General features: G+C 48.1%; 1 long non-coding RNA gene and 1 pseudogene across 1 annotated transcript; one reads left to right on the forward strand and one right to left on the reverse strand.

Annotated features, from left to right (window-relative positions):
• Window positions 1-12,206: 12,206 nt before the first annotated feature.
• Window positions 12,207-69,609, reverse strand: LOC144145541 (uncharacterized). The gene is made up of 3 exons (XR_013317522.1): window positions 69,500-69,609; window positions 17,289-17,334; window positions 12,207-12,362 (listed from the first exon to the last, which is right to left on the reverse strand). It is a non-coding gene; the product is annotated as an uncharacterized LOC144145541 (long non-coding RNA).
• On the forward strand, window positions 19,639-49,668 carry LOC144144841 (uncharacterized; annotated as a pseudogene).
• Window positions 69,610-112,061: the final 42,452 nt, after the last annotated feature.

Genomic DNA, 112,061 nt, shown 5'->3' on the forward strand with positions numbered 1-112,061 from the left:
TAGGTTCATCACCGGCCGACTGCTCATACGGACATGATACAGCGGCGATTCTATCGTCATGCGAAATGCTAGTCTATCGCGACACAACACCCAGTGTAACAAGTGAACAGTTAGGAATTTCAACCTTCATGATATTCAAGAGAAAGTAATTTGTATCCCTAATCAAGGACGGAGAGCTGGAGGGAATATCGTAAATAAGAGAGCCAGCATAACTCGAAAGGTTCTTCGTGTTAGTACCAATTCCAGAAGCAATCGGGCGACCTGGGTTGTTATCCTTATGAATCTTGTTACTGGGCTTACAGGGGTGAGAGAATAAGCCGTTGTTTCGTTAACGTCGTTATTTTGAACTAGCTCAGTGAGTGTATTTTTGGCAATTACCTGATTATCATTCCTCGAATCACTAGGGGGTACTTTGTAGAACATCGATTGTGATAGTTGTCTGTGAGACTCGTTGACATAGTCAGCTTGTTAGGGATCACGACGGCGCCTTCTTTACAGGCCGGCTTGATTAGGATTCTGGGCAACATGCCAGTTCCTCGAGGGTTTCTTTTCCTTGTTTTTGATGATACGGCGGAATGGCGTTTGCGTTTCGAATGGTGCCCCTACATCGCGATGAGCGGCTTTAGTGGGTAGAGGCTATTATCGCGCTGCGTGGTAGGGGTTCAGTCTTTATGGATAGGTCATGCACTTCGGGATTCGTCGGCTCGAGGACGGCCATGGAAGTTCTCTCGCAATCTCAAATTTCTGGCGAAGTTCTCTAAGTCAATAACAAGTTCAAATTCGTCGAAAGCGCCAGTTTCTGGGCAAACGTTGAGGCCTTTTGACAGGGCGCTCATCTGATATGGTGATGGGGTAATACTATAGAGGTTCATTGCACCTGCCGTGCGATTTTCGGTAGCGTTGATAGACTGGGAGTTGTCAAAAGGGGCTAAAAATTTGGGTTTGCGTTGTCAGACTGATAGTACCGGCGGTGCTCTGAGCTGGCGAGAGGTCAGCATTTGACGCGTTAATCGCGTTAAGGGGAGATTTTCATGTGCAGTTCTAGATAATATACAACAAATATTAGTGGGCCTGATTTTATTTCTATGGGTGTAGTCATTCCTATGACTATTATCTCGGGAAAATTTACGGACTTTTGTTTCGGATATGGCGGATGTGTTCTTGGATTCGCAGCTGCGTAGAAGGCCCGATTCGCTTTCGCTGCGCTCCTAAGACTTTCCTCTTCCCAGCTGAGGGAATGGGACAGCCGCGTAACAGTATAAACTTGTCTGCGTTAATTTGAAGCAGGCGTTGTCTAGTACCTGTTGCCATTTTTTCATATCGGATGGGGAGAGTTCGGCCGTCACAGGCCTAAGCCTTACCTTCAAACCCATGGGAGCTACCTCGCCAGTAAAATAGCGTGCCGTGTCTTTCCTCCTATTCAAATTGCGACTTTCGCCTTCTGCTCCGCGCTCTCCTTCTTATTCATAAGTTGCAATTGTGCAATTGGCTGGAATTCTGCATTTGTCAGGATAATATCATGCCGGTTCAGTTATATCCATCGATAATTTCTTGACTGCCAATTCTCGTGTCTGTCTGGTTTCAACGAGTCCTCATTTCCTATTCTTCAGATTCGCTCTCTCTCTCTCTCTCTCTCTCTCTATATATATATATATATATATATATATATATATATATATATATATATATATATATATACATATATAGTAAAGGATGGGTATAGTTCTCACAAAACTGTTTATTCGTCGACGTTTCTGTCGGATGCCGACCTGTATCAAGACAACATTTCGTATTTCTGTGTACGTATTTATAATCTTGTCGTCGAACGACGCCGAAAAAGGAGAGAGGAGGGATTTGTAGAGAAAAGCTACAACAAACATACACTCTCGGCGAGGTGAGGTAATGGATTACAAAAATGAAGAAAGAGAGAAAAAAGAAAAAAAAGAAAACAAAAATGAACCTAAACATGCAGAGGGGAGAGAAGAGTACACAACTCTTTCAAAAGGCTGTCCTCTATCGTTCGTCAGCCTGTAGAAATAGTGACAGTAAACGACATCGAACGCCTTGCTAAGGTCACAGCATACCACGTCATGTTGGCCTCACTCTTCCACTGCTTTTGATGCATGTTCCATAAAAGAAACTAAGTTTGTAGTGGTCGAGCGGCCACGTATAAGACCATGTTGATTTGGCTTCAGAAGGGCGCCGCTCTGATCAAGAAAGGAAAGCGCAAAGCAGTAACAGGGACGCTCTCACACCATCACTGGGAGGCACAGAATTCTAATGGTCACTGACATTACTGGAAGAGCTCACAGGAAGCGGTCGCCGCCGCACACATGTTTCAGTGACGCCAACCCTACAAATAATTTGTAAGCCTCGTTAAGAGTGTAGGTACGATCTCCGCACTGTGGCTCAAAACATGCACAATTCCGCGGACCGGCAGGACGAGCGGGTGGCATTCATGATTCGTAGGTCTATTCTTGCTCCTTGTCCGGGCAGCGGAAGGGGTCGTCCCCGACCATGAACCAGGGAAAAGGCGCTCAACTAACCCTCTACCCGCTCGCGGGAGTCGCGCTGGTCCTTCGTTGCAGTAAATGACAGCGGGGGCCTCGATGTTGTTTGTGGTATATGCCGCCTGCGCGGAAACCCCAGAAAGGGAATAAATAAAAAAAATAGCTTTATTATTTGTTTACACAACACAGAGACTTACAATATAGCTAGGGGATTATTCAGCAGCCAGATTTTAGCCAGAAGTATAGACGACATAATGTCCGGGCTTACATTCATTCCAGCCATTACGGTATTGAACTTGTGAATCTTGTAAGATTCACGTTGTTCGCGTTCTCTTGTAGTACAAAATCCACTCTGTAAAAGCGTAACTTTGATGGAATCGAATGGGTAGTTTTCGGAGTTAATATGTCGGGATAAAGGTAGATCCGGGAGTAAACGAACATGTGCGCGGTGGTTGTTGAAGCACATGCGGAATGCCGTGTCCGTCTGGCCAATGTATCGAATGTCATAAACACCGCACTCCAGAAGGTACACCACATTGGAAGAGTCGCAGTCGAGTGTCGCGTGAATTAGATGTTTGAAATGGGAGTTGGTGCTTTCTGCTACCGTGGTTGTCTGCATGTGTATACATACGTGGCACCGTGCCTTTCCGCATGGTTGGCACCCACCTTTTGGTGCCCTTTCAGTTTTGGCGTGTACAAGGTAGTCTTTAATATTTTTGGGGCGCCTGTATACGACACGACGAGGGGTGGGGAAGATTTTCGAAAGCCTTTCACTCTGTTGTAGCATGTTAAAGGGCTTTTTCAAAAAAAAATTTTTATGTTCGTGGAATTGCGTTTGAACTTCAGAACTACGTTGCCTCTAACTTTCTTGTTTAGTTCTTTTTCATGGTGCAGCAACTCTTCTCGATCAAATTTGGCTGCTTTGAAAATAACGTCGTTGACGATGAGTGTTGGTTATTGTTTCTCCGCGAGTACATTGCGCAAGTTTTCTGCGTTTCCCTCGAAGTCCTCGGTCCGGGAACAAATTCTCCTAACTCGATGGGCCTGCAAATATGGGATACTAGTTTTGCAGTGGCGCAGATGACAACTGTCAAAGTGCAGATACTGCTGCCTATCGGTAGGTTTTCTGTACACGGTAGTGATCAATTCTCCTTATCTGCATTCATATGCATGTCAAGGAAATTGATTTCCATGGTTGAATAGGTGTAAGTGAATGCGATGCTTGAATGGGCCTTGTTGAAACACTCGATTAAGTCGGTTAAGTCCACCTACGTGCCTGTCCAAATACGGAATACATCGTCCAAAAAGCTTTTGCAAAAAATGGCCTAATTTCACGTGTTGATAGAAATTTTGTTTCGAGATCGTTCAAGAATACATTAGCGTAGTTGGGTGCCATTTGAGCGCCCATTCCAGTGCCGTTTATTTGTAGGTAATATTGATCGTAGAATTCAAAGCTATTTAACTCCGGCACTAGCTTGGTCAAAGTTTCAATAACTTGTGGGCTTGGAGAATCGTGATCCCAATGTACGCTGTAGGACTCAACCATGGCTTCAATCTGATCTCGGTGAGGTATATGCGCGTACAGAAAAGTTACATCTAGGGTTACAAGGAAGGCGCCATCAGGGATTTTTATGTTGTAGATTTCCCGTAGGAAGTGGTTAGTGTCACGAAGATACGCCGAATGGGTAGTGGGTATTTATTTATTCAAGAAGTCTATGTAGCTTGATATTGGTTCCGTGAGAGTGCCTCTCCGAAATTATCGGTCTACCACGGTTCCCTTTTTTATGAACATTAGGCAGCATGCAAAACCTTCCTGGCATTGCGTGCGCTGCTGCAAGTGCTTTACCGACGCGTGGCTCTATCTCCCCAATTTTGACAAGATTATTTAGTGGGGTTGGTATTATCTCCTGATGTTCAACAGTGGGATCTGCGTCAAGTTTTTCTTAGAAAAATTTGTTATTTAACTGACGGTGGCATTCTTTAATGTAGTCTGGTTTACTAAGTATTACAACCCCTCCCCCTTTAACGGCCGGTTTTATGACAATGCGTGTCCGATCACCCAGTGCCTTAGGTGCTTCCCGCTCCGCTTTAAAAAGGTTCTGGGCTCCTGTTTGGCGAGCGTTATAAGCCCGCAGGACGTTTCTTTGAACGGCCTCAATGTAACAGCCCAAGTGTTTTTCCTGTTCCGATTTCGGTGTCCACCGCTGCCCTACATTGAGGGAGGTTGGGGCTGGGAGCTCTTTCTCCGGCTTATCGAAAAAATATTCTTCTAAGCTCAAGTTCCGTGAAAAATTGTCCAGGTCTTTCAGCAAGCTAAACTCATTGTATCACCGGTACTTGGGCAACATGTCAGCCCCCGCAAGATAAACGAGCCTCCCTTTTACTGCTTTGCGCTTTCCTTTCTTGAGCAAAGCGGCGCCGTTCAGTAACCAGCGGTCCCTGTCATTCTTTCTACAGGTTGACGAACGATAGAGGGCAGCGTTTTGAAAGAGTTATGTACTCTTCTCTCCCCTTGGCAAGTTTAGGTTTGTGTTTTGTATTCTGTTTTTGTTTTCTTTTTTTCTCTTTTTCTCCTTTTTTTGTAAATCTTTACCTCACCTCGCCGAGAATGTTTGTTGTTTCTTGTCTTCACAAATCACTCCTCTCTCTTTTTTCGGCGTCGTTGGACGACGAGCTTATAAATACGTGCAGAGAAATACGAAATTTTTCTTGATAAAGGACGGCATCCGACCGAAACGTCGACGAATAAACAGTAGTGTTAGAAGCTGTACCTATTTTTTATTACATAAATATATATACATACATATATATATATATATATATATATATATATATATATATATATATATATATATATATATATATATATATATATATATTTAAGACAGAAAATAAGGTTTGGCACTCAAGAAAACCTCGGAAAGCAAAGGGGAGGTTGCTGTGGGTCATAGAAACAGATGGAGAATTTTTTGACTCGGAAAGAAAGTGGTGAAAAAATGCCCGCCGGGTGGGATCCGAACCCAGCACCTCCAAAGTACCGGTATGGTGCCATAACCACTACGCTACCCGCGGGGCGATTTTCCCCACCACTTTCTCGAGTATTTATGTTAAGGTATTTTTGTTTCCTGCGCTTCGGGGTGGTAGCGAGCGACACTCGGACTACTCGGGGTGAAGGGGACCTTCTTTTTAACCCCCGGGTCGTGACTCGAGTGTCTACGGCATGTCAAGAGTGGTCGACCACCGTTGAACCCTGATAAGCTTTCTATGGCACGAAGACTGCCAGAACAGAGGCCCTCGCTAGGCATGTAGCAAATCAGAATAGGAAATGAGGGGCTCGTTGAAAAGAAGACAGAAATAAGAGTTTGCAGTCAAGAAAACCTGCGAAAGCAACGGGAGGATGTGGTACTTCATTGAAACAGATAAAAAATTTCGAAAGAACGAAAGAAAGTGGAGAAAAAATGCCCGCCAGGTTTGATCCGAACCCACGACCTCCAAAGTACCGGTCTGGTGCAATAACCACTACGCTACCCGCAGGGAGATTTTCCCCTGTACTTTATGGGGTATTTATGTTAAGGAATGTTTGTTTCCTGTGCTTGGGGTGGTAGCCAGTGCCACTCGGAATACTCGGGGTGAAGGGGACCTTCTTTTTAACCCCGGGCCGTGACTCGAGTGTCTACAACATGTCAATAGTGGTCGACGAGCGTTGAACCCTTTTAAGCTTTCTATGGCACGAAGACTGCCAGAACAGAGGTCCTCGCTATGCATGTAGGGAATCAGAATAGAAGATGAGGAGCTCGTTGAAAATAAGACAGAAATAAGAGCTGGCATCAAGAAAACCTCGGAGAGCAAAGGGGAGGATGTGATAGTTGACTGAAACAGATAAAGAATTTCAAAAGAAAGAAAGTGAAGAAAAAAATGCCTGCCAGGTGGGATCCGAACCCACAACCTCCAGAACACCGGTCTGGTGCGATAACCACTACGCTACTGGCGGGGCGATTTTCTTTTCCACTTTGTGGGGTATTTATGTTAAGGTATTTTTGTTTCCTGTGCTTTGGGGTGGTATCCAGCGCCACTCGGACTACTCGGGGTGCAGGGGACCTTCTTTTTAACCCACGGTCCGTGACTCGGGTGTCTACGACATGTCAAGAGTGGTCGACCATCGTTGAACCCTGTTAAGCTTTCTATGGCACAAAGACTGGCAGAACCGCGGTTCTCGCTATGCATGTAGACAATCAGAATTAGAAGTGAGGGACTCGTTGAAATAAGACGAAAATAAGGATGGGCTGTCAAGAAAATCTCGGAAAGCAAAGGGCAGAATGTGGTAGGTCATTGAAACGCATAAAGAATTTTGAAAGAAAGAAAGTGGAGACTAAATGCCCGCAGGGTGGGAAATCAACCCACGACCTACCTGGTGCGATGACCACTACGCTACCTGCGGGGCTATTTCCCCCTCTACTTTGTGGGGCATTTATGTTAAGGTATATTTGTTTTCTGCGCTTGTGGGTGGTAGCCAGTGCCACTCTGACTACTCGGGGTGAGCACACATTCTTTTTAACACCTTGGCCGTGACTAGAGTGTCTACGACATGTCGAGAATGGTCGACCAGCGTTGAACCCTCTTAAGCTCCCAACGGCACCAAGACTGCCAGAACAGAGGCCCTCGCTATGCGTGTAGCAATCTGCGTGCTCCGGTACGCTCCCTGCACAACATGCTAACCGCTCATGGTTTGCAAGCCTTCTTGGTGGTCACATTTTTTTTGTTTTAACATGGCATTCGCTGCCTGTCGCTGCTTTCATTATTCGCCAGCATCGCCATCTCGTTGCCGCCATTGCACTTTCAGTGCTTTTTTGCGCATACTCGCCAAGCACTAGCTTCGAACTCCGTTTTCCCTGTTGATGCGGTCCGATGGTTTGCCAGGCGGTAGAGAGCTACGTCTGCCGCCTTCCAAAGAATTTGACTGGAACCTACAGGATGCAAACGCCACCGCTTGAATCTGCCCTCTTGGCACGCGCCCTGTCGCGCACTGTTTTAAAAAGTAATCTTTCTTGGGCTACCTGAATTAATATTATTGGTCGTTCTGTATGTCTATCCGTCTGTCGCTCGATTCAGTCGGTAAGCCAATGTGAATGCAAAGGTATACCGAAACTTTTATACAGCCACACATATTTCTAAACATCTACGACAGGCGGCAATATGCATACTTGTCAACATATTTGAGCCAAAACAAATATTATACATGTTTGAGGCAAAACATCAATACATAAGTGATATCTGGCGTGTTCTCTTAATAACAATGCAGTTAAAACCCTATCTAACAAAATTACTGGGGCCCGTGAATTGTTTCGTTATACCTAGAACTTCGTATAATGGGGACTACCATTTTACAAGCAGTTGATTCCATAAATTGGATGTCTAGCGGAAGGCACATCCGAGTAGCTACATTAACATCGTAACTACGGTGGTCGGCACGCTCGCCTTCTAATATTTTACCAATTTGCTAAATTTCAGCTGTGAAAAAAAATAAAAAACGCTAGTTTTTTTGCGGAAAGCGAACTGATTTTTCTGCTTTGAAAGCGTGTGATTTTCGCCTTTGTGCGCTGCCTTAGCATTGGGGAACAGACTGTTCGCAGCTCTCGTTTTTCATGTACAATGGGAAGCACCTGAGCCAGTCAGTTGCATCTCTCACCTGGCCTGGGTAGTCAGCATCCCCTTACCCCTTTTCTGAGTTGGAAAGTAACTGTACGGATTATTAATGGTTCGAAACCTCTGTTGTTTCGGTGTTAACGGCTGCGTCATAACTCAGACACTTTTGGAAGCTCAGATGTGCTGCCACCTCGTTAATCGGACGAATGTTTTCCTAAGAAATAGACAGATATCCTCTTTTTCGTGTTGAGGGTTTGCGGAACACGAAACACTTCATTAAACCGAGTATTCCGCTTTAACTATTTTGTTATTTGTAGCTCCTAATATCATTCAGTCGTATAGGCACCTGTTGGCAATCCTACTTTGTTCATTAGATCGAGGCAAATCGTAAGCTCTCGTTTTATCAGATTGAGTTTTATTGCACATAAAAGTTTGGTTTTATAGAATTTAACCCACGAAATAAAGACAAAAGCGGTTATACAAAGAGCCCAAGGGGTCATTAGAAGACATGAAATTGCAGTAGTAACGGATGGCGTCATTATATGGCACGTGGAGCGCGCCTGGAGTAGGGTGCTGGCAGAGAGGCCGGTGCTGGCGTATAGGCTTGCAGCGTGGACCAGTAAAACACGGTAAATTTAAAAGAACTGTAGCAAACCTCTAGCGTGTACGCCTTAGGAGATGAAATACAGAGAGATCTGTATTACAAGTGTTCCAGAAAGAGAAAGAAGACATATACTTGGCAGGGCACCAAACAACTATCGTCTTTCGGCGACATTTTCCACAAACTGAGCAGATACGCGGTGATTTTTTTTCACCAAGTCATTCCGGCTCAACGGGGTATTTATCATCGCCGGATACCCACCGCTCACGCAGTAATGAATAGACAAAATTCACTCGCCATTCCGGCAATGAGAATCTTCATATCAATCAGACTGGCATTTTCTAACGTTTTTTTTTGTCCACTGTTTATATAATTTATCTCAGTTTGTTTAAAACCTGCGAGAGCTTTAGAGGCGCCCATTTTTTCTGTGACCTTTGCGTTCAAACATTTGTTGTATGTGTACTTTAGAGGCAGAAATTTGGTCGAAAAGAACATAAGGGTGACCGGGGATTCTTTTTAGCCCTTCAAATACAGTTGACTCAGAATTTATTTATGGCGGAAGAAAATTTTACTCCTTTTCAGAGTTGTCGGCCGTCATCAGTTAGAAGAACAGATGTATACATGCACGCACGTATTTTGAACGCACCCGCCGCGGTGGCTCAGTGGCTAAGGCGTTGCGCTGCTGAGCACAAGGTCGCGGGTTCGATTCCCGGCCGCGGCGGCCGCTTTTCTGATGGAGGCGAAAAGCAAAAACGCCCGTGTGTACGAGATTTCGGCGCACGTAAAGATCCCCAGGTGGTCAAAATTAAACCGGAGCCCTCCACTACGGCGCGCCTCATCGCCTGCGTTGCGTCGGCGCGTTAAACCCTACAATCAATAAAATCAATCAGTATTTTGAACGCACCAATATTAAATGTGAATGCCTAATACAGCGACGTTTTACTGGCCTTTCTCTCAGCTTTTCGGGGGGAGGCTGCTGCACCTGCTGCCTCTTGGCCGAATGCAGGGCTGCCTATTCGGTGGTGAGGAGTCGCATTCGGGGTTCCTCAAAAAACTCCAGCTGGTCAAAGTGAATGTCGGCTGCTGCCGCCGCCACTTTAATTCGCAGTTGCCGCAAATCGACGAAGCTGTTGCGACTTTCTGAGATGCCGTGCCCTTGGCGCTGGAATTTAATGAGAGTGTTGACAACGTACGCATTCCGCCTTGTTGTTAGCGCTGGGGTTAGCGCTGAGGTTAGCACAGGCCCTCCCGTGTGCCTGTATTCATTTTTGCCTTCCCCAACTCCCGGCAGCAAAAGGAGCACGTCAGCAAGCGCCGTTAAAAAAAGTTTAGAAAACGTTACCGTGGCTTTCAGGGCGTGCATTCACAAATAAATGTACCACCGACACCAGAAGCGTCTTTGTTTAGAGTTAGACACTGCACGTACCCCGATCGTAAACTGGTTATGCTGGCTTAAAAAATTTTGTCAAGGATAGAACGCGTGGCGGCAATGAAAGAAGACGTGCTTCGTTAGGACCGCGCCCAGAAGCGATAAGCTGAACAAAAATGCATAAACAAACAAAAGGCGGAACAAACAAAAAGCACCTGGCTATTAACCCAGGTTGCCACATGTAATGAAATGGGCCGGATCACACGAAACGAAGGGAACGCTCTTGGTGCGGATGAGGAACAAACATTATATTTACAGACTTAACAGCACAGAGGGTTTAAGCAACGATGACAGGAATTCACGAAACGTTACAGAGACACTCAGCTAATGGAAACAGCCCAAGCGGCCCGCTCCAGCGCCTGCAACTACAAAGTCCGCGACCATCGCCACGTAGACGTTCCAAGGTCAGGAAACGCTCACAGTCGGTAGTATGGGACGCGGGTACGACGTCGCCCTCGTAACGGTTTTCGCGTCGTCGAGGTTGGCACCACAGGTTCTGAAGCCAGAAGACTCTCAGCCGGGTCCGCTGACGGGCTTGCTTCCGCCTCGCGCCCGGTCACGCGCCGTTGGGAACACCGGAGCCCGGTCGACGGTCGCCCGTGCTGGCGACGATGTCCCAGGCCTTGGCGGCGACGCCCGGAACCGTAGCGGAGACTGGTGACGGCCTTGCCTCACTGTGGCACGTAGACCGGACGTCTTGCCGTGAGGTCGCACAGAGCCATGCCCCCGTTCAGTCCTCCTTGTTCCCTGGCTCGATCTCGCTCCCTGTGCCCGTGCCTCGTTTTCCTCTTCTTCCTCTAACTCAGCAGCAGCCGCTTGGGCTTGAGCTTCGTATTTCTCTCGTAGAATACGGCGTCAGTCCCCTTCCCGAGTATGTTCCATCACACCACAACGCTCGCACAAAAACTTCAATAGTCCTACTAGGACTCTATTGTGCAGTTCAGAACACCGACTTCAATGACGGTCGCACCTATTTGCATTAAATGAAAGCTTAATTATTACTTCAAACTGCAGAAGCACATATTGGGCCCGCTGAAACATTCTGTATATACGGAAATACGAAAACTTGGATATGTTATCTGGCCTAAAAGAAGACCGCCACAAAACTAATGATATTTTTGAAACACACATGAAAATACACTAGCTAATACCTTCCGCGAAGTTTGAGACTGTATTTTCTGCTATCGGACTGCCAGAGACGCAAAATCGTCGTCCGTTTACACTCCGGCGTATATGGAGTACACAGAAACATAAAGAGCCAAATTTCGGGTCATCTTGAACGCATGAACAAGAAACTTAACAAACTTTTCTCATTGTGAGAAATTACCTGATTCTCTAGTTTTTGAAAAAAAAACGTATATGCTTTAAGTACGCCTCGGCGAGCGGTACTCCGTATGAACTCTGCATGGCCAAAATGCGGTGCACGTGGAACGTTTCTGTGGGGGGCACTGCAGGAAGAGTTCCCAAAGAAAATGTCACAGAAAGAAGATCAATAAAAGTCTAACAATGATTCGAAGTACAACCGACAGATTGAAACTAAAACATCATCAACATTTTTGTTTTACGTGGATTTGCGCGTACAGAGGTAATATGTAAATTCTTGATTGCTAAATAGTCCACTCCAAATGGAATTGAAAAAAAAACAGACGTTCAACATTGAAGTTAAAAGCATATCTCGAACCACGTGTGACTTCGGCGATTGCCGCATTTTAATTGTACCCACGGCTACGTTTCCACTTTATAGCCCTTCCCAGGTCCACACTACGCAACGTAGTACGTCACGTACCACGAACGGTTATCGGGAGTGATATCGCAGTAAGCTGCTTAAAACTCTATCTCCTGTATATCGTCACGGACAAAGTTTTGGGCGATAGCAGCCTTTATTGTGGTTGTCAGCAGCAAAGAAATAGAATGATGCAGCGAATACGTTAGGCTATATTAACGCCACCAGTGCCTGCTGTTGTGAAATATTGCATCCAGAGCCTCAAGCTAGAACATGACAGTGACACTTTGACACGTTACATTGGTGAATTTTATTTTTATTGATTTACCCGCGTTTCTGGTTCTTTTTGATTAAATCCTCATGAACGCATTTCCCCCCGAACATTGAGTCGTCTCCAACGCACTTGCATTTAGGGTGGGCTGTACACGCCGCGGATATCATCGCATCTGGGTTACACTGAAAAAAAAAGAAAAAACAAAACAACTGCAGGTTGTAACAGGTAGCAGCTTCAAACTCTCACTTGAAGAAAAATACCAAAGTTCGAAATACATGTCGTGTATTCCGGCTACCCACCTTCTTAAACTCTCAGTGTTCGCGATTTCTCTCTGTATGCATATACTTTTTGTTTGGCCAAGAAAGGGCTGGGACGTTTCATAGGGTGCGGTAATGAATTGTTTATGATGGATTTCCTTAGCCGGGTGTATTGGCTCGATATTTATTTTACAGCCCACGTGCGTTTTTCCTGTGCGGTAGTTGCATGGTAACTTTATTATCTAAGCAAAATTTGCAACTGTAAGTGCACGATATGAACACGTACGCCATTAAAATTTTGTTAGACTGCTGTGTTAGCAGAGATTTAGGGATTCCATGGTAGGACTGTCACCCTCCGCAGTAATGAAGAGTTCACCAGAGAAGTTAAATGTTTCCAAATTAGGAGCTCGTCTCTTGCGAAATTGAATTTAGAGTTTCCGTTCAGTTACTGTTAAGTTAACAGAATTTGAGAGTTTTTTCAGTTTGTAGAGTCAATTGAGACGTCATTTAAAATCAGGGGCTGTCGACATTTCTCATCAGAAAGTAAAAGAGGATTTATTTGAGAAAACGCACCAAAAAATCAGATATGCCAATCTAAAAAACTCTTTCGACTGCGGGACAGCAGCGCTGCATAAGCGTTGCATCTTTGAGCCTTTCTGACAAGGATTTTTTTTCTTAGCGGGTAATCTGTGATACTTTCTTGTTTGCATGTTGTTCGATTTTATGCATTGTCGCGAACTTTATCTTTAGTCATGTACGAAGCGATAAGCATCACTTGTTGAGTTCTGCCCATGCGGAGCTTTTGTTTGGGGTAGGGTCTTGTTTTCTTCATAAAATTCAATTGTTAGTCCAGCATCGTCCTGTATCTTTCTTTCCTTGTTGTCTCCGTCTTCTTGGCTGGTTTTTAATCAGATAAACCAAGCATAGTGCGCGCAGTACCAAAAGCAGTACGCATCACTATTTTTATGTTTACATGCGCTTTCGTAACTTCCACTGTTTGTCCCACCATTCTTATTGCTTTAAAAAAAATGTGCCCTAAATGTAAGCACAAATAGTTCGTTGTGCAAGTTTATAAGCTCAGACTAATTTGCGTTTGCTTTTGCCAGCCTCCGCCAATCGCATAGAAGTCTGGTATGACATCATAGGTTCTGTTTCGGTAAATGAGCGAGTGGGTCACATGGCCATTCCCTTTTTTCCTAGTGATATAGCTTATTTGAGCGAAGTTAACGTTAAAAGTGGTGTCAGTATGACTCCAACGAGGCCCTCTTTTGAATGAACCAAACTTGTGTTTTTTTCTTCATGGCTCCTTTAGGCTCTTTTCGCTGTTTTCGCGAATATGTAAGAGATGACTAAAATAATTTCTCGGCCCAAATTTTTTACCTATCGCAACTGCCATCATTTGCCAGTGACATGAATTTTGGCCGAGTAGCAGTGCGTCAAGTAAATGGCATTAGGTCCAACAAAAGACACTCCAACGTAATGACATTATATTTTCCGTGTGGCAGGGGTATTATCCGAGATTAGACTACTACTGGGCCATTTGGGGACGAGAGCATGGCTGTGTCGCAGGGAATCATTAATACTTTCGGTTTTGTGGAGGGGGTGAATGTCTAGAGGCGTACGTGAAGTGACATTTGCTTATTTCCAAGGAGTTAGTCCCGTCTAGGCTGGACAGAGTGTAATGTCTAGGGTGATTTGGTTAAAAAATGTGAAGGATACAATGTAAAGTCTATAATTTTCAGATTACTTCCTGGTGGTTTTTAATCTAGGACACAAGCTACGGACCCAAGCCTTAACTCCTAGATTGGTTGGGTTATTAGAGCAGTTAACTACTCTAAAGTGATGATCAAATGACAAAGTCAAGCCAAAGTGACGGCTGGCAGGTTTATGTAGGCGTGTGTCGCACCATATGCAGCGTTTGCTTATTTCTATATTGTACATGTGTGTTAAAAACAGGCAATATACATAAAAAAACCGCATTGCTGATTTGTCTGGCGCACTAGGAATATTGTTCTGGAAATCGCAGGTTTAAATCCATAACAGGCAGGTTTGTCATTTGAAGTTGATTTATTTTCTTTTAGGCAATGTTTTCTACACTGAATTCGCCATTTTTGCGCTCTAACATTGCTCTCCACGAGCGAGTTCGCAGAACGGGTACAGACTGACCCTGACGCGCTGTCGAGTTCTCGTTGGCGTGTTCTCGTAATCACCGACTGCTTGCGGCCACAGTCAAAAATGGCACAACCCTTGGCCTGGTGGGAATACGCCTCTTACGAAACAGGTACGAGCCAGGCAAGCTGCAAAGCTGGGGAAACGCGCATGGCGTTTGAGCGTCTCCCGTGATACGGAGAGAATTCATCCACTAACTACGACTCAGCTAGTGATTGCTACGATTTCAAGCGGTGCTGGCAGGCTGATCGACGCATTGTACAGCTGAGAGCATGGCAGAAACGCCGCATGCCGATTGCTTAGACACCGCAAATGCCCAGTCAACGATAACGTCACATGCCAAGCATGTTGTTTCAAAGCACGGAAACCGAAACTGATTTGGAATATAATCTTGGACATCGTCCAATCACAGTAGAGTTTGTGTGAACGTCAGTGCTTTAGTTGGTGCGGCCACCGCAGACTGCACATGGTTGTTTTTCTTTTTTCTGTGGGATAAAATTAACACCGCCTTATTGACCGGATAAATGGTCACAAGTGTGTTTATTTGTGCCAGTCTAGGCAGTGCAAGCAAAAACAGGAGCTGGAGAAATGCACTGCGCGGACTTTTGAGGGAGGTAACTGCTCCACACTGTATTTTCAGAGCGAACGGTTAGGTCAAACAACGAATACAGAGCCTGAACAACGAGAAACCATTACAAACAAAATCTACATCATTTTCCGACATGGCAGTTTTTATAACACAGCAGGGGCTTACACTCCTTCGGACAAAGGTGCGAAATCGTGCAAAAGAAGGCGAGAACTTTTCTACGGCTGTGGTGCTTGTTGAAACAAAAAATGACTGCTGGTCTAATTGCCCGAACCAGAAGTTCCTGAAAAAAAACGCTATTGCACTGCCACCGTCAGATTTTTAATACGTCTTAGTTCCTCCCTTTGTGAAGGGGGAATCCTTCCCGCAACTTCCTCAAAACCCCCTCTGTAATTGTCCAAGCGTGGAATGGTGAACTCGTGCGAGAATATGGATTCTTCTACCTGAATGAAGTTGGCAAACCTGAAGAACCCCTGCTAATTGCTTCTGACCAACTTAAGGAAACAGCGAAGCCTGACTGTGGCAAAAGAGAACTGTATTTTGGTTTACTTTTTTTTCACGGAAATAACATCACCAGAATCGTAGTGCACGGAAAATAAAACAGGGACAGCTACACTCAGGCACAAGACCGGTGGGCGAACAACGCCATCCGACTAAGACCACAAGAATTATCGCAACAGAGCCAAATTGTCATGAGTTGCCCGAGATTGTGTTCCGTATTTTTTTCCGACCAAAGGTTGACACCGTTTGTTCTGGCGCAACTCAGGTTAGCGACCGTTGGCGCATCTTAAACTGAGACCCCGCCTTTAGCCCAGCTAGAAGCCGAAGATAAGCCATGTCTAGAAGACAAATCATGACTGTAAAACAGAATGTTTAGATGCCGATTTCCTGTTTATTCACCGAATTTATACCGGGTGAGTGTGAAACAACTGCCAAATAGTTTTTGCTGACGAAGAATTCAGCGGCCCCTGGGCGTATAGAGTCACCAGAGCCACGTGCCCTGGTACACCGTCATCAGAACGATTAGCTCCTTAAAGCTAACAAATAATCGACCCGGAGACGTACGCAGACCTCCAGGACCTGCTACGCAAAGCGCGATAACTCGACAAGTAAAATGCACGCTTATACTTCTCGAATGGAAACTGGCTGTGGTCAAGGCGCCACATCAGGTAATTGCACAAGACGAGATCGGTTGTGGGCCACTCGGACAGTCGGTACATAAACACGACAACGCTAGAGACTACATTTGAAACGCTTGAAGATGTCGAAGAAGAATCAACAAACGTCGTCCACCACCGTATAGTTCAGTTCGAAACCCATGCCAGCAGCATTGCGCCTCCAAGCAAACTGCACCGCCTGGAAGCACTCAACAATTACACCCCCGTATTTGCATATACAGTATATCCACTTTACGGTATATTTACAGTATATCCACGCTCAAGGCGAAACTGCGCCAAAGCATTTACGTGCCTGAGGCGGGTCAATAGCAGCGCATTAGAGCATGCCGCGACCAGGAGCCCCAGCTTCGGTTTGGTTTTTGGACGAACTGCTAGACTGGCTGCGCCAACAATGTCTCTACGCGACGGTCCTGACGGAGCGGAAGTAGCGCCTCCAACGGGCGAACGTAAACGAGACAAGGCCACCTTAGCGATATTCGTCAAGCTGCCATCTATTTTGGAATCCGCGTGCCGTTCATGGTAATACTTTCTTGTGTCTCATGGTTCTGCGGCGAAAGTGTGTTGTATCTCGTGACGCGTCCAGTCCTTGTTGTTGCGTACAAATAATGATTATTAAGTGTTCCGTCATGTGACTAATAAAACACAACAGATAAAGTTGCCGATGGGTTGACATTCTCAGCAATTCAGACCGCAATGCATAAAATTGTGTGCCCGCTACGAAGAGGCTGACTGAAACCGGCCATGAATGCACAACTGCTGCTAAAACGTTTAACAATTACCATGGTAACTAAATTCCATACGTTTGAATCATTTAATCACAATTATGTCGAACCTTTTGTCTCGTAAGGCGACTGTTTCTTTATAAATCATACATATATATTTAAAAACTCCATGTAAAAACCTGCATCTCCTACTTACCACCTGACTCTTGCACAGGGATTCTTTTGAGGCTCTGTCCAACCAGCTGCGGAAGAAGAAAAAAGAGATTTTTTAGTTTGGTAAGTCTAACATCAGTAAAGAAGCTTATGCTCTTAAGTACCCGTACTTTATCCAATAAAAACACTACATATTTTTTGTTAATGGGCGTTCAATAAACTGCATAAACGGGCTTCTCAGCAGACCTTTTTCAGTGTTAGGTAATCACGGCTGTCTACCCAATTTACTCGATTGTAACGCGACCACGACTGTAACGCGAGGGGTGACATTTCATTGCATACCGAAAGATAAACTAAAGCCGCGAAGGAAACGAGATGAGTAGATATTATCTCCTTAAACAACCACAACAGTACTCACGTACAGCCAGCAAAAACATAGAAAAACGCTTTTATTTTTCAAATACTGTGACCAGACGCCCGCCTGTCACGCTTTCAGCTTCGTTCACTAGATGGCCATCTGTCAAGCGAAGTCGCTTGTGTTGAGCTGTATCATTTCAGCAGTGACCGCCATAATGCACTTGCGCTGTACCGTGCCAAAATCAGCAGCACGCTTCTCCGATTCGACGTGGCGGCCGTAGCGAGGCCCAAAAAAACTTTTCGGCCAGTTTCGCACGTGAAAAGGCGGTAATTAGGATGCCGCTATACGCGGATGGTCGATACGTTGAGTCTTCGGGCAGAAGCTTTACTGGCTATTTTTTGAGAAATTAAAATAACGAGTCTTTTGCAACAGGCGTTGTGCTGAGAGCAACACCTTGCCAGTGCGAAGGGAACCGAAGACGAGTCGACAAACGTGAGGGCAACGGAAACCGCCGACGCCTCTACAGCGTACTACTCAAAAGCAAGGGCAAAGCGCTGCGAATGCCGTGCAATCTGTCACTACCACCACCGAAAAAAAGAGAAAACGAAGAGCGCCAGTCTGGGCTTGCACAGGTTTAAAATGGCTTTAGATCATGGGATCCACATGTTGGCAACATCGATCGCGAAATGGCCAGAACTGTAGGTGTCAATAATAATGGGGTGCTTCATTGTACTTTTTAGGCAAATTTAATTTCGGTATTCTATTGTAACGCGATGGTACTTTAGGTTGCAAAAATTAAGAAAAACCTCGCGTTACAAGCCAGTAAGTACGCTAGTTTAAATTTCATATATAGATACCAATTTAACACCCAGGTACTGTATAAAGAGTAGTAGTTTTTGTAAATACGTTTGTGTTCTCTACGGCTATATTATCCGTGCGACAGCTGTTGTTCACTAAAATGGTTATTTAAAAATCCTCATTATATACAAGCGCGCTTATTTATTCGTCCCCCACTGAGGCAGCTTGCCGCCAGAGGGCAGTGAACGCAGACCCCAGGCTCAGTCACAGAAAACCAAAGATGCAATACGCCGTACGCAACACAAAGCCTGGGGCTTTTAAACATGCTCGGTGATAAGTGAGCAGGCATGACAAAAGAAGTCAGCGCTCATACCTAGATATAAATGGCCCATACATTATACAATAGCAAAGAATACATGCTCAGGCGAGTGGATAACATCGCAGAGATGAAAAGTGCATACAGTAGCTGTCAGATTTTAGCTGGAATTGCAGTGACATATTCAATAGTTATGTAGTCAGATTTTATTTGAGGAAAGCGTTCAAATGTGATCGGCCTTGATTGCTTCTTGGTATTATCAGATTGGAGGTACTTAAAAATAAATGGTTTTGGTTTGTGGTGTGGTTGCGACAGGAACACCCCATAATCTTTCTATTCCCGAGGTAAGACAGGCACAACCGCTCCCCCAGTAAAATTTCGTAGCAGCAAAGAAAGAGGAAATACGGCGTCATCAAATTTTTGCGTTCTCCTGGGGACAAGAAAACGCCTGAGGCTTCTGAGATGCTGCATGGAGTAGCCTCCATTGTAAAGGAAAATATCTAGGACACGTAAGCGATCTTGGGAAGGCGAAGGTATTACTACGGAATGGTGAATGGATCTGCCAATATTATGTGCTAGCTATGTTTTAGAGCGGCTGTACGCAGTTCTTTACGCAGCAAAAAGTGGCGCGTTTCTTCTTTTTTCGGCATTGTTCTTAAGCTGCGATCGTGCTTTCTTACAAGTCACCGCCTTTGTGATGTTGGGGTAATATTTTTGTTAATGCCATTTTCGCTCCATCGTTGCTTGTGAGCATAATGTAATAAATACTCCCCTCAAAGCGGTTTTTGGTCGTTTCTTGCCAGAATATAGAAATACCTTTTTTCGGCCCAAGATTTAAATAATTTATTATCAGCGCGTTTCCCGGTCCCGCTGTATTGAACTGTTTAACTTCAGTCTCCTGTCCCTCCCGTCGCCAAGCATATGCACATCTTCATCAACCGAGGCCGGCGCAAGGCCCGCGTCCGATTCCTCGAAAAACACTATGGCATGGATCATAACACCCCCTATACCTACATCGCCCAGTCCTCCACTAGCCACAGCACCACCATCGCATTCCACAATAACGAGGGCTGGATCCCCACGGCGGCCTCATACCGCCACATTCCCGCGCTCACCTCCAAATACCTCGCCATCGCCCACGCTGCCCTTACCTACTGCCACACACCCTACCTGACTATCATCAATGATTCGCAGCAAGCCTGCCTCGCAGGGTGAGGCAGGCTTCAACCTTTACCGCCAACCTTCAACCTTCACCTCCTTCAACGCGTCCCTGAATAAATTGACCCCTCCATTGTCTGGACCCCCGGCCACTCCGGCCTGACAGGGAATGGGCAGGCCCACGCCGCAGACTGCGCACTCATTACCCGGGAACTTTAAGCACCTCGACCAAGCGACTACCCCACCAACAAACCAGCGGCCATGACACGTCTCGACCCCCCGTATAACTCTATCCCCTCCCACTACACCAACTCCCGATGGCGATACACGCCCCCTTCCCTCGCCGCAAACAAGCCTAGCTCTAATGTCGACGACCGACGAAAACCTACTACAACCACATCATCCTATCCCACATTTTCTCTTCTCTCGTCCCACCTGACTGCCCACATTATCACTTGCCTCTAAACTCCTATCGCCTCGGCTTCTTTGGCCGCCGAAACCCACATCCCACCCCTCCTTTTTCCCTGAACAGTGGGAGTCCGAGCTGACCAGTTCCGCTCCAGAGTATGAGGTCGCCATGGTGCTTTGCGACCTGGAGGCAGCCAGCAAAAGAGGCATCCTGGACTCACGAGGCTAAGCACACCCTTGTATCGCTTCCGTTTAAGCTCAATAAACGTCTTACTATACATCCATTCGAACAAGATATACTCTCGTGTGTCCGCAACATTCTGCTTTCTAGATGGACGAACTTTTTCTTCAAGCAGCGCACCAAAACTTTGTCTGTTAGGACAAGCCTCCACAAGTGCCATATGTTCTTGTCTACCGTAAGCTGGCGCCTTTGCGATGCACTGCTTAAGAAATTGTACGAATGTCATACCCTTGTACGATGTCTTCCGAAGAACCCGTAAGAAGGGCTTCGTCTTCGCACCGCATAGTGTAAGGCCCATTTTATTACCAGGGGATGGTTTGCCATACCTCTTTCTTTCGACTCGCTTTCATATTTTATGAAAAGAGCGCGTGGTGAATACACACGTGCAGCGGACAGTTTTTAACACAGTACACTCCCGTCAAAGATATGATACGACCTAATGACTCTGCTCCTTACTGGCATCCCCTGCCGTGGAGATGCGCGTAGACGGTTCCTTTTGATATTGTTGTAATTTTTCCATTTACGTTGCATGAAACCCGTCGTTATATGTGCCTAAAAGCAAGTATTTATAGATATAGTAATCACTCTCTCTTGATGTCCAATAAATACTTCATTACAACAGAAAAATAGGGTGAGGAAACAAAAGCGCGTACTAAGCCTTGTGTGCTCGTCTGGCATTTTGTGGGACTCTGCGTTAAATCCCTCTCAGCGTCGATTGTACCCAAGCTTTTGTTTCTCACCTTATCAAATACCTCGTTCAAGGCAGGTTACCGAGGCAATGTGGCTTAATTTCCATCATTCATTGACCCATGTTTTATCGTTTTTGCAATCAGACATTCGGTGTGCTGTCTGACAACGGCGTAGAATTCTAAACAAGCGTAGCATTGTTTTCGAAATCAAACTGGCTTTATTAGCGCCAGATCGAGCGTCGAAGTCGTTCATGGTTGGCCCGGTGGATGAGCTCACGTACTAGCAGGTTAAGACCCCACATAAGGAACTTATTTGTGGCTTCTTTGACGTGCTAGTATATCTATGGTAAAGTCGCCTTAAAATGCTCCGAGTGGCTTTGTCGCTGTGTGGTAAGACGCCGAGTTGGCCAATCAACTTGATGAAAATAACTAGTTGTAAATGACAGGCGGTTCGTCTATTTACGATATTATTCGCGTTACCTTATAAGCAGATGAATGGCCTCATTGTTCGAGAAAGTGCGGCAACAATGACTGCTACAAGGAGACCTTCTAAAGCTACGCCATTTTTCATAACCTTGCATGCATACTCTACCATTTTCACACAATGGTGCATTTTCATACTCATTGCACTGCAGAATATTTAAGGTGGTATATGCAGCTTTTGTTCTTACGGAAAATGATTTTTGTTTTTTCCAAAACAACTTCATGACAACAAGAGATTATGTTTGGGCCATGAGGTAAGATATCACGAGCGCCGCGAATGAGAGGTTAGTGGTCACAAGCCCCAGCAAAGCAACTGTCCTTTTGTTTATGCCACTAAAAAGTAAGCCACACTTAACAACACCCTCGTAATTACCTAACAGCGCAACCTAGCAAACTTCGGATTCAGTGCATTTTCCGGAAAGTGGATTTACATGGCAGCTTTGCCCCTCTGGAAAAAACTTTTAAAACTCTTCAAAAGTTGTGCCAGTAACGTCATTTAAAAACGTGGGAGAATACTGAGATGGACTTCTAATCTTTGAAGCCAACATTAGTGGTGTCACAACTTTTTTTGTAAGGAAACACCCTCGCGAATTACTAAAAGGTATTCTGAAATCGCAGGTACATATCTTTGGCAGTGCGTGGATGCGCTCTTCTATATGTATGGATATGTCACGGAGGTTTAAGTGTATTTTGCTTACTACTAATTTTTGTGACACGCAGTCGATCAAGAAGGGTATAAATAGATTAGCCGAGAAAAAACATGTGTGCATTTGCCTTGTTTGATTAGCCTAAGTACGAAGTAGTGCCAAATGAAGATCTGAGGTGGCAATAATCGCAGAAGAACACAACCAATTTAGCAGTCGCAAAAACGGCGGCACCTATACTGCAAAGAGCACTGTTAAACAAAAACTAATGCACAATTGACAAACCCGTGAAACCCACTATTTTAGAATATTTACAACCTGGAATTAAGCGTGAAGGTATAAGAAAGCCGAAATGAGATTCTTCCTGAAGCCTGCCAGGAAATCTGTGCTTGTAAACCTGAGACCAATCCGCTTATCGTGCGTGGAAAAACGATTTCAAAGGTGTGAAACACACGGCTCAGCAAAGTACTCGCAACTGGCTTGAAGTTCACAATAATTCGGATTTAGGTGATACATGTAACCCGAAAACATCCGGCTGCGAGTATACAAACATGTCTAGGAGGCGTATATCCGAAAACATCGCTGCACAGGGCTCCCAAGTAAGATGTGTGATGTAATTTTGCACCCTCGGAGAACACTCCGTCACTAGTAGTTTTCTTCGAGTTTCCGGTGCATGAGGGAATCGCGTCTGCGTTGGCTCCCGTTGAAGGTTCGTTGCGAAGTGTTGTCATCTAGTCATGGCCAGATGAGTCGCATACAGTAGGCTTCGCACTCTGCAGCTGTCTTCATGTTCAGTCCTCTTTCGAGGGATGCACCAGTGCGTTGGGGTAGTGGGAGCGTGGCGTTGGTATTAGTCTTTTATGCGTCGTTGCGTCGTTGAGGCAGTGTTTGTTTTCTCGCCATAATGAAACTTTAAGTCCAGAATAGGCTGGTGTTGATATCCCCACCACAACGAGAAGTACTGTTTTCCGCAAAGTCTGAATTGCAGCGGCCGCACGGGTATTTGCTTAACTACGGGAACGTTTCCAGCAGAAAGCCGTTCACTTGGGCGGGTCTAGAGGAGGAACTTGTGGATGTAATACCAGCGCTGGCTGCTTAAGGTGCGCACATCGCCCGCAAAAATGCCTCGCACTCCGAATTCACAGTCGCAGTCCAAGCCAGTGCTACAAGTGCGGGGGCACCACCCACCCGTCGACTGAGCATCCCAAAAATTGTAATTTACAACAATCACAGTTTCAGGATGAGCTCTTGGTTCAACCAGATCCTAAGGCGGAAAGTGCACAAACGCGTGTACTGTCGGAGAGGCTGGCGAGCGTGTCTAAAAAGCACCCAGAACTACCTACGGTTCAGGGATCTTGTGACAACAAAATTCTCAGCAAAGTTTCGTATTCAGGGAGACAAACTTAACAAGGGAGAGCAGGGTCCTAGATGACCTTGTCAAACCGGATATATTGATACCGCTCGCAGTAGCGTTCAGGAGCCGAGTGACTGCCACGCTGGTCCCTCTTGCGCTGGCGTTGCTAGTGGACAACACGTCACCGGCGATAGCAGCAGGGATCAACGGACATATTCATATTTAATGCGCCTTGACCGAAGAACTGGCGGCGTAAACCGATGGTCTACAGTTCACTCAGGTCTGCCAGGTGTTTCAGGCCGCGGCCCAGAGGCCACTAGCTTCGGAAGAGCAGCCCGCTGCAGACATTAGGAGCGCTGCGTAAGCGCAGGCGATGAGTGAGAAGACGAGAACCCTCAACGGACATATGCTGGCGGCAGGGAGAGATGACTCAGCCACTGCAATAATGTCACGCTCACGTCGGTCCCCAGTGGCCGAGACGTGGAGGCAGAGCCTAGGGGTCGGGGCAGGCAACCTCATGAGAAAACCTGGATCGGGTAGAGGGAGACGCAGACGAGAAATCACCCAAAACCGGGTGTTGGAAAATTAAGACGCTCTCGGCCGCTCAGAGTAACTACCCGACGCTTGCGAAGGTACCGGGGTATGCGGCAGTGACAAAGGGTAGAATGTTCTTGGAGGGCGGCATTCTTTTTACGCAAATCAACTGTGGGAGGATCCGATGAGGCAGGTCGGGGTGCCATAGGACAGCCAGAGAGTAGTTTTGCCCATTGCGCATGAATTCTCATGGGGCGACCATTTTGGCGCCTGGCACACGATGACCCGAATTAAGTATAGCTTTTACTAGCTGGCCATGCAGGCCACGCTAACACGGCTCTGGGCGTCCTACCAAGGTTTTCCGTTTTGAGCTAACAAGCGCTCGGCATGCCGCGTTCCTATCACCCCGCTCACACGGCCGGAGTGGTTCCATTGCGTCAACCTGGACATAACAGAGCCCATAGAACCAGCATGCGCTAGAGGGCAGAAATACGCTCTGTGCCTCATAGACCTCCAAATCCACTGCCCAGAAGTGGTGTGCCTACGAACGATAACGGCGAGGGAAACTTGTGACGCCCTGGTGCTTATATTAAGCCGATCGGGCGTTCCGGAACGCATTTTGTGTGACCAGAGAAGGAACTTCAGCGAAGCAATAACGCCAGAGTTGCTCCAAAGTGGGGGATGCGGTGGCTGCTCCTCGCGTTTCCCGACCCCTGACGATCCGGAGAGTGGAACAGTGTTCTTAAAACTGAAAGCATTTTAACCATTGCGACACATTTGCAACGTCACAGCTATGGGTGTACCAGGATGTACCCCATACGACAACCGCCATGCCTCCTTTTAAACTTTTACACGGCCGCACGCCTTGCGAAACGCTGGAACTTCTTAGAGCTAGCTGGACTCGACAAGTGGAAGTCCGGAAAATCTAAGCGAAAGGGCAGCGGTATTTTTTAGAGCTGGAAGCCTACTTACACAAGGCAGCAGGAGAGGTGAAGGTTGTGGTTTGTCACAATCAAAGTACGTATGCTGCCTCTTACAACAGCAAAGCAAGAGCGAATAAGTTTGACGGAGGCCAGGTAGCCACGTTTCTTTCATTTCTTTCTTTCCCATTATTGCCATGACAATTACAACTCCTTCAAGGTCAGAATGGCGGCAGTGTTGCTGCGGTGATAACCGTAATAATTTTTCCCAGGCTGACCAGGGGAGAATATGGCGCGAACACCGGAATAAGGCCGGATGCTTGGTTGAAGGTTAAGAGACCGCCTCCTGGCCACTTTGTTCAGCGATGTTGGGATAATCACAGTGGCGACTGGTGATAGTGAAGGCGGGACCCGCCTCCTGGCCACGTAGGTCAGCGATGTTGGGATGATCACGGTGGCGACTGGTGATAGTGAAGGCGGGACTAAGAGGAGCAGCTGCCTTAAGAGCACCATGCTTTCTTTAGTGCTGTCTCGGGGTGTCTGCAACCAGTAATCGCTGAAATGATCGAGGCTGCAGTGGTGCAACCACGAGAGCTAGACGGAGGAATCGGGCGCAACGTCCACCACTTGACAGGCGGAGTTCCGAGATGCGGAAGGGCCACTTTTATTTAAAGCTGCGCGCAGGCCACCGAAGGAATGAAACTGGGAGGATCGTGATAATTATTATAAGATAGTGACGATTGGCGTAAATGCTACGAAGTAACAGAGATTGACCGCGCTGTCTTCCCACTGGTAATGACCACAATTATGTTACCATGCATAAATATCAAAGCAACACACTCTCCATGCCAACAATATTGTTACACAAAATGTCAGGGCTGCTTCACTGTACGGGCAAATCCTCCTCGCCAGCTGCACGGCCGATGAAGAAGGGAACGAAGCGCTTCTTTTGGGCGGAATCGATGTTTGCTGCACGCTCTCCGGTGAACCACCGCCATTACGGTGAATAAACCCCACTTTGCCTCTTACTCGCCTGCTTATCCCCGTAACAGTCTTTGTGGAGGATCGGGGTAGTCCCAGCGGACAACGGCGTCACTGGATCTTCGTCGAAGCCGTCGCGTAGCTGGCCTCTCGCCCCTCCGAGAAGACATGGCCCCTCCGACTCAAGGCAACTCTTCGGTGACACCTCCCAACAGCTGGCAGCAGCCACGAGAGCCGCGGAAGTTTGAAGGGAAACCGGAAGAAGATGTCGACGAATGGCTCACTCATTACGAACGAGTGAGCAAGTACAACCGCTGGAACGCTGCGGACCGGCTTGCGAACGTCGTTTTCTCCTTGGACAAGACAGCGTTGACGTGGTTTGAAAACCACGAGGAAAAGTTGACCACATGAGACGGATGCGTCGAGGAAATCAGGAAAGCCTTTGGTGATTCGGAAGCGAAAAAGAAGAAGGCCGAGCGGACACTCCTCCTGAGAGCGCAAGTTCCCGGGGAAACATGCACGACCTACATAGAGGAGATACTGAAGTTGTGTCGGGTCGTCGACGCTAGGATACCGGAGGACGACAGAGTTGGGCGTATACTTAAGGGCATTGCGGAAGTCGTTTTCAATTTTCTCATCAGTAAGGACGACCTGAACACCATCTCTGACGTAATCCAACACTGTCGCAGGTTTGAAGCGCTGAAGATGCGCCGGATAACGCCAAAGTTTAGTCCGCTACCCAACGTCACAACGGTCGCAAGCGTGGACGTCAACTCGTCTATCGACCTTGCGTCGACCATACGGCAAATAGTCCCTGAAGAGCTGCTCCGACACAGTGACGTTGCCCGTCCCTGGACCTCATCTTACAACAGCGACTCACGGCACGAGGCACCTCCGAATTCCTACTTTTCTACAACGCACGTGGCATCATTACGACCATCTGTCAACGTGGCCGACTTCATTGACGACCGGCGAGGTGACATGTATACTATCCCGACACAAGATGGCTACTATCAATCACGAGGCCGTTTCCATGGTCCACAGGACGCCTACCACCCGGACGAGTATCGGCGTGCAAGCCCTTCCAGTTCGACTCTCCTCGCGAGCCACCTGTTTGTTACCGATGTGGGGTCGCCGGTCATATCTCGCGGTTTTGCCGGAGTCGCAGCCCTGGATTAAGCGCGGGCCGCGGTTTACCTGGCCTAGGGGTAGTAATTATAACCCTAACCGTTGGTCGCCACCATTTCCACCCACTGGCTACAACCAGCATCTTAATGGTCCCCGAAACGGCTCTCCCGCCTCCGACAGGAGTTTGACGCCACCGCCCCTACGCCAACGCCAATCTCCGTCGCCTCGGCGGCACCCCTTATCACCGCCGCCGGGAAACTAGCCGGCGCGGCCGATGGGGGTGAGGTCGCCGGACAGTCTCTATGAAACATACCTCTGCCCGTCTTTATGGTCAAGAACAAAGTGGAAGTGTTTATTGATGGTGTACAGACAATGGCTTTAGTTTACACTGGAGCAACAGTTTCCGTTATGAGTAGGGTTTTAAGGAGCATATTGGGCCTAAAGTGATGTTTAACTGGGACCGTGGTGCCATATTTCGAGGGGTTGGGGGCGAGTCATTATGCCCCATCGGTATTTGTGCGGTTGAAGTTTTCCTAGCCGGCAAACACTTACAGGCTGAATTTGAAGTGCTTCCGAGGTCCACACATGATGTTATTCTCGGTATCGACTTCTTCCGTGAATGTGGCGCTGTGGTGGACTGTGCGACGGGTGAGCTCTTCATAAACAGCATGTTCCATTCAGTACTCGCGGAGGAGCCTTCTCTCTGCGAAGAACGCGTTCTGGTTGTATCCGAAGACACGCTTCTGCCCGCCCGCTCAGCGTCTCTTGTTCCCGTGTTGGCCCGCGGTGTTGGTGAGCCTACCTTTTGCGCTAAAGCTGAGCCCATTGCATCAAACTGCATCAAAGAAGATGTTTTGTTACCGCATTGTTTGATTTCGGTAAATGGTAGGCGCAGTCTTCTATGGGCCGTTAACTGCTCAGCGGCTGGTACTATTTTGCCGCGGTGAATGAAACTAGCGGTGTTTGAAAAAGATGTGAGAGCATCCCGGGCAGCAGTGACCGAAGAAAATTGTTATTCTGGTGGGAGCTCCGCTATCCTCGACGGACCATTCCTGCAAACGATAAGCAAGGGTCTTTCTTCTACCGAGAGGGAGGCACTAGCTCGTGTCCTCTGCAGACATGCATCGGTGTTTGACTTCTCGCAAAGAGACGCCAAGATCGACATTCCGTCGTGCCGCTCGCGACACACCATCGATACCGGAACCTCCCGGCCAGTGCGACAGAAACATTACCGGGTTTCTCCGAGCGAGAGAAGGATTATTGCGGACCAGGTCAACGAAATGCTGCCAAAGGGTGTTGTGCAGGAACCAGCTAGTCCGTGGGCAGCACCGGTGATTCTCGTAAAGAAGAAGGATGGTTCTTGGCGATTTTGTGGTGATTACAGGTACCTGAACACAATCACAAAGAAGGACGTCTACCCACTACCACGAATAGACGACGTCATCGATTGCCTGCACTCTGCTTCGTATTTTTCGTCAGCCGACCTAAGATCTAGTTACTGGCAAATTCCGATGGATCCAGCCCACAAAGAGAAAATGGCTTTTGTTACCCCCGACGGACTCTTCGAATTCAACGTCATGCCGTTCGGCCTCTGTAATGCTCCTGCTACATTTGAGAGGTTCATGGACACAATTCTGTGAGGCTTGAAGTGGGAGATCTGCTTGTGGTACCTCGACGATGTGGTAATTTTCGGCCGTACTTTTGAAGAGCATAACACACGCCTTGACACTGTCTTGAATTGCCTAGGAAAGGCCGGTCTTGTGTTGAATTCGAAAAAGTTGCACTTCGGTGAAATCCAAGCACTAGTTTTGGGCCACCTAGTTGACAAACATGGCGTTTGACCTGACCCGGAGAAGATCGCAGCCGTCAGCCATTTCAAGCCGCCCCAGTCTGCGCGTGACTTTCAAAGCTTCTTGAAGCTATGCTCCTATTACCGCCGGTTCGTGCCTAAATTTGCAGAGCTGGCTGCTCCTCTGTCCTATCTTTTGCGCAAGAATGTGCCTTTCAACTGGACGTCAGAGTGAGAGGTCTTATTTTCCCAACTTAAGTTTTTGCTCACTTCTGGCCCAATACTTCGCCACTTGGACCCATCGGCTTCGACCGAAGTGCATACGGATGCCAGCAGCATCGGCATCGGAGCAGTACTCGTGTAGAGGCATCACAGGGCCCAAAATGTCATCGCGTATGCCAGCCGCACACTCAGCAAGTCAGAAAGAAACTATACTGTGACCAAGCATGAATGTTTGGCGGTTATCTTCGCTGTGCAGAAGTTTCGCCCTTACATTTATGGACGTCCTTTTACGATTGTCACGGATCATCATTCTCTGTGTTGGTTGGTTGGATTACGTGATCCATCCGGGCGACTCGCCCGCTGGTTTCTCAGACTCCAAGAATACGACTTCGTTATATCCTACAAAAGCGGCCGCCGTTACACCGACGCTGATTGCCTTTCCCGGCTACCACTTGCAACGACTGCGTGCGACGCGGACAATTTCGACGGCCACCTCGCGCCAGTATCTGAGGAATTTCCCAACGTTGAAACCTTTCGTCGAGAGCAACAGTACGATCCCAAGCTGCCCCATTCTTCGCTGGTGCTCGTGCATCCGCCCCTTCTAATCGCTTTTCTCTTCGGGAAGGCCTGCTTTACAAGGCAAACTACAGAGCATCTGGTGCGCGGTTTCTTTTGGTTGTACCAGAGAGTCTCGCTCTTGTGTACTGCGCGCTATGCACGATGATTTGATGTCTGGACACCTTGGTTACGCTAGGACATTACACCGCGCCCAAGAGCGCTTTTACTGGCCCAACATGTGGGCACGACTGAAAAATAAGTCGCCACCTGTACAGAATGCCAGCGTCACAAGCGTCCTGCCGCCATACCTGCTCTTTTCGAGCAGGTTGGGGTTGACCTTGTAGGCCCACTTTCATGAACGCCTGGCGGCAACCGCTGGATTATCGTCTGTGTTGACCATCTGACGCGTTATGCGGAAACCGCAGCTGTTCCAACTGCTTCAGCAACCTCTGTGTCTGTATTCCTGCGGCATGCCCTTATTCTTCGCCACGGCGCCCCTCGTGTGCTTATCAGTGATCGTGGCCGCCAATTTATTGCGGATGTTGTTGAGGAATTACTTCGGATTTGTACTTCGCAGTTCCGGAATGCTACCCCGTACCATCCACAGACGAATGGATTGGTTGAACGCACGAATCGCACACTCATCAACATGATCTCGATGTACATTTCCTCCGACCATAGAAACTGGGATGAAATACTACCATTAATCAACTACGCTTACAACACCGCCCAGCACGAAACCACCGGCTACAGTCCCTTCTACCTCGTCTACGACCGCTCAGCTAGGACGCCTATCGACACCATTCTACCATTTTCCTTGAACAACGAGGCATCCATTGCCAAAACCCTTTCCCTGGCTGAAGAATCCCGCCAATTAGCCCGTCTACGTACACTGTCCTCGCAGCGCCGTTCTAAGGACCGATACGACGCTCGCCACCGGAGTATTGCATTTTGTAAAGGTGATCTGGTGTTGTTATGGACCCCTTTAAGGAAACTCGGTTTGTGTACCAAATTTTGGCCCGTTACACTAGCCCATTTGTTGTTCTGGATCGTGTCAGTGATGTCACCTACGTCATTTCACGTCTCACTGCGACCGGACGCCGGGCAAGCAAGACTCAGCTTGTACATGTTGCGCGCCTTAAAACCTACAACCCGCGCGCTGCTGGATGACTCTCCCTAGGGGTTTCTTCTGCGGAGGGGGAAATGTTACACAAAATGTCAGGACTGCTTCACTGTACGGGCAAATCCTCCCCGCCAGCTGCACGGCCGATGAAGAAGGGAACCAAGCGCTTCTTTTGGGCGGAATCGATGTTTGCTGCACGCTCTCCAGTGAACCACCGCCATTACGGTGAATAAACCCCACTTCGCCTCTTACTCGCCTGCTTATCCCCGTAACAATTTATATACATATATACAAATATACATATGTAAGGTACGTTGAGACAGAGACACACGAGGAAAACATTACAATAAAAATGAAAGTATAGTGATGTTTCAGGAAAAGGAGTTCCTTTACTTGTAGTGCTCTGAAGAAAGGAAATCCTCTTCCTGGAGCGTCAGTAAACTTGTGTCTTTATTTTATGTTTGCTCCTCTGTGTCTCTGTCTCGACTTACCTTATTTTTTCGCACTCTATGCGCGTGTTTATGCTTCCATATATGTATATATATATATATATATATATCAAGGTTGCAGTCGTCATTGCCAGTGCTATTCGGCTTTTTTCGGAATATTTAATAGGGCCGAATGACGCGTGCTTGTCACGTTTCTTTGATACAATGATAAATAAGCGAAAATATAAGTCGAGAAAAAATCCGCCGTTTTTCCGGGAGCGGGACTCGAACCCACATGTCCGCATAACCGGTGCGGTGCGTTCGCCATTACGCTATCCCGCAGCGGCTTCTCTCTCGACTTTAAAGCGGGGGTTTATATTTACAAGAGCTCTAAGGCCGGTCAACTAGCGCAGCCCCTCGACTTATACTTTCGCTTATGCATCAATGTATCAAAGAAACGTGACAAGCACACGTCATGCGGCCCTATTAAATATTTCGAAAAAAGCCGCATAACACTGGCAATGACGACTGCAACCTTGATTTGTATCTTTACCGAGTCGCTCTTCCCGTATCTTTCTTTTCTGCTACATGCATTACGAGGCACTGGCTCCAGCAGTTTGGATATGCCAATTGCTAACCCCGACCTCCGACCACGGTCTACGTGGCGGCCGCTGGGAAAGAAGACGTTCTACGTCTCCCGCGGTAGTCGAGGGGCGGCGCTAGTTGACCGGCCTCAGAGCTCTTGTATATATAAACCCCCGCTTTAAATGGGCACTGACACAAAATTTTCATGGCGAGATAACTTCGGAGATAGATTGGTGGGAACACATATACATCATCTGCAAAATATCAGCGGTGAATACAGCCTAGAACATATTTAAAATCAATTTTGAAGTGTGCGAAACGCAACCGAGCGGCCAGCAGAGGACCACGCGCAAGTGTAAATAAACAACATCCAAACACGTCACAGGTTTGTGTTTGCCGCTTCCGCACTGCCGGCTCGCCGCTCCAATCGGAGGGCCGGAGGGCGGAGCTTCTGCTCTCGAGAACGAACGACCCGATCGTTGGCGGCGGAGGCGCCGTGATTTCCTCAGCTCATCGGGCAGCTGGCCGCGACCAAAGTTCTACAGCGATTCCAGGCACTCTGTGTCTATTACTGTTTATTACCATTGGATGCGGAAACGCGCCGGAGGCACCAAAGCCCACTGAGCAAGCCGCACGGTCGCTGTGCAGGCGGCGGCCACGGCCGCGAAGTGGCCCACGCCGGCGCAGGTAGCTCGAGTGATAGCTTGTTACCGCTGCACGAAATTGTCCCCAAGTCCCGACCATGGTGGCTTACATGAGAAAGGAGTTAATGATGCGATGGCGGGTTGCATTAAAAATTGTCATCTGCACCGCTTACGAGAGCGGCACTCGAATATCTGCCGCAGTGCTAAGCCGAACACATCTGTAGGCGGACCTGTAGGCAGACCGGCCGGCTGCTCCCAGCGCGCGTCTTGCCACCCACCGTCTCGAGCGTCGCGCGTCGTTCGTTAGCCGCGGTAGCATTTGCACTCGCAGCGCCTGCGTCACATCCACTCGCTTTTTAATTAGGCGCCTCACGAGATCAGTACGGGGGGGCATTCGCAGAAACTGCCGTCGATGCGGATTCGACAGTGCTACGGCGGCTCTGCTCTGTGATATCCCTCCGACGGTCACGTGGTCAGCTTTGTTCACACAAAATCCACAAAATTCATCGTTTCGCGGCACTCGCTGAAACCGAAACTGCGACTGGCCGCATTGAAAATGCCTCTAATTAAACAACCGTCGCACTCTGAAGCAAATGAGGTTTCTACAGGTTATAAGTAGGTCACTAGCTACTTATCGCAACAAAAAAAACAAGATGCAAAATTTTTGTGTCAGTGCCCCTTTAAATTCGAGAGAGAAGCCGCTGCGGGATAGCGTAATGGCGAACGCACCGCACCGGTTATGCGGTGATGTGGGCTCGAGTCCCGCTCCCGGAAAAACGGCGGATTTTGCTCGACTTATATTTTCGCTTATTTATCAATGTATCAAAGAAACGTGACCAGCACACGTCATTCGGCCCTATTAAATATTTCGAAAAAAGCAGAATAGCACTGGCAATGACGAGTGCAACCTTGATATGTATCTTTACCGAGTCCCTCGTCCCGTATCTTTCTGTTCTGCTACATGCATTACGAGGCACTGGCTCCAGCAGTTCGGATATGCCAATTGCTAACCCCGACCTCCGACCACGGTCTACGTCGCGGCCGCTGGGAAAGAAGACGTTCTACGTCTCCCGTGGTAGTCGAGGGGCGGCGCTAGTTGACCGGCCTCAGAGCTCTTCTAAATATAAACCCCCGCTTTAAAGTCGAGAGAGAAGCCGCTGCGGGATAGCGTAATGGCGAACGCACCGCACCGGTTATGAGGAGAGGTGGGTTCGAGTCCCGCACCCGGAAAAACGGTGGATTTTTTCTCGACTTATATTTTCGCTTATTTATCAATGTATCAAAGAAACGTGACAAGCACACGTCATTCGGCCCTATTATATTTCGAAAAAAGCCGAATAGCACTGGCAATGACGACTGCAACCTTTATATGTATCTTTACCGAGTCCCTCGTCCCGTATCTTCCTGTTCTATATATATATATATATATATATATATATTGAAAGGGCGGGGGACGGGGTCACGGAGACGACGTTTATTGTCCTGCTCAGACCGAACGTTCCGGGCAGCGCGTGCCCAACGACGATGATGATGATGATTTACAGATGGTAGTTGCGATGGGGCGAGTTAAAGAGAGAGGAAAGCGTACCCCTCGGTGCGCACACTGTCCGCAATAGGGACAGTATGGCGTGCTCTGGGTACGCACATCAATGAAACGTTCCAAATGCTCACACATTTTCGAGTCGGCTGAAGGCGGCCGCCTGGCGTCAGGGTGTAATGGTTGGCGATGGTTGAAACGCTTCAAGTGGAAGACATGCACAATTTTTGTTTCATGGCAGTGACGGTCTCTTGCTATATTCACTCGAGATGTGCGATAATTTACAGGAGATATTTGTTCAACGACAACGTAGGAACTAGGTACCTGTGATGAACTTTTCACTGAGGCAACATGAGCGAATCAGAGTCCAAAGTAGCACCTCATCCCCTTCGGAGAACTGAACAGAACGACGTGATGAGTCGTATCTTGCCTTACGTTCCTGCTCATTCGAATCCCTGTAAACTTTTTGCAATGCCTCAATAGTGGGAGATCCGCGTGACGAACTGTTTATGAAATGCTGAATTGGGAGAGACCGGAGCAGAGAAAAACTCGGTGCCCAGTGCAAAAGGGGGTTGGCGGCCATAAACAAGGAAGAAGGGTGAGTAAGCCATCATGCCCTGAACCGCTTAATGGTAAGCAAAGCGAATGAACGGTAGAATGATGTTTCAGTTTCTGCCGTGGTGGCTGATCTCACGTACATAGCATTGTTAAGTTTACTGCGGCAAAGGACAGGGGGGGGGGGATAAAGTGCGCTTTCCCAAGTGTTGAAGAAGAGGACGACCAAGCGAGCTAGAAGAGGGGGTTGCGCATGAGGACGCAATAAAGGAGACAGAAGTCGTCGATCTGGCAGCAAGGTGTCGATCTCTTCACTGTCTACATTTTTGGTGCCGTAAACCCGGGAGAAGGCCAGCATTCTTCGCACCGACACCGTTCCCTGGAATGAGAAGCTGCGCAATCGTCGAGGGATTATTCGTAGTTCCACCACCCAACTTCTGCCTACGGCCAGCGACATTCTCATGGACGGCGCTCAACCGTTATCGTCCGACCTGCAGGAAATCATGGACGGGTTTCGAGAAAAGGACTCCTCTCTCGGTGACCAGGATAACCAGATGGCCGACTCTTTGATGGTGAGGTGTTCGACGAAGAAGTCGCAAGCGCTCTGCATTACAACGAGAGGTCGGCAACGTGGTTAGCAGACTGCGGTTAGCGCTGAACGCGCGCGCATCGGCTGGCGTGGCTTTCATGGATGGCTACCCGCGGAGGCGGGCGGCAATTACCGACGTTTCTGGCAACGCCACCAAAGGTGCTCACTCAGATTTTGCCAGTCAAGTCCTCGCAGCTCATGGTAGGCCACGAGCACCGAGTATACGCGTCGCCTTACCAAAGCTTGAAATACGTGCCTTCAATGATGAGATCCGCGCGTGGCAGGGATTCTGGGAGCACCACGAGGCGACCATACACACTCATCCCGATGCAACAGATATTGAAAAGTTTCCATATCTGAGGACTTACTTGACCGGCTCTGCGAAGCGTGCAATCGAAGGGATACACCTGAACGACGTTAATTACAAGATTGCTGTCAAGGTCCTCCAGGAGCGTTAGGGCAGAAAAGATGTCATCGACGATCCCATAGACATTCTGCTCTCCATCGAACCGATCGAGTCTTCGTCTCACGTTTCACGGCTGCGAGACCTCTACAAGCCGGTACTGTTCAGGACCGGTTGTTTGGACAGCCTTGGCATACCACCTGCTGAGTACGCGGCCGTTCTGCACCGCGTGCTGATGCGCTCATTGCCGGAAGACCTGGCGATTCTCTACCGTGAGCGCACGAAGACAGACATGACTGGAGCGCACTCTACAGCAGTATACTGACAGGATAAAGTAAAATGAATCCTCCAGTTTCTTTAGGTGGAAGTAGAAAGCAGAGAGGAGAGTCGCGTGTTATGCAAGAAACCTTACTCAAGGAGGTTGTCAGCAACCCACAACGTGGCACTGCCTCAGCTACCTTCCGCGCTAGCGCTGGCAGCGTGATCTTCATCGCCAGTCGCCAATTCATCAATGCCTGGGCAGACTACGTCCCCCTCTGCGACATTCCGCGACATGCGACGCGCGCCTGCCAGGCCACAATACTAGCGGAAGAAAAGCGCTAACGGCTCTCCAGAAAGCATTGCTGCTTTAAGTGTGGGAAGCCGGGCCATATTGCTCGCCATTGCCGAACGGCTGCATGGCTCATGTGCAGCCACTGTTCAGGACGACACATTTAACCACTGTGCGATATCTGGAAGCGAGCAGCAACGCACACTCCAATACCACATACTTTGATCGGCGATGAAAGCCGAGAGGCAGCAACACAAAAAAGTAGGCAGGTAACAACGGCTCCTGGAAGCAGCACGTATTCGTCAGCGGTGTTGCTCCAAACCGCCACAGAGTGGGGTGTGTGGATCCAACGGCCGGGTGCCGGTACGGGTACTCCTTGGCACTGACAGCCAACGAACTTTTGTTCATCAAGACGCGTCGCAGCAGCTATCTCTGCTATGTATTGGAACAAAAGATTTGGCAGTGTTCACATTCGGCAAGTGCAACCGCCCACGCCAGTATCAAGGCCGAAGGGTCAAGCTGGCACTCTGTGGCTGAGCCGAATCGAAGGAACTCCGGCTTCAAACTCTGGAAGTGCCAGAAGTATGTACCGTAAGGGGCCCTCCAATTGACGGTACCGGGATTGCAATGCTGCGTGACCGTAATTTGCCCTTAGCTGACGAGCCCCAAGAAGACAAACTTCAATACTCGACTGTCAGTGTGCTAATCGGCTCAGACAATTATTGGAGAGTTGTACCCAGTCGTATCGAGCTTTGGAATGACAACATGTACGCTGTAGAGGCAATCTTCTGCTGGGTCATCCAGGGAACATACGCTGACAACTGGCAAATTATGCCAGCACGTAGCCCTGATGCAGCTGCTTTGTGTTTGGATGGCATTGATGACGGGCACACAGATTTCCGTCATGAGGGCCCATCGGGGATGCAGCGTTTTGACGTACTGATCATAAGCTATACGCACGAGAATTCAGACGTGAGCAAACCACCAGCGTTCAGAAAGTTTAACAGTGCAGCACACGAGAGCACCGACAGCTACGTTCTACCTCTCATGATCAAGGCACCAGAGGTCTCATTTAGCACCAACCTGTCTGTAACAGAAGGTACACTAAAAAGAGAGCGACAGCACTTCGACCACCAGCCAGAACTACTGCAGGAATGCATTCCGTCACCAGGGAGTGCATTATGGAAGGCCATGCGGGGAGACCAATACCGTCTGAAACATTCAAACAGACTGTCTTCTACCTACTCAATCATGATATAGTAAGCCGTCAAGCCGTAACTAAGAAGGTTCGCTTAACATTTGATGCAAGTTCTCGCCACACAGCCTGGAGGTTTATTGCTGAACTAGCTCCGTGGTGGAGTGGTTCCTTGGAAATGTGTCATCAGGACAATCAAGAATTTGCCAAGCACTGCCTTGCACGAAACTCTCGGTTACGAAGAGCTACTCACGGGTCTGGCTGGAGTACGAGCGATTGTCAACTTTCGCCCTCTAGAGCAATGGTGTGAGGGCAGTAATGCAACAGTGGCCCTACCTCCACCACCGTCCCTGGAGGGCAAGTGCTCCGTGGGACTTCCAGCCCGAACTGCTGGCTGTCTGCAAAGCCGCGCAAAGCAACCTTTGCGAAGGCGGGTGAAGTACCGAAACAAGCTTGTGCACCGACTACGAAATGCTTAAAGGACGAGTACTCGCTTCTCCTGCGCTTCGCTCTTATCTGCCGCCCATCGTCATTGCCCCGACTGTGCGTTGGAGTCTTGGTGATTGCCGAGGATGACAATGTGCCGGCACAACAATAGAAGTTCGGCAAACTGGTCGAGGAGTTCCAAGGCAGATACGGCATTGATGGATGTTTTACCATCACTGTCCCAAAGGACCAAAAAGTTCGACTGGCTGCACAGCGCTTATACCCGTTGGAAGTGGAAGTCCACTGCTCGGCCCTGGGAGGATGTTGAGCTGGCCGCGGCAAAGGGCATGGCGAGGAATAAAGTGCGCTCTAACAAATGCAGAAGAAGAGGACGACAAAAGGAGCGGGCAGCGGTGGTTGGGCATGAGCACGCAATAAAGAAGGCAAAAGTCGTCGATCTCGCAACAAAGGTGCCGGTCTCTTCACTGTCTCTACAAGCATATCGGATAGGTGCGGTGGAAACGTTCGGTAAGGCCATTTGTTTGAAAAGGGAAACTAGAAGACGTTTTTTGAAGGGTTTTGGCAGCACGAAGCACTTCGGCAAGGATGTGAGAAAGGATTGTCTTACCGCGGTCTTTCAGCACGACACAAAGTGCTCATATCGCCATATGATATTGCGTAAGATAAAGTCGGCAACTTTGTGAGTACAGCCAGGCGGTAGGGGATAAGTCTCTGCGTATCAAGTGGAGTGGTCTACCGCCGTTACAATCCATTGGCAGCAATTACATGCAGTTGGTAACGGCCCGTACAGGTGAATGACCACGGCTTGAAAAGGAACAGATGGGCAGGGCACCGGGTGCAAGAATCCAGAGGAAGGGGACGCAGATGGCTTGCGGTTTTGGCACGGGGCGCACGAAGCGACATACGTTTCAACACTTGTGGATAAGCCTGGCCAGAAAAATCTACTCCGCACGCAGTCGTAGGTCTTTTCGAAGCCAAGATTTCTAGCCTTACCGTCATCAAGATGTGCTTCGAGTCGGCGAAGACGAAGCTCACGAAGAATTGCTGGTACACATTTGAAGCCTGTATCAGGGCGATTCAGGTCGCAAGGTATACCATCAATCAGCCGGAAATTCTTAGCTTGGCGTCGCAGCCGGCTATTTGGTGTCTGGGCAGATCCAATCAGGCGGCCGATGAGAATCCCAAAATACGTATCTGCGAGCTGAATCAATGGCAGGCCGGTAAACGCATCAACTGAAGTATAGCTGACAGACGCCATCGGTAAACGTGGTTGGCGTGGCTCGGTGAAGGTAGCAGACGACGAAGTAAATAGTGGGCATCGCGACAGAGTCAGCATCAACACGCTTTTTACCGGACTTGAACACAACCGTACAGTCAAACGGCTGTAAGCGTAGGACCCAACGGCCTAGGTGCCCAGATAATTTTTTCATAGTTGAGAGCCAACAGAGCGCACGATGATCTGTGACGACGGTGGAACGACGGCCGTACTCGTATGAACGAAACTTCTGAATGGACCGGACAACAGCTACGCCTTCTTGTTCAGCGGTTGTCAGTGAGCGACTACCATATGCTACCACTATTTCTCTAGATTGAGCATCACGCTGAAGAAGAACGGAGCCAGTGCCATACCCGCTGGCATTGGTATGGAGGATGGTAGGCGCTGTATCGTCGAAATAGAACAGGGCGCGATCACCTGTAAGGGCGTCCGTAAGGGCTTGAAATGCCCTTTGGAAATTGTCTGACTAGATGAAGAGCACATTGGCAGCTAAAGGTAGTTGAAAGGGGAATAAAACGAAATAAAGTTGCGAATAAAACGGTGAAACTATGACGCCAGGCCGTGCAAGCTCCGCGGATATTTCACATGGAGTGGCCGAGGAAAGTTGACAACCCCGGCCATCTTGTCTGGGTCCGGGATTATTCCCTCTTTGGTGACGACATGTCCCAAAACTTTGATTTTCTTGCTTGAAAAACGGCATTTCTTCGCATTGAGTTGCATTCCAGCAATAGACAGGCAGGTGAGTACTTCATTAAAGCGCTGTAGATGCTACGAAAATGTCGAAAATATCACAACATTATCCAAATAGCACAGCCAAGTCTGCCATTTGAGGCCACGAATCCCCGGGTCCATGAGGCGTTCGAAGGTAGCCGGAGCGTTGCACAGGCCAAATGGCATGACATTAAATTCATAAAGGCCGTCTCGGGTGTCAAATGCCGTCTTGTCCTTGTCTGGTTCGTGCATGGGTATTTACCAGTACCCGAGCGAAGGTCGATGCTTGAGAAGTATTCGGCCTCTTGCAAACAGTATAAGGGATCGCCTATGCGGGGCATAGGGTACACGTCTTTTCAAGTGATTTTGTTGAGCGCCTGGTAATCAACACGGAAACGTAGAGCCATCCTTTGTCTCAACCAAACTAACAGAAGACAATGAGCCGGTCGATCGGCACAGTTGGGTCCCAAATCGCTTGAATCGCACCGAACTACGCCAATATCTTTATGGCTCACCTCGAATCAAACTTTCTTGACGATCAAAATTGAAAGCCACTGTACTATAAAAGGTATATTGACGACCTATTCATTATCTGGCAGCACGGTGACGTGCCCTGTCCCGGTATTCACCTGGCTCATTCCTACTCGGAACACAGTGTAAACTTTCACAACGTTACCGTTCCTACTTCACAAGGTCGGCTTCAAACCAAACTGTATAGAAAATGTACAGACACGCGGAAGTATTTGCACTTCCAAAGTAGCCATGTCAAACACTGCAAGACAGCAATACCTTACAGTCAAGGCCACCCATTTAAGAGAATTTGCACAAAACAAGCCGACTTTGCCTCAAACTGCCAAGAATGTATGGCCGCCCTCCTGAATAAAAATACCTAAAAACAAGTTATCGACGACGCTATTCTACGAGCTAACCAATATTACCATAAAAAAATTCTTAAGAAAAAAGCCCCCAACGTTAATCCGCAAACAATGTTAGTTTCAACCCACTGAACCCTCCGCTCCAAAAGTATGAACCGAACTAAGAAAACATCGAAATATTATAATTCAAAGTGAACGCTTAAACAGCATTTTCTCCAAACCATCACGTGTTTTCTACTGGCGTAATAAGAATTTAGACGACCTTCTTACTAACTACCGTATCAACCGAACGAAACAACTGGTTGCATGCACTGTAATAAACCTCCGTGTAAAGTATGCCCACACATGACCACTACACAGCGTGCCACCAGCACATCTTCAGACTATTACGTAGATAGAAAAAGTAACTTTAACTGTGACTCCGCTAGAGTATTATACCTTCTAGGATGCACTGTTTGTAGGCAACAATATATCGGCCGAACTGAAACTCCCTTTCGGATATGGTTAAATATTCACCGCTCTAATAAAAACCATTGGCCGCGTATCCGCTCCTTTTGTTGCAAATGTCGTCAAAAGACGATAGGCTTTGTAGACATTTGTAAGAAAATGTCTCCTTTGCTTTCCCCCTGTCCTGTCATGCTGTTCCTGTTCCGTCGCGCTCATCCTAAGGTAAACATACCAAGGGTTGGCTCAAGGCGATTTGAATTTAACGCGTTCCACATCTAGAGGCGGGTTCCTCGATGCCAGCGCTGCAGTACGGTGGAGACGCGCGTGAATCGAGGCGGCCGACTTCAAGGTTTATAGAACCGCGTTGCCGTGCGCCACGTGCGTTCAAAGCATAACGTGAAACTCAGCTAGTGAAACCTTTCGTTGCTGTTGCCGCGTGATTTCTCATATGCCTCCAGGAGGTGGCGCGGGCAACAGCAGGCGGCGGTTTTCTGCAGTAGAAGTAGAATATCATTTGCTATCGAACTCCAAGGATCCAGGAATTTTTTTATTGAAGGAACACTGTAAATATTCCTTGTGTGCTACTTTCCTGGCTTATATTTCCGTAATGTCTCTTTCTTGTTCAACAAAGCTGACAAGTATGAACATATAAACCGGGATTAGACGTTTATATTTGGCTGTGAGTATATAAGACTATTGCGCAGTAAGCATTTTACTTTGTCTGGGTGGCTGAATTGAGTCACAGACAGATAGACGGACAAACCGACTAACTTACAGACAGACCAAAATGTCTGGGTTTAAGTAACCCAAGAAGAACTATCGCCATAAAAAGTTGTCCTGATTTGCCCCTGTCCAGACGTGTGAACGGACCCGGTCATGCATTACGGCTAATACGGCTAATGCGGTTTGTCCTTGAGAAGCAGGCAACGTTCACACTAAGAAATTGGGGAAATATTTGAAGAGTCCAACAGTCTTTGTACTCTAGTAGGCGTTGACCCAGTCCCCTCAAAAGCTGCTGGAAGTTGGAGGCAATGTTCGCTCCCCATGAGGAGGAAGTGCAAAACTGACCGCGTACTCTTCTTGTGGGGGGCGGAGTGCAGCCCCATTTCCGCTCCCGAACCAGGGAAGAGTAAACCTGCGCATCGTCTCCCCTCTGCAGTACGACGAGTAAAATTGCAATTTCATTCTTGTCCAGTGCGGGATTAAGCGTGGAGGGGCACTATTACCATTAATGTTTTATTTGCAAACGTACATATTATATAAAGCAGTTGCGTAACAAGCGTCTGATTACTTCCGCCGCGCATGCTAAACATGCAGGAATATGAATTCATGTAACGATTGCTCGCAGCGTTCAGTGAAATAAATGAAGGAAGCTTCACAAAACCAAAAAAACGCATTTCTCGATTTGGTTTTGTTCCTTTTGTTTTGTGTTTCTACTGTCATGGCCTTGTTATCGGCATCTAAAAAGTTGGCGGAGTATGCATCAAAAAAGGTGCGCACCACGGAGGAAACAATACTGCGCACCGATTTCAGTGGAGCTGCCGGCAATTTCGACTCACGCTGCGCGCGGCACTGTGCAGACCGAACATGCCTGCATGCGTAAAGGCCAGAATACATGGAGCGAATATGCGACGAAAAGACGACAAACAACGCCTGGCGGCGGAAAAAACTTCGTCCGCCGCCGATCTAGCTGGGTCAGAAAAGTTCGTCGGCGCCGGAGCGGCAACCCAAAGCAGCCAATCTACGGGCCGCTACGGACGGTCTCTTTTGAAGAGTTTGATAGACGTACGCTTTTCCCGCGCCTAGTCGAGTTAAAAACGGATTGTAAATCTGGGATAGATTCAGGAAAACGTTGTTGCGAAAGTTAAGTCCGCGCTCTTGTGGTAGCTTAAGCCGCAAGCGCGACACGGTCCAAAGCCAACAGCTGTGGCTTGTGTCGCCGAAATAAGCATGTACGACACCCTTTATTAGGGTAAATAAAAGAAATCCGGCTACATAACTTGTATTAACAGCAACGTGGGGCCCGTCAAGCAAGATTGGCGTGTAAGAAACAGGCGATACCACTGCGGGGCGATCTCAAATACAGCACAATATACGCAGACAGTCGTACTTATTCAGAACCAGGCTTTAAATCCCCTATTTTGCATTACAGCGCCCTCTGGCAAGGTAGAGTGGAGGTAGAATGCCGGTTCCATGTTCTTGTAGTCTCTGGTTCGAATCCACCCGGGGATGCTAGTTCTTTTTTTAGTGCATTTCGCGCTTTTGAGGACTGAAAACGCATATTTCACGAGAAGAAATGCCCTGAGTCACGCAGAATCGTCATATGACGTACAAACCAAGCGGGAAGCTTCTTCACTGGGTCTGTTTACTCAACGCCGACGTTGATTATGGGCATGGAGTTAGCCACGCCGAAAGCATCCCAGTGGTGTCTCGGCGGTGAACGCCGTGCCTTCGTAGTTCAGCCCAATCATATAGGAAAGAGAAGCTGGGCGGATTGTCCGCCGCGTGAACTTCGTCGAGAAAGTTCGCTCCATTTATTTTGGCCTTAAGACGTCGGCGGCAGTCGCGACGATCTCTCGCGTCTACGGTGAAAACCGACAAAGGCGGTGTACTCTCCAAGATCGGGCGGGCGAGTGACTGATCGGGCCAGACCTTGATATGCCGCCAACCCTGAATACAGGGATGCGCTTCGTAAACAATCTGCTACGCACGAAGTGGACTTTCAAACGTACGCTTCATGCAACATGGGAAGTTGGTCCTCCTACCCTTATCGTCATAGTTCCTTCGACACACTACGCCGCGTGGTCGCTAACTGCTTGCCTGCCTGTGTATCAGCTCTACACCATGAACACTAGAGCAAGCCGTATACTCGTTCGTTCGTTTGTGCGTGCGTGCGTGCGTGCGTGCGTGCGTTGAACTAGTTCCTCTTTCGGACGATCATCATAGCGGCGGCGGCCCGGAGTCCGATACCGTGACTATGTGCACTGTGTAGCGATGCGCGCCTTATTGGCCGGACTGTATTCGTGGCCTTCGCAAGCTTTGCGTCTTAATCTTGGTATCTTTCGCTGCTATGACGACCTTAGATTTGCCTACGAAGAAATGCTGGTGGGAAGTAGAGGTAAGCCATTAGTGAACCTCGTCTTCTTGTCTTCTGTATTTTACGAAGCAGAGTTGCTCTCTCACTTCGGTCCGCCGAAACGGTTAGTCCTAACGTTTTCGTGTCTCATTTTAATCGTTGCGTAGATTTGAAGGGCGGCTTTTGTACCCGTGTGCAAACAGCATCAGCTCTTGCATCATTTCAATATTTTGTTTCGTGAAGTTTTAGTGTCCTAGCCGAATGTTTTCGCTGGTAGGAATCACGGGCGCCGGAATAGTGGCAGCGTTACCCTGCACTCTTCGCTCGGCGGCTGGGGTAGAGTGGCTGCCGTGCAGTGGCTGTGGCTACCTGCACGGGTCCAAAGAATTGCGTACAGTAACCTGAGTGATAGGAGCGCGTGCAGCACGTGGCAGTCACTAAAATTAGAACCGCCGTGTGTACAGCAGCAGACTGAAAGTCTGTCCATGCAGGTTTTTTGCGTTTTGATTGAGGGCACGATGGATGGAAACAGGACTGTTCGGGGAGTACGCCCCGAACTGTTTAGGGGTAACTACAGCGTTTACGGTGATGAGCGACGCGAAAAATCTCACTCAATAGGTACAGTAAAAAAGTATTGTGGGCGACACAGACAAGCGAAAAAAATTTACACAGGCCGCCGGTGGCGGTGACTGCGGCAAGCGACGGGCCGTCGCCGTCGCGGGCTTTTTTCCGGCCAGAAGCAGCCCATAAGCAAGTGGCAGCGATGATGACGACGGAGGGCATTGGCGGCAATGCATGATTTGTTTCGCTTGTCGCTGTCGCCCACACTGTTTGTGTTACCCATTACGTTAAGTTTCTGGCCTCGCCTGTCGCCGTCGCTGCATGTGGTTACCCATTTAATGTTAGAGCGTTCTGATTGTTCAATAACGAGCCTATTGGTTCTCATCGAATGTTGCGATCTTCAGCGTGTATGCAACAAAGCGTACTCGAGAACGAAGAAAACAGCAGCTATGTGACCACCAGCAACTTTTCCGCACTTAACTTGTGAACGTATAATGGGCCATGCGTTTCAGTCGGCCCAGGATGGCAAAATTCAATGCAAATAATCAGGGAATATACCATTACACAGAGTTATCTGTACTTAAATTTTGTGCGATCTCTTTATACCGGGAACGATAGTGGGGTAAACAATAGAAGGTACGGATACGTAAATATAAAAGAACTAATGGGTCTGTCGGGTAGTGCATATGCAGACAGAGCTGCAAGGCACGCTGTCTGACATAACGTTGACCAAATGGCACAAGGAGGGTGGCTGCATCCAAGGTCACCGCACATTCGCATCTAGAATGGTGACTGCGCCAACCAATATTTCATTCCAATACGGGTCCACTGCGTGTTCTAGGCGCAAAAACTAAGCTATCACCCAAGAAACTTCATTTAACCCTGTTGAACCTCGTGAATTTGTTTTCATTGTAAAACTTATCTTTGCTGTCCCGCTCCTGCTCTAAATGAAGGAACCAGGGGAAGACGGTACTTGCCCAAATATTTGTTTCAGAGAGAGAGAGGGAGCCCCGAGGCTTCATAATGAGTGGCCGTCGCATTCGAGACATTTCTCCTCACAGCCGTGCACATCGTGGATGGGTTCCCTTTCTTGCTGTCTATGTTTTGGCTGTTTGGCGCTTCAAAGGTGAAGCGCACCTTTCTTGCTTCTGGAGAAGTTATTTTTTCTGCTAAAGCCCAGTGGCCTGGTCCATACAGTTCTGAACGTAGCCACCAACATTATGAAGCAGTCAGCCCGGACGTGTTTGTTTTAATACCAAGTTATGCCTTCTTAAATCTTACTAGCGCATCCTCATTTGAGAACCACTCATACTAAAAATTGGCGTATTCATGGGAGGTTGTGGCCGTTACTACACCAGGGTGGCCAATCCTGCTCTGGTGAGGGAGTGCATTACCGGCAATGGTCGCCGGGGTCAGGCCGCACCCCAGCCCCTTTGTGCAATTCCATCAATACGCGGATTTTTTTTAATCCGGTGGGAATTGTCCGGCACCGGGATTCGAACCGCTGAAGAAGAAAGTGTATGACAGCTGCATCTTACCGGTACTCGCCTACGGGGCAGAAACTTGGATGCTCACTAAAAGGGTTCAACTTAAATTGAGAACGACTCAGCGGGCAATGGAGCGGAAAATGATAGGTGTAACATTAAGGGACAAGAAGAGAGCGGAGTGGGTCAGAGAGCAAACTGGTGTTAAAGACATATTAGTAGAAATTAAGAAGAAGAAATGGACGTGGGCAGGGCATGTAATGCGAAGGCAAGATAACCGCTGGTCATTAAGGGTAACAGAGTGGATCCCTAGAGAAGGCAAGCGTTGCAGGGGCGGTAGAAAGTGAGATGGGCAGATGAGATCAAGAAGTTTGCGGGGATAAATTGGTCACAGTTGGCACAGGACCGAGGTAATTGGAGAATAATGGGAGAGGCCTTTGCCCTGCAGTGGGCGTAGATAGGCTGGTGATGATGATGATGATGATGATGATACAAAAAACTCAGTGGCAATGTTTCCTCCAGTTTGCTGTTGTCCCACCAACCACTACCATCTGCGGTTTCCTATTGTCCCACCATCTGTTGCAGAGTTTCTGTGTCACTGCCTTTCTATATTTACGTTGATAGCACCTTGTAGTGCGTTAACAGTAATCCAAGCTGAATTGTTTTAGTCCCAGATTTCGTTTCGCAAATTTATTTGTGAATGTTTTTAGTGTGTCCTAGATAAGGGCTGGCTTTCTAGTGTGTATGAAGCACTCACTGACATTGTGTTGGAACGGAACAAAAACGAAAAACGAAAAAAAACAATACTTTTGACCTTAAGGAAAACGTAACCAAAGCGTTATATATTAGTTTGTTCAGAAGTGACACCGAAATATTTTAATGGTTTTTCGTTCACGGGAAGTGTCTGCACGGTCCCAAGAAATTGACGGTCACGGCAGCGTAGTCCCCTTTGTACGTCCACATCGCCTCGCTAGCACCATCATGTTGAGTTCCGGCAGTATCATTTGCCTTCTCAACAGTGCGGTGGATTGGTGTCTGCACCATCGACAGCTTGAAAAATAGTTACTGCGCATGCGCGAGCAAGTTTATTTGCCGCCCGATAGCTTCGACCATAGACTAGCAGGCAAACTACTTTTTTTCCATTCACCACTAATGCCTGCCTTCTTTATTTCGTTTTTCCTGTTCAGTGGAACATGCAAAGAGGAGGCGGGACATTCCTACAGTGTGTTTCGTTACCGACTTTTTACTACTGACTCCAAGCGAACACTGCTGATGTTCGGCCAGCTCCCAAGTGCCACGTAACAACGTTTACAGCTAGTTCAGATAGGACGCGACAGAACAAATGGTTCTCGACGGTATTTCCGGTATGACAGCGTCTCAAAGACATCGACATTCCAGATTGAGGACTGCCAGTACATTGTGTCGGGCGACCGCGGTGGGAATCTCGAGCGTCATTTGAATCGACGCCACAAGGAAGTGTACGACACCATTCAGGCCGACAAAGCCCACTCTACAACGTGTGTTGCGTCGGACGAGGCGGAAAGCTTTCCTGGGGCAAATCACAGAAACTTTGACCACGGCCTCCGCGATCGGCTGCCGGCGGCGCGAACCGTTGCTCGGGACGGCCGGAGCAATGGCCCGCCGCCGGCAGCCGATCGCGGAGGCCGTGCTTTGACATACAGAACATGCGTAAATCCATTTCGTCGAAGTGTGTTTCGCTTGAAATAACAGACGACAGCATCATGAATAGCTGCGTTGAACTAGTCACATAAAACAGTCACCCATTTCGGCTAATTGATGACTGCGGCTTTCGGAAAATAATCGATTCTGTCCTCACAGCGCTCAATGCTGCGCCAGCCATCACAGCAGAGACTGTAAAGAACAGGGTCCAGGAAGAAGCATAAAGCCAGCGAGAAGAAATCTCGCAGTCGCTCAAAAATTAGACGTTTTCTTTAAAAATCGACAGCGCGTCGCGAATTGACGGGGCTCTCCTTGGCATCAATGCAAGGTATGCCAAACATGGAAAACTAATTCTTCAACCATTGGCCATGAAGAAGCTTTAAGATAGGCACACTGTTGAGCAACTGACATCACAGGTGAAAAACACTCTGTCTCGCTACGACCTCCTTGTCACCCAGGGGAACAGTGTCACAACTGACAACGCTGCGAACGTGCTAAAGGCTGCTCGCCTTCTCAGTGAAACAGACGATGAATCCGACGCTTCCAGTTCAGACGAGGAGGACGATAGCGGCTACCCTGAATTTGGATATTGCGCCTCTCTGCTTTACGACTAAGAAGACGCCGAGTGCCTTGGTCTCGATGGATTCGATTTTCCGTTAGGCATCAGGTGTGCTGCGCACACGCTGCAACTGGCACTCAGCGATTCTCTTAAGGACTCCGGTTCAAACATCCTCTTTGCACAGTATCGCGCACTTGTGAAGAAACTGCGCGTAGAAAGTGCAATGGGCTTGATAAGAACGCTAGGGCTAAGGAAGCGTGTTATTGATTGTCCGACACGCTGGATGTCTACATTGAACTTGTTGACCAGGTTCACTGAAGTGAAGCACTTCGCTAAAGACTTCGTTTCACGCGAACAGACAAGTTGGACTGACAGCATGTGGGCAAAAGTAAACGTGCTGATGCAATCCCTTCAGCCAGCACAAGAATCCACGAAGGTGCTTCAGGCAGAACAACTGACAATCGAAGATTTCGATTGTGCTTCGCTGACGTGTTTCATGAAGACATCAGCGATACCGTCGCCACTGGTACGGGCCCTGGTTCAGTCTATGAAGAAACGAGAACGAAATCTCTGCAGTACGAATATCTTTGTGCTTCATTGTACACGGGCCACCGCTATCGCCATCTTCTGACATCTGATCAAAACTTTCAAGCGAAGATGCATCTGTGCAAAACCTGGAAGCGAATCACAGCCTTCACAGGCCTTCAGCAGAAATGTAGCAGCTGCATTTCAGAGAGCCCCGCTGCACCACTTCTGAAGAACCGGAAGACGCCCTCGAAGCGTTTCTGAAAACTAAGGAAGCTGAGGCTGGCAATGAATGGCGTTTGACAAGTGAGCCGGGATTAGCGGACATGGTACTTTTGCTAGAAATGCTGGACAAAGTGCCGCGCCTTTCAAGAAGCACAATCATGTTAAAAATTTTAGGAAGAGCGCAAAGATCGGCAACCGGAACTATACATGTTAGCAGAAGTGGCTCTTGGTGTGCCAGCCACACAAGTAACTGTGGAGAGGGCATTTTCGGCACTGAAGTTTGTTTGTTTTGTCGGATCAGCGGTCTCGATTGTCGATTGGTATACTCGATGACCTGCTGCTTCTGAAACCGTGCTCACTCCCTTAAAGATAATGAGGGATTCAAATATGAGGGAAAATAAATACTAAGTTTTTGTTGTTACTTTGCGTCGCAGTTTCTTGCAGAGTCCCTCCTAAACATATTGCAGTTTTGGGAAGTACACCCAATTATGAAGTTCCTAATAAATAAATTCTGAGTTAATATTTAAAATTTTATTAAGATTTCTATTACTATTTATTTTATAAAAACCATTAGGAACCGTTACAGGCCATTTTTTTTTGTTCCGGAACAGGAATGGAATGGAACTTTTTCTGTGCAACGAAACAAAAAACGGAACGAATAACATTTCGTTCTGACACCTTGCTCACGGATGTACTAAGGCCATTTTGTTGTATTTCAATACTGTTAACTAGTCTTCCACTGCTGCATTTCTGCTGATTCTTTTCGGGCTAATACCAGTACCTTTATATTTGTGGGTGTTAATGTCATTTTTATTTTCTTATTGTATTTTTTGTTTTTCAGTGTTTTCAGTTGATTTGCTGCATTTTTGTTTGTGAATTTTTCTTGAATATCTCTTCAATAGGAGCTACGTAGCCTTGTTCATTGATGTGGAGTAGTTACCGTTTTTTCTGCTGACATCTTTTAATTCCAAATAAATTGCTTTTTGTGTGAAATTGTGAATTTTCTTTGAATGTGCGTATTTTCTTTGAAAGTAAAGTGTGAGCTCGTTATTCTTTTTTCATGTTTCAAAATAGCTTGTCCTTTGCTGTTTGCTGGTTAGTTTGTTAGTGTCTACAGTATCATCGTGGGGAGGGGAGAGAGGGTTAGTAGTAGGCGGAGCGAGAACACGCGGCCTGGCGGGGAACAGCAGAACGCTCTTGGGGCGTAAGGGGATGCCTGCAAGGGAGAGTAGTCGTACCCTTCTGCAGTATCCGGGAAGGCCGCAGCCAATAGAGCTTATTCACGCCTAAAGGGACTGAGGGAACGCTGCCTTGGAGATGGCATTGCTATTTCCATACAGGGTTCGCGTACTCTGCCTCGGAAGCAGAGAGTAAATATCAAGAGAAGTATTTTGTACCAGCGCTTGCTTGTAGTCTTCGTCTCGTCCCTGTTCTTTTTAGCGCTGTCTTGCTCATGGATTACCAACTGGCCGGAACCCGCACGCTTTTAAAGGGACACTGAAGTGAATTTGTCAAGCTCCCGTTTTTGCTTGCACTGCGTAGACTGGCTCAAATTAGCACACTTTTCATCGTTTATTCGGTTGACAAATCGGTAATTATTTTACAAAGCGCGAAAGAAGAAAAACTACTATGCGCGGTTTGCGGCGGCCGCACCAACTAAAGCTGTGACGTTAGGAGGAGCGGGCACCGTGATTGGACGATGCCCAAGGTGAGCAACCAAACAAGTTTCGGTTTCGTTTTCGGTTCTGTAAAACACAACCGTTGGCGTTGTTGGATGGGCATTCTCAATAGCTCAGTAATCATCGTACCGCGCTACTGCTATGTTGTCAGCTGTAAAAATGCATAAAGATAAGCCTCCTAGGACGGATTGGAATCGTAGCATTCACTAGCCGAAACCTACGCAGTGCATGAACGCCCTCCGCGTACCCGCAGACGCCCAAATGTCATGCGCTTTTCCCCCATATTTGGAGCTTGCCTCCCTCATGCCTGTGTCGTAAATAGCGTGTTCGCACCAGGCCAACGGTCTGTTCATTCTGGCCTGTGCCCACTGCCTGCAAGCAGTCGGTGCTTAAGGCAACATCACGCCAACGAGAACTCGCTAGCGCGCCAGTGCCAGCCTGCACGCGTTTTGTGAACTAGTTCGTGGAGCCATGAACGTTGCTGCCCAAAAAAAAGGTGAACTCAATATAGAAAACTTTGGCGGAAAACGAAAAAGTTAACTTAACTTACGAAAAAAAAGCACGTACCCGCGGGGAGTCGAACTCGTGACTCGCAAAATACTTGCGGTGGCAAACCTAGAAACGCAGACCACTCGGCCACGGAGCGGGCTCCGCTGACATTGGTAATATAGGGTATATATTGTACAAACAGTTTATACTTTTATTTAGTTTTGACATTTCAAGCAGCTTAGGTGACTATTTGTTGTATTGCGCTCGTGCAGTAAGCGTCGCCCGAGTTTCCACAATAGCTCACTTCTAGCAATTGCATTTCGTAGACGGAAAATCGTTCGCAGATGCGTAGTCATGCTGCTGACCGCTGTGCTTGTTCGCCCAGCGCAAAAAAAGTGCTTCCCGCACCCTAGTTTTACGCTGTACGGTAAAAATATCAGTTGATTTTATTTCCTTAGTACCTATATTGACTTCGCTGACTCTTCTCCCGCCTTCAAGAGGCCTTATGTTTTCCTACTGGCATACCAGTCAGCGAAGCGTCGCATGTGCGCTTGTGCCGCGCTTGTATAAAGCGACCTTGACTTGGAGCTAGATACAGTGTACAAACTAACCAAGTAAAGAAAGGCAAATTCTACCATTCACAAGCGTGTCCTGGCTTCGTTTCAACTGAGCGAACGAATTGCGACGACCCGTCGGCGGCCGGCGGACGAAACGCTGGGCCGACTGACTCTGTCTGAAGGCCGGGGAGCCGTGCAGTAGCGCAGCCAATAGCCAGCTTATCCCCTCCTGACGTCACACGAAATCGCCGCAGAAAATGGGCGAGCGTAAAGAGAGGAGGACAGCATTTTCGAATTAATTTTTCTACTAAATAAAATCTCGTAAACGCGACCAGGGTGGTCGAAACATGGCCTGGGGACTCCGGACTACAATTTGCGAAAGTAATCCCGCAATGTTTACATATCACTTCAGTGTCCATTTAAGAGTATTTCGCCTCTTGCTTTGACGGCAACGCGTCACTCCTGGGGAGAATAGCCAAATGCTTCAAAAGGAAGTAAAATATGGGACAAAATGTTTTACTCCTATACAGAGTGCCTAGGAATTCTCGACTTCTTAGTTTGTTCCCCCGCGGTGTTTGTTCCTTAGTTTGTTCCTTAGTTTGTTCCTGAGCCACCCGCCGCGGTGGCTCAGTGGCTAAGGCGTTGCGCTGCTGAGCACGAGGTCGCGGGTTCGATTCCCGGCCGCGGCGGCCGCTTTTCTGATGGAGGCGAAAAGCAAAAACGCCCGTGTGTACGAGATTTCGGCGCACGTTAAAGATCCCCAGGTGGTCAAAATTAATCCGGAGCCCTCCACTACGGCGCGCCTCATCGCCTGCGTTGCGTCGGCGCGTTAAACCCCCACAATCAATCAATCAGTTTGTTCCCCCCCCCCACCCCTTAGCAACCTTTACCCTTTGTGATCTATGAGTCCTACCTATTTCCTGTTTGGTTGCTAGCTCACTGTTCAATGCTCTTTTTTGCACCGTATATATTCTTTCTATCCCGGGGTGGGGAATGGGGCACACGCAAAATAAAGCATTCGTTAATGCCGTTAGGAATCCGTCCGAACCGGTCTCCCCGCCCACTGAACACGTTATTGTTTCTTTTCCTTCCTTTCTCAAACCGCGATTGTCCAGTATTCCACAATGTCTGAACTTGCAGCCGACGCCACGGGCGTTTCCACGTCGTCGTGCAATCTTGAGGGCTGTCTTGTTATTACAGCCCTTTTCTCTCTCTCTCTCTCTCTCTCTCTCTCTCTCTCTCGTTTTTTTGCTGGTGTTGGACCGCGGGCATAGCCCGAATGTAAGCATACCCTCCGTTTTCGAAACGTCTTCATCTCCTTCTCACAGTTTTCTGCAAAGCTATATCAGAATATCGCTTGAAATGGTTGTCACAACAAAATCATGTAACTGTACTCTGATGAAGGCAAGTCCCATTGCCGCTACGTAAGTAAACCTTTGTCATTGCTCTTGCTGTCATGCTGTGTATCCGACTTGTTACTTATGCAATTTCTGCGCACTTTGTGAGTTTTATCTTTCTCTCTCACTCTCTTTCTCTCTCTCTCAATATATATATATATATATATAAATAACACAGAAATAAGGGTTGGCAGTCAAGAAAACCTCGGAAAGCAAAGGGAAGGTTGTGGTAGGTCATTGAAAGAGATAAACAATTTGGAAAAAAAGAAAGAAAGCGGAGAAAAAATGCCCGCCAGGTGGGATCCGAAACCACAACGTCCAGAATACTGGTCTGGTGCGATAACCACTACGCTACCGGCGGGGCGAGTTCCCCCCCCCCCCGCTTTCTGGGGTATTTATACCAATGTAATTTTTTCCTGTGCTTGGGGGTGGTAGCCAGCGCCACTCTGACTTCTCGGGGTGAAGGGTACCTTCTTTTTAATCCCCGCGCATTGACTCGAGTGTCTACGACATGTCGAGAGTGGTCAACCAGCGTTGAACCCTCTTATGCTCACTATGGCACCAAGACTGCCAGAACAGAGGCCCTCGCTATGCAAGTAGCGAATCAGATTAGGAAATAAGGGCTCGTAGAAATAACACAGAAATAAGGGTTGGCAGTCAAGAAAACGTCGGAAAGCAAAGGGAAGGTTCTGGTAGGTCATTGAAACAGATAAAGATTTCGGAAAGAAAGAAAGAAAGCGGAGAAAAAAATCGTGGGTTCGGATCCCACCTTGCTGGCATTTTTTCACCGCTTTCTTTCTTTCTCTCCAAATTCTTTATTTGTTCCAATGACCTACCGCAACCTTCCCTTTGCTTTCCGACGTTTTCTTGACTGCCGACCTTTATTTATGTGTTATTTCTACGAGCCCTCATTTCCTATTCTGATTCGCTACATGCATAGCGAGGGCCTCTGTTCTGGCAGTCTTGGTGCCATATGGAGCTTAAGAGGATTCAACGCTAATTGACCACTCTCGACATGTCGTAGACACTCGAGTCATGGCGCGGGTATTAAAAAGAACGTCCCCTTCACCTCGAGAAGTCATAGTGGCGCTAGCTACCACCCCCAAGCACAGGAAAAAATTACATTGGTATAAATACCCCAGAAAGCGGGGGCGAAAATCGCCGGCCGGTAGCGTAGTGGTTATCGCACCAGACCGGTATTCTGGAGGACATAGGTTCGGATCCCAACTGGCCTGCATTTTTTCTCCGCTTTCTTTCTTTGTTTGCAAATTCTTTATCTGTTTCAATGACCTAAAACAACCTTCCCTTTGCTTTCTGAGGTTTTCTTGACTGCCAACTCTTATTTCTGTGCTATTTTCAACGAGCCCCTCATTTCCTATTCTGATTCACTACATGCATAGCGAGGGCCTCAGTTCTGGCAGTCTTGGTGCCATAGGGAGCTTAAGAGGGTTCAACGCTAAATGACTACTCTCGACATGTCGTAGACACTCGAGTTACTGCGCGGGTATTAAAAAGAACGTCCCCTTCACCTCGAGAAGTCATAGTGGCGCTAGCTACCACCCCGAAGCACAGGAAAAAATTACATTGGTATAAATACCCCAGAAAGAGGGGGCGAAAATCGCCGGCCGGTAGCGTAGTCGTTATCGCAACAGACCGGTATTCTGGAGGACGTAGGTTCGGATCCCAACTGGCCTGCATTTTTTCTCCGCTTTCTTTCTTTGTTTGCAAATTCTTTATCTGTTTCAATGACCTAAAACAACCTTCCCTTTGCTTTCTGAGGTTTTCGTGACTGCCAACTCTTATTTCTGTGCTATTTTCAACGAGCCCCTCATTTCCTATTCTGATTCACTACATGCATAGCGAGGGCCTCAGTTCTGGCAGTCTTGGTGCCATACGAAGCTTAAGAGGGTTCAACGCTGGTCGACCACTCTCGACATGTCGTAGACACTCGAGTCACGGCCCGGGGGTTAAAAAGAAGGTCCCCTTCACCCCGAATAGTCAGAGTGGCGCTTGCTACCACCCCCAACCACATGAAACAAAAATACGTAAAAATAAATACCCCTGAAAGTGGAGGGGAAAATCGCCCCGCCGGTAGCGTAGTGGTTATCGCACCTACCGGTATTCTGGAGGTCGCGGGTTCGGATCCCACCTGGCGGGCATTATTTCTCCTCTTTTTTTCTTTCTTTCTTTCCAATTTCTTATCTATTTCAATGACCTATCACAACCTCCCCTTTGCTTTCCTAGGTTTTTCTTGACTGTCAACTCTTATTTCTGTGCTATGTTCCACGAGCCCCTCATTTCCTATTCTGATTCGCTCCATGCATAGCGAAGGCCTCGGTTCTGGCAATCTTAGTGCCATAGAAAGCTTAAGAGGGTTCTACGCTGGTCGACCACTCTCGACATATCGTAGACACTCGAGTCACGGCCCGGGGGCTCAAAAGAAGGTCCCCTTCACCCCGAGTAGTCAAAGTGGCACTGGCTACCTCCCCCAAGAACAGGAAACAAAAATACGTAAACATAAATACCCCAGAAAGTGGAGGGGAAAATCGCCCCTCCGGTAGCGTAGTGGTTATCGCAAAGGAACGATATTCTGAAGGTCGTGGGTTCGGATCCCACCTTTCAGGCATTTTTTCTCCACTTCCTTTCTTTCTTTCCAAATTCTTTATCTGTTTTAATGACCTACCACATCCTCCCCTTTGCTTTCCAAGGTTTTCTTCACTGCCAACTCTTATTTATGCGCTATTTTCAACGAGCCCCTCATTTTCTATTCTGATTCGCTACATGCATAGCGTGGGCCATGGTTCTGGCAGTCTTGGTGCCACAGGAAGCTTAAGGGGGTTCAACGCTGGTCGACCACTCTCAACATGTCGTAGACACTCGAGTGACGTCCTGGGGGTTAAAAAGAAGGTCCCCTTCACCCCGAGTAGTCACAGGTGCGCTGGCTACCACCCCCCAGCACAGGAAACAAAAATACGTAAACATAAATACTCCAGAAAGTGTAGGGGAAAATCGCCAAACCGGTAGCGTAGTGGTTATCGCACCAGACCGGTATTCTCGAGGTCGTGGGTTCGGATCCCACCTGGCGGGGATTTTTTGTCCACTTTCTGTCTTTCATTTCAAATTTTTTATCTGTTTCAATGACCTACCACAACTTCCCCTTTGCTTTCCGAGGCTTTCTTGACTGCCAACTCTTATTTCTGCGCTATTTATATAATAATCACCATCATCATCATCACCAGCCTATCTACGCCCACTGCAGGGCAAAGGCCTCTCCCATTATTCTCCAACTACCTCGGTCCTCTGCCAACTGTGACCAATTTATCCCCGCAAACTTCTTGATCTCATCTGCCCATCTCACTTTCTACCGCCCCCTGCAACGCTTGCCTTCTCTAGGGATCCACTCTGTTACCCTTAATGACCAGCGGTTATCTTGCCTTCGCATTACATGCCCTGCCCACGCCCATTTCTTCTTCTTAATTTCTACTAATATGTCTTTAACACCAATTTGCTCCCTGACCCACTCCGCTCTCTTCTTGTCCCTTAATGTTACACCTATCATTTTCCGCTCCATTGCCCGCTGAGTCGTTCTCAATTTAAGTTGAACCCTCTTAGTAAGCCTCCAAGTTTCTGCCCCGTAGGTGAGTACCGGTAAGATGCAGCAGTCATACACTTTCTTCTTCAGCAACAATGGTAGGCTGCTATTCATTATCTGAGAATGTCTGCCATATGCACCCCACCCCATTCCGATCCTTCTAATTATCTCTGCCTTATGGTTGGGATCTGGGGTCACCACTTGGCCTAAGTAGATATATTCGCTTACCACTTCCGCTACCTCGCCACCTATCTCAAACTGCTTTGCTGTCCCGAGGTTATTGATCATTACTTTAGTTTTCTGCATATTAATTTTCAGGCCCACGGTTCTACTCTATTCGTCCAGTGCGGAAAGCATGCTTTGCAATTCGTCCCCCGAGTTACTTAGCAAGGCAACGTCATCAGCAAATCTGAGGTTACTGAGGTATTCTCCATTAACTCTTACTCACACCTGTTCCCAATCCAACGTTCTGAATACTTCTTGTAAGTATGCTGTGAATAACATTGGAGAGATTGTGTCTCCTTGTCTGACACCCTTCCTTATAGATATTTTACTGCTCTCCCTATGGAGGATGATGGTAGCTGTAGACCCATTGTAGATATCTTCTAGTATTCTTACATAATGCTCATCTACCCCCCTGATTCCGTAATGCCTGAATGACTGCTACGGTTTCGACCGAGTCAAATGCTTTCTCATAATCTATGAAGGCTATATATAGGGGTTCAGTATACTCAGCGCACTTCTCTATCACCTGATTGATCGTGCGAATATGGTCCATTGTTGAATAACCTTTACGGAACCCTGCTTGTTCTTTAGGTTGACTGAAATTTAAGGTTGCAGAGATTCGGTTAGCGATTACCTTGGTAAATACTTTGTAGACGACTGACAGTAAGCTGATCGTCCTGTAATTTTTCAAGTCCTTCATGTCGCCTTTCTTATGTATTAGGATGATGTTCGCGTTCTTCCAAGATTCCGGTACCATTGCGGCCATTAGACATTGTGTATACAGGTCTGCCAGTTTTTCGAGTACAATTTCTCCGCCATCCTTCAAGAGGTCTGCTGTTATCTGATCCTCACCAGTTGCTTTGCCCCCTTTCATTTCTTTCAAAGCCTTCCTTACTTCTTCGGTCGTTAGTGGTGGGATGTCTATCTCCTCTGAAATACTGTCTCGCTCGGCATTATCCTGTATGACCCGCCTGCTGTGCAGATCCCTATAGAACTCATCGGCCACTGTGACTTTTTTATCCCTATTTGTGATGACATTGCCTTGCTTACCCTTAAGTGCATACATCTGATTTTCTCTTCACATCTGACGTCTCTTCACTGCTTTCAGGCTACCTCCGTTCTTTACAGCGTATTCGATCCTCTCCATTTTATACTTCCGTATGTCAGCTGTCTTACGCTTATTGATTAACTTCGAGAGCTCGGCTAGTTCTATTCTGTCAGCTGCGGTGGAGATTCTCATAGTTTGCTGTTTTCTGATTAGATCTTTCGTCTCCTGTGAAGGTTTACGAGTAGCCTGTCTAGCCATAGTGCCCCCGACTTCTACTGCACACTCCGTGATAACGCGTGTAAGGTTGTCGCTGGCTTCCTGTGTCGTAAGCTCGGCTTCCTCGTTAAGGGCGGAATATCGGTTCTGCAGCGCGATCCTGAATTATTCTAGTTTACGTCTTACTGTTAGCTCATTTATCGGCTTCTTTCGTACTAGCTTGTTGCGGTCCCTCCTCAAATCTAGCCTAATTCGAGATCTTACCATACGGTGGCCACTACACCTTACCCTTCCGAGCACTTCCACATAGTGCACGACGCCAGAGTTATCGCATAATATGAACTCTATTTCATTTTTTTTGTGCTCCCCATTCGGGCTCCTCCAGGTCCACTTCCGACTCTCCCGTTTACAGAAGAAGGTATTCATTATGCGTAGGTTATTCCGTTCTGCAAACTCAACTAGTAGGTCCCCCCTGCTATTTCTAGAGCCCAGACCATAGTTCCCAATTGCTTTGTCTCCACCCTGATTCTTGACTACTTTAGCATTGAAGTCCTCCATAACTACAGTATACTGTGTTTTTACTTGAGCCATTGCCGATTCCACATCTTCATAGAAGCGTTCCACTACTTGGTCGTCGTGGCTGGATGTGGGCGCGTAACCCTGCACCACCTTGAGCTTGTACCTCTTATTGAGCCTAATTACAAGACCTGCTGCCATTTCGTTAATGCTATAGTGTTATTCTATGTTGCCAGCTATGCTTTTATTGACTAGAAATCCAACTCCCAGTTCTCTTCTGTCCTCTAGACCACGGTAACATCGGACGTGTCCATTTTAAGGCAAAGCTTTTTACCTCTACCCCCCAAGGGTTCTTTCGCGACCGTTGGTGTCACCAGAAAACTCCAGCGAACAAATAAAATAATTTACTGGAACCGCCGGGAATCGAACCTGGAATTAATTGACTAACAAAGCGAGAGCCCGTTGTCTTACCGATTTAGCTACGAGCCCACGGTAAGACGGGGAAAACAGGTGGTGTACTCAGCAAGCACATCTACGGGTTTACCCCCTGCGTTCTTGCTGAATGCCACGTGAAAGTGTCAAGCGACCACTCACGCCCGTCTAGCGGCCCTGTGCGCACCTTTCTCACGTGCTAAGAGTTACAAAAATTAAAGGAAGCCCACACCAATGCATGTCATCTCACTTCTAGTACGCCAATGTGCTAAAGCCTCCAGTGTTCACGTAAACAGTCACAGCTCCTTATCGTCCGCCCTCACGCCAAATCAAGGAATACATTCAAATACTCCTTGATGGCCAGGCCATCACTCCAAGCCCGAGCATCAAGATCCTGGGCCTACATCTCCAGGCTAACACCAAGAGTGAGGTCTCCTTGCAGCGCCTCAAAAACAGCAATAATCAAATCATACACATGATCAGGCGAGTTACCACCAAGAAGCGAGGCCTAAAGGAATCCGGTACCTTTCGATTAATTGAAGCTCTTGTCCTCTCGAGAGTGACTTACGTCAACACCCTGTCTTCTTCTCAACAAGGAAGACATAGAGATGCTTTATGTAAAGATTACAAAGGTGGTCGAGCAGGCCATTGGTCTTCTCATGAGTGCGTCTACACAGAGGCTGCTTAGCACGGGGCTCCACAACACGGTGGAAGAGCTGATAAAAGGCCATCTTTCTAACCAGAAGGTCCGACTCAGAACTGCGGTGGGTAACCGCATGCTTCACCAGATTGGCTGGGCAGCCCAGAATGTCACTCCGCTTGACGTACTCCCAGACTCTTGGCGACTAAAACTAAAGATGCTCCCTTTGCTTAGAAATATGAACCCCTCACATAACGAGGGTCACCGAAAAGCATGGGCTCAAGCTCTAAACACCACCGTCGGTGGGGATCATGCAGTTATCTACACAGACGCCTCCAAACATCGAGGGCCGCAATACGCCATCATCGTGGCTACCTCCAGAACCAACCTCCTTGCGTGTACCTCGCTTAGGACCAAAGAAAAGACGGCAGCAGAAGAGGCAGCCATCAGCCTGGCTCTCACTCAACCAGGGGTTCGGAGGGTAGTCACCGATTCCCAACAAGCCTACTGGAATTACCAGTCGGGCTGGGTGTCCTGAATTGCACTGCTCGTGCTAAAAAATCACTCCCCAAACGGTTCCATTCAGCTCATCCGGACACCCCCTCACGCTTCAATGGAGGGCAACAAATACGCCCACCCAACAAGCCTGTGGTTTTTGTTATAAAAAAAGTTTCCACTCTTGTGCTACACAAATACAACTCAACCAAACACCGTTCATGCATCATGGATTGATTTAACCTTACGAAGAATATCTATTTGAGGTAATAAATGGTGTGGTTAAGTGCATTTCACTTTTCTCTGGTTTTACTATCTGTAGAGCGATGTGAGTGAATTTAAGTGACGTCGCATGGGTAATCGTTATGGGTGCCGTTTACAGCTTTGCTTTCCAACCACATTCACGGGGTGGATTGGCGCGATTTTTTTTTCAGCACCGAAAAGGCTTCGCCTGCTCTCCTACCCTCGCTAAGCACTATTACATCCCATTTATTGCCGTCTAATTCCTCGAACAACACCTCGAGGCTTGCTTCGCTAGATAAGGTTCGCGCGCTAAACGTCCAGGTTCAGATTCCTATGGCGGCCTGTCCGGATCCAGGGATTCTTAGCACCCTCTGCTGCATCACAAGTCTGCCCGCCGCCGTGGTCAGTTGCTTTGCAGCCGCTGGGGACTGAGGGCCGAGGGTTAATTGGCGTATTCATGGGAAGTTGTCGCCGTTACTACACCAAGGTGGCCAATCCTGCTCTGGTGAGGGAGTGCATTGCCGGCAGTGGTCTCCGGGGTCAGGCCGCACCCCAAGCCCCTTTGTGCAATTCCATCAATACGCCGATTTTGTTTTTAATCCGGTGGGAATTGTCCGGCACCGGGATTCGAACCACGGTCCTTCTGCACGCGAGGCGGTTGTTCTACCTCTACGCCATCGCTGCAACTCGCTATTTATATATATAAATATAAATACTTACACATATATATATATATATATATATTTATATATTGGAATGAACACCAAAAAGTGCACTCTTTACTAGTGGCTTGGTGCTGATGTGCTGAGATTGCACCTCGTGGAAAGGTTTCGCTGAAGAATTTGCTCCGTTTTTTGCTTCCCTAAGAAGAATAGGTATGTGCGCAGCCAGCTGAGAACAAAGCCGCGGTTGGCAACGCCCGGTCGGTCTTTGGCACCGCAAGACGACACAACAGCCTAGCAGCGGGTGTGACTATACACGCCACCAGATTTTTTTTTGGATGTTGTAGTACCATGATTCGCTTACGGCGTAGCAGACTTAACTGCAAAGGAGAAGGCACCCAACAATGACGAACTATCGCCTACAGCGCAGCAGACCATCATTTTCTCCTGTACACTCAGGCAAGGCGTCCCCTCTATCTCTGTCGGTATCGAGGATCACGATGGTAAACATGGGCTGCCATATTAACCAGTTATATCGAGGACGTCGTCGACGTTTGCAAGTGCGTACACCGAGCAATGTGCAAGGCCGAAAGAACAATAATGTTTTTAAGGGAATTTAGAACGACGCTTTTTATTGTTGGTGGGGAAAATACGCAGCCTGTAAGCAACGTCATCAACTGGTGTCGAAGCTATGACGACCTCCGTAAGTAACCCCTTCTCACCCGCCGAATCTCTTTCCTTGAAGAACCAAGACGTGTTTGGCTGTTGCCATTGGCTGCTTCCTCGATGCTCCCTTTTTTCTCCACACATCCAGAAGTTAGTATGAGGAAATGTTATGCGTCAGCTGTCTCTACTTGCCTGGGACCAATACCCATCTTACCTGGTTCCTCAACCCATCTTACCTGGTGATCGAAGGGCAGGTTGCTGCACCCACGCCATCAGCAGTTCAGCCAACATTTGTATCTGTGCTTGATCTTTCACAAGCGGCCGCGGCTGTCGCACCATAACCTACCGCCTTTTGAACAAATTATGTTTCAGCCGCAAGACCACCGCTGCACCCGATCTGAACACGTGAATTGAGATGGGCGAGTTTGTGCATGGTACTACTGAGCTGATCATTCTGATCCTTCGGGTGTTCAGTGGAGAAGCTGGTGGCACCTTATCCGCGGCTGCCACATCGGACTCCAATTTGCAGGCGTGCAACACAGCCACCAAATCTGTCTTCTTGCGTTGTTCCAGGACATGTGGCGCGTTTCTGCCACTGCCATCTCCCACCTCCTGGTGTCGTCTGCTCATTTTCATCCTTTAAATTACACCCACCCTTTGTTCCCTCTAATTCCAGCCCAACCCCCAATCTTTACTCTGTTGGCTATTCCACATCGGCGCCTTTAAACCGGCACTCACATTCGCGGCGTCACCGCTGTTTCCTGGATGCATCCTTGTCTCAACCCAACAGTGCAATGAAACAAGCGGTCGCTATTGGGCTGGCAAAAACTTCGCTACTTTTTAGTGCTCAAGTCGTCGTGTTGTGCCTAGCAATGTAATATAAGTTACAGTATATGATCCCGCATTTACCCTTACCAATACGCGAAAGCTTGTAGTTCCGTTACAAAAGACATTCTGTCCACATTTTTGGGACTGCGAGAACACAACACCCTAAACGAGTGGTCACGTGCTGCGAATGACCTACACTCAAGAAAGCCGTCTTAGACATTGAGGTAACAGGTTTGCCTTGATGCCCGCACGATATGACGCTCGTTTAGCACTTCTTGTGGCACCATCATGAAATCATTCACTGTGGTCCCACTTAAGTTCAACAACTCCCGCTTGTCGCTGAGATAACCGAACTTATTACAAAACTTGTTGCGGCTGATGATAATGCTGTGAACCATGCATTGTAATTGTTTGACGATGTTACTGCTTTTACCGCACGGCGGCGCCTGGCTGAGTTATCGGTGTGCCAATTGAAGCACGTGTTCACTGACTATTTTGTATGCCGCACTTGTTATCTCTTATGATAAGTACAGAGTTGTCACGTAGCGTGACCACCCCAGAATATTGTTTATTCTGAGGTGTAGTCGGAAGATATTTATCTGCGGAAGATAAATACCCGCCGAGCCGACACCCCGGCAATCCATTCTGACGACACTCGTCTGAGCACGTCACTTTGTTGACTGCTGCTTCGCCGCATTTGCATTCTTGGAGTTGTTAGAGGAGCACAACCTCGCCCCAAACAACTTGTTTTTACTTCAAGACAACTGTGTTGCCTTTGTTTTCGTTGCGTCTGGTGAAGGTGTGGAGTACTCACCCTTTGTGCACCCTACGCCATCTGAATGCCGACCTGAAGTCACCGACTCCAAGGTTGGCAGGCCGAGTTTGGTCTGATACAAGAACAAACCATGAGAAAAACAACTTCAATCGGCAAGATGGTGCAACAAGCCACTCCTCCCATCGCCCTGCAACAGCCCCGCGAACCACCATCGTTCTGTGGATCCCCCGGTAAGCACCCTGAGGACTGGTTTCAGAAAGTGGAGTGCATCCGGATCTTCACCACGTGGCATGACGAAGAAGCCTTCCATCATGCTTTCGGCTATTTAGAAAATACAGCCCGAATGTGGCTCGACAACCATGAAAGTTACCTAACCGACTCGACTCTCTTCAAAAGCGAGTTTCCTAAACCATTTGCCACCATCGTGCAGAAATAACGACCAATACGTTTGCGGAAAACGCGCAATCAACAACCCAAGAAAGGTTCGTGATCTTCCTTATGGAAATAAAGCGACTGACTGCGCGGACCCAGAAATGACGGAAGTAAAGAAACATAGTTTCTGATGCGAGGATTGAAGCAAGAACTCTTTGCTGGCCTTGTCCGCAGCCCCCTAAAAGGGTGACCGAATCATGGCTAAGAATGCTGCATTCACGAAGACACTTAAAATTCGTTTGAGGCAGTATGACAGCCCGATCAATGTGCTAGTTTCGCAGACGATCGGTGTCGGAACTCTTAGCTCCGGTGCACTACGTAGGACAATGCGCGCAGTCGTCATGGAGGAGTATCGGAAAATTTCTCGCACGACGCCGCAATCTCAAGTCGCTTTACTGACTTGAGAGGTTCAACAAGCTCTAGGGGCTTCTACGCCTCCGAAGCACCCCGGGAGTCACAAGCTATGATCTACTTCGAAGCTGTTCGGCGACACCAGCCTCCTACAACCCGTCTCAACGAGTACCCGCAGTACCACCGTTCATTGTCATCAGCCTGACCATCTGTAGTCCAAAACCAGACGCCGAGGAAGACAGAAGTCCGACAAATTCCCGATAATCGTCTGGTGTGCTACCACTCCAAAGAAGCAGACCACATCTATCATCACTGCCCTTACAAGAGAATGGGGCTGCCTGGTTTCTCCATCGATGCTGCTCGCAGTCTCCCTGGACAACGGCCACGTGAGATCGGCGAGTGTCTATCTGAAAACTTCCGCGGCACAGCCCGTTTCAACCGTTCACAGTCGCCCTACCCATACCAGTCGCCGAACTGCCGTAGCAATGGCCACTTCGCCTAGGGATGGTCCCCCAGCCCATACGGTAGGAAATAAAAGGAGCAACTTCTGGAGGTGAAGTTCCAAATCTGCGGGAAAATGAAAACCCTCCAACGACGCAAGGATACACCGAACACCGTGATTCAAGATATGCCATCACCCGACTATCCGATCTAACCCTGACGTGACTCACGAACACGACGAAAGCCACGCGGTGCGACGCGTACCAGACATGACTGAGCCTGCTGGTTGGAAGATGACGACAACGACGACGCATTGTTCCGGATCGTCAACACGGACAGGCCGAGATACGATGCCCCGACGCAACCAGCACTCGATGAAGGCCGCGTCCGACGTACAGTTGTCTATTGATGGCTTTGACGTGGTCGCCCTCATCCACACCGGAGCCCACTACTCCGTAAGGAGCTGGTCATTCTTGTCTAAGCTGAAAAAAGTCACAACTTGATGAGACTGTCAGCATGTACGCACAGTAGGAGGCCATCTTGTAACGCCAACTGGAACGTGCACATCGCGCGTCATTATCTACTCCGCGACACACACTGCTGTGTTCGTCATTGTGCCTAACTGCTAACTCAACGAATTTGTTCGAATGGACTTTCTGATGGACAACGGTATAAAATTGATCTAGAGACCAAGTCTGTAACTTTCTCCTCCGGTCACTCCATGAAGCCGCAGCCGAACCGCGAACACCGTGCTGCTGTAAGGATTGTCGATGACCATGTCACCCTGTTACCCCGTGCAAGCTTGATGACCGCTGTCTACTGTGAAGATGCTGATCCCGCTGTGGGCGCTATCATAGAAAGTGACCAAAGGTTCCTTCTTAACCACGGTATCTCTGTCGCAAGAGGCATTGCACGTTTTAAGCAACGCCAATCCTACGTTTTCTTGATTAATTTCTCCGAGGAGTACCAGCGTTTATACAAGGGGGCTGCAATTGCGTTCCTAGAAATAACGCAACAAGCAAGTGACGTGATCGTGGTTGCCGACTTCGCACACGAACCCGAAGATACCTTCAAGCTTCCGCATCTTTTCGACGTGAATACGGCACTACCGCAGGAAGAACGGAACAAAATATTGGCTTTGCAGCGTCGCTACAACGAGACACCTCTAGGGAAGCACTGAATCATAACCTAAGATGGAGCACGGCCTACCCGACAGTCACCAAAACCCGTGCTTTAAGACGAGCGGGATACCACCCGCACAAAAGAGGGAGACATGCTCAGCGAAGACATTATACAGCCATCGTAAAGCACCTGGGCTAAGCCGTTCGTACTCGTGAAGAAAAAAACGGCACAATAACGTTTTGCATGCACTACCGGCGAATGAACAAATTCAGCAAAAGGATGTGTACCCTTTGCCAGGTATTGACGATACCCTCGAGCACCTCTGCCACGCGAATTACTTCTCATTGGTGGATCTGAAGACCGGCTACTGGCAAATAAAAGTGGGCAAGAGAGACTGAGAAAGACTACATTTATAACCCCGGACGGCGTACACGTGTTCAAGGTGATGCTGTTTTGGTTGTGCACAGCGCCAGCAACGATTCAAAGAGTCATGGACACGGTGCTAGCTGGCCTGATGTGGCACCCCTGTCTAGTATACCTCGACGACGTTGTGATGTTCACCCGGACATTCGACGAACACCTTGCAAATTTGGAGTCCACTCGAGGCCATTCGTACGTCGGGGTTAAAGCTGAAACCTTGGAAGTGCCGATTCCCGTACGAGGAGCTGAAGTTTCTTGGCCACGTCGTCAACGCCATGGGAGTTCTGCCTGTCCCGTAAAACGTCAACCATTGCGAACTTCCCAATACCTAAAGACAAGAAAGGGAGTGCGAGGATTTCTGGAATTGTGCGCATACAAACGGCGGTTCGCCGCAAACTTCGCACGCATTGCATAACCATTCACGTGCTTCAAGAAAAATAGCTTTCCTTTGATCATGAAAAACACCGAAGAAAAAACATTCTGTGAGCTTTAACAACCCCTCCAAATCCCACCCGTGCTCGCTCATTTCGACGAAAACACCAAAACGGAAATGCACACGGACCCCAGTGATGTAGGCTTAGGTACCGTCCTCTTGCAAAAGCGAAACGTTTGCGACAAGTAATCGCCTATGCCAGACGTGGTCTGTGCAGCCTCTAAAAATAGTGCCTGGAAATTGGATTGCTCATTTCAATATTTCGCCCATAACTATATGGTAGACCCATCAATGTTTTGACACACCACCATGCGCTGTGCTGGCTCGCGAACTCGAAGCATCCCTCTGGCTGTCTTGGGCGGTGGAGCTTGCTTCTGCAATAAATGTTGTGTTCCGTCGACGCGGAACTTAAGACTTCGGACGAAGTTCTTCCGTATGTAATGTTTTCGTACATCACGGCTATCAATGAAACTGCGCACATCAAAGTGTTCCAGCTCATCTACAGAAGACGGCCAACTGCGATGCTTGACGCCATGCTTCCCCACGTAGATAAGGACGACCTCAACGCCCATGACCAAGGATATTGTCAGCTCGCACGAGTGCGCAGAAAGGACCAGCTGCTGCTGGATGCCGTGCACTACAACCTCCGACGCGAGCAGCGAAGTACCGCCCAGGAGATAGTGTGTGGGTTTGGACTCCCATCCGACGACGTGGACTCAGTGAGAAGCCTTTGCGACGGTATTTAAGAGCTTACCGGATTCTACAACGTGTTGGCCAACTTACCCACGAAATGATGTACTATGGTGATTCTGGAACATCACGACGACGCAAACGGCCCGTAGTCGTCCACGAGGTTCATCTAAAACCTTGCTACGTCAGATGACGGACTTTGTGTGTTGTTTTTTCGGACTACCATTTTGTGTAAACATCAGGTCGATGCACTCTTAGAGTGCGGGTAATGTTACGAACTATGCAGTGGATTTGTTTATTTGTAGTTTTAATTTTACCAGGTAGCTGCGCCTGGCTATGCTATTTGCGCCACGTGAAGCGTGTGTTAATTGATGACTTTGTATTCCACACTTGTTATCTCTTTTGATAGAGAGAGTGTTTCGAAGAAACGTCACTAGACGTGAATAATCGTGTTTGATCTGCAGTGCTCTCTATGTAATTCGAGTGTTCTAGAAAACCCGCGCTGAAAGATAAATACCCACAGAGCACACGCCACGGCATTACATTCGCCGACACTCGTCTGCGCCCGTCACTTTGTTGACTGCTGCTTTGCTACCTGCGTATTCTTTTAGTTGTTAGAGGACCACAATTTCGCTCAAATAAACTTCTGTTTTCTTTAAAACAACGGCGTCGTCTCTTGCTTTGTGACAATATAAACATTCCGCCTACCTCCTCCTGGCTTTTTTCCACCTCCTGTAACTGTCTCCCGGTTGCCATGGACTCTGCTGAGTAAGTTTATCCTTTTTTATACACAAGTTTCGATGTCAATGCAGCTAGATTCATATACTCTCTCTAAAGTATTTTAACACGCAAATACTTTTCCCGAGCAATCTGTCCTGTCTAGTGTTAAACGCTCGCATTGTCATTTGGTTACGTTTTTTTGTGTGTATTGTGAATAAGAGTATGAGGGTGCACGTTAGAGACAAGCATGGCGAATAGCAGGAAAGTGTCCAGCGTGTTCGTGGTTAGATGCATGTCTTGCAGTGGTACGTTTGTTATTCTTGCAGCTGCACTTCATAGACTGAATTTTTAAGGTTTTCCTATGCGTGCAACAAACATAGTAAAACAATAAACTCGAAGAGTTTTGTGTGTATGTAGCCTTTCTGCTTTTTCCCCTGTACAAACGTTGCGAAGGTTGTGGTTAATGCATTTTTTGCTGTTTTTGGTCGCGGTAAACGGCTCATATACCAATCCACTCAGTATTGCCCCTAAGGTGTTGAGGGTATCTCAAATAAAAAATAATTAAACTAAGAGATTACACCACAACTGGCCACACCGGCATTTAATGAAAAGCATCTGCAACGTTGTATCCGAGTCTCCTGGAGACGACCCAACCGCCCATGGCTTTGTTAGGTAAGTCCGAATGAATTTTCTTGTTGGTTTCTCTTTGTCAAGCTCACAGAAGGGCTACATAAATTCTTGAGCACCTGAGCAACTCCGCCTAAATCAAAGCCCTTTTATTTGCAACCACTTCTCAAATAGCTTCCTTTATCCTGAACAGTGTTTAACTGTTTAAAGGCGCGACATGATATGATAATTTCGCTTGTGAGTTTGTACTTCTAGATTAGTAATAATTACCGTGCCATCAGAGCAGAAATAAATATAGAAATGTGCTCGGTACGTCACCTATCAACTGGTAGAATATGATTGCTGTAAGCAACTCTAACGAAGTGAGTACGTCAGCCATAGCAATAGGTAATAAATTGGCTCGAGAAGCAGGAACTGAGACTTACGATATAATGGGTTTCTGTTTTGGCCACTGGAGATAAGTTCCTAGTTATTTAAACCGAAATAATTCACCGGAACTTACCCCGCTCGCACGTTAGAGACAAGCATGGCGAATAGCAGGAAAGTGTCCAGCGTGTTCGTGGTTAGATGCATGTCTTGCAGTGGTACGTTTGTTATTCTTGCAGCTGCACTTCATAGACTGAATTTTTAAGGTTTTCCTATGCGTGCAACAAACATAGTAAAACAATAAACTCGAAGAGTTTTGTGAGAAACAGAACAATACCCAAGTCCTTTTCGAATGCACAGAGCGCAGTTTTGACGCATTTGAATTGATGGCGATATCACAAATGCATCAACTCTGAATACAGTCATCCTTGATGGCCTTCAAAACATTTTGTTAGGAGCAAACATACGTAGTACAAGCGTTCGCTCAGCGTACATTTTCAATGTACCTACACTTGTTAATGGTCCCTCGAAAAAACTCTTTGCGGCACGAAGGATACAATTAACGCCGTAGTGTTGAATTCAAGAAACAGTCCTGTTCTGACAAAATATCCTGTCACTTGAGAAATCTCTATAATAAAAAATGCATCGTATAACAAAGAGTGATCCTATACCTAACGTTGGGCATGCCGGAGTAAAGGAACATATGACTGGGCGGGTAATATTGCCACCGCGAAACGAACTTGTAGCTGATGCAAAAAACAAAATAAACGTACTTCAACGAAGACGAGATGCGGCTATTACGGGCGCCTCCATTTATCTTATCTTGTCTTCGTCACGACTGTTTAACGCCACGTTTTCTTTTTTCTTCAAGTATGAACCAACTCGCTCAGCGACACGTTTTGCTGCAGCTGACAAGTCGGTGCACCGATTCACCACGAATGTTACGTTTTCATAGGCAGGCTCAAAAACATTTCCAAGCTCTTCCAACAACCTCTTACATGGAATAATGATGAAATTAATAAAATAACAGTCTTTAAGAAGTTTCCCCCCGCATATTGACATTGTTGTTGATTAGCAGTCTGTCCTGGAGATTAGTAGGCAGAAGCGTCCTGGAAAAAGTACGCTTTACTTCCTTTTTTCTTAGCTTTAAAACCAGCCGGTTTAATTTTTTCACTTATATAGAAACACACCATTCTTTACGTGTTTGTTGGACTGTGTTCAAATAGACGGCCACTAAAACGTTTCAATCCAAGCCAATGACAAAACTAAGGCCAGAGTATGATAAAACGGCGGCCCTTGACACAGACGACCTTGATATGAGCCACATAGACGCTAGCACTAGATTCCTCTATAGAGTATATTGTCACGAAGACAAGGACGGAGCAGTTGTCTTGAATGAGAAACACGTTTATTGGAGCGAACTTGTGCTCCCCTAACAACTCAAAAGAATACAGAGGCGGCGAAGCAGCGGTCAACAAAGTGACTTGCACAGGCGAGTGTCGTCGAATCGAATGCCCCGGCGTCCGCACTGCAGGCTTTTTATCTTTCGGCGCGAGTGGTTCTCGAAACGTCGATTCGCATCGAGAACATAGTAGATCCAAGAAGATTATTCTGGGCTGTTCACGTTAGATCGGAATGCTCTCCCTATCACAACGGATAACACATGCGGCACAGAAAGAAAGAATGGAACACGCGCTTCCCTTGGCGCAGAGATAACGCAGACCGGCGCAGCCGGGCGGTAAAAGCAAAACACAAATAAACAAACCCAATGTATGGTTCGCGGCATTACCACCCCCCCCCCCCTCTAAGAGTGCATCGACCCGATGCTAACATAAGCTACAGTCCGAACAAATGAAAATAAAAGTTTGTCATCGTCCGTAGAAAGGTTTTAGGCGAACCACGTGGACGACTTCAGGCCGCGTGCGTTGTCGTGATGTGCCGGAGTCACCATCAGGGATCACTTCGTAGGTAAGTTGGCCAACACGTCGTAGAATCTGGTAGGGTCCGAAATAGCGTCGCAGGAGCTTCTCACTGATTCCGCGTCGTCGGATGGGAGTCCAAACCCACACACGATCCCCTGGGTGGTACTCGGCGGCCGGCATCCACCAGCTGCTGATCCCTTATACGAACTCGAGCGAGCTGGCGGGCCTCCTTCGCACGCTGAAGGCATCCTTGGACGTCGGCGTTCAGGTCGTCGTCTTCTACGTGCGGCAGCGAGGCGTCAAGCATTGTAGTCGGCCGTCTTCCGTAGACGAGCTCGAACGGTCTCATCTGCGTGGTTTCTTGGATAGCCGTGTTGTACGCAAACGTGACATACGGGAGCACTTCGTCCCAAGTCTTATGTTCAACGTCGACGTACATGGACAGCATATCCGCAATCGTCTTGTTCAAACGTTCCGTTAGTCCGTTCGTTTGTGGGTGGTACGCCGTGGTTCTTCGGTGATCCGTGTTGCTGTAGCGTAAGATTCCTTGCATGAGCTGCGCAGTAAAGGCCGTTCCGCGGTCCGTGATGAGGACTTCAGGGGCTCCATGTCGCAGCACAACTTGTCTTATGAAAAACTTGGCGACTTTTTGTGCAGTCCCCCTCAAAGAACGGCGGTCTCCACGTAGCGTGTCATATAGTCTGTTGCTACGACAATCCACTTGTTCTCCGATCGTGACGTAGGGAACGGGCCCAGAAGGTCCATTCCAATTTGTTGGAAGGGCCTTGATGGGACGGCGATAGGCTGCAGAAGTCCGGCAGGTCTCGTCGGTGGCGTTTTTCGTCGCTGACAGTCACGGCAGCTCCGGACGTAGTGGGTGACGTCGGATGTAAGGCGGGGCCAGTAGTACTTCGCCTTGATTTTTCCAATTGTGGGGGCTGTGCCGAGATGTCCGGAAGACGGGTCGTCGTGGCACGCTTCCAAAATTTCGTCACGAAGGTCTGCGGGGATGACAAGAAGGTAATTCGTTCTCGTTCCGGGGCTGAAATTCTTCTTCACGAGGACGGAGTTTCTCAGGCTGATTGCTGGTAAGCTGCGTTTGAAGGTCCTAGGAACAGCAACGTTGCATCCCTCGAGGTACTCGATTATGACGCGTAAGTCGGGGTCGGCACGCTGCTGGGCGGCTAGGTCGCTCTCCGTCACGATCCCGAAGAACGCGCTGTCTTCATCAGAGTCTTGTGGTGGTGGGTCGACGGGAGCGTGGGACAGGCAGTCGCCATCGGAGTGTTTCCTGCCGGATTTATAAACGACTGTAACGTCGAACTCCTGCAGGCGCAAGCTCCACCGCCCAAGACGGCCAGAGGGGTCCTTCAAATTGGCTAGCCAACACAGCGCATGGTGGTCTGTTACAACCTTGAATGGCCTTCCATACACGTATGGGCGAAATTTTGAAATCGCCCATATAATAGCCAGGCACTCTTTCTCAGAGGCAGAATAGTTTTTCTCCTCCTTCGACAGACCACGGCTGGCATAGGCGATTACCCTTTCGCAGCCGCTTTGCTTTTGGACAAGGACGGCACCCAAGTCTATATCACTGGCGTCCGTGTGCATTTCCGTTTCGGCATTTTCGTCGAAATGAGCGAGCACGGGCGGGCTTTGCAGGCGTTTTTGCAGCTCGCAGAATGCTTTTTCTTGGTCATTTTCCCAGCTGAAAGGGGTGCTATATTTCGTCAAGCGCGTGAGTGGCTCTGCAATGCGTGCGAAGTTTGCGACGAAGCGCCGGTAGTATGCGCACATCCCGAGAAATCTTCGCACGCCCTTCTTGTCTTTCGGCCTAGGGAAGTTCGCAATGGCTGAAGTTTTTGCCGGGTCAGGTAGGACTCCCGCGGCGTTGACGACGTGGCCCAAGAACTTGAGTGCCTCGTATGCGAAACGGCACTTTTCAGGCTTCAGCGTTAGCCCCGACGTACGAATGGCCTCGAGTACAGACTCCAACCTTGCAAGGTGTTCGTCGAAAGTCCGGGCGAATACCATTACGTCGTCGAGGTATACGAGGCAGGTGTGCCACTTAAGGCCAGCTAGCACAGTGTCCATGACTCTTTGAAACGTCGCTGGTGCTGTGCACACCCCAACGGCATCACCTTGAACTCGTATAGGCCGTCTGGGGTTATGAATGCAGTCTTCTCTCGGTCTCTCTCGTCCACTTCAATTTGCCAGTAGCCGGTCTTCAGATCCATCGATGAGAAGTACTTCGCGTGGCAGAGGTGGTCGAGGGCGTCGTCGATTCGGGGGAGGGGGTACACGTCCTTTTTCGTGATTTTGTTCAGTCGCCGGTAGTCAACACAAAACCTTAATGGGCCGTCTTTTTTCTTTACGAGGACGACGGGCGCAGCCCAGGGGCTTTTCGATGGCTGTATAATGTCGTCGCTGAGCATGTCGTCGACTTGAGTCCCGATGGCTTCCCGTTCGTGTGAAGAGACGCGGTACGGTGACTATCGGGTCGGTCGGGCTCCATCTTCGGTTATTATTCGGTGCTTCGCTAGAGGGGTCTGACGCAGTTTTGCGCTCGACGAAAAACATTCGCTATAGAGACGCACCAAAGCCAATAATTTGTTCCGTTGTTCTTGCAATAGCGCCGGATTCACGTCGAAGGGCTGCGGGAGCTTGAAGGTTTCTACGGGGGTGCGTTCAAAGTCGGCGACCGCGATCACATCACTTGCTTCTTGCGTTTCTTCGAGGAATGCAATTGCCGCACCCTTGTTTAAATGCTGGCACTTCTCGGTGAAATTAGTAACCAAAATGTGGGATTGGTGTTCCTTGAAGCGCGCAATGCCTCTTGCGACAGACACACCGCGGTCGAGAAGCAACCTTTGGTCACTCTCCACGATAGCGTCAACGTCAGGAGCAGCACCTTCACAGTAGACGGTGATCATCAAACTTGCGCGGGGTGGCAGGGTGACATGATCATCGGCTATCCTTACAGCTGCACGGTGTTCGGGGTTCGGTTCCGGCGTCATGGAGTGATCGGAGGAAAAAGTTATCGACTTGGTCTGCAGATCACTTATTGCGCCGTTGTCCGTCAAAAAGTCCATTCCGAGAATTACGTCGCGGGAGCAGTTAGGCAAGATGACGAACGCGGCAGTGTACGTCGTGCCGTCTATGGTGACGCGCGATGTGCACGTTCCACTTGGCGTCACGAGGTGGCCTCCTTCTGTGCGTATATGCGGACCGTCCCATCTGGTCATAACTTTCTTCAGTTTAGACGCAAATGGTCCGCTCATTACCGAATAGTCAGCTCCCGTGTCTACGAGGGCGACTACGTCAAAGCCGTCGATGGACACCTTGACGTCAGATACAGTCTTCCTCGAGTTCCGGGTTCGTCGGGGCGTCGTATCTCTGCTTGTACGTGTTGACGGTCGGGCACTGTGCATCGTCGTTGTCGTCGTCTTCTCGACGGAAGTCTCGGTCAGGTCGGGTACGCGTCGCGCCGTGTAGCTGTCGTCGTGTTCAGGAGTCTCGTCAGGGCTGGATCGGGTCGTCGGGATGAGGGCATGTCGTGAATCACTGTCTTTGGCGCGTCCTTGCGTCGTTGGAGGGTTTCCAGTATTTCGCCGTAGAGCAACCTCACCTTCTACTTTCCAGGCCAATCTTGAGGAGCTAAGAGCGCAAATGCAGTCTTGGGTTGACCAAATAGGTGCCCGTATAAATGCTTCCACCGCATCCTCAGCGGCTACTGATCCTCTATATAATCCCGTCTATGGCCAGCACTAAAGAAACTTTAAGAATCTGGCAGTGGAATTGCAGGGGCTACAACAAGAAAAGGCACAATTTGCAAATGCTCGTCACCTGCATGGAAACTCCCCCTTCAGTCATAGCCGTACAGGAAGCAGGAGCTACAACTAAGCTCCAGGGTTACAGGGCTTTTCAGTGTCCGGCTAATCCTCATACAGCGATTCTTGTCCAAAGAAACATCCCGTCCGAACGATCTCAATTTGATAGCATTGACATTCCGCATGATCTAATTGTCCTCTATCCTGTGCAACGTAACGCCTCCAGGCTATACATTCTCAATGTATATAGCAGTCCCAAAGCCATTGGGCATAACTTTAACAGGCTCTTTTCCCTCGCTAAACAGGCTGCTCAACATCATGCCCTTCTCATAGTGGGCGACTTCAATGCGCCTCACACTGCATGGGGTTACCCCAGGTGCACCAAAAAGGGTCGTCTTCTATGGGAATGCATTCAAGCACTTCGACTCACAGTCCAGTCAGACCCATCAATACCGACTAGAATTGGCAACAGCGTTCAAAAAGACTCCACGCCGGACCTCACCCTCACCCATAGAATACATAACGTCCGCTGGAGCTGTACTGACTCATCATTGGGTAGTGATCACTTCATTATTCAAACAGACATCTCCCTGGCCCATTCCATCAAACCGCGACCCAGACATACCCAGATAACAAATTGGGATGATTTCCGCCACGCCCGCGCTAACTACTCCCAACCAGAAATTCAGGCTGACACTTTCCAGGACTGGGTCGGCCAGATAGTTACCGATGCCCACCTCAATAACCACCAATTAGACCCTGAAATCCCGTCCGACATGGTGGACTCCCGGCTACTTAACCTGTGGGAGGCCTTCAAGGGCATACAGCACCGATGGCGAAAAAACAAACGTAATCGTAAGCTCCGCCGAAAAATGGCAGAATTGACCCTACAAATTGAATCCCATGCTGCTCATTTGGCACAGAATCAGTGGGGTCAACTGTGTGACCAGATGAAAGGCCACTTGAGCATGAAACGCACGTGGTCTATTCTTAGACATCTTTTAGACCCTGAAAGATCAAAGACCTCCCAAATTAATAGGCTTACTGCTATTGCTCACAATTTCCCGGGCACGAACCAACAGCTCATCGACGCGGCCAAGTCTTTGTACATACCCAAGGGGGAGAAACTGGATCTACCTCTCTACCAAGGAACGGCCAACCCTGAACTTGACGCTGATATCACGGAGGCGGAAATAAGAGCTGCTCTACTCCACATCCGCCCAGGGTCAGCCCCGGGACCAGACGGAATTACTAACAAAATGTTACGTAACTTGGACGATCCTTCAATCTCGACTCTCACCAAGTTTTTTAATCATTTTTGGACATCAGGTACCCTACCCCAGTCGTGGAAGCACGCAAAAATCTCTCTCATCCCCAAACCAGGAAAACCTCTCAGCATGGATCAACTCAGGCCGATATCACTTACGTCGTGCATGGGTAAAGTTCTTGAGCACATAATCCATGCCCGGCTAACGAAACATCTCACCTCCATCAATGCCTTCCCTCATTCAATGATTGGCTTTCGCTCTGGATTATCAACTCAGGATATTCACCTTCAATTATTTCACGAAGTCATCACTCCAGCATCTAAAGTGGACACGGCTGCCATCCTTGCATTGGACCTCACGAAGGCCTTTGACCGGGTTTCCCATGCGGCTATTATGCAGGGACTAACTGCTGTATCCCCGGGAGAACGCATCTACAACTATGTGCGAAGCTTCCTCACGTCACGCACAGCGGTTATTCAGGTTGGAAACATAATCTCGGACCCCATCAATATTCCCTCTATTGGCACACCTCAGGGCGCCGTTCTCTCCCCTCTACTCTTTAATCTTGCAATTCTCAACATCCCCCAGAGACTTGAGAAAATTCCTCGCCTTAAATTCAGCCTTTACGCGGACGACATCACTCTCTGGATGTCTGGAGGCAGCGATGCACAGATAGAGGAAACTTTACAAACTGGAGCACAAATTGTCATCGAGGAAGCGCGCGCAGCCGGACTTGACTGCTCCCCTACTAAATCTGAACTCCTTCTTTTACCGGCAAAAAGCAGCTCCAAGTCCGTCCCGGATATACAAATTAAAATTGGTGACATCACTGTCCCAGTGGTAAACAGCATACGTATACTCGGTCTTCTAATCCAGCGTAACCGGGCTAACACTCAGTACATTTCACAACTCTCTTCGCACGTGAATCAAACAATCGGCCTCATCAGACGCATAACTGCCCGGAACAGAGGGCTTAAGGAGGAAGACAGAGTGCGACTGGTGCAGGCTTTTGTCGTAAGCCGCATCACATACTCACTGCCTTTCCTTCAGGTCACTCCCACTGAAATGAAGAAAATTAATTGTCTCATCAGGAAAGCCTACAAGGCTGCATTACAGGTCCCCTTGTACACTTCCACTGCCCGACTTGAGAGCTTGGGAATTTACAACCTCGCGGAGGAACTGGTGGAGGCCCATCGCATAGGTCAGCTGCAACGGCTATCAGGCACCTCTACTGGACGGCACATTCTGGGAAAACTCGGCTTACGAGCTCCGCTAATCACCGACAGCAAGCTTCAAATCCCCCCGAATATCCATTCTAATATACTGGTTCGCCCACTCCCGCGCAATATGCACCCAACTTACCACAGGGGGCGGCGGGAGCAAAGGGTGCGCGCGCTCAATAAGCGACTCCCCGTCCGACCGGACATTCTTTATGTGGACGCGGCTGACTACCGCCACTATGATGCGTATGCGGTAGCAGTCATTGACCGCCCTAATGCCCCACCAGTTGACTCAATTTCTGTCCGCACCATCAATCCTGCAACGGCGGAGGAGGCGGCAATAGCGCTTGCCTTAACGCACCGGCCGACTCCCACAATTGTGATCTCGGATTCGAAAACGGCCATTCAAAATTTTGCCAAGGGGCTCGTATCCCCACAGGCACTCAAAATTCTCTCTCAAAATCCCCCCTCCACCTCAGTAGAACTGATCTGGACCCCTGCTCACGCCGGGCTAGGAGGTAATGAGGCGGCCCATTCTGCTGCTCGAGGGTTCACTTTCCGAGCCGGCCCCAGCCTCGTCCCCTCGCACGGTGCCAGATCAGCTAGAGATAGCCTACTCAGCTATCACGACATAGCGACACATTTCCGCCTCGCCCGCCGTGTATATCCCCCTGCTCACGTCAGTCTCGACAACGTGCAAGAACGCACGTGGCGCCTTCTGCAGACAGGCAGCCTCCCCTGTCGCGCGCTGCTCCATCGCATTCATCCGTCCTTATTTCCTTCCCCGAACTGTCCATCATGCGGCATTCCCGCCACCTTATCCCACACCATGTGGGCTTGTCCCAATGATCCTTTTCCCTCCATCACCTGCGACGAGCACTGGGAGAGGGCGCTGGGCAGCTCTGATCCGGAGGTTCAAGCCTCCCTTACGAATCGGGCTGCCATTGTCGCCGCCAGGCTAAAGCCAGCGGCCACCACGTCCCCGTAACAGAGCTTGACTAAATAAAGTTTACCTCCTCCTCCTCCAGAAGTTGCTGCTTTTAGTTTCCCCCGCGTGGGCTGGGGGACCTTCCACGTGCGAAATCAGCATTGCTACGGCGGTTAGGCGACTGGTATGGGTAGGGCAATGGCGATCGGTGTGAGCGGGCTGGTCTTAGGTTGGTGTTGGACAGGTATTCGTCGATCTCAGTAGGGCGCTGGCCTGGTCGGGGGCGTGGGGCGTCGACGGAGAAACCACGCAGTCCGAGTCTCCTGTACGGGCAGCGACGATAGATGTGATCGGCTTCCCCACAATGGTAGCACAGCGGACGATGATCTGGCGTTCGCCAAACGTCAGTCTTCCTCGGCGTCTGAGTTTGGGCTGTGTACGGCGGTACGGTCGACGGCGGCGAAAGTGGGGACGGCGGCGAGAGTGGACGGCGGTACGGTGGAGCTTCTTGTAGACGGGTTGGAGCAGGGCGGGGTCGACGAACAGCCGCGGAATAGGTCATCGCCTGTGGCTCGCGGGGTGCCTCGGATGCCATAGAAGTGCCCAAAGCGTGTTGAACCTCTTCGCGGATGACGTCAGTCAGGGAAGCCACTTGAGGTTGCGGTGTCGTCGAAAAAAGCTTCCGAAGCTCCTCCCTGACCACTGCTCGGATGGTCTCACGCAGTGTGTCGGAGCTTGTAGCCCCGGCACCGATCGTCTCGGAAATCATCACGTTGACCGGGCGATCGTACTGTCTCGTTCGAACTTCCAGCGTCTTCTTCATCGCGGCCGCCTCAGACGCGAATTCGGCCACCGTCTTGGGAGGATTGCGGACAAGGCAAGCAAAAAGCTCCTGCTTTACCCCTCGCATGAGAAACCTTAGTTTCTTTTCTTCTGTCATCTCCGGATCCGCACGTCGAAACAACCTCTTCGTCTCCTCAACAAAGATCACTACCCCTTCGTTGGGGTGCTGCGTTCGAGTTTCGAGTAAAAGCGCTGCGCGTTCTTTTCTGACCACGGTAGTGAAGGTCTTAGTGAACTCACTTTTGAACTGAGCCCAGTTTGTCAAGGAGCTCTCGTGGTTCTCGAACCAAGTGCGAGCCGAATCTTCCAAGTAAAAGAAAACGTGCCGGAACGTTTCTGCGTCGTCCCACCTGTTGAATTTCCGGACGCGCTCCAGTTTTTCCAACCATTTTTCTGGGTCTTCTGCGGGGGCTCCTCGGAATGATGGCGGTTCCTGTGGCTGCTGCAGAACGACAGGAGGATTGGCTTGGTTGAGCATGGTGCTGGTTGCGACGTCTTTCTTCTTCGTCTTCTACGGTAGTAGACCGAGCTCGGGTGGTAAATCTTGCACGCGGATGCTGGCTCTTGTTGGACTGGCTTGGCGGCTTCCAGAGGTTGTAGTGGGCATGAAGGGTGCCTACCCCGCACCTCCACCAGATGTCACGAAGACAAGGACGGAGCAGTTGTCTTGAATGAGAAACACGTTTATTGGAGCGAACTTGTGCTCCCCTAACAACTCAAAAGAATACAGAGGCGGCGAAGCAGCAGTCAACAAAGTGACTTGCACAGGCGAGTGTCGTCGAATCGAATGCCCCGGCGTCCGCACTGCAGGCTTTTTATCTTTCGGTGAGCGTGGTTCTCGAAACGTCGATTCGCATCGAGAACATAGTAGATCCAAGAAGATTATTCTGGGCTGTTCACGTTAGATCGGAATGCTCTCCCTATCACAACAGATAACACATGCGGCACAGAAAGAAAGAATGGAACACGCGCTTCGCTTGGCGCAGAGATAACGCAGACCGGCGCAGCCGGGCGGTAAAAGCAAAACACTAATAAACAAACCCAATGTATGGTTCGCGGCAATATAGTAAGAAACTCTACGCATGAAGCGGACACCGATCTATGCAAAAGTGCTCTTGCGTCGTTATGCGCATGCCCATATTTTATCAACGCTCCACAGCGGCAGCTTAAGCGAGAAACCCGGCGTGTGGCATTGGCATTCATTGTATAAAAAGGGACCCTTCTCGCGGCCTTCCAGAGTACGAGGTTAAACGGCGCAGTATTGGCTAACGAGGGGTAGTCGCCGGCTAGTAAATAGAAGATAAAAGTAGCGAAAAAACAAACACCCAAATTCACCATCCTCTTCAGCTTTCTGATAACACAGCGGCATAAACGTGAAGCGGGCATCAAGTGAGAGACAGATCAAAGCCATTCAAAAGCAAAGCTCTCCTCCAGCGGCAAGATGGCAGAGCTCTTTGACAGTGAGAGGCGAAACAAGGGGTCGCACGCATTCAGCTGGCATTAGATTGTCCAATTCACAACCTACAAATGGCTTTGGTGTACGCAGATGTTTTCTTTATGTTGCAGGGGTAAATTCCACCACCGTGCGTGCACGGTGTTGCTATGTTTATTTGTAAACGGCACTGCGCGAGACCATAGTCCTACTTAACCTGAGCAGAATGTTTCAAAACGGGAGCCTAACAAATCCAGATCGGAGCACGTACATCCGACAAAATATCGCTTGAATGCACACAGCGGAATGGTGTGGACAATTTCGGTGTTGCAAACCATGCAGTCGATTTGACGCGAATCACGAAATAATCGGACTGCCTAAATAAGCGGTTAGGCTCACGAAACGATTACACAGCGGGAGGTTGATCTAGGAAAACTGATTGATTGATTGTAGGTTTAACGCGCCGGCGCAACGCAGGAGATGAGGCGCGCCGTAGTGGAGGGCTCCAGATTAATTTTGACCACTTGGGGATCTTTAACGCGCGCTGAAATCTTGTACACACGGGCGTTTTTGCTTTTCGCCTCCATCAGAAAAGCGGCCGCCGAGGCCGGGAATTAAGCCCGCGACCTCGTGCTCAGCAGCACAACGCCTTAGCCACTCAGCCACCGCGGCGGGTCGGCTAGGAAAACCGCCCATGGCAGAAAAAGAGCGACTTCAGCACGCCTAGTGCATGCATTGTTAGCAGCCTCTACCGCCTCTCCCCGATAACATCCTGAACAGAGAAAGCGCCGCGAAGCCCCCACGAGTTCCCACGGCGCGTAAACATAAATCACTGGGGTAATATTAGGCAGGTTTAGCATATCGTTACCGCGTTTGCCTTACCGTTTACCGTGTTACCGGAAGCGGCTGGCGAAAGTGAAGCCTGTGCCGGTAAGTTACCGTTCGCGGTAACTCTCGCGCTGCGCATTCGACTCCCGCAAACACGGTGAACGGTAACGTAAACACGGTAACGATATGCTAAAACTGCCTATTCACGTGCCCTACGAACCGAGCAACCGCGACCGCGTTGCACCCCTGTCCGTCGCCGCCTCTTTTTTCCGTTTTCAACGTACGTGACTCCTTAGCGAGGGACCACCGCAAAATACTAATTTCAAAAAGGCACCGCGAACAGAGGAAGGGGCAGTTTTCGGTGTCTGATTTTACCATTTTTGAGAGCTAAGGGGCACAGCAGCACTGCTAAATGTTTGCGACTTGTATACGCGATTCCGTACTCTTGTTCGTAATCAAACTTGTTTGCACTACTGTAATCACTAGTGCAACAACCGCCAATACAGCACTCGTGAGTATTACACTCATAACTACTGTATGCATGAGTAATTGGTACTTGCAAGTACTGTACTAATGAGTAGTCACACTCATGTGAATTATGTACTCATGAGTACTGTGTAGTCATAAATACTGTACTCATGAGTACTCATACTCACCAGTACTCATTTTCATAAATACTGTACTCATGATACTATGTATTCATTAGTACACAGTACTCATGAGTAATCCGTACTAACGAGTACTGTACTCATCAGTACTCAAACTGATGAGTACTATGTACAGTAGGGGACTTAATTTTGCAGACCACGCGAGGGCGTGGCAAAAGCCACCGATGCCCGCTCTGGAGGCCCGGCGCCTGTTGTCGAGACCGGCGTGGCGCGCATGCGCGTCCTGTTTTACTTGTAGGCAAGCCGATTTCCTCGCTTCCTGCAGCGGTGCTGAAATGGTCACTCAAGCACCGCATAGCGACGCCTTTGTAGCATTCCTTTCTTCCCGATGGCACATTTGGGGACTAACGTGATGATTGTGAGGACTTTGGCGCAAGTGCTGCTCGTATCCTGATAAACACTTGCGCGTCATGTTTTATTTGTTTGATTTGTGCTTTATCGTTTACAGACGATGAGACTACCGGCTTGCGAACGGCGTCCCCGAATGAAGCGCGTACGAAGCACAGTCTCTCGGTACCGCGCTACCGATGACAAAATGCCAGCTATATGAATAGCGAACCTTTATTCACCTTGTTTATTGTGTAATTTGGCCACTGGACATATATTCCAGCTCGCTCTCCGCTGCCCATAAAGTAGGCGATTTGCAAGTTTGATAAACGAAATTATTTCTATGTTTCTGCTTCCTACTTCATTACTTAAAAATGAAAGAAATAAGTACTCAAATAAATTGTCTGCTCGCTCTGCCCGTGATATCTGTAAAAATGGCACCTCGGGCTAAAATTGACTGCCCTATAATTATTCGCTACTTTTAAGAATCTCTTTTTCAAAGGGACCTTTGCCGGCTTACTAATAGGCCAAGAGATGCTGTTAGCCAAGGAATTCATTCCTACGGGGATTAATTGCTTCAAGGCCGGAGCAATTCTTCGAGGTCGGCTTGCATTGATTGATTATTAGGTATTAACGCTCCGATGCTACAAAGCCCATAAGGCGCATCGTAATTTAAAGCTCCGGATTAATTTTTATTACCTGGGACGTGTAATATGCGCCGAAATCTCGAACACACTTGAGCATCTTCTCTTTTCGCCTCCATCAGAAAAAAGCCATTTTGCAGATGCCCAGCTGCGCGGAAGGACAAGGTCAGCAAGAAAACTGGAGGACAAGCTGATTATTTTTCAGTGGTTAAACACCCGTTCATTAGTGACAAAACATTCGAAAAGCCCTAAGTAGCAATTAATATTACGGCGAAAAGTAGTGAATAAGGTTATGGCGTTCTTCGACGGGAACCCGAAGTGTTTTGAATAATGCCGACGCGCCGAACGAACAGACAATGCATATGGGTATGTCTTACAATCATTTTTAAGTAAGGACGTGGACATTAAAATAAAACAGAGGATTTCTTTTATCAAACTTGCAAATCGCCTACTTTATGGGCAGCGGAGAGCGAGCTGGAATATATGTTCAGTGGCCAAATTACACAATAAACAAGGTGAATAAAGGTTCGCTATTCATATAGCTGGCATTTCGTCGTCGGTAGCGTGGTACCTTGATGCTGTGCTTCGTACGAGCTTCATTCGGGGACGCCGTTCTCAAGCCGCTAGTCTCATCGTCTATAAACGATAAACACAAAACAAACAAATAAAACATCATGCGCAAGTGTTTATCAGCACGTGAGCCGCACTTGCGCCAAAGCCCTCGCAATCGTCACGTCAGGCCCCAAATGTCCCATCTGGAAGAAAGGAATGCTACAAAGTCGTCGCTATGCCGTGCTTGAGTGACCGTTGCAGCACCCCTGCAGGAAGCGAGAAAATCGGCGTGCCTGCGAGTAAAACAGGACGCGCATGCGCGCCGCGGCGGTCTTGACAACAGGCGCCGGGCCTCCACAGCGCGCATCGGTGGCTTTTGCCACGCGCTCGCGTGGTCTGCAAAATGAAGTCCCCGACTGTACTTATGAGTACTGTGTACTAACGAGTATTCTAACTCACGAGTACCCATTTTCATTAGTACTGCACTGAAGACTACTGATACTCATAAGTACTATACTCAAGAGTACTATCCTTACGAGTACTGCACTCACTCGTCATCTCACTAACTTTTTTAATCTGGGTGCGTACTCACGCATCACCATACTCATTCATGAGTTTGAGTACAAATGACTACGAATGAGTGTACTCAAGAGTGAGTACGGCGACCTATGGGGGGTGGCCTGTCGTTTGCATATGTTAGAATATTCTGGTAGAATATTTTTTAGGGAGGAGCACTGTCGCAAATGTCCAGCCAGGCCCTCAATTTTTTCATTCCGGTGGCCGATATCACGGCTTCCTTCCGAGGTTTCGCACATGAGTCACCCCATTTGCTTTCTGTATTTGTTTTTTTAAAGACGATAGTCTTTCTTGGGCTACTTAAACCCATAAATTTTGGTCTGTCTGTATGCCTGTCTGTCTGTCCATCTGTCTGTCTCTGACTCGATTCAGCCACCCAGCCAAAGTAAAATGCATACTGCGCAATAGTCTTATATACGCACAGCCAAATGTGAGCGCCTAAGCCCGGTTTATGTGTTCATACTTGTCAAGTTTGTTGAACAAGAACAAGACATTACGCAAATATAAGACAGCAAATTAGTACACAAGGAATATTTACAGTGTTTCTTTATTAAAATTCATGGATGCTTGGTTTTTCTATAGCACATGATATTCTACATCTACTGCAGAAACCCGCCGCCTCCTGGCGGCATATGAAAATCACGCGGCAACAGCAACGAAAGGTTCCACTAGCTAGGTTCCACGTTCTGCTTGGAACACACGTGGAGCACGCCCACGCAGTTCCATAAACATTGTAGTCGGCCGCCTCCATTCACGCGCGTCTCCGCCGTACTGCAGCGCTGGCATCGAGGAACCTGGCCTGTAGCAATGGAACGTGGTAAATTCAAATCGCCTTTCGCAAACCTTTAGTGTGTTTACCTTGGGATGAGTGCGACGGTGCAGGAACAGCATGAGAGGTGAGCGGGAAAGCAAAAGGAGGCATTTCCTTGGCAAATGTCTACAAAGACTATCGTCTTTTGACGACATTTGCAACGAAAGGAGAAGATACGCGGCCAATTTTTTATTTCGTCGTCGCTGCTACGAAGGGGGCACGTGGCGGGGCGACGGCAGTTCGCCTCTCTCGCGGCTGTCTCCATTCCTGGGAGGCGACATCAGTGAGCCAGGAAACCGATAGGGGCCAGCGCGGGCCGCCTACGGGATTCCGGGAAGGCGACGTCACAATCGGAAAAGCAGCCCCGCACTCGCAGACGTGGCTTGGTGGTCATGGCCCAGGGAAAAAGAACCAATGGGGATGACGGAGGAGCAAATGCGCCGGAAAGTCCGATGGTCAAGCGAAGTCTACTTAAGGGGATGCGAGCGGAGGCTTAGAGGCAGTAGTTTGAAGATTTATCGATGTGCAAGTCGCTGGGGAGGGCCGGGGTGTGACGCGGCTTTAGCGGATGTCCGTCGGTAGGCTTGCGGTGGAACGAACAGTGCCTCGTCTACGGGACTGAGTTCGCCATGTCGTCGCAGGTCCCAAGGCCGACCAAAATCCGCACTCCGGAGACCCGAAAAGCGTAAGCGGCGGCCCGGCGAAGCCGACTCCACTTCGCCTTGACTTTCGGTCATTGAACTTGCGATTATTTATACCTACGCCTAGGGTTACAACGTATATCTCCTCGAGAGCGTTTCTTGTGTACTTTACAACATGCAGACTTGGTATGTTTTTGTGTTGCCGGTGTAATATTCTTTCGCTGATGTGTGTTTTTTTCCTTGCCAATTGCGTAATGAAAGCCGTGTGTTCGCCGCCCAGCGTGCACGTGGTTCCATTGTACAGCGCCTTAGGCTTAGTGCCTGCGCGCACAACGCCGATGTCCACGTCAAGGATTTTTTGTCTTGTTTTTTTTTTCAAGCGTTGGCTGCTCCATGTAATTTCGCCTTGTTCGTGCAATAAAAATATTTTGGTTTAAGACGTACTTGTGCACCACTGTGAACTCTCAGTAAATCCAGAAACTTAGGCACACATACACGGGCCGGCCACACTGCACAAAACAATACCTGTTGCCGCGCCTCATTGTTTGCGGGAGCGGGCAAAAGAGGGTTGTAACAGCACAGACCTCAATGGTGATAACGTTGCTTTACCGTATATGCTGAAGGAAATTGGCAGACTATGCTGTGAGCTTCTGAACAAAAATACAAGCGGAACAATCTTTTGTTTTTGCAGTCATTTTTAGGTAATTGGAACTTCAACCAGGTTCTATGCCCCTTCATATGCAGTGCACGAAGCCCAAATGGTGTGTCAGGGCGTGTTTTCAAGTGGTACCGGATATTTTTTACAACATGCATCAAAGTTGGACTCAAAATTAGCAATGATGTTTGAGGGAAGCACTGGCACGAAACGTAAGCTTGTGCTTACGATAGCAAGCATAAAACCCATTCATAAAATTTCGAAAAATTAGAGACGCACATTGGTATTGTGCGCAGACTGAAACATGCCAATAATGCAGGAGGACATAGCCAGTGGTTAAAAATTATTGCAATGAATAAGAGTTCGAAGAAAAACTTTCCCGTTCTGAAGAAGGACCCACCAGTGTGTCATAACCATTGCTCACCTGAAAAAGAATGTTCTCCCATGTATTTTATTCTTGTTTTTCTCTATTTGTTTTTATGAAGTGATATGTTTTGACAAAGGGTACATTCTTTCATGTGAAAAGCTGTCCAGAAGTTACTGAAAAGAGACTTTCGGCTTTCAATTGTGTATGGCCACAGAAGATTTTACGGAAAAACCAGTGCACAGGAGACCCACATTTTTGGAAGCATTTGCTCTTGTGCGGAGTACACGCATTCACAAAATGAGGGTCCGAGGCAAAATATAGCTTAGCTGAACGCCTGCCGCCGATTACTTGGAGACGGCAATCAACGTTTTCACTGCTTGAGCGCTCACGATCAGCGGTAAGCACGGCTTATGACTCTGCACCAGACGCATGACATGCATGTAGTTTCGACGTGGTAGCCAATTCGGATTGAATGCACGTTTTTGGTGCCCCGTATGCACAACCATTTATGCTCATTAGCGAATTCACGACAGCGCGTATTGATGATCGGTTTCCAGCAACAAACCACTTAGCTAGTGTAGGGTTATGATACAATTTCGCTAAAGAAAATGCATAGATAACCTAAAGAACACTGATGCTGCTCACACACGCAATACTTCGGTCGAAGGGTGCATCTACGAAAGGCTCACAATCAGCCGCTGCAACAAAACCTAACGTCTAACCGGCCAGGCAAACCAGAACCACTGACCTGATCAGCCCAGCACTTTTAAATACACAAGTCAAGTACCCAAATTCAACTCACCACTTACCTTAAAATACCGGCGGTATGTCTCCGTCGAAACGGTAGTACATCGTCTTCAAAGCAGATAAAAGAAAGCCAGTCGACATGCGTGGGTGGCTCCAGAAGCTGGGCGGCAGGGTGGTAGTAGGGGCGATAGCGCTCGTGCAGGAATAATCCCGGCAGTCTGCATGGTGCCGGGGTTTTGGTTTTGGTTCTGTCTGTTTTTTCGTAACCTAATTCATAAAACTACGCACGAATTGAACCAAGTGCGTCAAACCAATTTCTGGCTTTAACACAGACACACAAAACATTGCAAATAGGAGGATCAGGTGCCATACCCAGCAAAAACTTGAGTTTGTTTTGCTACCATGTGCATAAGCATGTCGTGAAAATAAACCTACATGACCTAATGAAACCTCGTGTGTTTAAACAAAACAAGAATGGGCCCATTTTTCGGTTTAAAAAAATCATATCATACTGCGGGCGCAACACAAAAGAAAAAAACAACAGCCGAGCGCGGATTGAACGGCCAACCACTGCATGAATGATCAATTTCATAACCACTGCGAACATGGACGTATAGCCACCAGGCGGCATTGATCCGCCTTACTGAATTCGATCGTCCACAAGTAAACAAATATTGCTAGTTAAGTTAACTTTTCCATTCTGACACCATACCATGCGTTTTTCACGTACCGATCTTCAAAACGAGACCGAAATTAAGCCGTATAGCTCGCCATCTCAACTTTAAGTATGTACCCGTTCCACCCAACGAAAGTGAGCGCAGCTACGAATGAAGCGGCATGCGCCCCTGGAATGATAATTCTGTTGTGTATGAATACTGTGGTTTAATCAGTCTAAAGACATCTGATTACAATAAAGAGGATCAGCAAAGCGCTAAGCGCGAAGTCTCCGCCGCACACAATTAAAGCCACCCCACGGATGGCTCTGCCCATGGGATGAGCCCACGTTAACTGAAAGGACTGCGAAAATGAACGCGGTTTAAAGCCGTCGCAGTAATAAAAAAAGGTGTGCATGTTTTCAACGCAAGGCTTCGTACTGGTCCCCTCATACAGAAAACTGCGAATCGAGGGCATACAGTTTCAAACAATCCCTTGAAGTTCTGACTTAAAAACAAGATTCGCTAATCAAAAAAGCTTATCTTGAATATGCCAAGTTTTCGGCAACACCTTTTAAAAGGCAGTTATTGTAACTTTCTCGAAACTTTCAATGTCACCGATATATTTTGCTAATATAACCTCTTCGCTATCGAATGAATTTTGGCTTCCTTTCATCGTTCATTCGGAAAATTCCTTCCATCCTTTCCATCCTCAATTCAGGAGTCAAGCTTTCCATCAAACCAACATCTGCTATCACGGCGCAGCGTGCTTGCCTGCACCTTTCAGCGCCACTTTCAGCAGCCTCCATTACCCTTTATTTCGTACGTCAAGACTTCCGAATTGTCCATCTACGCTGCCAGCGTGAATCTTGAGGGTTGGTAGATTGACGTTGCAACAGAGCTTCAACATACAACTGAGCTACTCTACCAGCGGGGCTGTTTTCTCTCCACTTTCTCGAGTGAGTAAATATGTTAGCGGTTTTCTTTCCTGCGCTTTTGGGTGGTAGCCAGTGTCACTTGGTGCCATAGAAAGGCAAGGCGCTCAAGGGAAGGAGCCTAACAGGGTTCAACGCTGGTCAACCACTCTCGACATGTCGGGGACACTCCAGTCACGCTCCGGGGGTTAAAAAGAAGGTTCCCTTCACCCCGAGGTGTCCGAGTGGCGCTGGCTACCACCCAAAAGCGCAGGATAACAAAAATACTTTAACACGAAACCCGAGAAAGCGGAGGGGAAACAGCCCCGCCGGTAGCGTAGCGGTCATCGCAAAAGAAGCGTATTCTGAAGGTTGTGGGTTCAGATCCCACCCGGTAGGTATTTTGTGTCCACTTTCTTTGTGCCAACCGAGCGCAAAGAAAGAGCAGGGAGAGCGAGCCCAAGTGAAGCAGATGACAAAAGCGAGAATCCTTCAAGCGGCCCTGAAAGGCGTTTTGAGCACACTAAATAAACTAGCGCTATCGCTATATTGGGTGGTCAACATCAGCTGCGCCAAGTATTACTCTTTTACGTGCAGCCGAAAGCTCACACTTTTGTTGCAAAGTTTGTCGCCCTTTTCTCACCATTTCCTGCGTCTTTTTGGAAGCCGCCATCTTCACATGTCTATGTCATCGTTTCTCAGATGTCGTCATGATGTAGACATCCTGCTTTGGGCAGCTTTTTCACGCACTTCCGGAAAAGAGATGTGTCGTCTGCTCAGCGTCTGCTCGCCGGCTGATCTGCCAGCGGAGTGCTTGGACATTTTACAACAAACGAAAGAAGTGTAAACAAACGCTTAACCGTTTGTATGGAATGGCGCCCATAACACTACATCGATATTATCTTACGTGAGTACGTACCATAAAGAAAGCGTCGAAGCCCCGTGGCACTTTCGTGCAATCGCAGAAAACGCCCTGAGCGGAATGCCGTGTTTGACGCATACATTTTATTGAAATTCAAAACAATCCGGAGATGCGTTTCGAACGAACACAACGCTAGAACATGCGTTGCAAGTCTGAACCGCGATTGACAGAAGATCGGTTGCTTCCTCCTGCCAGTCGTAATTTCGGCACTCACCTCGCGCACGGTTTGCGGGGACGAACAGCAAGTCACTTAACTCTGGCGCGCAAGCCGAGAAGGCTTTTAGCCAGGCACACTGCACATACCCCATGCGAGGTTGAGTCGTACGTCGCTTGAGAAAGATAATCCAAACCATGGGAAGCACTATCCACCCGCAGAAGCACAACGTCGCATTTCATCGCGAAACGAACGCGTTCACAACACGGGAGGCGATGCACACACACACACATAGCTTCGGTCGCTGCCTTGGCTTAGTTGCAAGCTTCGTTCGGACAGTCGGCGATGTTACGACAATACAGAGCTGCGTGAGGGGGACGTGCTAACCACTTGATGTATTTAAAAACACAGGGGCAAAGAACTTGGTTCATCGGAAGCAAAAACTCTTTCCTCCATCTGGCGCTACTTGCCGCCATGTTGCGACCGTACGTACGCAGGCTTTTTTCCTGCTAATAGAGAGTGTTACTACAGCGATTGTTGTCTTTGCATACGCTAAATGCTAAATTTTTGCGACCCGCTACGTAAGCACCGCGAGGGGAGTTTTAGTAGAGCGTATCATCTGTATTGCGTACGTGCTCATGCATGCGGCACCATAGGTCGAATGTTTTGCGAAATGACTCGCCGGCTGATATGCTAGCGGAGTGCCGGAGTGCTTGGACATTTTACGACTATCCAAACAAGTGCAAACAAACCTTTCCCGTCAGTGTCGAATGCAACACAGGGGTGCAGCTTGTCAGAACACGGGTGCTCGCTGCTCGAGTGCGGCGCTGGTTTGCTCTGCGCCTTCCCGTTCTTCGCCGCTGATAAAGCGATCCGATCCGGCGCGTTTTCTGCACGGGTTCTGTGTCGTTTTAAAGTGTCTTTTTCAAATGCCGCCGGTAGGAATTACCACCGCCGCAAAATAAGACCCGGCACCAGCGGGGCCACACCTGAGATGGCGTTTTGGATAAACAGTGCGCGGTGCATCAAAGGGAACGAGAGCACGATTCTCCCCGTGCGGCTGCGAGTTCGCCGCCGATAAAAAGTCACGTGCCGCCGATAGCAACCGCCGCAACGTACACCGCGAAAGGGCAAGGCCAGGCCGCACACATGGGGCCAGGTTTTTCGTTCGCTTTTCTAGCCTTGAGTGGAGTGCGGGATCCATGTTCATGGTGTCAACAAAAATGAAAAAGCCGAAAGAGCTAGGCCGTAGCAGACGGATGTCTGGGGAGCGTAATAGTGGAAGTACGTCACTGCTGAGGAGCGCAGCATCCTGGGAGGGAAGGCTCGTGCGCCGTGAACAGCGAACAAAAGTTTGAAAGGAGGAGGAAATACGGCGCCACGACATTGCGCGGTTTTTGATTTACGATTTGTCATCTAATACGCATCGCTTTAACAAACTTCATACAGGAGGAGCTTGCTAATACATTGCATTATTTGGTTAGATGCTCATTCATGCATCGGCGGAAAGTATTTTAGCACTCCTTTAAGCGGACGTTACGGAGGCGCACCTCGCAGCGCAGGCCATGGTCGCGCTCACCGCCAATGGAGACGACCCGACGCTGCTCACCCAGATGAAAGATTTTATTCACGATGTGTCCCGAAAAGAAGCACAGAACAAGTTAATTTCAAGGCTGTCGAGGGGACGAAAAGAAAATTAGAATGCTGGTGGGCGAAAAGCAGAGAGGGGAATATTGCCTAGGACAGTCGCCACCTGTAACGGAAAAAAAGTATTTTGTGCCGATTAAGCTTTTTGTGCCAGCCCTAAGCAGCGCTAGTAATAAACCAAGAGTATAGGTATATTAGTCTTTTTTGGTACGAGGACATGTCGTCCCCCCGCTACAAAGGGGAAAACAATAGCAATCATCATCATCATCATCATCATCATCACGAAACCGTCGTTCAGTCTGGCTCCCGCACTACGAAACCTGATACGAGAAAGGGCAGCTGAGGCACTACCAGCTGTTCAGTACCATGTGCCGGTTGCAACACTCTTTACGTACGCCGAAGTTACGGATAGGTCCTCCGGCGGCCTGCCCCTTCGTGCCACTCTCCAGTAATGCACACGCCTGATCCATCAGTCCGGCCTGGCGTGCCAGTGCGTCCACTACAGAACTATGCGAATAAAAATGTGCCAGCGAGCAGTCTTCTACCGAATTTGGCTAGCCCGTATCTTACGCGTACGTGGCGTACGCACTGCAATCGACCGATATCTTTCGCATGCAGTATTGCCGGACGTGTAGCTCGCTGCTGCGTTCGCATGCTGCCTCTTTATAACATCCAACAGGCTCCCCACTACAGCCAAGCTTCTGCCATCCCGCATGTTTTGCCGCAGTCAACGTACCAAGTCGCCTCTGAGCAGCCGATGATTTCGCTGCTACCTGACCGCTCTACCAGCTCTACTGCGTTCGCGTACCACCACTGAAATTGTGCACGTCGCCGCTCGCTCTTGCCTATGCTCTGCCGCTCTGCCAGTACTAAGGAGGAAAACTTACAGCCGCGGTCCCCCAGGCAAGAGCTGCGCCTCCCACCAAAGCTACAAGCCTTCACTTTTCGAACAGAAGTATTATTGACGCGTTTGTTTCAGGCGTCCGTACTACTGCCTAATCGATATTAGATGCGATTGCATCTCATTTTGCATCTCATTCACTCGCCTTGTCCCTGCATCCGGCGTCGTCGGCGTCCACCCCTCCCCCATTTTCCTCGCCGCGCAAGCTGTGCTCTCCGCCGCTCACTCCCTCTCCTTTCCGATTGCGAACACTCTCTCGCGAGGGGCATTGGATTGGATTCGATTGGCTTGGCTTGGCTTGGCTTGGTTAGGATTGGATTTGGATTGGATTGGATTAAAGTGGATTGTGTTGGATTGTTTCGCGCCATAGCCGCGGCCGACGCACTGGCGCCGGCGCGTCCCCTCACCGTTATGCGCGCTATAAAACGCGGTGCCTGCGCCACTCCGCTCCATCGTTCCAGCGCCGTTCCTCCGCTGTCCAACGCTGCAACGTGAACCCCCTATGCGTCGCATCTACACAGCGGTTCCCGCGAGGGGAGGTGAGAGTTTTTTGGATCTGGTGTTTCTGTCATTCACGTCGATTTCCGCCGTACAATTACAAATGTTTTGCTCCACTTTCTCGACTATCCTTGCACGCCGCCGATGCGCTGCAGATTAAGGTCCTAGAAGGCTACATGACTACTGTCGCTACTTAGATAATTGTGCATACCGTTGAGTTTGTCCTGTTGCAGTCTTGCTGTCATGATGTAGTCCTGGGTTGGGACTTTCTGTCGCGCATTCATGGTCTCATACGCTGTGCACCTGCCCGAGTTTTTCCCTTTCTTGGGAGATTCTTTCGGTGCTATCAGCGGCAAGTTGGTTATTGCCTAAGACACAGTACTCCGAACACGTTCCTCTCTTCTTGTTTTTCTTTGCTGCAGATCTATCCCTGAGGCCACGGTACTTGTTACGCCATGCGTCATTTTCTTACGCCGCAGCTGTCTTCTGCTGCCTCTCCCCCTTTTAACAGTTCGCAATGGTGCGAGTTCTAAGATTATTACAGACCCATCGACGACTTTTGTCGATTGTCGATCCCCGTCTTGTCGAGAGCTTGTCGATCCCCGTCTTGTTACGGAGCTTCTTTATCTGCAAGTCGACGGGCTGCAAGTTGACTTTCAGTCTGTCTGGGGGTCGATAGACTGAGTACTACTCCTCCAGGCACACGGGAAGACATTTCTTGGGATATTTTCTGCAACTCAATCGACGATAATTTAGACGCAACCTAACTATACTTCTGAGCCCGTGTTCTTCGTCTGTTGACTGCAGACAAAGTTAAGTAAGCCGTATGTCCGTTGTAAGCCACTGAAGTTCCACTCATTCGCATGCCCCGCTTCGACAACGGCCGTGTAGTGTAACACCGTCAGAGCGACGCACCATTGGAGACCACGGGAATGACATGTTTGAGCGTCGCCCAAAGAGCCCGTGGGCATCACCGTATTTCCTGCGGAAAAGACAGATGGATTCATTAATTTTTGCGTTGACTAGAACCGTTTGAACACCATAATCCGCAAGCATGTGTATCATCTCCAACACATCCACGACGTTATTGGTTATTTGCAGAGAACAGAATATTTTTAATCGCTCGACCTACGCCCCCGGTACCAGCAGGTCCCGATGGGGAAAGCTGATCGAGCAACAACTGCTTTTGTTACCCCTGGGAGCCTTTATGAATTTAAGGTACGGCTGTTTGGACTTTGCAACGCCCCTCCTACATTTCAAACAATGACGGAGAGTATTCTAAGCGGAATAAAGGGGGCATGTGTCTTTACTATATGGATGACCTCGGTGTTTTGTCCTCCGACTTGAAAACATATCTCGCCCGCCGGGAGATATTTCTGACCTGTCCTGCAAGTGCTGGGTTGCACCTAAATCTAAAAAGTGTCCCTTCGCTGCGAGCAAGCAGACGACCCTGTGCTACATCGTTTCCAAGGACGGAATTCTCACGGACTATAAGGAGCTTAGAGCCGTAGCCCAGTTTCGGGAGCCGACAACTCTACCATTTTCGACGCTTCCTACGCAACTTCGCCACCATAGTATTGCCTTAGACAGCTTCGTGGCAGTGCCAGCGACATTTCTGCCGGCGCGTGGTCATCCTCCTGCGTCCAAGAATTTATGACGCTACCCCATCTGCTCAGACCCTTCGATACCACATTTTGATCCGTCCTCCTTAACAGAGGTCCACACAGATGCTAGCGGAATCGGTATTACTGCCATGCTAGCCCAACGATAGTCCGGTTTTCAAGAATACATTGTTGCATACCCGAGCCACACGCTCACGAAAGCCGAGTCAAATTAATCTGTAAAAGAGGAGTAATGGGGCATATTTTGGGCACTGCGAAAGTTTTATTATTGAAGCCTTCCTTTCTGAATGCCACATAGTTCTTCACATCGCCACATCACACCACCAACAAATAAATGGGCTCACGGAACGCTCCACGGCACACTTGGTGACAATGAAAGTATGACCTAGCGCTACCATTTGCTCCAACACAGCAACGCAGACGACCATTATATTCTCGCCTTTTTTTTGTTATATGGGCGAGACTCGTACTGCATATCGACGCTATTCTTCCGTACAAGCACTACGCAAGCGAATTTCCACCGAATTCGGAGCTCGCGCGAAGTGCCGAAGAATGCCTTCCTTGCAAGCTCGTTTACATGGACTGAGCAGCAGCGGCAGAAGCATGGTCAGGACGAAAGACTCAAAGATCGCAGCTATCATGCGTGCTAGCTGGTGTGACTTTGGGTGCCTTGCCTAACACCTAGTCTACGCAAAACTGGCCACCAGGGGTCATGACCCGCGGAAAATCAATAGAAGCACTTCCCCCGTTTTCACCTCGTTTATTTCGTTGCAAAAACCATGGCGCCGAGGGCGTGAAAGTGTTCATGAGGGACGGTTGAAGCGTGCTACGGCTCCCCAGTTTGGCCAGGCCCTTGAGTAGCCAGAATCGCTCCTTTGTCACCCGTGTATTGTAACAGACAACACAAGCTGACGGAACTGTTCCCGTAATGTCAGTAACCATTATAATTCTGTGTCCACCCAGTGATTGTGTGAGAGCATCCCTGTTACTGCTTTGCGCTTTCCTTTCTTGAGCATAGCGGCGCCCTTCTGAAGCGGGCGGTCCCTGTCACTCTTTTTTTAGGCCGATGAACAATACAGGACAGCGTTTTGAAAGAGTTGTGTGCTCTTTTCTCCCATCTGCATGTGTTTAGGGTTTGTATTTGTTTTTTCTTCTTCCTTTTTTTATCTCTCTTTTTTTGTAAATATTTACCTAACCTCGCCAAGAGTGCGTTTTTGTTTTTGCCTTTCTCCCTAATGCATCCGTACGTCTCTTTTGTTTTTCCGCGTCGTTGGACGACGAGCTTGTAAATACGTGCAGAAAAATACGAAATGTCGTCTTGATAAAGGTCGGCATCCGTCCGAAACGTCGACAAATTAACAGCTTTGTTAGAAGCTACATCCATTTTTTACTATTTTTTGCGGCAGCCTATATATATATATATATATATATATATCTATATATATATATATAGTGAGGGACACCATAGCGTTTGTCACCCCCGAAGAGGAAAGGGTCTCCTTTCGAAATTGTTGGGTATTATATAATCTAAGAAACCGGACAAATGCTATCGTCTCCTTCACTATGCTGTACGCTGCACTGGCCCATTTGACAAGAAACCGGAACAATATATATATATATATATATATATATATATATATATGCGGAGGTTGTGGGTTCGATTCCCGCTTCCGGAAAAAACGGCGCATTTTTTCTCGACTTGAATTTTCAATTATTTATTCCTGCCAAAAAAATGCAATCATACCTCATTCGGCACTATAAAACACTGTTAAAACGCCAAACAGCACTGGCAATAAGGACTGCAACTTTGATATGTGTCCTTACGGAATCCCTCGTTTCGTACATCTCTGTTCTACAAAATGCATTACGAGGGTTCTGGCTTCAGCAGTCTGAAATGCCTTTGGCTATCCCCGACTTCCGACCACGTCTTACGTGCGGCCGCTGGGAAAAGACGTTCTACGTCTTCCCGCGGTGGTCGAGGGGCGGCGCTAGTTGACCGGGCTCTGAGCAGTCGTAAATACAAAACCCCGCCGTATAGTCAGAATGGAGTCGCCGCGGAACTAGCTCAATGGTAGAGCACCGCACGCGTTATGCGGAGGTTGTGGGTTCGATGCCCGCTTCCGGAAAATACGGCGCATTTTTTCTCGACCTAAATTTTCAATTATTTATTCCTGCAAAAAAAATGCCATCATACCTCATTCGGCACTATAAAACACTGTTAAAACGCCAAACAGCACTGGCAATAAGGACTGCCACTTTGATATGTGTCCTTACGGAATCCCTCGTTCCGTACGTCTCTGTTCTACAAAATGCATTACGAGGGTTCTGGCTTCAGCAGTCTGAAATGGCTTTGGCTATCCCCGACTTCCGACCACGTCTTACGTGCCGCCGCTGGGAAAAGACGTTCTACGTCTTCCCGCGGTGGTCGAGGGGCGGCGCTAGTTGACCGGGCTCTGAGCAGTCGTAAATACGAAACCCCGCCGTATAGTCGAGAAGGGAGTCGCCGCGGAACTAGCTCAATGGTAGAGCACCGCACGCGTTATGCGGAAGCTGTGGGTTCGATTCCCGCTTCCGGAAAAAAGGCGCATTTTTTTTCGACTTGAATTTTCAATTATTTATTCCTGCAAAAAAAATGCAATCATACCTCATTCGGCACTATAAAACACTGTTAAAACGCCAAACAGCACTGGCAATAAGGACTGCAACTTTGATATGTGTCCTTACGGAATCCCTCGTTCCGTACGTCTCTGTTCTACAAAATGCATTACGAGGGCTCTGGCTTCAGCAGTCTGAAATGCCTTTGGCTATCCCCGACTTCCGACCACGTCTTACGTGCGGCCGCTGGGAAAAGACGTTCTACGTCTTCCCGCGGTGGTCGAGGGGCGGCGCTAGTTGACCGGGCTCTGAGCAGTCGTAAATACAAAACCCCGCCGTATAGTCGATAAGGGAGTCGCCGCAGAACTAGCTCAATGGTGAGCACCGCACGCGTTATGCGGAGGCTGTGGGTTCGATTCCCGCTTCCGGAAAAAAGGCGCATTTTTTCTCGACTTGAATTTTCAATTATTTATTCCTGCAAAAAAAAATGCAATCATACCTCATTCGGCACTATAAAACACTGTTAAAACGCCAAACAGCACTGGCAATAAGGACTGCAACTTTGATATGTGTCCTTACGGAATCCCTCGTTCCGTACGTCTCTGTTCTACAAAATGCATTACGAGGGTTCTGGCTTCAGCAGTCTGAAATGCCTTTGGCTATCCCCGACTTCCGACCACGTCTTACGTGCGGCCGCTGGGAAAAGACGTTCTCCGTCTTCCCGCGGTGGTCGAGGGGCGGCGCTAGTTGACCGGGCTCTGAGCAGTCGTACATACAAAACCCCGCCGTATAGTCGAGAAGGGAGTCGCCGCGGAACTAGCTCAATGGTAGAGCACCGCACGCGTTATGTGGAGGTTGTGGGTTAGATTCCCGCTGTCGGAAAAAACGGCGCATTTTTTCTCGACTTGAATTTTCAATTATTTATTCCTGCAAAAAAATGCAATCATACCTCATTCGGCACTATAAAACACTGTTAAAACGCCAAACAGCACTGGCAATAAGGACTGCAACTTTGATATGTGTCCTTACGGAATCCCTCGTTCCGTACGTCTCTGTTCTACAATATATATATATATATATATATATATATATATTGAGAGACAGAGCTCCGAGGTGCTGAAGGACCACTTTTAATTAGGCTCCCGAGCACAGGCCACCGAAAGACGGAACTGTCCGGGGATGATGATGGTTATACACAGATGACAGTGGCGATGGGTTTGGATGGGTAGAAGGAACAGAGGGATTGACCCGCCGTGTTCCACACTGGATATAACAACGGTCATGTCGCTTCCAGGCACAAATATCACAACAGTACACCCCCAATGCCCACAATATATATATATATATATATATATATATATATAGCGAATCAGAATAGTAACTGACTCGCTCGTAGAAATAACACAGAAATAAGGGTTGCCAGTCAAGAAATCCTCAGAAAGAAAAGGGGATGTTGTTGGTAGGTCATTGCGTCCATAGGAATACTTCGTCCCCAGGACGGAAGTGAACGGTGCGGTGAGTAGAATAGTACTGGCTTTTGCGTTCTTGCTGTGTGACTTCAGTGTGAAGATGGGCCAGGTGACGACGATGGTTAGGTCGAGAGACGAACATGTCAGAAAACCGGGCGGCAAGAGAGTCCGGGGCAGAAAAGAAAGCCGTGTCAATGATGAAAGAGGGGGAGCGTCCAAAAACCAGGAAGAAGGGTGAGTAGCTAGTGGTGCGCTGGATAGCCGAATTGTAGGCGAATGTAACAAAAGGAAGAATTCGATCCCAGTTGGTGTGGTCCGGCTTAATGTACATGGATAGCATGTCGGAGAGAGTACGATGAAATCGTTCGGTGATGCCGTAGATTTGAGGATGGTAGCAAGTGGTACTTTTATGCACAGTATTTGCTGCTTGAAGCACTTCAGCCAGAATTTGAGATAGGAATATCTTGCCTCGGTCGCTCAAAAGCACGCGAGGTGCACCTTGGCGCAAGATGATGTTTTAAAGTAGGAAATCTGCAATTTCTTGAGCGCATCCAGATCGCAGAGGTGATGTTTCCGCGTACCTGGTCAAATGGTCGACCGCCGTTGCAATCCAGCCGTAGCCGGTGGGTGTGCGTGGCATTGGTCCATATAGAGCAATGCCCACCGTATCAAAAGGAGAAGGCGGACAGGGAACTGGTTGTAACGGACCAGCTGTGGCAGACGTACTGCGTTTCCTGTGTTGGCATTTGGCACACGATAAAATGTATTTTGCCACACTTGTGGACATCCCAGGCCAAAAAAAAACGACTACGGATTCAGTCGCACGTTTTCTATAAACCAAGTTGTCCAGTGGTCGCGTCATCGTGGAATGCCTCTAAAATGACTGGCCTGAGCATCCGAGGCAAAACAGTGACCCATCGACTGCCTGCAGGGTGATGGCTGTAGAGGCAGAGAACACCACTAGAGAGCTGAAAGTTCTCGAGCTCCCGGCGTAAGCGGCTGTTCGGTGGTCGTAAGGTGCCTTCAATTCTTTCTATAATTCGACGAAAAGATTTATCGCCACGTTGCAAGGCCAGTAATTTGAGTGTGTCTTCAACGATTGTGCAAGGGATGGGTGTGATGGGTAGGACAGGCTGCGTCGTCGCGGAGGCAGGGGCTGGCGATTTGGACAACGGGCAACGTGAAAGGGCGTCGGCATTCAAATGCGTCTTGCCGGACTTGTAAGTAACAGTAAAACTGTACTGCTGCAGACGAAGAACTCAACACCCAAGGCGTCCGGAAAGGTTCTTGAGTGTCGTCAGCCAGCACAACGCATGGTGATAGGTAACGACAGTGAAATGTCTGCCGTATAAACAAGGTCAAAACGTTTGAATTGCCCAAACAACGGCGAGACACTCCTTTTCCATTATGCTGTAGTTTTGTTCTGGCACCGTAAGCGAACGACTGGAATATGCCAGCACTCGCTCCTTGTGTTGGGCGTCTAGTTGCAGCAAGACGGCACCAATGCCTTCTCCACTAACGTCCGTGTGTAGGATCGTTGGAGCGCCCCCGTTAAAATGGCAAAGGACGGGGCTCGTTGTGAGGCGTCTTTGAGGGCCTGAACAGCCCGTTCACAATTTTCGGTCCAAACAAAAGAGATGCCAGTGCGTAGAAGGTGATGTAGCGGGGAAGCAACCATTGCAAAATTTCGTACACATCTGCGGAAGTATGATGCGAGTCCGATGAATCTGCGAAGTTCTTTCTGCTGTTGTGGACGGGGAAATATAACACTGCCGAAATCTTTTCGGGGTCCAGTTGAATTCTGTTTTTGCTGACGGTGTGGCCTAATACTTTGATAGATTTGCTGGCGAAAGTGCATTTCTTTGTGTTTATCTGCAGTCCCGCATTAAAAAGACAACTCAGTACTTCGTTCAGACAGCGTAAGTGTTGGTCAAATGTAGCTGAGAAAACAACAATGTCTTCCAGGTAGCAGAGACTTGTTTTCTACTTAAGACCACGAAGCGCTGTGTCAATCATGCGTTTAAACGTCGCAGGCGCATTGCACACCCCCAATGGCATAACGTTGAACTGGAAAAGCCAGTCTGGGGTGGAAAACGCACTGTTTTCTTTGTCACCCTCGTGCATTGGGATCTGCCAATAGCCGGAGTGTAAGTCGAGACTCGATAAGTACTCCGCTCCTTGGAGGCTGTCCAAAGCATCGTCGATGCGGGGCAGCCGATAAATGTCTTTCCGAGATATTTTATTTAGTGCACGGTAGTCGACACAAAAGCGAACTGACCCATCCTTCTTCTCGACTAACACAACCGGCGATGACCAAGAGCTTGACAATGGGGTGATAACGTCGCGCTTGAGCATCTCAGCGACCTGATCTCCAATAATTTTCTTTTCGTGAGAAGAGACGCGGTATGGTCACCGGCGTACAATCGCTGAGCCATCTGTCTCAATTCTGTGAGCGGTCACAGACGTCTGTTTTAGAGTGTTAGCAACCACGTCAAACGGTGTAAGGGGCTTCGCCAGTACCGTGAGCAGCTGTTTTGTTTGCTCAGATGTAAGGACGGGGCTGATGGTTGCAGCGATACTAGACATACCACCCGAAGAAGTACGGCCACACGCACGCGAAGGTGGTACTGCGTTGGAAAGGACAGAAACAGTCTCTGTGTCAACCACTGTAGCGACGGCCATGCCTATATACAACAAAAGTGGCTTTGTGGTGGTGCTTCGAGCAGCCAGAGCTGCAGATCCTTGTGAAAAACGGACGAGGCATGTGGACATAGCAATTCCTCGGGGAAGCATACGTCTTGACGGAGACGCTACCACATCGCCTGCGAAAATGCTGCTCGAGGACACCAAAAGAACTTGTTCACAACCCAGCGGCAAAAAATGGTCCGTGCTTAAGGTTACGTGCTGCTGTCGGGAGGTTGGCGCAGGGGAAGGCTTTATGCTGGAAACGTGAATGGCTGATTGGCGACAGGAAATAACCGCAGAAGCCGAAGAAAGAAAGTCTCATCCAAAAATTAATTCATGGGCACACTTTGGCAAAACGGCAAACTCAATATGGTTACAATCGTCTCCGATAACGACACGTTCTGTGCAAGATGCGGCAGGCTGATTTCCATTTGCACTACACAATGAATGTCCAGAGTAGGGCCTCTTCACGTTTCGTAGCCGGGCACACAGATCACTATGCATGACGGATATACTAGCACCAGTGTCTTGTAAAGCTTGTACAAAAAAAGTCTTCCACAATTACACGCAAAATGTTCGAGCGACGCGCTGGAGGAGTTGTAGACAGTTGGCACGATGCATGTTCCCCTCCTTAAACCGCAGCATCTACTTTTCCGGCTGGTAGTTGGTATCGTTCGATACAGTCCGAAGAGGAGAGACAAAGCGTCGTCCCGGCGAAGGGGAACGGCGCCTAGGGCCACGTTGACTGCGGGAAACCTAGGGTGAATCCTGAGGCGACGGGGAGCGGTTGCGAGGTTGATAAACAGGTTGTCGAGGGCTGTAGTTGTAGCGGAGATCGCGTTCACATGGCGCGTAACCCCGCCGCTCATCTTGCTGGCGCCGGCAGCAAAAGCGCGGGATGTGGCCGCTAATTCCACAATAGAAACAGACCGGGCGTTCGTTAGGCCGGAAATCCAGACGCGGTAGCCAGTTGAAATATGTTGGTGAAGCATGGGCCGCTGAGGAGATCGCTGTGAGCTTTTCTAGCATTGGCGGAAGTGCAGGAACTCCGATCGTAGAGACCGGGTGTCGCGAAGCCGCGACCGCGTACGAGGGTGCGGCGAGAGCCACTGGGGAGGTACAGCGCGGACTACATACACGTCATCGAGGCCAGCTCCTCCTTAATAATCCCCCGCAAATCAGTAGCAGGCTGAGCACACCGGTCACCATGAGAGCACCATGAGTTCCTCGCGAATGATATCGCGATATCGCGTATGATATCACGGGGGGCATTTTTTCTTCAATTTTTTTCTTTCTTCCCAAATTCTTTATCTGTTTCAATGACCTACCACATCCTCCCCTTTGATTGTCGAGGTTTTCTTGACTGCCCACTCCTATTGCTGTCTTATTTTCAACGAGCCCCTCATTTCCCATTCTGATTCGCTACATGCATAGCGAGGGCCTCTGTTCTGGTAGTCTTGGTGCCATAGAAAGCTTAAAAGGGTTCAACGCTTGTCGACCACTCTTGACATGTCGTAGACACTCGAGTCACGGCCCAGGGGTTAAAAAGAAAGTCCCCTTCACCCCGAGTAGTCCAAGTGGCGCTGGCTACCACCCCCAAGCACAGGAAACAAAAATACCTTAACATAAATACCCCAGAAAGTGGAGGGGAAAATCGCCCCGCCGGAAGCGTAGTGGTTATCGCACCAGACCGGTTTTCTGGAGGTCGTGGGTTCGGATCCCACCTGGCGGGCATTTTTTATCCATTTTCTTTTTTTCTTTCCAAATTCTTTATCTGTTTCAATGACCAACCACATCCTCCCCTTTGATTTCCGAGGTTTTCTTGACTGGCAACTCTTATTTCTGTCTTAATTTCAACGAGCCCCTCATTTCCCATTCTAATTCGCTACATGCCTAGCGAGGGCCTTTGTTTTGGCAGTCTTGGTTTCATAGGAAGCTTAGGAGGGTCCAACGCTTGTCGACCACTCTTGACATGTGGTAGACACTCGATTCACGGCCCAGGGGTTAAAAAGAAGGTCCCCTTCACCCCGAGTAGTCCGAGTGGCGCTGGCTACCACCCCCAAGCACAGGAAACAAAAATACCTTAACATAAATACCCCAGAAAGTGGAGGGGGAAATCGCCCCGCCGGTAGAGTAGTGGTTATCGCACCAGACCGGTATTCTGGAGGTCGTGAGTTCGGATCCCACCTGGCGGGCATTTTTTCTCCACTTTCTTTCTTTCTTTCGAAATTCTTTATCTGTTTCAATGACCTAACAAATCCTCCCCTTTGAATTCCGAGGTTTTCTTGACTGCCAACTAGTATTTCTGTCTTATTTTCAACGAGCCCTCATTTCCCTTTCTTTATATATATATATATATATATATATATATATATATATATATATATATATATATAGAGAGAGAGAGAGAGAGAGAGAGAAGAATAAAACTGAAGGGTAATGACCTTTTGTAGCGGGTGATGATCCGGTGTTTTCCACACCTTATTTAATACTGGCGCTGCTCTTAGTGTAGGCACGACAAACGTTCTAGGTACAAAATACTTATTTTTTCCGTTACAGGTGGCGGTTGTCCCAGGCAATATTCCCCTCCCTGCTTTTCGTCCACCAGCATTCTAATCTTTTTTTTGCTCGCCTCGGTAGCTTTGGAGCTACCTCCCTCTGTGCTACCCTTAAATTCTGGGCTTCTGGAAGCCGAATATATCCCTCTAGATTTGTATGGATACCCTCTCATTCTAACACTATTCTCCGCAAAATTTCTGCTTATTTTCCGCAGCCCACGCATGCCCCATCATTTTGCGTATACTTAAAAAAAAACTCTTATTTCGCAAGCAACCTGCTCAAGGCCCAGAAAACAAAGCAATGCCTTTGGAATTAGCGTATAAATTTCTATTGCTTATGTCTAAGTCTCAGCCGTGTACATCTCTAACAAAATTTTAGCCTTTATTTTTTCTGTCCACTTTTTTGTTTTTACCTGACTTGCCTCTTTTTTGGCTAACTTGGCCATCTTGGATTCTCTACTGTTCTTTCCGTATTTCATCGTTAGCCTTCTAGTCTTAGCCACTACGTTTCCACACTTTCTAGGTATGAACAATTAAATATTTTAACTGTCTGCCTACGTCGATTCACTGCTCCTAAACTTCTCTTAAACATTTTACCATGTTCTTCTCGTTCTTCAAACCACGCCCAGCCCATATCTCCCTGCACTGCTTCTTTCGTTGTTTGTCCATCCGCTTCGAAGGCTAAACACCCTAGAGTTATCTGGTTGTCATCAAGTCCTGCTAGAGCGTCTGATTTTAAGCCGGTTACGGCATTCGCAAACGTGAGACCCGGACTCATAACTCCTTTCAACTTTCCTCTCACTACTTCATATTTGTTACACACCCACTGAGTTCCATGCTTCATTATAGCCGCGTTTGGCTTTATCGTACCCTTCAGTTGCTCCTCGTGAGTGCTAAGTAGTTATCCCCTTCGTTTATCCACACTCCCAAATATTTATATTCCATGACTATAGGTAATTCTGCACTGACACTGCAATTTACACGCTTGATTACCACTGCGTTAGTGCTAGTGTCATTTAAAACCATCCCAGCAAACCAGTAACATCTCTCCGACGTCCCAAAAAGATCCGAACGTCTATGTCCCAGCAGTATCTCTATTAGACATCAGTACAACGTGCAATATTTTAATGAAAATTTTTGGATGTTGAGATAACGTTGCTGGTATCTTAATGTCGGATGTTCTTTCAACTTTGCTAAAGACGTACTCTCGATGTTGCTGCTGCTTCATTTGGGGATAGAATTTAAACATATTTTGCTGACGTTGTTCAGATGTTGCTGGTATGTCTGTATTTCTACTTCGAACATGTTTATCGCAGTTACATTTATTTTAGCTATATCTGCTACACTTTATTATCAGTCTCCGCAGGCGTACTGTATTGAAGTTACCGAGGGGTTTTGTGCAAGCATTGTAATCCACCACTATTGCTTTGAACCTTGGACCTACAAAACTGTCCCAATACCGAACCTCACGGAAAGAGGCAGGGACTTTGTGCAGAATTCGTTTACAAGCGACGTTGCCAACGAGTCTTGTAAGGGTTTTTTTGGTGGGGGGGGGGGGGGGCGGGTGTCATTGCCGTCAAATCTGAACAAAATAAGATAGGATGTTCAAGAAGATGCAATTAGCACAACTTTACTTGCTACTTGATGTTACGTACCGACTGCAACTAATTCATGAATTCAAAGTGTGAGCAAAGCAAATTTCGGGGCTGCCTTGATATTGAGGTTACCGTCAAACCTCACTTGTAGGTTAAACGGCAAGGTACTCTGCCTTTTTGTGCCTCGAGAAAGAAAGTCGATGACACCCTCATTGAAAAAAAAACTAAAAAAATCCGTCACGTTTTGCGAAGATTCGAACCATAAAGTTTCAAAACACAACACCAGCACCTCAGCTCCAATCCACTCGACCACGCCGAAAAACAATGCGTGGACCCAGGAATTTCGTAACCTAACAGAGGCTGCCAACGAATATTGTGGGGTGATTCGATTCCGTCATATTTGACAAATTTCGGCAGTGCGAACGCGTGTTTCTTCCGCACCGATCTTGGAGGCGAGGCTAGTACTGCAAGTGATGTAACCAAAGCTCCCTTTTTTAAGCCAAGAAAAGCTATCGCGCTTCATCGTTCCCCCTATGCAAGCTACGATAGCCGCGAATGAAATTGAATGCACCGCTAGATTTCTGGCGTTGATAAACTTTGTTCGTTACGCACCGATCTTGTAGACAAGCCCATCATGCTAACACTACAAGCGATGTAGCGAGAGCTCCCGTATTTAACTCGCAAAAAGCTCTCCCAAACCTCCCATCTTCCCATGAAAGCCAAGCTAGCCACGGAGGAATGCGCACTTTCGAACAGAAATAGCTTGTAATTTGCCTCAAGGCACCAAATTACCGCACGTTAAAAAAATGATTGTTTTCTGCGAACGTTATGACCCCAAACCAGCAGATGGAACGGAATCCGGACGATGTCGCCTGCTTTCGGATGCTTTCTGGCACTGCGTCGACGCAGATATCTGGCGAGCAGCATAGACATCGGCGTAGCTACACAGGAGCAGTGGGAGAGTGAACTTGCCAGCTCGGACCTAAGTAAGCAGCTTTGGCTCGCTGAAAGGGCGAAGACGGCAGGCCGCACCAACGGAGTCCTGGACTGAAGACCCCGCCCACTTCGAAGCTCGATCTACCTGTTCAATAAAGTTTTCTCCTCCTCCTCCTCCTCCCGCGTCAGCTCACGTCGCCGTGCATTTTGCCGAACGCCGTCAACGCGGGGCGATGTCGTCGCGCGAAAGCGCAGAAAATACGCTGCAAGTGGTTGCGGCCTCAGAACAAACCGTAAAATTACGGCACCCACAACCCCACGGCAGCTGTATTTCCACCGCAGACCATGAAATTGCCTTAAATGCCGTTATCTAGATTGTCGGTACAATTACTGTTTTCTCTCAAAAATACCCACGCTCAAGCTTTTGTTGTATATAATTGGCAACTAATATTTGTATTAACCAATAACTTGGGCATCTATTTCGCAACGTGTTTTTAGCAAGGTGGGTGTCTTTCAGGAACTAGATTTCCCTCGGACGAACACGAGACAGGAAGTCGCTGCGCGGCAGGTCCGATCGTCTGACAGTTTATTAACTGATCTCCGTATCGATACGCGTGCTACAGGCCGGTGACGGCACGGGTGTGCACGCCTTCACCTTTCGTTATTTCGGTGATTTGACTACCATGAATTTGTCTACCGGACGAAGAAATACTGCAAAGTAGTGGAGGTAAGTGAGTTCTAGTGAACCTTGTTTTCTTGTCATATGTATTTAATGTAGCAGAGTTGCTCTCGAACTTGGGTACGCGTAAGCGGTTAGCCCTAACGATTTGAGGGACTCGCTTTGTGCGTTGCGGAGATTTGTCGGTAGACCTTTGTACCTGGCTGCTGCGTTTGTAAACAGAATCCATTCTCGCGCAATTTCTTGCCCTGTGTTTGGTGAAGTGTTTGTGTCCTGTCCTGTTTTGCTAGGAGAATGTTTTGATATGAAATGAAATTAGGGAAGCTGGAGAGTGCGAATATAAGTGCGTGTGCGAATATAAGCGTGTATACGTTACACGCACATCGTGTAGTTTTAGCGTGATATTGGTTTTTGTTTCGTTTCTGCAGATGCCGGTTTTTTTCGTCATAATAGTTTTCGGTTAAAAAACGTGCACAATAAATTTAATGATTGCTGTGCGTGTATCATTAAAATAAAATAGTTAATCGAGCGGATTCCGACAGTAAAGCATTAGATTAAAATGCCATCTCGATGCTTTTTTCGCGTTTCGATTGAGTGTTGAATCTTTTCGAACGCTCAGTTTGGTTGTGAAATGTTGGAATGAACACCGTGTATGCAACCCGAATTTATTTGTAACGTCAGAACTACACGCTTGTCGTAACTGGTACAGTAGTATGAGCACCACTGGTTGTGCTTCGTACTCTTACTGCAGCGTCGCAACGTAAATTAACCATTCAGAACCTAGTACAAATATTCAAAAATGGCTGTTAAATTTCTGTCACTTATGGAATTTTCAGCTTAGTGAATTTAGTGTGTAACACACCTTGGTGATCAGAGTAACACAGCATTTGGGATTTCGCAGGTTTAAGGCAGAGTATGATTCTGGTGTCTGGCCTGTCGTTTGCTAATAACTTACATGTTGCAGGCTGCTGACTGGTGAAACTTAGACTATGTGTGAATGTGATTGCGCTGTAAAAATTTCTTGCACTAATTTGATGCTTCCTTCTGTACAACGTATACTTCAACTAAAAAGGTAGGCCTAGCAGGACAAGCGAACAGGACAACATGACGAGTTTTTCAGTGATGCGCTTTTTGAAGGTTTAGTTATGCATATATACCAACTAGCCCACCTCGCCATTCTGCTGCAGCAAGGATACGTCGATGGCAGTGACGCTGTCCGGCTTTGTGCATGTTTTCTTTTGCCACATTTTGTGGACGTGGCTTCATCCGTGTATATATTATCGTGTATATATTAACACAGAAAAATATTTTGCAAGTTCAGATGGGACCTGTAGCTGGGCTAAAATGTCCTCAGAGTCCCCATTCACGAGATATAGTTCTTATATATTGTGGGTTACCTCACATTAGCTGTCATAGTTAGTGTTAAGGTTGCCTTAGTAGTGCCAATGCTGACATTACATTATATCCACTCCGCTCTCTTCCTGTCCCTGAATGTTACATCAGTCTTCTAGCGTTCTATTGCCTGCTAAGTCGTCCTTAATTCAAGTTAGACTCTTTTAATGAGCCTGGAAGTTTCTGCCCCGTAGGTGAGTACTGGTAAGATGCAGCTGTCATACACTGTCTTTTTCAGGGATAGTGGTAGGCGGCCATTCTGAATTAAACCAGTCTTAAAAAGCTGTATTAACAACATAGATTTTCTTGTACCCATGCCTAGTTTGAAGAACTGGCTTGCAAGGGAGGTGCTACTGCAACAGTCTGCACAAGGCGCGTGCTCAAGCTACTGATGACGGTCAACTTGGCGCAGGAGTTCTCCTGGTTTGGGAAAAAGAGAAGCACGGTTTTTTCCACCTGCAAGTGGCATCCTGCATTGTGTGTAACTAGATATCTTCGTGTTGTTAGAGACACCAAATTCTTTCACAAAACAATGTATAGGGCCCAGATTTTTATTGTCACTCACAATCTGTGCAAATATCAGCTTTGTCGACAACTTGCGGCTTCTTAGTTTTTATTGCTGGAAAAAGTATTCAATTTCTTTCAGCCTTTGGGCCATGAAATTTTTACTCACTTTCCAACCACTCTGATCTGCAACTATTTGGGCAGTTTCTGGCACCACAACGAAGAACGCAAACTTTTCAAGAATCCCTACCATAACTGATGATGGAGGCATGAACCATTGAACCACCATTGAATCATTTCCGTGCTTCCATGCGTTTTTATTTTGTGTTATTGTTATTTGAGCGTATCACTTGGTGCCAATCACGTAGTCATGTAAACCTGTCTTCTTGTAACTAATATCAATGATTTCCGTGTTCCCCGTTTCTTTGTTTGTTCCCAAATCATATCAATCTGTGTGAAATATTGAAATAGTGTAACTTTTTGTTTTCCTAACCAGAATTCAATAAGTTGTTTCTAAAGTGTTTTGTTGTTTTATTGTTGTCCTGCCATTTCACTAAGTGTGAATCATTTCATCACGTAAATTTCTACTGCTCTTGTAACCGCCGTACAGTCATTTCTTTATACACACCTTTTCTATAGATCATAACCATTTCCCTAGATGTTGGTTTGTTTAAAGTAGCTTAAATTTGTATGGCACTCACAACCACCACTCAACACCACTTCTGTGTTTCCTAGGTGCTTTTGTGTTATTGTTCCACAAACTTTTCACTACATGTGAACTATTTATTTTGGTAAATGTGGTGTGTTTTTAAAACCACCATTCAATCATTTCTTTGTTTTCACACTTTTCTTGCGTTGTTTTTCACCCAATTATTTTAATGTGCGATATTTCAAGTTGCATAACTATCTTGTGCTTGTACCCTGGGTTTACATGTTTGCTTTTTTTCCTATTTTTTGTCAACCTTTCTGCTTTGCGTGACTTGTTTATAGTCATAAATATTTTTACTATTCTTGTAATTATACAATGTGTACCCTGTGGACCAGGGCAGATAGGAATGAAAATAAAGTGGTTGTGTTGCGAAAGCATATTACATAATTTGGAAGTGAATATATGCTGTTTTACCTGAACTTATTTGTGTTTTATGTGTACTTTGAAAGCATTCTTACTATCCAGCTGCAGGTACTTACAGAGAGGATGGGAGGCTGTCATTTTAATTCGTTTAATTTTTCAATTATTTCTGTGATAGTGTATTTGCAGAAGGCCTGTACAGCAATGCTGTATGGTAAAAGTCGGCGACGCTACTCTGGTTGCCTAAGTGTCCAGGGCGCTTGTGCGGATCAGGACTGGTTTGCTGTTACTTACTGCCTCTTGTTTCTGATGCGACATTTCTTGTTTAGAGCTGTGCTTCGTGTGCTTCTGCGAGAGTGTGTGGTCAGCTTGGCACTCCACATATTAGACTTCATTCAGTATGCAGCATTTCAAAAGTAGAAACACATTAATCTAGAAACCAGTTGACAAGTATCAGCAAACAGTGCTGAACAGCTATATTTGAAGTATAAATGCCCACAACACGTAGGCAACCTTGGAAAGGGGGCTGGCCAAACTTCCAAATAATGTATAAAGAATGTAAATTTCCGGCATACAGGTTCATCTCAACAATATCATAGTAACGCACACAAGTCATGAATATAAAAACTAATGCTTGTGCCAAAGACAGAAAACCAATGTAGAACAGACATCTATATACGTCTTGCATGCGTACCACTACAACATCCATAAGACGTACCACTAGAGTAACGTCCCGTAAACACCATATAAAAGTACCACGAGACGTCTATTGTACGTATTTCTTCGTGTGATTTGGATGGTTTTTTTGTAGTTGTAGGAACGTTGAATATATGTAACTCCGACCCCAACAGTACGTCTCCTGGACATCCGCAATGTCCATTGCTGACGTCTCCGGGATATCTGCCCGACGTAGCGTGGTTTGCTGGGATTATTCCCGATTTACCTGCGCTAAAATTAAACCCAAGGTTGGTGGCTTCTTGACCGCTAATACCTATGAGCCGATGCATATCGGTCTGGTGAGCAAAGATGAGAACAATGTCGTCTGCGTATAATATTTCGGAAATACGCTGTTGTACCACATCGCATGGCAACATATGCCTTAGGTAAACCCTAGTTGACTTTCTTCTAGTTTCTTTTCTAACCCTGCCATGTAAAGCATAAACACTGTTGGCCTCATAGGGAATCCTTGTTTCAGTCTCTATGTGTGTTGACCTGCTGCGCGCATTTCTACCCTTACCATGTCAGCTGCACTCTATTTACATCGCTATAAGGAACTATATTAACTCGTAATCTAATCCCTGGAGTTTTTGTCTTCTCTACAGCAGTTATCTGTTTACCTTGTCATATGCCCGTTTAAAGTCCAGGAAAGTAATCCGCAATGGTCTATTCTGCGTTTTCGCAATTTCAATTACTGTGTTATCATGAACAAATAATTATCCAATCACCTGTCTTGTCCAAACCTTGTCGAAACTCTCGCCAGGCTGGCATGCCTTATTAGGGGTAGTTCTCCAGGAGAGGAAGGGAATGAGAGAGATGGAATGGCGGCGTAGAGGCAGGATTGATGGGGGAGTGTGAGGGAGAGATTTTGGGGAGAAAAAAACCTGCGCATTTTTAGGTGCGCAGATTGAAAGCGGAAAGTGGGGTTC

This window comes from Haemaphysalis longicornis, unplaced genomic scaffold (genome assembly GCF_048455015.1).
Source record: "Haemaphysalis longicornis isolate Haplotype H1 unplaced genomic scaffold, Haemaphysalis longicornis Haplotype H1 scaffold_7, whole genome shotgun sequence".
NCBI lineage: Eukaryota > Metazoa > Arthropoda > Arachnida > Ixodida > Ixodidae > Haemaphysalis > Haemaphysalis longicornis.